Source organism: Vipera ursinii (assembly GCF_947247035.1).
Source record: "Vipera ursinii genome assembly, chromosome: W".
Taxonomy (NCBI): domain Eukaryota; kingdom Metazoa; phylum Chordata; class Lepidosauria; order Squamata; family Viperidae; genus Vipera; species Vipera ursinii.
Window position 1 is genome coordinate 4,418,890 of NC_139522.1, and position 144,179 is coordinate 4,563,068.

The following is a 144,179-nucleotide window of genomic DNA, read 5'->3' on the forward strand; positions in this document are numbered from 1 at the left end:
GGAAATGGGGCGAGCACCGGGACATGGTCCCTCCCACCCTCCCTTCCTTCCTTCGTTCCTTCCTTCCTTCCTCCCACCCTCTGTTCCTTCCTCCCTGTTCCTTCCTTCCTCTATTCCTTCCTTCCTCCCTCTGTTCCTTCCTCCGTTCCTTCCTTCCTTCCTCTCACCCTCCATTCCTTCCTTCCACCCTCCGTTCCTTCCTCCCTCCGTTCCTTCCTTCCTCCCACCCACCCCCCTCCGTTTCTTCGTTCCTCTGTTTCTTCCTTCCTCTCTCCCTTTTTTCCCTTTCTAGAGAGAGAATAAAAAGCCTTTTTGCCAACTTCCTATCTTGCTCTCCCTCCTTCTGGCTTGCCTCTCCAGAAAAGAGAAAATAAAGTCTTCCCCCAGTCAATCTCTTCCCCTTTAAAAATCCCTCCCCCAAAGTCCCACCCTGCCGCCGGCCACCGCAGAGGCCGCCGGAGCTCCCAACCTCTCTGCTGAATCCGCAGAGCTCCAGCAAAGCCTCCCAGCCACCGCCGATCCCAGCCAGCACTGATTCCCCCCCAACTCCCCTCTCCGCTACAAAAGGAATGAAGGAACGAATGTTCCACGGGGCAGCCCTGGAATCAGCAAGGAGCTGCCTTACCTCTGCCCCGTCCCCTGGGTGTATGCAGTGGAGATGGCCAGCGCCGGCATCCTGGGTGAATTCAGCCTGTGGGACAAGACAGCCAGCAGGGATGCCAGACTCCACTTGCACATGCACCCAGGGGGTGGGGTGGGGCTGCCCTGTGGATTTAAGACTGAGCGCGTTCTGGCTTTGATGGACGCAATCAGGTTGTAGATCAGTGCCTGGTGGGCCTGGGCCGGGCCAAGGTGCAGTGGGCCAGTCCTTTGCTGTTTCCAGAGCAGGTCCCCGGGCCAGATGGAACCACATATCAGTCTGGATCCAGCCCGGAGGCTTTGTGTTTGACATGTCTGATCTAGGGGGAGAAATTGGTTGCTCAGTTGTAATGGGGCTGTGTCAGGATGGGTTAGATTGGGCAGTAGGGGTTTGTTAGATGTATGCTGCTTCTTTTTTTGATTGTCATGTTTCCTTCTATGTGTGACGTGGGATGGCTGCTCAATGGTAAGGCACCTTTTTTCTCTTACCAACAATCTGCTGTTTTCACTGCCAGAGCTGGTTCTTTGGCAGTGCTGCTCCCTGGATTTGAATGGGAGCACTTAGGAATGACCCAAGGTGATTTTTGGACAACTGTAGACCCATCTGTGAAGAGAAGTCTTGAAGATTTCAGTTGCCTTTTGGAGTGGTTGGAAAGTCATTGGGCGTATACATCTTCCTGTCAGCATTTTCGTTTTCTTAAGTATGGTAAAGTGCTTTCATTCGACTCATATTAATACTGGATTCTCATCACAGGATTTCTGTATTTTTTGAATTTACAAAATATTTGGAGGGTTTTTTTGTTTGAAATATCCAGAAATGATTTTCTTGTTTCCTTCTGCTTCAGTGTCTTTTGTTCCCTGATCAAGTTACACAGAGCAACAATGGATCAGATTACAGACAACATGCAACTTTTTGTTGTAAGTTATATTAAAAGGTTTTTTAAAAGGTTTGACAAGATGATAATGCTCATGAAGAATATGCAGAGACATTTAGCAATAGCACTTAGCAATAACACTTAGACTTATATACCATTTTTTGTACTTTACAGCACTCTCTAAAAAGGTTACAGAGGGAATTCACCCTCACCTTAACCTGACTCGTTGTCAAAACACATACTGTAAAAACACACATTGCCTTGGCAATATGTAAATTAAATTGTAAATTATTAAGTGATATACAGGTGAAACTTGAAAAATTAGAATATCGTGCAAAAGTTCATTTATTTCAGTTGTTGTTGTTTAGTTGCAAAGTTGTATCCGACCCATCGCGACCCTATGGACAACGTTCCTCCAGGCCTTCCTGTCCTCTACCATCTTCTGGAGTCCATTTAAGCTCACGCCTACTGCTTCAGTGACTCCATCCAGCCACCTCATTCTCTGTCGTCCCTTTCTTCTATTGCCCTCAATCTTTCCCAGCATTAGGCTCTTCTCCAGTGAGTCCTTCCTTCTCATTAGGTGGCCAAAGTATTTGAGTTTCAGCTTCAGGACCTGGCCTTCTAAAGAGCAGTCAGAGTTGATCTCCTCTAGGACTGACCGATCTGATCACCTTGCAGTCCAAGGGACTCGCAGGAGTCTTCTCCAGCACCAGAGTTCAAAGGCCTCAATTCTTTGGCGCTCAGCCTTTTTTATGGTCCAACTTTCACTGCCATACATTGCAACTGAGAAGACCATAGCCTTGACTATACACACTTTTGTTGACAGGGTAATGTCTCTGCTTTTTAGTGTGTTGTCTAGATTTGCCATGGCTTTCCTCCCGAGGGGCAAGCGTCTTTTAATTTCTTAGCTACAGTCCCCATCTGCAGTGATCTTGGAGCCCAGGAAAATAAAATCTGTCACTACCTCCATTTCTTCCCCATCTATTTGCCAGGAATTGAGAGGGCCGGATGCCACGATCTTGGTTTTCTTAATGTTTAGTTTCAACCCAAGTTTTGCACTCTCCTTCTTCACTCGCAACAAGAGGCTCTTTAGTTCCTCTTCACTTTCTGCCATTAGAGTGGTATCATCTGTATATCTTAGGTTGTTGATATTTCTTCCAGCAATCTTAATTCCAACTTTTGATTCATCTAGCCCTGCCTTTCTCATGATGTGCTCTGCATATAAGTTAAATAGGCAAGGCAACAGTATACAGCCTTGCCGGACTCCTTTCCCAATTTTGAACCAATCAGTGGTTCCGTGTCCCGTTCTCACTGTTGCTTCTTGGCCCACATATAGGTTTCTCAAGAGACAAATAAGATGGTCTGGTACACCCATCTCTTTAAGGACTTGCCACATTTTGTTATGATCCACACAATCAAAGGCTTTAGCATAGTCAATGAAGCAGAAATAGATGTTTTTCTGGAACTCCCTAGCTTTCTCCATGATCCAGCGTATGTTGGCAATTTGATCTCTAGTTCCTCTGCCTCTTCGAAATCCTGCCTGTACTTCTGGTAGTTCTCGATCCACATACTGCTGGAGTCTAGCTTGTAGGATTTTAAGCATAACTTTACTAGCATGAGAAATGAGTGCAATGGTGCGATAGTTTGAACATTCTTTGGAATTGGAATGTAAACTGATCTTTTCCAATCCTGTGGCCACTGTTGAGTTTTCCAAATTTGCTGGCAAATTGAGTGTAGCACTTTTACTGCATCGTCTTTTAAGATTTTGAATAGTTCAGCTGGAATACTGTCACCTCCACTAGCTTTGTTGTTGCTCAGCTTTTCTAAGGCCCACTTCACTTCACATTCTAGGATGTCTGGCTCGAGGTCAGTGACCACCTCATTGTGGTTATCAGGGACATTAAGCTCATTCTTGTATAGTTTTTCTGTGTAATTTTGCCACCTCTTCTTAATCTCTTCTGCCTCTGTTAGGTCCCTGCCATTTTGGTCCTTTATCATGCCCATTTTTGCATTAAACGTTCCCTTCATCTCTCCAATTTTCTTGATCTCTGGAATTCTGCATTCAATTGGGCATATCTATGTTTTTCTCCCTTGCCTTTCGCTTTCCTCCTTTCCTCAGCTATTTGCAAAGCTTCCTCAGACAGCCATTTTGCTTTCTTTCATTTCTTTTTCTTTGGGATGGTTTTAGTTGCTACCTCTTGTACAATGTTGTGAACTTCTGTCCATAGTTCTTCAGGCACTCTGTCTACAAGATCTAATTCCTTAAATCTATTTGTCACTTCTACTGTATATTCAACAGGGATGTGATTTAATTCATACCTGAGTGGCCTAGTGCTTTTCCCTACTTTCTTCAGTTTAAGCCTAAACTTTGCAATGAGAAGCTCATGGTCTGAGCCATAGTCAGCTCCTGGTCTTGTTTTTACTGACTGTATAGAGCTTCTCCATCTTTGGCTGCAAAGCACATAGTCAATCTGATTTCTGTGTTGACCGTCTGGTGATGTCCATGTGTAGAGCCGTCTCTTGGGTTGTTGGAAAAGACTGTTTGCTATGACCATTGTATTCTCTTGACAAAATTCTATCAGCCTGTGCCCTGCTTCATTTTGTATTCCAAGGCCAAACTTGCCTGTTATTCTGGTTATCTTTTGGCTTCCTACTTTAGCATTCCAATCCCCCATGATGATAAGGACATCATTTTTTGGTGTTACTTCTATAAGGTGCTGTAGGGCTTCATAGAACCAGTCAATTTTATCCTCTTCAGCACTGGTGGTTGGGGCATAGACTTGGACTACTGTGATATTGAATGGTTTGCCTTGGATTCAAACTGAGATCATGGTCATCTGAATTAAATTCACCCACTCCTGTCCATTTTAGTTCGCTGATACCTAAGATGTCGATGTTCAGTCTTGTCATCTATTTTTTGACTACGTCCAGCTTTCCTTGATTCATGGATCTTACATTCCAGGTTCCTATGGAGAAAAAATCTTTACAGGATCGGACTTTCCTTTCACCACCAGACACATCCACAGCTGAGCGTCCTTTCGGCTTTGGCCCAGTTGCTTCATTCTTTCTGGCGCTACTAGTAGTAGCCCTCTGCTCTTCCCCAGTAGCATATTGGACGCCTTCCGACCTGAGGGGCTCATCTTCTAGCATCATATCGTTTTGCCTTTTGGTACTGTCCATAGGGTTTTCATGGCAAAGATACTGGAGTGGGTGGCCATTTCCTTCTCCAGTGGATCACGTTTTGTCAGAACGCTCTGCTATGACTTTTCCGTCTTGGGTGGCCCTGCATGGCATAGCTTATAGCTTCATTGAATTACGCAAGCCCCTTCGCCACGACAAGGCAGTAATCCATGAACGGGATTTTCTGTTCTACGTTGCTTTTTATCTTTAAAAGTTGACTAGCTGGTTGAATGCTGATTTATTTCAACCCCCTGCTGGACTCTAGCTGTTCTTTTTTTTCTCTTTTCCTCCTTGATTTATGTTATTGTTTTGAATAACTTTAGTTTTCCCTGTAAGGAAACATGGCATGTTTTTGGATGGTGAAGTGCTTTCATTTGATGTACATTCATATTGGACTCTCACCACAGGGTTTTTGCATTTTTTGCATTTGCAAAATATTTGGAATTTATTTTTTAATTTTTCTTTTAATCTTAGATTGAAATATCCAGAAAAAAACTTTCATGTTTCTTTCTGCTTCAGTGTTCTTTGTTGCCTGATTAAGTTACACAGCGCAACAATGCATCTGATTACAGATAAGCAAGGGTGGCTGAAACCTGAGAAAAGACCTTTTTGGAACATGCAACTTGTAGTTGAAAGTTTTTTTAAAAAAGGATTGAGATGAAAATGGCTGTGGAAAATATTCAGAGGCATGTAGCTTTGAATAAGTTAGACTTACAAAAGAAAAATGATTTGAAAGCTGCAGACCAAAGAGATATGGACTGTAGAGACGTAGAAACAACAGAGCTGATTGCATACTCCTCTCTGAAGTTGAAGTATGATGGAACCATGAATTAGAAATGCTTTATAATTCTGATCCAGATAGCATAAACTCTGCAGAATGCTTTTAAACAAAAATTTATTGATCAGGAATCCTAGGCAGACTTACGTTTGTTGTTAGGTCCATCTGTTCATGAGCATATCTGTCCATTCTAGCAGTGTAAAAAAAATAATGGTAGATTCACCCCATGTTTGTACGGAGCGAAGAAGCCTCGTTGCTTGGATTCATGTGGTTCATTAGACAAAAGCTTTTACAACCTGGCATGTAACAGGATGTCCTGCAATAAACTTTGAAACTCCTCCCACAATTCTAGATAAGCTATAGCAGGGGTGTCAAACTGCCGGCCCGCGGGCCGAAGCGTCACGGAGAAACAGCGCCCATCCCATTTTCGGCAATGGGAAAAAGTTCCAATACGTTGCACGACGTCATGTGACGTCGCTAGTTTCACATGCCTGAGCTATAGGATTTACTAAGAACTGGACTACTTTTTGCAGAAGCCATCTCTTAAGGAAATAGCATTTAAACCTTTAAATTCTAAATGTTCTCACATGCATTTCTCTTAATGATACATTAACCCTGTAAATGCTAAATACTCTAACACAGTTCTTAAGTATATGCTCTGGCCAGATGGTTACATACAGGTGAAACTCGAAAAATTAGAATATCGTGCAAAAGTTCATTTATTTCAGTAATGCAACTTAAAAGGGGAAACTAATATATGAGATAGACTCATTACATGCAAACCAAGATAGTTCAAGCCGTGATTTGTCATAATTGTGATGATTATGGCGTACAGCTCATGAAAACCCCAAATCCACAATCTCAGAAAATCAGATTATTACATGCAATCAATAAAACAAGGAGTGTACATAGAACAATATTGGACCTCTGAAAAGTATAAGCATGCATATGTACTCAGTACTTGGTTTGGGCCCCTTTTGCAGCAATTACTGCCTCAATGCGGCGTGGCATGGAAGCTATCAGCCTGTGGCACTGGTGAGGTGTTATGGAAGACCAGGATGCTTCAATAGCGGCCTTCAGCTCTTCTGCATTGTTCGGTCTCAGGTCTCTCATCTTTCTCTTGGCAATGCCCCATAGATTCTCTATGGGGTTCAGGTCAGGCGAGTTTGCTGGCCAATCAAGCACAGTAATCCCACGGTCATTGAACCAGGTTTTGGTGCTTTTGGCAGTGTGGGCAGGTGCCACGTGCTGCTGGAAAATGAAGTCAGCATCCCCATAAAGCTCGTCTGCGGAAGGAAGCATGAAATGCTCCAAAATCTCCTGGTAGAGGGCTGTGTTGACCCTGGACTTAATGAAGCACAGTGGACCAACACCAGCAGATGACATGGCTCCCCAAATCAACACAGACTGTGGAAACCTCACACTGGACTTCAAGCATCTTGCAGTGTGTGCCTCTCCATTCTTCCTCCAGACTCTGGGTCCTTGGTTTCCAAATGAGATGCAAAAGTTGCTCTCATCAGAAAAGAGGACTTTGGACCACTGAGCAACAGACCAGGTCTGTTTTTCTTTAGCCCAGGTAAGACGCTTCTGACGTTTGTTGTTCAGGAGCGGCTTGACAAGAGGAATACGACATTTGAAGCCCATGTCCAGGATCCGTCTGTGTGTGGTGGCTCTTGATGCACTGACTCCAGCCTCAGTCCACTCCTTGTGAAAGTCCCCAACACTTTTGAATGGCCTTTTCCTGACAATCCTCTCCAGGCTGCGGTCATCTCTGATGTAGTGTGCACCTTTTTCTTCCACACTTTTCCCTTCCACATAACTTTCTATTAATGTGCTTTGATACAGCACTTGGGGAACATCCAACTTCTTTTGCAATTACCTTTTGAGGCTTTCCCTCCTTATGGAGGGTGTCAATGATGGTTTTCTGCACAACTGTCAGGTCAACAGTCTTCCCCATGATTGTGATTCCTACTGAACCAGACTGAGAGACCATTTAAAGGCTCAGGAACCCTTTGCAGGTGTTATGGCTTAATTAGCTGATTAGAGTGGGACACTTTGAGCCTAGAATATTGCACCTTTTCCCAATATTCTAATTTTCTGAGATTGTGGATTTGGGGTTTTCATGAGCTGTACGCCATAATCATCACAATTATGACAAATCACGGCTTGAACGATCTTGCTTTGCATGTAATGAGTCTGTCTTATATTAGTTTCCCCTTTTAAGTTGCATTACTGAAATAAATGAACTTTTGCACAATATTCTAATTTTCCGAGTTTCACCTGTACCTCCTATGCTTATTATGATATTTGGTATCATCACCATACTGATGATGCCAAACCAGAGGATGACCTCTCCCAGTGTGCTGCCCTGCTCTCCCCCCCTCCCACACACATATGGCAAGAGTTCTACAGGTGTTTATTCAAACCCCCCAAACAGGTCCTCAGAAAGCACCCCTGTTGTGCAGGTCCAGATTCCAAGCTCAGTACAGCAGGAGTTACTGGGTAACCAAGTCCAATGAGCACACACAAAGTCCAGGAAAACAGTCCAAGAGTCAAACAGGCCAGAATACACAGAATGAGCACACAGCAAGGCACAGAACTAGACATGCTTCTCCCCCAACACTTAAGTCCTCAGGGCGGAGTTAAGTAGGCAATGCCAGTGCAGCCCTTCATGAGGTGAGGTTGCCTCCTCATGAGTAGTCTAGCAGCTGACCAGTATTGTCCCTGTCTCCTCTCTGCTCTACATGTCCTTAGATCAGGAGGTGGTGTGGACTCCACCTCCTCCTCATTGGTAACAGGCAGCAGCTGCTCCCTGTCCTCGCCTGCAACCTCCTGGCCAAGTTGCTGTAGCTCATCTCCCTCAGCCTGTTACTGGTCCAATGAGTCTATCTGATATATTACTTTCCCCTTTTAAGTTGCATTACTGAAATAAATGAACTTTTGCACGATATTCTAATTTTTCGAGTTTCACCTGTACCTAAGAGTCTCCAACCTTTCCTTTTGGGGGAAGGTTGTTGAGAAGGTGGTAGAGAGAACCTGATGCAAACACTGCAGGATACATATAAACTAGAGTCTAGACCCATTTCAGTCAGGTTTCAAGTCTGGGATTTAGTACTGAGAAAACTTTGGTTGTTTGCTGATGACCTGTGGCAGAGCCTGGAGGGCGGTGGTACATCTTTCTTTGTGTTCCCTGAACCCTCAGCAGCTTTCAGTACTGTTGACCACAATATCTTTCTGAGCTGGCTGTCTGATTTGGTGACACCATTTTGTTGAGGGTCACTTCCTTTCTCCGGGACTGGTTCCAGTTGGTGTTAGTTGCAGGGAGAGATCACTCCTGTGTGGGGTGCTGCATGGTTCTACTGTCTGTCCCCTCCTTTTCAATATCTACATGAAACTGTTGGGTGTCATGGATCCACCACCACCCTCTCCAGATATGAGTTCAGAAGAGGAGGGTGAGGTTAAGTCTGCAGAAGAAAGTGTGGAGCTGACTATTAGTTAGGATCGGGACTCAGAGTGCTAGCCTAATGGAGCAGCCTCAGCTGGGAGGATTGGACCAGCAACAGGCTGAGGGAGGTGAGCTACAGCAACTTGGCCAGGAGGTTGCAGGCGAGGACAGGGAGCAGCTGCTGCCTGTTACCAATGAGGAGGTGGAGTCCACACCACCTCCTGATCTAAGGACATGTAGAGCAGAGAGGAGACAGGGACAATACTGGTCAGCTGCTAGACTACTCATGAGGAGGCAACCTCACCTCATGAAGGGCTGCACTGGCATTGCCTACTTAACTCCGCCCTGAGGACTTAAGTGTTGGGGGAGAAGCATGTCTAGTTCTGTGCCTTGCTGTGTGCTCATTCTGTGTATTCTGGCCTGTTTGACTCTTGGACTGTTTTCCTGGACTTTGTGTGTGCTCATTGGACTTGGTTACCCAGTAACTCCTGCTGTACTGAGCTTGGAATCTGGACCTGCACAACAGGGGTGCTTTCTGAGGACCTGTTTGGGGGGTTTGAATAAACACCTGTAGAACTCTTGCCATATGTGTGTGGGAGGGGGGGGAGAGCAGGGCAGCACACTGGGAGAGGTCATCCTCTGGTTTGGCATCATCAGTATGGTGATGATACCAAATATCATAATAAGCATAGGAGGTACAGGTGAAACTCGGAAAATTAGAATATTGTGCAAAAGTTCATTTATTTCAGTAATGCAACTTAAAAGGGGAAACTAATATAAGACAGACTCATTACATGCAAAGCAAGATCGTTCAAGCCGTGATTTGTCATAATTGTGATGATTATGGCGTACAGCTCATGAAAACCCCAAATCCACAATCTCAGAAAATTAGAATACTGTGAAAAGCTGCAATATTCTAGGCTCAAAGTGTCCCACTCTAATCGGCTAATTAAGCCATAACACCTGCAAAGGGTTCCTGAGCCTTTAAATGGTCTCTCAGTCTGGTTCAGTAGGAATCACAATCATGGGGAAGACTGTTGACCTGACAGTTGTGCAGAAAACCATCATTGACACCCTCCATAAGGAGGGAAAGCCTCAAAAGGTAATTGCAAAAGAAGTTGGATGTTCCCCAAGTGCTGTATCAAAGCACATTAATAGAAAGTTATGTGGAAGGGAAAAGTGTGGAAGAAAAAGGTGCACACTACATCAGGGATGACCGCAGCCTGGAGAGGATTGTCAGGAAAAGGCCATTCAAAAGTGTTGGGGACTTTCACAAGGAGTGGACTGAGGCTGGAGTCAGTGCATCAAGAGCCACCACACACAGACGGACCCTGGACATGGGCTTCAAATGTCGTATTCCTCTTGTCAAGCCGCTCCTGAACAACAAACGTCAGAAGCGTCTTACCTGGGCTAAAGAAAAACAGACCTGGTCTGTTGCTCAGTGGTCCAAAGTCCCCTTTTCTGATGAGAGCAACTTTTGCATCTCATTTGGAAACCAAGGACCCAGAGTCTGGAGGAAGAATGGAGAGGCACACACTGCAAGATGTTTGAAGTCCAGTGTGAGGTTTCCACAGTCTGTGTTGATTTGGGGAGCCATGTCATCTGCTGGTGTTGGTCCACTGTGCTTCATTAAGTCCAGGGTCAACGCAGCCGTCTACCAGGAGATTTTGGAGCACTTCATGCTTCCTTCTGTAGACAAGCTTTATGGGGATGCTGACTTCATTTTCCAGCAGCACGTGGCACCTGCACACAGTGCCAAAAGCACCAAAACCTGGATCAATGACCGTGCAATTACTGTGCTTGATTGGCCAGCAAACTCGCCTGACCTGAACCCCATAGAGAATCTATGGGGCATTGCCAAGAGAAAGATGAGAGACATGAGACCGAACAATGCAGAAGAGCTGAAGGCCGCTATTGAAGCATCCTGGTCTTCCATAACACCTCACCAGTGCCACAGGCTGATAGCTTCCATGCCACGCCGCATTGAGGCAGTAATTGCTGCAAAAGGGGCCCAAACCAAGTATTGAGTACATATGCATGCTTATACTTTTCAGAGGTCCGATATTGTTCTATGTACACTCCTTGTTTTATTGATTGCCTGTAATATTCTAATTTTCTGAGATTGTGGATTTGAGGTTTTCATGAGCTGTACGCCATAATCATCACAATTATGACAAATCACGGCTTGCACTATCTTGCTTTGCATGTAATGAGTCTATCTCATATATTAGTTTCCCCTTTTAAGTTGCATTACTGAAATAAATGAACTTTTGCACGATATTCTAATTTTTCGAGTTTCACCTGTAGTTGTCAAAAATTGTTTGATTCAAGGATGGCCTCTTGAGGAGGGGGTGCCAGCACTGCCTCTTTCAAGGCTGGAAGTATCAGCCCCTCCCTCAAGAGAGACTGACACCACAGCATAGACCTAACCATGGGTCACCTCCTTGGCTACTTTTAAGATTCCAAGAGGCCCAGATCTAGTAAACAGGTGGTTGAGCTGACAGCTCAGAGAACCCTGTCCATTCCTAGCAATGGTCAGATTACTTTTTTGATGGATGACAGGAAAAGCATTGAATTTTAGAACTGTATCTAGTCTGTCAAATGAGACAATGTATGACAAAAGTATTAATATTTGTTTCATTTTATTATAAAAAATTATTTCAATTTTGTTTAAACATACAAGCAGAAATTTTCTTTTAATACCCCTAGTTAACACTGTTAAAAATGAACCAAAGCAAAACAATTTTAAAAACAAAAAAATATTAACAACCACAAATTTGGTATTTATAAATTTTTCCTTTATATAAGACAACTGATTTTACATATTTAAAATGGTATAAAAAGGATGCATTTGCAGACAACCACATTTGAAAAGGTGGAAAAACGAGGGGAAGGGAATTATACAGTTTTTAGAATGACCATAAACTTGGTTAAAGAAAATGTTTACTTAAAAAAAAATCAGTCTAATTTGCATTGCCTTTTTCCATTAACACAATTTTCAAATGTTGAACTCCCTACAGGTTGGGAAACTATTTTTTTGCAACCCATTCCCAGCTAACATCCACTGCAAACTCTTTCTAAAAATCCTACCTACTTCCATACACCTATTAATCTTTTTATGATGCACATGTTTTAACTGACTCTAAGTCTTTCTGAAAGAGTCAACATTGTGTTCAATGAGGGGAGGGAAGAGACAATATGCAATTTTATTCAGAACACAAATAGAATTATTTCTGATAAGTCTTATTTTGGGCCAAGCAGAAACAATGTCTTCTGAAAATGGAATCTAGATTCAAGACCTCATCTTGTGTCCCATTTCCAATTACTTTAGAAAAAGCAAGTTCAAGTTCCAAAATCAACATTGGCTTCAAGAAGTTTCTACGAAAAGTCTGCTTCTTTGAAACATCCACCCTTGCAGGGGACAAAAAACAACCACTTATGGATGCATGCTAGCATGCAAAAGTTCCAAATACAGTCTTATTTAAAGCAAAATTAGGCAAACATTTTGCATGACTTCAATAGACTACATGGCAGAAGACAGGTTCTGTTGTCATTTTAATTTCAAGTCATAGAATATAACTTTCAATAATGCTCATACTAAGTGTGCTACCTTTGGTGGGAAAATAGTATTTTAAATTCCCAGGGAAAATTACTCAGAAGTGGGACTGCAACTGTCCTGAAACATCTGGAAATTAAAATGGAAAAATGAGACTTTTTTTAGTGTCCTGCATAAGTGACGCAGGAAAATAACCCAAATTAGGGTTGTTGTTTTTTACAATCCAGGAAACTGAAAATTTTTCTCCATTTATCTAGAAATTTTAGTGATTGCAAAAAAAAAATCAGTATTCTAAGTAGGCAATACACAAACAAAGGCAGCTTCCAAAAAGTATGTACCTCAGGCAGAAGGACATGCAGGTTTACAAAGGAATTCCTTATTCTCAAGGAAGGATGGAAGTTTTGATTTCCACATACTGTAAAAGTTACATGATTATGATTGGCTTTAAAAAGTGTCAAACTTTAAGACAATCCCAAATTAAAGTTTGAGCTACTACTCAGTATTTCTATTGGGAAACCCAAACAGTTCAAATAAAACAAACCCCAATAACAATTGTTTCAGTTTTGACAGGATATCTGGCAAAACAAAACAGGAAAACATCTAGAGACAGACTAGCATTATATGGTTAATTCTGGATTTTGCCAAATTATCAGAACTGTGACAAAGTTGTGAAGGCATGTAGCCCTTCATTACCCAAACTACCTGCATTCAGTATTACAAATTCAAGACCTGATTAGTAATTGTATTTTGATCAAAAGGCATGAAAGGAACCCATAAAAAGGCCTTGAAAAGACAATGGAGAAGGGGAAAATACATGAATCAATATATGAATGGTCCACAGAACAGCAATTAGAAGCAATAGGTCAAATGAAATGTTTTGATGGATAATCCCCTCCCCAAAATTTTCAAGTCCCTTAATTAGCAAGCTAATTATTCCTAAGAAATATATATACACATACAGTATAGATGTGTGTATATATATGTGTGTGTGTGTGTATAAAAATCAGGTAGATTTTATGTTTCTGAGGAACTCACAAGTGGGTAATGTTTCATTATACAGGTGAAACTCGAAAAATTAGAATATCGTGCAAAAGTTCATTTATTTCAGTAATGCAACTTAAAAGGGGAAACTAATATATGAGATAGACTCATTAGATGCAAAGCAAGATAGTTCAAGCCATGATTTGTCATAATTGTGATGATTATGGCGTACAGCTCATGAAAACCCCAAATCCACAATCTCAGAAAATTAGAATATTGTGAAAAGGTGCAATATTTTAGGCTCAAAGTGTCCCACTCTAATCAGCTAATTAAGCCATAACACCTGCAAAGGGCTCCTGAGCCTTTAAATGGTCTCTCAGTCTGGTTCAGTAGGAATCACAATCATGGGGAAGACTGTTGACCTGACAGTTGTGCAGAAAACCATCATTGACACCCTCCATAAGGAGGGAAAGCCTCAAAAGGTAATTGCAAAAGACGTTGGATGTTCCCAAAGTGCTGTATCAAAGCACATTAATAGAAAGTTATGTGGAAGGGAAAAGTGTGGAAGAAAAAGGTGCACAAGCAGCAGGGATGACCGCAGCCTGGAGAGGATTGTCAGGAAAAGGCCATTCAAAAGTGTTGGGGACTTTCACAAGGAGTGGACTGAGGCTGGAGTCAGTGCATCAAGAGCCACCACACACAGACGAATCCTGGACATGGGCTTCAAATGTCGTATTCCTCTTGTCAAGCCGGTCCTGAACAACAAACAACGTCAGAAACGTCTTACCTGGGCTAAAGAAAAACAGACCTGGTCTGTTGCTCAGTGGTCCAAAGTCCTCTTTTCTGATGAGAGCAACTTTTGCATCTCATTTGGAAACCAAGGACCCAGAGTCTGGAGGAAGAATGGAGAGGCACACACTGCAAGATGCTTGAAGTCCAGTGTGAAGTTTCCACAGTCTGTGTTGATTTGGGGAGCCATGTCATCTGCTGGTGTTGGTCCACTGTGCTTCATTAAGTCCAGGGTCAACGCAACCATCTACCAGGAGATGTTGGAGCACTTCATGCTTCCTTCTGCAGACGAGCTTTATGGGGATGCTGACTTCATTTTCCAGCAGCACGTGGCACCTGCCCACAGTGCCAAAAGCACCAAAACCTGGTTCAATGACCGTGCGATTACTGTGCTTGATTGGCCAGCAAACTCGCCTGACCTGAACCCCATAGAGAATCTATGGGGCATTACCAAGAGAGAGACATGAGACCGAACAATGCAGAAGAACTGAAGGCTGCTATTGAAGCATCCTGGTCTTCCATAACACCTCAGCAGTGCCACAGGCTGATAGCTTCCATGCCACGCCGCATTGAGGCAGTAATTGCTGTAAAAGGGGCCCAAACCATGTACTGAGTACATATGCATGCTTATACTTTTCAGAGGTCCGATATTGTTCTATGTACACTCCTTGTTTTATTGATTGCATGTAATATTCTGATTTTCTGAGATTGTGGATTTGGGGTTTTCATGAGCTGTACGCCATAATCATCACAATTATGACAAATCACGGCTTGAACTATCTTGCTTTGCATGTAATGGGTCTATCTCATATATTAGTTTCCCCTTTTAAGTTGCATTACTGAAATAAATGAACTTTTGCACGATATTCTAATTTTTCGAGTTTCACCTGTATGCTTTTCCATCTTTCATAGCTTCTCAGTGGATTGTGCTGGTTTCAGCTACCCAATACAGTGCAACAGAGGCATACCATAAATTGCTAACCTTATTTTCTCAACACAAGCCTCCAATACATTCTACCAAGCAAAAGAAAAAAAATGAAAAGTGAAAAAAAATCCAGGGGAAAAAGAAAAAAAAGGATAAGCATAAAAATATTTATAGCTAAAAACAATGTACTTCATGGAGGATGGTAGAAGATAGTAACATAACGAAACATACACTTCTCTGCCATTTGTAGCAAATAACACATGCCAACCATCAAGACAGATTTCTCCTAGTTTGACATGCTTATTTCCTGCATGTTCGATGAGGTGTCTGTTTCTTCTGCATCTCTAGCCGGCAGCGACTTCGTTCATCCAGCCATGGCAGTTCGAAGTTCCTGCCAGACAGAAAGTGGTCCACAGAAAATGGTTAAGTGATGGTGAAGAGAAGAAAGGGGTTAGCAGTTATGTCTACATTTGCGTAACTCGGCTGCAAGCCAACATGCCTGGTGGCAAAAATCATACTAGAATTCAAACACAAACTCAAAAAAAATTTTTTTAGAACATTTGCATAACATTTGAATATAGATGATATTGAACTTTAGCTACTGAAAAAGTGTTTCACCTTAGCATTCTTCTGCAATATTGGATGCTGTTAAATCATTTTTGCTGAATAAACCACAATTAGCTGAGTTCACATCACCTGCTATCCCTTAAGCAACAGATTACAAGCTGTAACAAATGCATCCACACAACATGCAAAGATGAAACGTCAATAACCACATTATGGCTTAGTGCAATGTGTAAAGCCAGCCACTATTAATTGTTGAAAAAAACAGGAAAAAAATGAAAATGTGAATTTTAATTCATGGGAGCTAAAAGTAAAACCAAATTTCAAAGTATTTTATCAATACATTTTCACCTCCTTACCTTTGCAATGTGAAAGGAAGTAAACCACAACTTCAAGAATACAAGTAATATGAAGGCCACAGAAATGTGACTTCTGTGATACCATTACGATGGGAGAATCCACCAACAAAATTAGAAAGTGGAAGCATTTTAAAAAGGGAACAATTCAAGGTTTCCACTTGTAAAATGATAAACAGCATCTTTTATAAACAATAGTATATTTCTCTGAGATACGATTGATAGTGACAAGTATTTCTTTGCTTAATCCGTGAACAAGCAACTGCTGAAAGTCAGGAGTTACAAACGAGCTTCCCAGCCTTTTCCATATTTCCTAAAGGTAACAATATTGGTTAAATCAGGGGTCTTCAAACTTAGCCCTTTTATGACTTGTGGACTTCAACTTGGAAAGAGTTCAATCCAAATTTATTAGAGCAATTCTCCAGATGCCGCATTGTGTCTCAAATGCACTTCTGCACCTGGAGACAGGATTGATAAAAGTTGAAGCAAGAATCTGTATAACTTCTTTGAACCTTTGGCTAAAGCTTAATTTTGTTCCGCAAGGCCTTGCTCCTGTTGTGATTCAGGGTCAGCCTGTGGGTTCGGCAGTTGGGTCGGATGACTCAGAGGAGGAGGAGGAGGGGGGTGTTGAAGAGCTTGATGAGAGTCCTCAGCCAGGCCCCTCTCTTCTGGTCACGACGCAGACCCAGCTGTGTGAGCCTGACAGCGTGGATGAAGATGACCCACAGCTGGCCCTGTTCAAGGATGCCCGACGCAGGAGGCAGTCAATCAGGAGTAAACAGAGGAAGGCAATGGGGCTCCTCGGAAGGAGGCAGAGAGAAGCCACGCCCTGAACTGTATTTAAGGGGGAATGCGTGGGAGGGCTGGTTTGCTGAAGGCAACCGCTTGAAAAGCTCCTGTTTCTTGGTTCGTGTCTTGTTCTATTTGTTTTTGTAGCAATAAATTTGGCAGGCGTAATTCCAGCCTCTTGCCTTCTTGTAAAAGGGGTTGTCCCTGCCTTTTCTGCAGGGCCGGTAGCAGGCTGGTACAGAACAGTTTGCCTTCAGCCTCCCACCCCTTACTAATATTATGGAGCAGCTACATGCTGAGAATGCCCAGCTCACCCAGCAACTCACTTTGCTGGCAGCTCAGGTGGCTCAACTGCAAGCTCAGGTCCATGCTGCACCCCCACCATCACCCCCACCCAGGAGAAAATGCCAAGTTGCAATGCCGGATAAATTTACTGGCAATCCAGTACTGTTTCCTGCTTTCCTGGGACAATGCCAGCTCTTTATCAGCGTGAGAGCAGCTGATTTCCCCACTGACCAGGATAAGGTGGGGTTTGTGTTAAGCCTTCTTTCGGGTGATGCAGCTCGTTGGGGCACGCCTCTGCTGGCTCAACCTAGTCCATTGTTGGACAACTTTGTGGGGTTTTGTAATCATATGCGTCTGATGTATGAGGACCCCATAAAGACGCAGACTGCTACCCGATGCCTGAAAGCTCTGAGGCAAGGTCAATGCCCCCTACAGGGCTATATCAGCGATTTTCGGCTGCTTAGCCAGGATTCCACCTGGAATGAGGCTGCGCTCGTCGATGCCTTCCAGGATGGATTGTCGGAGAAGATGTTGGATGAGCTGGCCCGTGTGGATATTCCCTCAGACCTGAATGGGCTGATCCATCTCTGCCTGCGGATCGATGCTCGGTTGCAGCAGCGAAGGAGTCGCCGTGCCACCCCACAGACCCCTGCAGCCCCTGTTGTGCGTGAGCCCCCAGTTCAAAGGGAGGAGCCAATGGAGCTGGGTGCCGCCAGGTCTCATCTATCGGTGACTGAAATGAACAGACGACGATCGGAGGGGTTGTGTTTTTACTGCGGGGACCCTGGACATTTGGCTGCTTTTTGCCCAAAGAAGCGACAGCGGGCATCAGTGACCGAGTCTACCCCGAGAAAGTCCCCTACTTTTCTGACGGGAAACGCCCCGAGCCCGATCTAGACGGTGTGATAGATCGGGCGTCCCACAACAACACTGAGCGATGTCTTTCCGATGCTGCCTGTGGACCTCCACGGCATCTGATATTGGAGGCACGTCTGATCCTTCCTGGCAAGCCAGAGGGGATTCCAGTCCATGCCTTAATTGACTCTGGGGCCACCACAAATTTTATGGACTCAGCATTTGTGGCCAAATGGGCTGTTCCCCAGTGCCCGGTGGATCCGCCCATGTTAGTGGAGACTATCGATGGTCGAGTGCTCCTGTCTGGGCCAATTACGGCCGCCACGCAACCATTATGTATGGCCATCAGTTCCCATGTGGAGGCCATCCAGTTCTATATCACCTCAGATCTGCATTTCCCCGTGGTCTTGGGAGTGGCGTGGCTCCGGGCGCATGACCCACAGATCTATTGGTCACAGAACTTGGTCACCTTCCCAAGCTTGCAGTGCGTGGACCACTACCACTATATCTGTGCCGGCCAGGTGGAGGGTTCCCCAGGGGTTTCCTTGCCTCCCGAACTGTCCGACTTTGCTGATGTGTTCAGCGAGACAGAGGCGGATCAATTACCCCCGCACAGGTCCTATGACTGCCCCATTGATTTAGTCCCTGATGCGCCTCTCCCAGTGGGGCGTTTGTACTCCATGTCGGACCCCGAGTTGGCTGCATTGCGGGACTTTCTGGAGAAGAATTTGGCTCGCGGTTTCATCCGGCCCTCGTCCTCGCCAGTGTCTGCACCCGTGCTCTTCATCAGAAAGAAGTCGGGCGAATTGCGGCTTTGCTGCGACTATAGGAAACTCAACGCCATCACGGTGCGCAATCGTTACCCGCTGCCCCTCATCCCTGAACTCTTGGACCGACTCCGGGAGGCTAAGATCTTCACGAAACTGGACCTGTGTGGAGCTTACAACCTCGTCAGGGTTCGGCCGGGTGATGAGTGGAAGATGGTGTTTGGTACTCGCTATGGACATTTTGAGTACACGGTGATGCCGTTTGGCCTGACCAACGCCCCCGCTGTGTTTCAGCATTTCATGAATGACATTTTCTGGGATTTGTTGGATCAGTTTGTCGTGATCTACTTGGACGACATTCTGATCTACTCCCCGTCGCGTGAGGTGCACCATCAGCATCTCCATCAGGTCCTGCAGCGACTCCGAGAACATCGGCTGTTTGCCAAGTTGGAGAAGTGCCAGTTCTACCGGGTGACCATCGATTTCCTGGGTCACTGCATTTCTCCTGAGGGCATCGCCATGGAGCCGAGTAAGGTTGAGTCTTTGCAGAATTGGCAACCCCCGCGTCGCGTGAAGGATGTTCAGCGACTTCTTGGGTTCGCCAACTATTACCGAACTTTCATCCCTGGGTTTGCTGCCTTGACAGCCCCCCTCACCCGGCTCCTGCAGAAGAAGACTCGGTTCCAGTGGAACGCTTCAGAACAACGGGCTTTCCATACTTTGAAGGAAGCCTTCATGAAGGAGCCCATCTTGAAGCATCCTGACCCGCAACAGCCGTTTGTCGTGGAGGTGGACGCCTCCGACATTGCCATTGGGGCGGTGTTACTCCAGGCAACGACGCCCAGCAGTACCCTCTTCCCTTGCGCGTACGATTCACGAAAACTGAACCCTTCGGAGCGCAATTATACAATCTGGGAGAAGGAGCTGCTGGCCATCAAAGTGGCGTTCGAGGCCTGGAGGCATCATCTGGAGGGAGCGCGGCATCAAATCGAGGTCCGGACGGACCATAAGAATTTGGAAAGCCTGCAGACCGCTCGGAATTTGAACCAACGCCAGATCCGGTGGTCTCTTTTCTTTGCGAGGTTCGACTTCCGAGTTCGGTACATACCTAGTGGGCACAATCAAAGAGCGGAAGCTGTGTCCAGGAAGCCCGAATATTCCCGAGTGGAAGACAAGCTTCTGCCCAGGACAGTGATATACGGGCTCGGATCCGGGAGGCGCAGCAGCAGGAGGTGTGGGTGGCTCAGCGGAAGGAGGAGGTGGGGCCAGATTCTCCTTGGACGGTCACGGATGGACTCTTGTATTATCGTGACCGGCTCTACGTTCCGGGAGGGCCACTCAGGGGACTCATCCTCAGCCAGTGTCACGATAACCCGGCGGCGGGGCATTTTGGCCTGTTCAAGACCCTGAACCTGGTCTCCCGTACCTTCTGGTGGCCCCGGGTCCGACACGACGTCCACTCTTATGTCACCTCCTGCATCCCATGCAGGCAGGCCAAGTCAGCGACAGGGGCCCCGCCTGGATTACTGCAGCCCTTGCCAACACCCAAAAGACCCTGGGGGGCTGTGTCCATGGACTTTCTGACGGATTTACCCCCATCCTCTGGTTTTACGACAGTGTATGTGGTGGTGGACATGCTGACCAAGATGGCGCATTTCATCCCTTGTCGCGGCTTACCGTCAGCCCGCGCCACTAGTCGTATGTTCATTCAGCAGGTGTTTCGGCTGCACGGCCTCCCTGATAGAGTCGTCTCTGATAGGGGGGCCCAGTTTACAGCCCGCTTCTGGCAGGAGTTGATGCATGCGTTGGATATCAAGATTTGCCTCTCGTCCACGCATCATCCTCAAACTGACGGGGGAACCGAGAAGGTCATCGGAATCCTGGAACAATATCTGCGCTGCTACATTAAACTGCAGCAAAACAATTGGGTGGACTATCTAGCCATAGCTGAGTTTGCATTTAACAATTCGCAGCACACCTCCACACAGATGACACCGTTCTTGGCCAATGTGGGATATCACCCCCGGTTTTTCCCCCTTTCTCCCGTGGACTCACCGGAGCCGGCAGCGAACGACTTCATGGCAGAGTTACAGGCGATCCATCGATTGGTGCGACGTCAGTTAGAGAAGGCCAAGGCCGATTACAAAAGGTTTGCTGATCGGTCAAGACGGGATACGCCTCCACTATCGGTGGGAGATCGGGTCTGGTTGTCCACCAGGAACCTACCGTCAACACGGCCGGTGAGAAAGTTAGATCACCGATATTTAGGACCATTCCCAGTCGAGGCTGTCATCAATCCGGTCGCCTATCGCTTAACTCTGCCACGTTCCCTGCGCGTGCACCCAGTTTTTCATCGGTCTCTGTTGGTCCCCAAGCAACCGGTCTGTCCACTCCGCCGAGCGGAACCTCCCCCATCAGGACCTCGTGATGGAGGCAGCACCCCAGAGTACGAGGTCGCCAGCATCAGGGATTCCCGTTGGCTGAAAGGTCGTTTCTAGTACCTGATTGAATGGAAAGGTTACGGACCAGAGGACTTCACCTGGGAAGACGCGACCGCCATTCATGCCCCAGCGTTGGTGACCGCTTTTCATGAACAATTTCCATCCCGACCGCATCCGGATCGGCAGACCCGGGGGAAGGGCCCTGCGGTGCGGGATAGTGTTGTGATTCAGGGTCAGCCTGTGGGTTCGGCAGTTGAGTCGGATGACTCAGAGGAGGAGGAGGAGGGGGGTGTTGAAGAGCTTGATGAGAGTCCTCAGCCAGGCCCCTCTCATCTGGTCACGACGCAGACCCAGCTGTGTGAGCCTGACAGCGTGGATGAAGATGACCCACAGCTGGCCCTGTTCAAGGACGCCCGATGCAGGAGGCAGTCAATCAGGAGTAAACAGAGGAAGGCAATGGGGCTCCTCGGAAGGAGGCAGAGAGAAGCCACGCCCTGAACTGTATTTAAGGGGGAATGCGTGGGAGGGCTGGTTTGCTGAAGGCAACCGCTTGAAAAGCTCCTGTTTCTTGGTTCGTGTCTTGTTCTATTTGTTTTTGTAGCAATAAATTTGGCAGGCGTAATTCCAGCCTCTTGCCTTCTTGTAAAAGGGGTTGTCCCTGCCTTTTCTGCAGGGCCGGTAGCAGGCTGGTACAGAACAGCTCCATTAATCCTCCAAGACAAATTCCTCTCTTCATGGATCAAGGCCGTTGAATCCAGCTTTGCCAAACTAGGCTTTTCTCCAGCCTCAATACTCAAGTTGGACTACGACCAAGCAAAACAAACTTTGCGACAAAGGGTAGAGGACATTGAGAGGCAAGCAAACTTAGGGAAAGCTCCATTGTTTCTGGCTCCAGACTGTATTAGATATATTGTTACTCCTGCCAGTTATCTTAGCCAGTTGGAGATGGCAAATCACAGGAAAGCATTTTCACTTGCACAGTGCCATGCGCTTCCATTGGCCGTCCTGCACAACAAGTATAAAAAGATACCATTGACTAAAAGACTCTTTTCCTGTGGCTCAGGAGAGGTGGAGACTGTTGGACACACACGCCAATGTTCTTTTTATAGAGAAATTCGGAAAAAATATATCCTCCCAATATTTGATAGGTATCCTGGCCATTCCGACACTGCTCATCTCCAGTGGCTGCTTAAGGATGAACAGACTGTGATTACAGTGCTGGTGGCCAGATTCTGCACAGCAGCACTGAGGATTCATCGGAAACACGTGATTAATCCACCATAGCTACGAGAGCAATTTAGAAATAAACCTCCAGTTTTGTTATATTCTGAGTTGTAAATTCTTTAGTTGAAGTCTTGGTTACAGCTTGTAAATTGGAGTTGGCACCTAAATTTTCCAGCCTGGAGATAAACATCTCAGAAACTTTATGGATTGTTTCTAATATGAGCTTATAGTCAAGCGAGGATTGTGGCTGATCAGTTTTCATTTTGAAGTAATGGTAAATACCTGTAGTCCTTAGTGGAGGCTAATTTTTAAACAAAAGTCAGTAAATGTTCACCTCCACAAGCCTTGAGTTCACCTCCAGCTGTTTCAGGTTTTTATCTTTAGCTGATAATGTCAAGGGCAGTTCCAAAATAAACAGGTTTATTTGCCAAAAAGGCCACAAGATGTCCCCAGCATACTTGAAAACTTTTTCAGACAGAGTAAATTTATCAGTTTTGAGTACTTTTAAGTAACTTTTAAGTAATTCTTTTCTCTCTTTTCTCTCTTTTTTTAATCAAATAGACAGAATAGCCAGTTTCTGTAAGGATAGTTTTGGGTCGCCAAAAATAGAACGTAAGTAAGTGAGGAATTAAATAGTATTATTCTGTTCAAGGTTTTCTTTTTTCTCCTGATGTGATCAAAGGCCGCCCTTAAGGAGGGTGGGGAAAAAAAAGCTCCCTTCCCTCTCTCCTTGCTGGGGGAAGCAAATTCAAGGAGCTTTTGACAGGCAAAAGTAGGCAATTAGGAAAGGAAGAAGGCAATTCTCACCCAGTTTTCAAGTGCTTTCAAGTGCTTTGTTGTGCTTTTGGCTTCGGCTGGAAACGTCTAAATGATGGGCCATGGGAGTGGCCGATCCTTTCTTCGTCGGTTCGGAGAGTAGCTCCAAGCTGATGGGAGGGCCGCCGCCTTTCTACCACCGACTGGAGAGACCTCTCCCCTGCTCGTCACCCCTCCAGGGCAACCTTCGACCTCTTTACAGCCCCCCCCTGAAGAAATCCAGACGACGTGGGGAGCATTTCCTCACGCATCTGGTCGTGCCGAAAACCGGAACCCGGAAGAATTTACAACTCAGAATATAACAAAACTGGAACAAATTACTACTGAGACAGAGGAACACAAGGTACAACAAGAAATTGAAAAAGCTAATACAAAAAAATGTGACTCTATCCAAAGAACCGACAACTCTAAAAGTACAAGGAACTATCACTATGGCAAATAACCTTAAGGACCAACAAACAATGTGAAAACTTAATACTCAACTTTTGACTCCATCTAAAGAGCCTATAACTTTAGAAGTATACTATGTGCAAGATAGTGATGCTAACATAGAGGACGTGGAAAATCAACAAAGACAGTTTCCTGAAAGCCTGGATAGCCAAGCACTAATTACAAAACTGGATAAGACTCTCTACCTAAAGCAGATGAACCCAGATGGAAGAGGAATCCAGACCAAACTGAAGATAAAGTTTTTAGAGCAAACACAGAGACTAGAACTAACAGGGCAACAACATAATGATTACAAATGGTTTGGTTTTTGTGGATCACTGATGGCTAGATGGCCTCCTTCGATTCAAATAATATGTATTGGAGTGAAGGGAGACCTATCTGGCAATTTAAAGGCCTTGGTCTGGAAACCTGATTGGCAAAAAAAGAAAGCCCAAGTTAGATTTAAAAAGTGAGTTCTTAGAGAAACATTAAAGGTTATCCTTTTAGTAATCAGTGATCTATCAGGATCTAAAATAGAAAATGTTTATGAGATAGAACTAGAATGTGTTTATGTATCTATTAGGCTTATTTTAGATAGTATAATTTGTGCACTGACATAATGGAAATTTAGTTTATAGATCCCACGTTTCATGTTAAAAGACGTTTGATTATTCCATTTAAGAATTAAGAATTAGCTAAAATTTAAAACAGAATCTGGTTGTGTATAAATAGTTGTAGATTGATAAACATAGGTTGTGATCCTGTCAGTAACGTGTGATGTATTAGGATGTGAAACAGACAATGTTTATTAAGTAGAACATAGCCACTCAGCCACTGTGTACATGTTAGATGCTATAGTTTTTGCTGTAATGGAATAAGGGAAATTTGGGTTGTGAATATTATTTGGGATGTTAAAGGCTAAATTTGAATAATATAATTAAAATCAAAATTAGGTAAAATTTAATAACAGGACATAGATATATCTCAATGAAATTGAATTGACAAATTTTTTAACTGACCATGCTATTTCTAGAAATTTATTAGTTTAAACTGGTTGTATGAAATGTTAAGGGAAATTGAGAAGAACGTTTTGATAATGTAACCTGAATTATGTACTGAAAACTCTGTTACTGAATCTCTGATTACCCAGTTACCATGATGCTTTCTAAATATGTAGATTTTAATTGAAAAACCAATAAAACTTGTTTTTAAAAAAAAGAAATAAACCTCCGTTTGGTTATCAATGACAGACACTTGCAGATACAGAACTTTTATTATACACATTAGAAAACTACAACATTACATTACTTCTGTACATAACTGCCATTCAAATTGAGACACTTGTCATAATGTCTTACAAGGTTTGAAATTCCTTAGTAGTAGTTGCTCGGTGCCCAATCTGGGCTATGGGGGGTGATCAAAAACATCCCAACAGAACTGCTTCCAAAGTTCTTGGGTGCGTCTAGCGGTGTGCGGGCATTACCCTGAACCAACACTACACCAGAAGTGATGTCATAGAAAATCCTGCCAAATGTGAAGATGCCAAAGGAGTACTGCTAGTAAAGTTCATGGAGTGTGGTTCGACCATCAATTCAGAAGTCTACTGTGAAACGTTACAAAAACTCAAGACAAGCCAACCATAACAAGTGTCGGGGTATGCTGACTTCCAGTGTGGTGTTTGTTCATGATAATGCTCGCCCACACACCACTAGATGCACCCAAGAACTTTTGAAGCAGTTCCATTGGGATATTTTTGATCACCCCCCTCACCAATAGTCCAGATTTGGCACCGAGCAACTATTACTAAGGAATTTCAAACCATGTAAGACGTTATGACAAGTGCCTCAATTTGAATGGCAATTATGTTGAAAAGTAATGTAATGTTGTAGTTTTCTAATGTGTATAATAAAAGTTCTGTATCTGCGAGTGTCTGTCAGTGATAACCAGAGGTTTATTTCCGAATTGCCCTCATATTTTATACAAATAACTCACTAAACCCTTTCGCATTACTATTCTTTTGCACTTTAATATTTAATGACCATGGGCCTCACAGTTTAAGGATTAATATTATAGTATAGCTAGGCCATGCTGTGTTTTGCTCATGTGTAACTGACACATTGGATGCCAAATTGTGATTTTAATATAGATTTTATCTGTTATTTATTATTTTATTTTAGGGATATCCCTTTAGAGTTTTTAACTTGTTCTGGTCTCTGGTCTTTGACTGTAATAAACTTACTTGACTTGACTTAATGTAGCTATATAGTACATTGGTATACTTACTGTGGGGTTAATTTTGGTAATGGTCGACCAAACGCTACAACAGGCAAATATGGGGTGATCAGCAAACTTTCAACTAGAAGAGGAAATGGAAGAGAGAAGAACATTATATATTTAGCAACAATGTTCATTCACATATTATATTTATTTGAAAATATATGTTTTTACAATAGAATCATCCCAGATTCTCTGTGCATAAGATATGAGAATTTTAATAACCACTTACCATCATCTGACTCTGGGAAAAATGAGGCAACTTCAGGCTCAGATTCCTGAATTCCTTTTTTTTTATACATTCTAAGTTGCAGTCGTTGCAAGATTCTTTGTTCCCGGATACGCTGAATATCCCACCTGTGAGTGGAGGAGTCAAAGAAACAACAGAAAACTCTCAAAATTTCATTTGTGGGCAAATCTGAGTATTTTAGAACAAAAGTAACGCATCTCTTTGTATTAAACATGATGTTTCTGAATTTCTATAGATTCTCCCAAGTTCTTGTATTACAGCCAAATCATAAAATATGCTCTTGCTTAATCCCTTACTAGATGGAATTGCTACTCATGCTTTCTTCAACTAAATAAGAACAAAGTCCCAGTCCAAAGCCACTCAGCACACAGTATAAGGCAAATGCATACAGGTAGTCCTCAACTTACAACCGGTTGCTTAGCAACTGTTCGTAGTTACAACAGACCACCCCAAAAGGTACTGGTGACCCAGTTTCAAAGTTATGGCTGCTGCAGTGCCCCCACCATTTTTCATCCTTAAGACCAACTGCAGGAACACTAAAGCCCTTCCCACCTCTCCTACCCATCCCACCAGGCCTTGGCCTGCTCCCAGGTCACTAAGCCAGGCAAAGGAGCCTAAATCCAGTCAGCAGAAGCAACTGGCACAAAGAAGGTAGTTACAGCCTTAGGCTGAGGCCTACTTCCCATCCAGTCACCCAAGGGACTTACAGGACTCAGCCTGCTCCTTGCCCAGCCCCAGGCCCCAGCAGCAGCTCAACTTACCATTTTGTTTTTTGCACAGCTCAGCCAATATGGAGCTTCCTCAAAAAACAAAGCTCCCTACAGTCTCGTAAGAAGTACTACTTGCTAGGAGAATACCATGAGGTTGCCAGCCTCTGTAAGAAAGCTGAGCCTTGCACTGCATCAGCCGTCCATGTGCTGGTCGATTCTGCTGACTGGATTTAGGCTCCCTTGCTTGACTCAATAGGTGTCTTTGGAGCAGGACGAGTCCTGAGGAACTCTGGGGGACAGGTAGCAGAGCACAGGGTGCCTCAGAGGTGGGGGAGGCCTTGGGAGGCCCAGAGCAGGTGGGCCTGGTCCTGCACTAGGCCTCCAAGGACCTGCCCCACCCCGAGGCACCCTGTGTTCCACTGTTTGCAATCAGTACAACTTCTATGTACTGTTAATTGTTAAATGTTTAAATAAAAGTGGCTACTGAAGGTTGATATGTAAAACAGCTTTATTTCATCACTCACCTTTTCCTCCTTTTCTCATCCAACTCCAACTTTGCATGTCGTTTGCAGAAGACGTTGTCTTCTAAGTTCTGTGAAAAGTTTAATATGTATATGTATATGTATATGTATATGTATATGTATATATATATATATATATATATATATACACACACATATATATACACACACACATATATATATATACATATATATATACACACACACACACATATACACACACACACAGTGCATTCAGAAAGTATTCAGACGCCCTTTACTTTTGTTATGCTGCAGCCTGAATCTATAGTTGTTGAAATTCATTTTTTTTCTCATTAATCTACACTCAGTAGCCCATGATGACAAAGCAAAAACAGAACTTTAGAAATGTCTGTAAATTAAAAAGAAAAAACTGAAATATCACATTGGCATAAGTATTCAGACCCTTCACTCAGTACTTTGTTGAAGCACCTTTGGAAGCAATTACAGCCTCAAATCTTTTGGGGTATGATGTGACAAGCTTTGCACACCTGGATTGGGGGATTTTCTGCCATTCTTCCTTGCAAATCCTCTCAAGCTCAGTCAGGTTGAATGGCGACCATCGGTGGGCAGCCATTTTCAGGTCCCTCCAGAGATGTTCAATAGGGTAGAGGGCTGTAGTGATGGTTGTCCTTCTGGAACTCTGTCCCATCTCCACACAGGATCTCTGGAGCTCAGTCAGAGTGACCATTGGGTTCTTGGTCACGTCTCTTACAAAGGACCTTCTCCCCTGATTGCTTAGTTTGACCGGCCGACCAGCTATTGGAAGAGTCCTGGTTGTGACAAACCTCTTCCATTTGAGAATTATGGAGGCCACTGTGCTCTTAGGAACCTTCAGTGCAGCAGATATTTTATTGTAGCCTTCCCCAGATCAGTGCCTTGAAATAATCCTGTCTGAGCTCTGTAGGCAGTTCCAATCAAGGTGTAGAAACATGTCAGCAATGATCAGGGCTTCCGGTTCTGCGCACAGCGAAGCAGTTGAGGGATTCGGGACTCCAAGCCCTCCAGCTGAGTTTCTTCCTGTTAAGGGACCCTAAATGGGCCAGAAGCTGCCCCAGAGAGGTGGCAATGAAGGACGTACAGTTGCAAGAAAACGTATGTGAACCCTTTGGGATTACGTGGAGTTTTGCATGAATTGGCCATAAAATGCGCTCTAAACGTCATGTAAGTCACAACAATAGAAAAACACAGTCTGCTTAAAATAATACTACACAAACATTAGCTGTTGTCATGTTTTAATTGAACATAAGATGGAAACATTCACAGTGCAGGGTGGAAAAAGTATATGAACCCCTAGCCTAATGACTTCTCCAAGAGCTAATTGGAGCCAGGAGTGAGCCAAGCTTGACTCCAACCAGTGTGATGATATTGGATGTGTTGCTGACAGCTGTCCTGCCCTTTAAAAACACACACCTGTTTTGGGTTTACTGGTCTCAAGAAGCACTGTCTGATGTGAACCATGCCTCGCAGAAAAGAGCTCTCAGAAGACCTACGATCAAGAATTGTTGACTTGCATGAAGCTGGAAAGGGTTACAAAAGTATCTCCAAAAGCCTTGATGTTCATGTGTCCACAGTAAGACAGACTGTCTACAAATGGAGAAAGTTTAGCACTGTTGCTACTCTCCCTAGGCATGGTCGTCCTGTAAAAATGACTGCAAGAGCACAGCGCATAATGCTTAATGAGGTAAAGAAGAATCCTAGAGTGTCAGCTAAAGACCTACAGAAATCTCTGGCACATGCTAACATTTTTGTTGACACATCTACAATAAGGAAAACATTAAACAAGAATGGAGTACATGGGAGGACACCACGGAGGAAGCCATTGCTGTCCAAAAAAAATATTGCAGCACGTTTGAAGTTTGCAAAAGAGCACCTGGATGTTCCACAGCACTACTGGCAAAATATACTGTGGACAGATGAAACCAAAATTGAATTGTTTGGGAAAAACACAAAACACTATGTGTGGAGAAAAAAAAGGCACAGCACACCAACATCAAAACCGCATCCCCACTGTAAAACATGGCGGAGGGAGCATCATGGTTTGGGGCTGCTTTGCTGCCTCAGGGCCTGGACGGATTGTTGTCATTGATGGGAAAATGAATTCCAGAGTTTATCAGGACATTTTGCAGGAAAACGTACGACCATCTGTCCGCCAACTGAAGCTCTGCAGAGGATGGGTGATGCAACAGAACAATGACTCAAAGCATACAAGTAATTCAACAAAACAATGGCTTCAACAGAACAGAATACGCCTTCTGGAGTGGCCCAGTCAGAGTCCTGACCTCAACCCGATTGAAATGCTGTGGCATGACCTTAAGAGAGCGATTCACACCAGACATCCCAAGAATATTGCTACACTGAAACAGTTTTGTGAAGAGGAGTGGTCCAAAATTACTCCAGATCGTTGTGCAGGTCTGATCTGCAACTACAGGAAACGTTTGGTTGAGGTTATTGCTGCCAAAAGGAGGGTCAACCAGTTATTAAGTCCAAAGGTTCACATACTTTTTCCACCCTGCGCTGTGAATGTTTCCATCTTATGTTCAATTAAAACATGACAACAGCTAATGTTTGTGTAGTATTATTTTAAGCAGACTGTGTTTTTCTATTGTTGTGACTTACATGACATTTAGAGCGCATTTTATGGCCAATTCATGCAATACTCCATGTAATCCCAAAGGGTTCACATACTTTTTCTTGCAACTGTAAGTCCCAGGGACCTAGGAGAGATGGCGGTTGGCCCAATCGGTCCAGGAGAAACCTTCGAGAAACCAACAGGAGAAAGGCTAGCCTAAGTCCAGAGTCTAGCCCAAGCTGTAAGCAACTGAAGTCAAAAGCACTATTTTAAGCTGATCGTAAACAGCGTGCTTGAATCTGGGTAAGAACATTGATTTTCTCTATCCTACCTACTTTCCTGAAGGTAAGAAACTCCCAAGAAGCAAAAAAACCCCAAAAACTCCGAGAGTGAAGAAAGGGGGGGAGGGGGTTCCCCCACCCTTTTGCTACCGGAAGCGGCAAATTTAGCCTTTCATGGAGGAATAAAATCTGATAAATGAACTAGTGCTGACGCCTACTGGTGGATGAGGATTATGACAGTCATGGTAAAATCTGGGAAAAAAACTAATCTCTGCCTGTGACCTTCAAAGCTTTAACAAATAGAGAACAGCTGTGTAGATAAACTGAGACTTACAAACCTGAGGGAACAAAAACAAAACAAAAAAAGAAGATTTTTTAAAAATTCTCTGGACTATAAGTATTTATTCAACTCTGACTCCAAAGCTATTTCGAAAGGGAATCTGGACTTTTGGTCATCATGGAAAATCAGAGATTTGTAGGAAATACTTATCAAGAAAAAATGAATATTTATATATGATAAGCTGCAACTAATTCAAAGAACAATGATCTCAAATCACAAAAAATTCACAATAACTGAAAATATAAATCAACTCATCTCCAATTCAATTTTATACCAAAAAAACCCTCAGGAAAATACAGCAGAGAAGGAACAGACAAAACAGATGACTGAACATAAATTTGAGGATAGAGACTTAAAGATGGAATTCTACAAAATAAAGGAATATGATCTAATCCAAGTGGAAAAAATTTACAAGAAATACTACATTTGGAAAAGACAACTTATATTTCAACACTGCAAAATAAACTTGAGGACAAGAAAAAAGACTGGATAAAACGTTCTATAGAGATATCAGGAAAAACACTAGAACTGGAGAGACAAAAAGCGACAAGAGAAGCAGAGAGAAAAAGAAGGAAAAACATTCCCAATAAAAAGGAGTGGGCAAATGCCCCTAACAAAGATACTGATTTACTTTTTATATCTACAGCAACATTTATGAACATACGGAAAAACTTTTTGATTCAGCAAAATACATTGATTAAGAAAGATACTGGGCAAAGGAAAAAGATTGAGGTGGAAACCAAGAAAATAGATGATGGTGGGACTTATCAAAGAGAATACTTAAAAAAGAAACATTTGTTTAAAAATGGTTAAAGAGAAAATTTTTGGAATATACTATTCTAAGAGGGATGAATTCTCTAAACAACATAGTATGCTATTTTCTCTTTTGTTTTCTTTTTCTTGATATGAGTAATATAAAAAAGTTGAAATGACTTAAAGGAAACGTTTTAGATACTTAAATGTGACTGAATTTAAGAAAATTATAAAAAAATGTTTTGAATAAGAGTTAAAGGACTAGATGACTAGATGTATTGAATGGAATGTTGAAAGATTAAAGATTAAATAGATTCTTAATTATGGTTAAAAAGAACAAAAAATGAGGAAATAAATATATATTAGCCTAGGAGGGATATATATTTTAAGTAGTATGTTCTTTCTTATTGCTTCTTTACACATGCTTTCCTTTCTTTCTTTTTTTTCATTGTTTTATCTATTTCTTAAGAAATGTAAAAGTGTGAGATGGCTTATATGGAAAAATAGAGTTTAAATGGCAAATGTAAATGTAATTAATTTTTGAGAAAATCTTCACCAGTAAGAATATCTAGAATTTGGTGGGAGAAATAAACTAAAATAAGGATTGTAACAGGATCTATGATAAGGCAACCAGAATGACTGAATAGAAAATAAATATTATACTAATATGATTATTATTTTTAGGAATATTGGAACAAAATATATATTCAATTGTTAGTTATCAAAACAATAAGAATTGTATTACGGTAACTCAATGCTTGCAAAAGAGGATATTTTGGGGAAAGAGGAAATCAACTAAAATTAATATGTGGAATATGGATTATAGAAACTGTTAATGATTGTTTTACAAATGTAACCCAGACAACACAGTTCACAAATTATTGAGTGATTTATGTTTTTTAAAAAATCAATAAAAATATTTTTAAAAAAACATGTTAGCAATGATCAAGAGAAGTGGGAGGCACCAGAGCTAAATTTCAAGTGTTGTTGCAAAGGGTCTGAATACTTATGCCAATGTGATATTTCAGTTTCTTTTTAATAAATTTACAGACATTTCTAAAATTCTGTGTTCACTTTGTCATTATGGGGTAGTGATTATAGATTAATGAGGAAAAAATGAATTTCAACAACTGTAGAATCAGGCTGCAGCATAACAAAATTGACAAAAGTGAAGGGGGTCTGAATACTTTCTGAATGCACCGTATACAGGTAACGTGCTGTATCTGAGTTTCCTCTCTTTCCATTTTCTGATGGAAAACATTCAAGTCTGCCATGCTATGTGCAACATGTTCATAAAAAGAGGATTTAAACTTCATTTTATGATGTGTTATCCTAGGGTAAAAGGAAATACGAACTGAAGATGTTCAGGAGTGACTCCAACTTTGCTTTTGGGAGGCCTGATATGCTCTTTGTATCTTTGCAACACCAATGGAAAAAATCTATTTATTAAGATATTATTGGTTATTACTTTTCCCATCACTGTTTATAAACACAATACTGTCAAAAAATATGACTCATCTAAAGATGTTTGTTTAGAAGCAAAGTTTGAAAACAGAGTTAGGAAAAATAAGCAAAAGTTAGGTTAGTTGTGGTAAAACTGGATAAGTTAATTACTGTAAGCAGTTCCAAATATAGATGTTATACATGAATAACTCTGCAAATCAATCTTTCATTTGACAGTATTTTATTTAAATGATAGTGGTTAAGCTCCTCATAGCACAACCCTCAAGTGTGAATAAAAGACACATTCTCACAGATACTGCTTGCCAAAGAGTACTAGTTGAGGGGCAGAATTGGATTAGTTTTATCAAAATTGAAATGCTTATGATACTACAGGGATTTTGAAATTGGTCCTTCTTTGGTATTTAACTTTTCTCTTTGAAATGCTGTGATGGTATTAGTATATTCACTTTGGTTTTGAAAATTATTGTAGGCAGTCCTTATGGCAACAAAAGGTCCAAAGGCCCACATCCTGCCCCCACCTTTAATGTTGTAGAATCCCTCAAGGTCATTCCACCCAAATTTGACAGTTTTCCATCTTTTGCCTGCAGTCTTTTTAGAAGAAAATAAACAGAAAAAGCCTTAAGTAGAAATAACCTATCAATTTCATTTGTAAGTTCAAAAATTCATTTCAAAAGCTATGTTCACTTCTTTGGTGATCACAAAGACCCTAATACTTACACCAACTCAGTGCTCAGAAATCAAATCTCCCTCCTCCCCTCCCCTACAGTTACTGGCTAAAAAAAGGATGGTTGGGCCTGATATAGGATAAAAAACCACAATAAAAATAAGTGTCTTGCAGAATCACCATTCAATTGCTCACATGAATAGGCAAGGTTGAGATATTGGATTTTTTTTGCACCTGCTTGGCAGGACAAATAAAACCGAAGTAGGATTAAATATTGTAATAAAAATGTCATAAAACAAAAAATGTAGACTGTCAATTAGCATTAGCAACCAAGGCCCTGGAAACTAGATGCCAAAAATGCCCTTCACCTACAAGACTCCTCTGGAGAGTTTTCTTTATTTGACAATTAAAAATAAATAAAATAAAATAATAAAATAATTGTCTCATCCAAAACTATAGCATGACAATAAACCCTGTGAAATTTTCCTGAAATACCCCCCTTGGGAATCAAGTAGGCTGATGGACAGCATTGAAGATTCTGAGCCAAGACAAAATGGCTGCTCAACATTCTCATGAAAATAACTCTCAGTACAAGAAACCCCGCTTTGTTTAGATTAGTAAACTACCTGTTTTATACTGAAGGCTAAATGTAATTTGCAAACTCAAAAAACCACCATAACATGCTAAAATTGTAAACAGTTTTATTATGTAGAGTACAAGGCTTTGCTTTTTAACTATTCTTTGGACTGCAGAGAACATGTCAGTATGTCACTAGAGGATATGGATCCAGAATTTTCTGCACTTTTGGAGAAGTATATTTGGGAACTTATTTAGAGGTGAGGTGAATTTATCACAGGATCAATGAATTAATTTTGTATTCATGAATTTTCACTGTTCACTGCCAAATATAGAAACTATACATTTCTTCTTCCATAACAGCTTCCTAGGCTACCTATTCTACATCAGCAATTATACCTAGTACATGTTGCTTAGTTCTTGCTGTAAAGTTATTTGCTTACATACCTCTAAAAGTTCAGAAGGATTCAGATCTCTCAGGGGCTCTACTGTGTGGTCCCTCCATGATGGAACTAGAAAGGGGAAAACAGTGTTATGATACTAATTTTAAAGTATTTCAGTAAGGAAGCTAACAGTGTACCCATCCAAATGTTCTGAGTTAAATTCAGCTTAGATACAGTTGCAAGAAAAAGTATGTGAACCCTTTGGGATTACGTGGAGTTTTGCATGAATTGGCCATAAAATGCGCTCTAAACGTCATGTAAGTCACAACAATAGAAAAACACAGTCTGCTTAATTTAATTTAATTTAATTTAATTTATTGAGATTTTTATACCGCCCTTCTCCCAAGGGGACTCAGGGCGGTTCACAGGGCATAAATATAAATAACAATACAAACATTAAAAACAATTAAATCAATGCCCAAGTTAAAACCAATAATAAAACAAGCCTATATAAAACAACCCATGTACCCCCATCAGGCCAGACCCGCTAGTTCAAATAAATGGGTCTTCAACCCGCGACGGAAGGATCGGAGGTCTGATGCCATCCGGAGCTCTACCGGCAGTTGGTTCCATAACACCGGAGCACCCACAGAGAAGGCCCTCCCCCTGGGGGCCACCAGTCGACATTCCTTGACAGGAGGCACCCTGAGGAGGCCCTCTCTGTGGGCGCGCACAGGGCGGAGGGGAGTTGACGCCGGCAGCAGGTGGTCCTCGAGGTATCGCGGACCCATGCCATGTAGGGACTTAAAGATCATAACCAAAACCTTGAACCTTACCCGGAAGACAACTGGCAACCAATGCAGTATTAAAATAATACTACACAAACATTAGCTGTTGTCATGTTTTAATTGAACATAAGATGGAAACATTCACAGTGCAGGGTGGAAAAAGTATGTGAACCCCTAGCCTAATGACTTCTCCAAGAGCTAATTGGAGCCAGGAGTGAGCCAAGCTTGACTCCAACCAGTGTGAGGATATTGGATGTGTTGCTGACAGCTGTCCTGCCCTTTAAAAACACACACCTGTTTTGGGTTTACTGGTCTCAAGAAGCACTGTCTGATGTGAACCATGCCTCGCAGAAAAGAGCTCTCAGAAGACCTACGATCAAGAATTGTTGACTTGCATGAAGCTGGAAAGGGTTACAAAAGTATCTCCAAAAGCCTTGATGTTCATGTGTCCACGGTAAGACAGACTGTCTACAAATGGAGAAAGTTTAGCACTGTTGCTACTCTCCCTAGGCATGGTCGTCCTGTAAAAATGACTGCAAGAGCACAGCGCATAATGCTTAATGAGGTAAAGAAGAATCCTAGAGTGTCAGCTAAAGACCTACAGAAATCTCTGGCACATGCTAACATTTTTGTTGACACATCTACAATAAGGAAAACATTAAACAAGAATGGAGTACATGGGAGGACACCATGGAGGAAGCCATTGCTGTCCAAAAAAAATATTGCAGCACGTTTGAAGTTTGCAAAAGAGCACCTGGATGTTCCACAGCACTACTGGCAAAATATACTGTGGACAGATGAAACCAAAATTGAGTTGTTTGGGAAAAACACACAACACTATGTGTGGAGAAAAAAAGGCACAGCACACCAACATCAAAACCTCATCCCCACTGTAAAACATGGCGGAGGGAGCATCATGGTTTGGGGCTGCTTTGCTGCCTCAGGGCCTGGACGGATTGTTGTCATTGATGGGAAAATGAATTCCAGAGTTTATCAGGACATTTTGCAGGAAAACGTACGACCATCTGTCCGCCAACTGAAGCTCCGCGGAGGATGGGTGATGCAACAGGACAATGACCCAAAGCATACAAGTAATTCAACAAAACAAAGGCTTCAACAGAACAGAATACGCCTTCTGGAGTGGCCCAGTCAGAGTCCTGACCTCAACCCGATTGAAATGCTGTGGCATGACCTTGAGAGCGATTCACACCAGACATCCCAAGAATATTGCTACACTGAAACAGTTTTGTGAAGAGGAGTGGTCCAAAATTACTCCAGATCGTTGTGCAGGTCTGATCTGCAACTACAGGAAACGTTTGGTTGAGGTTATTGCTGCCAAAGGAGGGTCAACCAGTTATTAAGTCCAAAGGTTCACATACTTTTTCCACCCTGCACTGTGAATGTTTCCAACTTATGTTCAATTAAAACATGACAACAGCTAATGTTTGTGTAGTATTATTTTAAGCAGACTGTATTTTTCTATTGTTGTGACTTATATGACGTTTAGAGCGCATTTTATGGTCAATTCATGCAAAACTCCATGTAATCCCAAAGGGTTCACATACTTTTTCTTGCAACTGTATTTCACTAGTATTAATTACTTTACACTTTTCTATCTTTTATTTTCCTTTTCACCATTCTGCATGCATAAGTAAATTATGTCCTCTTTAGGGAACAATTTTTCAGTATTTTTCATCTGAAGGCCTGAGTTTAACTTGCTGTCAAACTTACTTTGTAAAACTTCCCCACACCCACACAAATGCCCAAGGTGGGTTACATAATGCCTTCTGATTTTATTCTCAAGCATTCTTTGACAAAGACAGGGTTTGCTTTTAGTTTCTCAGTCAGATTTGGAGTTCAGCAAGGTTTTAATTTCAGCAATGTTCAAATATTACAATTCAAGCTGAGTGCTATAGAATCATAATTAGTCAGTATTAAGAAACCACTTTTATATAATTTTATAGATGGTTTTTATTATTTAACAACACCATATAATCAACCATTTACTATCTTCCAGAGTGAACAATCCAGAGCTGAGCTGCAAGGATCTTCCCTTTTATCAAATTGTACGATTTGATACAAATTAAAATTCTCTTATAGAATACAGGATGGGTTCCCATATCATACTAAGCAGTAATATAGTTCATCTGATTTTGACTTAGCAAATTATATAATCTAGTCATTGTGGCAAATAAGTCATGGTTTATAACAATGTGTTTTGGGAACCAGATAAGCCAATATCCGATCAAACTACTGTATGACTATGTGTTACTACAACCAATGTTTATTACATATATCTTAGTTTAAAGTAGATATTTCAGTTAAAATTATCTAAGTATTAACTTTAGCCAAGCTTTACAATTGAAATCCATAAAAGTCCATTTACCTACACATACCTACCGGTATATCACAATGTAATTGATCAGTGTCCTAAAATTACAAGCTAAAATGACAGTCTCAATAAAGGGTAATATTTGTAGCTCAGGGTTGAAATGAGTGGTCCTTGATGCTCTCTGAACTTGGTTGTTTTCTTGCAGCTTCATTACCCAAACCAGTTAACATTGTCAGTGCTAGTAAGAAGTGGGGTTTGCTCTCAGTTTATATTCTAGTGGCTTGCCCTGTAAAATGAGTCTCTTTCAAACTATAAATTGCTGCTTATTTTTCATAAAGCAACTGCCTATTTTACCATCATGTGCTGGCTGTTAAAACAACACTGCATTTTCTACCACACTTGTAAAGTTACCTGGAACATTTTTTGAAAGTTGCCAAGCTAACGTTTTGAAGAGAGATTAACACTCGAAAGTTTATATCAGGCGATTATTTATCTAAAATATTGGCAGAGGCCTCACAAACTAGGTCTTTATAGCAAATCATTACCAAATCTTCTGAGTTTAAATCAGCTCTAGCTTTACCTGAAGAATTGGCTAAGTATCACAGGATCATGCAAGAGACATTGGGCTCAGTGTTTTTAAAAAAGAGAAATTAATTCATGAATGCTTATTATCCTTGAGAATTACAAATGAAAATTTTCAGAGTATTTGAAGGAGATGACCAGGTAGCTATTTTCATTGTTCCTGACATCTGAACTGCCTAAAGCAGGGGTGTCAAACTGCCGGCCCGCAGGCCGGACACGTCATCCGGAAGCTGCGCCCACCCCATTGCCGGCAATGGCAAAACCGTCCTGATACAGTGCGTGACGTCACGTGATGTCGCGAGTTTGATATGTCTGGCCTAAAGTAACGAACTGGCTGCAGATGGAAATAAGCTGCTGGACTTAATGAACCTTTAAACAAATATAGCAAGGCAATTATTAAGACACAAGCCCTTATTACATTAGCAAAAACAATCAAAGAAAAAGCTAACTTAGAAGAGGAAAAGGTGTCCATAATCTGGTGTGAGAGAAAAAAAATTATTTCCCAACCTTCAGAAGGAAATTATTTCACAGCTTCTCCAATAAATATATATTTTTGCCATTTTGTAAGACACTGTAAAAAGAATAGCAAAATAGCTCATTTTTTTTCAGGTTCAAACAGGTGAAATATGGGATGACATCAAACAAAAGTCCTAGTTACTTGTGGCTATCCTCTTATCTGACTGACACTGAGTAATGCCCCTCCTCTGAAATAAGGACATGTATATTAAGATGCTCATCTGTAAATACAGCTAGTTCTCAACTTACAACCATTCATTTAGTGACCGTTTCAACTTACAACAGCACTGAAGTGACTTACAAACATTTTTCACACGATTGTTGCAGCATCCCTGTGATCATAAGATCAAAATTCAGACACTTGGCAACTAGCGTGTACTTATGACGGTTGCAGTGTCCTGGGGTCATGTGATCACCTTTTGCAACCTTCTGACAAGTCAATGGGGAAGCCAGATTCACTTAACTGCACTGATTCATTTAACAAGTGTGGCAAGAAAGGTCATAAAATGGGGCAAAAGCAGTGGTGGGATTCAAATATGTGAACAACCGGTTCTCTGTGTGGATGCCGCTTCTGGAAGTCCGTTCTGGGCCTGGGCAACAAAAAATTAGCTACCGGTTCTGCCGAACTGGCTGAATCCCACCACTGGGCAAAACTCACTTAACAAGTGTGTTGCTTAGCAACATAAATTTTGGGTTCAATTGTGGTCATAAGTTGAGGACTACCTGTACTTCTTTCCATGTCCCAAATTTAGTTCTCATGTATAAAAAAGTTTGCTGAAAGTATGCTTGCAATGGTTTAAAGTCTCAGACATTATGCTAGAAGATCCTTTTAATTGCCTATAAAGATAAAACAACTTAACTATCATGGCTTCTATTTAGAAAACCTGAAAACTGTAGTTCAATAAAAAAACGAAGTGATTTCAAATGATTCAATATTTTGAGAAGACTGGAATCTACAAGATCAATGAACACCTTTTTTTTTATTCTTCATCTTTCCAAAATTTCAGCTCATGATCTTGTCAGTTACAATGCTTTCCTTGCTATGTAAAGCCAAGGCTCAATTCAATAAATTATGTAAATTTTACTTTTTATCATATATATTACAAAAGAAATTTGGAATATTAAATTTGGAATGTTATCTAGATGAAAACTTTTTAATAATGCAGAGTACAGAGTACAGTATTCCTAGCAGCTAGGAATGCTGATTCCTACAAAAGTCTAGGCCACAGTGCAGATAAATTCTAGATAGCTCAAAATCCATTATTCATAGTCTCTCATTGTCTAATTACTTACACAAACATACTATCATTCAAAGGTTATCAGACTGTCTTCTATTACCAGCACCATTTATACACACAGCTAAAGAAACATACCTTCATGTTTTATGGAACATTTTAGCAATTTTTCACCTATGTAATCAGAATTAAAAATAAGAACATGTACACATTAATTTACATAATTTAATTTGATCTTGTCTGCATAGCACAGTAGGTCTGAATGTCTGCAAATATTGGCTTACTGTGAATCAGACTGCATAACCACAAACACTGCTCAGTCTGCTCCCAGGAACAGCTATACAAGCTGTCAAATCTCTTTCCATGTCTAAATTATGATGACACCATACCTAGGATCTATAGTTTGTGTTCTTATTAATCTAGTACTATAAATCATGCTTTGTTCATGTTTCTGACCATTGACTTGTAAGAGGCAAGACAAGGATCCTGGTTTAAAGAACAATCTGATTAAAGACTTTCATTTATCCATTCTCGCTTATAGAAGGGGTCAATTGGCAGCAATAGAATAGTGTGTGGCAGCACATTAGCTCAGAATTCTAGAATACTTGGCTCATTGTGATGTGTGAACCCTTCCATACTATGTTCCAATGTAAGGTACAACTGGAACTTTGCCACAATGCTACACTATAGGTATCATTTTGACTTAAACTTTACACCATATCTTAGCATTTTGTTACACCGTAACTTTGGCAATTGTCTTTATCCTTTTTTAAAATAGTCTGATTGGACGATCTTAATCAGGGTTCTGTTTGCTAATCCATCTCTTCTAATCCACAGCAGGGCGAACTTTTATGAGGGCAATTTCGAAATAAACCTCTGTTTGGTTATCAATGACAGACACTCGCAGATACAGAACTTTTATTATACACATTAGAAAACTACAACATTACATTACTTTTGTACATAACTGCCATTCAAATTGAGGCACTTGTCATAACATCTTACAAAGTTTGAAATTCCTTAGTAGTAGTCACTTGGCGCCAAATCTGGGCTATGGGGGGTGATCAAAAACATCCCAATGGAATGGCTTCAAAAGTTCTTGGGTGCGTCTAGCAGTGTGCAGGCGAGCATTATCGTGAACCAACACCATACTGGAAGTGGTGCCATAGAAAATCCTGCTAAATGTGAAGATGTGAAAGGAGTACTGCTAGTGAAGTTCATGGAGCATGGTTTGACCATCAGTTCAGATATCTACTGTGAAACGTTACGAAAACTCAGACAAGCCATCCATAACAAGCATCGGGGCATGCTGAGTTCCGGTTGGTGTTGGTTCATGATAATGCTCGCCCGCACACCTCTAGATGCACCCAAGAACTTTTGAAGCAGTTCTGTTGGGATGTTTTTGATCATTACCCCCACCCATAGCCCAGATTTGGCGCCAAGTGACTACTAGTAAGGAATTTCAAACCTTGTAAGACGTTATGACAAGTGCCTCAATTTGAATGGCGATTATGTACAAAAGTAATGTAATGTTGTAGTTTTCTAATGTGTATAATAAAAGTTCTGTATCTGCGAGTGTCTGTCATTGATAACTAAACAGAGGTTTATTTCTGAATTGCCCTCATATACCCAATCTGTAACATGAAGCCCATTTTAATCACACTTGTTTTTTTGCCTCGTCCTTCATTTCTACTTTTTCTTCTGCTCCACTTTCCACCTTTTTCTTCATTTAAAAGTAGAATAGCTACTGATTGAATGTATACCTCAGTTCAGAATGCTACTCTAGTTTGGATATTTGATTCAGGTAGGTAGATATTGAAACTTAACTGTATCTTGTCCCACAGGGTGACAATGCTACAGCAGCACCCTCACAAACCTAGAACAAACAATTGCCATAAAAACTTTAGTCACTGAAAAATATGTCAGAGCAACTTTGTGATATTGTACAGCCAAAATAGCTTATAACCTAGGAGTTGCCTAGGCAGGGAATGAAGGAAGATAGAGACCTAACCTATTACCTTGGAAAGCTCCAGCAATACCAGACTTCTCAATCACACAATCAAGCCCACCTCTCTTGGGTAACTTTAGCTAATTTACAACTGACAATTAGCTGATATACTTCCTTTCATGTGTACAACCAACCCCTCCCCCCATCATGAAATATCATGAAAGGGAGCAGATGGAAACAGAAAGGGATGTTTATTGTATATACTGTGAGAACATCGAGACATAAATGTCACTGGTATTCATAAATATCGCCACAGGTCACTAAACGGGGTGGTTGATCTTCATATTCTGCTCGCATGCAGTCTACAGCAGGGAGGGTTTCAAAGGCTTCAATAATCCAGACCCAGCATCAGCATCACTCAGAAATGGAATGTTGCTCTCTAGCTGTCTTCAAGTGTTCAAAAGACTCTTAAGGAGACCCCCAATTAATAGGTTCCATGCCCCCTCCAACCCAACATCAGGCCAATCACCACAAAGACACAAGCAAGCCTCTTACTTGCTACATTCTCCTCCTTCTTGGGAGAAGGCTCTCGCAACAGGGAAGGGGGTGGCTGGTGCCAGCAACACAAGTACATTTCAGTGGTGGAAAGATACGGCAAATCTTCTATTTCACTGCAGCAGCCTTTGTCCTTTGAATGGCACACAGGTCCTTTCAATGCAGTTGAAGACTTCAATTGTGTGTCCACCAATAATCGAGTTTTCTCTGGAGTCTCCTGACTTCGCAGTTCACGTCTGCTTAGTGACTCAGTTAAAGAACTACTGGGTTCTTCCTTTAATGCAGACACCTTGGGCATTTTACAATTGACTTTTGGGAATTCAGCTACCAGCTTCTTCACTGGCGTTTTCCTCTCGGCACTTCCAAACACAGATTTTCTGCAAAAGGACAGGGAAAGGAGCTAATAGCAGCAAATAGAAAAAGGCTGTAAAGGACCTATCAGCTATTATGATCAACCTAATGAAAAATTAGAAATCAAAATCCAACAATTTCTCAGATCTCAAATTTAAAGGGAATTCACATATGGGTTTAAGAAGAGTTTTGAAGAAGTCACAAGATTTAGTTCAGCACAACTATAAGGACCTCAGAACTCGGAATCATGACAATTCAACAAAAGTACTATCTTATAGTTCCTGACCAGCTAGAGATACTTTATCACGTATCAATAAAAACCATACTTGAATGAAGCATTTATCTCAAAACCAGCATCAACACACTGAATCATCAGCAGCATAAGTCATGAGCTCTATCTGAAATCTCACCTCATTATCACACCATCTGTAAATGTGGGGGAGATGTAATAGCATTAATGTTCCTTTACAGTGAAGTTGTAGGGTTTACTGAAAGTGTGCATAAAGTACCGTATATACTTGAGTATAAGCCGAATTTTTCAGCCCACTTTTTGGGCTGAAAAATTCCACTTCGGCTTATACTCCAGTCAACAAAAAAAACTTACCGAGGACTTGTGCGCGGCCGAGGCTTTGGTGCTTCCGGGATCGCCCGCACCTCTCCCAAGCCACCGCCGTCCGAGACCTGCCGAAGTTTGGGGAGGTTTGGGGAGGTGCGCGCGCACCTCCCCAAACTCCGCGCCTTGCCTGCCTGCTTCTTTCCGCAGCGGAAAGAAGCAGGCAGGCAGGGCGCGGAGGAACGGAGACTTGCCGACGTTTGGGGAGGTTTGGGCGTCTCCCCAAACCTCGGCAGGTCTCCGTTCCTCCGCGCAGACCTGCCGACGTTTGGGGAGGTTTGGGCGCCTCCCCAAACCTCCCCAAACCTCGGCAGGTCTCCGTTCCTCCTGCCGACCTTTGGGGAGGTTTGGGCGCCTCCCCAAACCTCCCCAAACCTCGGCAGGTCTCCGTTCCTCCTGCCGACCTTTGGGGAGGTTTGGGCGCCTCCCCAAACCTCCCCAAACCTCGGCAGGTCTCCGTTCCTCCTGCCGACCTTTGGGGAGGTTTGGGCGCCTCCCCAAACCTCGGCAGGTCTCCGTTCCTCCGCGCAGACCTGCCGACGTTTGGGAAGGTTTGGGCGCCTCCCCAAACCTCCCCAGGTCTCCGTTCCTGTTTGGGGAGGTTTGGGCGCCTCCCCAAACCTCCCCAAACCTCGGCAGGTCTCCGTTCCTGTTTGGGGAGGTTTGGGCGCCTCCCCAAACCTCCCCAAACCTCGGCAGGTCTCCGTTCCTCCGCGCAGACCTGCCGACCTTTGGGGAGGTTTGGGCGCCTCCCCAAACGTCCCCAAACCTCGGCAGGTCTCCGTTCCTGTTTGGGGAGGTTTGGGCGCCTCCCCAAACCTCCCCAAACCTCGGCAGGTCTCCGTTCCTCCGCGCAGACCTGCCGACCTTTGGGGAGGTTTGGGCGCCTCCCCAAACGTCCCCAAACCTCGGCAGGTCTCCGTTCCTGTTTGGGGAGCTTTGGGCGCCTCCCCAAACCTCCCCAAACCTCGGCAGGTCTCCGTTCCTCCGCGCAGACCTGCCGACCTTTGGGGAGGTTTGGGCGCCTCCCCAAACCTCCCCAAACCTCGGCAGGTCTCCGTTCCTGTTTGGGGAGGTTTGGGCGCCTCCCCAAACCTCCCCAAACCTCGGCAGGTCTCCGTTCCTCCGCGCAGACCTGCCGACCTTTGGGGAGGTTTGGGCGCCTCCCCAAACGTCCCCAAACCTCGGCAGGTCTCCGTTCCTGTTTGGGGAGGTTTGGGCGCCTCCCCAAACGTCCCCAAACCTCGGCAGGTCTCCGTTCCTCCGCGCAGACCTGCCGACCTTTGGGGAGGTTTGGGCGCCTCCCCAAACCTCCCCAAACCTCGGCAGGTCTCCGTTCCTGTTTGGGGAGGTTTGGGCGCCTCCCCAAACCTCGGCAGGTCTCCGTTCCTCCGCGCAGACCTGCCGACCTTTGGGGAGGTTTGGGCGCCTCCCCAAACGTCCCCAAACCTCGGCAGGTCTCCGTTCCTGTTTGGGGAGGTTTGGGCGCCTCCCCAAACGTCCCCAAACCTCGGCAGGTCTCCGTTCCTCCGCGCAGACCTGCCGACCTTTGGGGAGGTTTGGGCGCCTCCCCAAACGTCCCCAAACCTCGGCAGGTCTCCGTTCCTGTTTGGGGAGGTTTGGGCGCCTCCCCAAACGTCCCCAAACCTCGGCAGGTCTCCGTTCCTCCGCGCAGACCTGCCGACCTTTGGGGAGGTTTGGGCGCCTCCCCAAACGTCCCCAAACCTCGGCAGGTCTCCGTTCCTGTTTGGGGAGGTTTGGGCGCCTCCCCAAACCTCCCCAAACCTCGGCAGGTCTCCGTTCCTCCGTGCAGACCTGCCGACCTTTGGGGAGGTTTGGGCGCCTCCCCAAACGTCCCCAAACCTCGGCAGGTCTCCGTTCCTGTTTGGGGAGGTTTGGGCGCCTCCCCAAACCTCCCCAAACCTCGGCAGGTCTCCGTTCCTCCGCGCAGACCTGCCGACGTTTGGGGAGGTTTGGGCGCCTCCCCAAACCTCCCCAAACCTCGGCAGGTCTCCGTTCCTGTTTGGGGAGGTTTGGGCGCCTCCCCAAACCTCCCCAAACCTCGGCAGGTCTCCGTTGTTCCTGCCGACCTTTGGGGAGGTTTGGGCGCCTCCCCAAACCTCCCCAAACCTCGGCAGGTCTGCGCGGAGGAACGGAGACCTGCCGAGGTTTGGGGAGGTTTGGGGAGGTTTGGGGAGGCGCCCAAACCTCCCCAAACAGGAACGGAGACCTGCCGAGGTTTGGGGACGTTTGGGGAGGCGCCCAAACCTCCCCAAAGGTCGGCAGGTCTGCGCGGAGGAACGGAGACCTGCCGAGGTTTGGGGACGTTTGGGGAGGCGCCCAAACCTCCCCAAACAGGAACGGAGACCTGCCGAGGTTTGGGGACGTTTGGGGAGGCGCCCAAACCTCCCCAAAGGTCGGCAGGTCTGCGCGGAGGAACGAAGACCTGCCGAGGTTTGGGGACGTTTGGGGAGGCGCCCAAACCTCCCCAAACAGGAACGGAGACCTGCCGAGGTTTGGGGACGTTTGGGGAGGCGCCCAAACCTCCCCAAAGGTCGGCAGGTCTGCGCGGAGGAACGGAGACCTGCCGAGGTTTGGGGAGGTTTGGGGAGGCGCCCAAACCTCCCCAAACAGGAACGGAGACCTGCCGAGGTTTGGGGAGGTTTGGGGAGGCGCCCAAACCTCCCCAAACAGGAACGGAGACCTGCCGAGGTTTGGGGACGTTTGGGGAGGCGCCCAAACCTCCCCAAAGGTCGGCAGGTCTGCGCGGAGGAACGGAGACCTGCCGAGGTTTGGGGACGTTTGGGGAGGCGCCCAAACCTCCCCAAACAGGAACGGAGACCTGCCGAGGTTTGGGGACGTTTGGGGAGGCGCCCAAACCTCCCCAAAGGTCGGCAGGTCTGCGCGGAGGAACGGAGACCTGCCGAGGTTTGGGGACGTTTGGGGAGGCGCCCAAACCTCCCCAAACAGGAACGGAGACCTGCCGAGGTTTGGGGACGTTTGGGGAGGCGCCCAAACCTCCCCAAAGGTCGGCAGGTCTGCGCGGAGGAACGGAGACCTGCCGAGGTTTGGGGACGTTTGGGGAGGCGCCCAAACCTCCCCAAACAGGAACGGAGACCTGCCGAGGTTTGGGGACGTTTGGGGAGGCGCCCAAACCTCCCCAAAGGTCGGCAGGTCTGCGCGGAGGAACGGAGACCTGCCGAGGCTTGGGGAGGTTTGGGGAGGCGCCCAAACCTCCCCAAACAGGAACGGAGACCTGCCGAGGTTTGGGGAGGTTTGGGGAGGCGCCCAAACCTCCCCAAACAGGAACGGAGACCTGCCGAGGTTTGGGGACGTTTGGGGAGGCGCCCAAACCTCCCCAAAGGTCGGCAGGTCTGCGCGGAGGAACGGAGACCTGCCGAGGTTTGGGGAGGTTTGGGGAGGCGCCCAAACCTCCCCAAACAGGAACGGAGACCTGCCGAGGTTTGGGGACGTTTGGGGAGGCGCCCAAACCTCCCCAAAGGTCGGCAGGTCTGCGCGGAGGAACGGAGACCTGCCGAGGTTTGGGGACGTTTGGGGAGGCGCCCAAACCTCCCCAAACAGGAACGGAGACCTGCCGAGGTTTGGGGACGTTTGGGGAGGCGCCCAAACCTCCCCAAAGGTCGGCAGGTCTGCGCGGAGGAACGGAGACCTGCCGAGGTTTGGGGACGTTTGGGGAGGCGCCCAAACCTCCCCAAACAGGAACGGAGACCTGCCGAGGTTTGGGGACGTTTGGGGAGGCGCCCAAACCTCCCCAAAGGTCGGCAGGTCTGCGCGGAGGAACGGAGACCTGCCGAGGCTTGGGGAGGTTTGGGGAGGCGCCCAAACCTCCCCAAACAGGAACGGAGACCTGCCGAGGTTTGGGGAGGTTTGGGGAGGCGCCCAAACCTCCCCAAAGGTCGGCAGGTCTGCGCGGAGGAACGGAGACCTGCCGAGGTTTGGGGACGTTTGGGGAGGCGCCCAAACCTCCCCAAAGGTCGGCAGGTCTGCGCGGAGGAACGGAGACCTGCCGAGGTTTGGGGAGGTTTGGGGAGGCTCCCAAACCTCCCCAAAGGTCGGCAGGAGGAACGGAGACCTGCCGAGGTTTGGGGAGGTTTGGGGAGGCGCCCAAACCTCCCCAAAGGTCGGCAGGAGGAACGGAGACCTGCCGACGAGCCGCGGCTACACAGGGTATTCCTGTGTATTCAGGCTTGCAAAATGGCGGATCGAGCCTCTGCTGGCGGCAGAGGCTTGCAGAACGGCGGATCGGCTTATACTCGAGTCAATAACTTTTTCCAGTTTTTGGGGGTGAAATTGGGGGTCTCGGCTTATACTCGAGTCGGCTTATACTCAAGTATATACGGTATTTTCAATGCTAAAAAGAGTAGAAATCAACATTTTTAATCATCAATCTTATCTCCAAAATTCTTCTGTGGAAGATTTTTTACCATCAAAGCATGTTAAATACTAAAAAAACAAAAGGCAACTGATTATAGATGCAATGGTAATAAGGATGGACTGTAAGTCTAGAAAGGTATATAGAAATATAGTAAATGGTATTGATATAAACTTATTATAGCTGTTTCCTTTTCTTTTTCCTATCTCTTGTCTTTAATTTCTTTGGGCTACTACTTCATATTTCCTTTTTGCACTGTGCATAAAGTTGCTAACCCTAAAAGAAAATAGTAAGATGACTATATAAGACACACTGTGCCCTTTTTTTCCCCTTGGCAAAAGGGAGGGAAAAAGGCGTATCAAACATTAACATATAAACCACAATGCTCACGGAGATGTTCACTGAAAGTACAGTTTCCTTCAAGTAATTCTACTTAGAAGATAAATATAATTGAGAGTGCCCCATTTGACTCATGATTTGGCTCTGAAGTGAGATTCATGTCCTCCGTTGACTAGCAGAGGAAAGCAGAAATGGCTGCAACTCTTTAAAAAATATTAACAGTATACAATTAAAGTTATAGGCAAAGTAAAACTATTCCAGCATACAGGTGAAACTCGAAAAATTAGAATATCGTGAAAAAGTTCATTTATTTCAGTAATGCAACTTAAAAGGGGAAACTAATATACGAGATAGACTCATTACATGCAAAGCAAGGTAGTTCAAGCCGTGATTTGTCATAATTGTGATGATTATGGCGTACAGCTCATGAAAACCCCAAATCCACAATCTCAGAAAATTAGAATATTGTGAAAAGGTGCAATATTCTAGGCTCAAAGTGTCCCACTCTAATCAGCTAATTAAGCCATAACACCTGCAAAGGGTTCCTGAGCCTTTAAATGGTCTCTCAGTCTGGTTCAGTAGGAATCACAATCATGGGGAAGACTGCTGACCTGACAGTTGTGCAGAAAACCATCACTGACACCCTCCATAAGGAGGGAAAGCCTCAAAAGGTAATTGCAAAAGAAGTTGGATGTTCCCCAAGTGCTGTATCAAAGCACATTAATAGAAAGTAATCTGGAAGGGAAAAGTGTGGAAGAAAAAGGTGCACAAGCAGCAGGGATGACCGCAGCCTGGAGAGGATTGTCAGGAAAAGGCCATTCAAAAGTGTTGGGGACTTTCACAAGGAGTGGACTGAGGCTGGAGTCAGTGCATCAAGAGCCACCACACACAGACGGATCCTGGACATGGGCTTCAAATGTCGTATTCCTCTTGTCAAGCCGCTCCTGAACAACAAACAACATCAGAAGCGTCTTACCTGGGCTAAAGAAAAAGAGACCTGGTCTGTTGCTCAGTGGTCCAAAGTCCTCTTTTCTGATGAGAGCAACTTTTGCATCTCATTTGGAAACCAAGGACCCAGAGTCTGGAGGAAGAATGGAGAGGCACACACTGCAAGATGCTTGAAGTCCAGTGTGAAGTTTCCACAGTCTGTGTTGATTTGGGGAGCCATGTCATCTGCTGGTGTTGGTCCACTGTGCTTCATTAAGTCCAGGGTCAACGCAGCCGTCTACCAGGAGATTTTGGAGCACTTCATGCTTCCTTCCGCAGACGAGCTTTATGGGGATGCTGACTTCATTTTCCAGCAGGACTTGGCACCTGCCCACACTGCCAAAAGCACCAAAACCTGGTTCAATGACTGTGGGATTACTGTGCTTGATTGGCCAGCAAACTCGCCTGACCTGAACCCCATAGAGCAGACATGTCAAACACAAGGCCCGGGGGCCGGATCCGGCCCACAAAGTGGTTTCATGTGGCCCGCAAAGCCATTCTGGAAACAGTGAGGGAATGGCCCCCGCTGCCTTGGCCCTGGCCCAGGCCGGGCAGGAGCCAATGTACAATTTCGTGGTGGCCATCTATGCTGTAACACATTCAGTCTTAGCTCCACAAGGCCATCTGGAAACAGCGAGGGACCAGCCCCTGCTGCATCGGCCCTGCTCCCTGGGCGCGTGCTGGGGAGGTATCACTCTTTGTGAGGAATGAAGAAATGCACCATCACCTGGAAGTGGCCAGCACATGGCCCTGCCTACTTTGGGCAGGCTAGGAGCTGGGCAGCATTGCACTTTTCTTCACATTCATGCCACCCGGCTCAGCCTCTCGGCACTGTGAGGAGAACGCCCCGCTGCCTGCCCAAACCAGGCGGGCTGGGGGCTGGGCAGCATTGCACAGGTAACATTGACTCTCATGCTGCTCATGGCATCCGCTCCCCCAGAGCCTACCAAGCCGGATATGTGAAGTAGGCAAGGGCCATGTGCTGGCCACTTCCAGGCGATGGTACATTTCTTCATTCCTCACAAAGGATGACACTTCCCCAGCTGCATTTCTTGCCTGTTTTTCTCCCTCCCTCATCTCAAATATTTTCCCACCACTCTTAGGAAGGAAGGAAGGAAGGAAGGAAGGAAGGAAGGAAGGAAGGAAGGAAGGAAGGAAGGAAGGAAGGAAGGAAGGAAGGAGAGGGAGGGTCTGAGGGAAGTCCTGCCTTAGACCTTCCCTGCTGCCCTTTCACCATTCCCCTTGCCCCCTCCTCCTGGCCTATCCTGGGGGGTTTCCCCTCCTATTTCTAAGGAACCTTTGGATACAAAGCCAGGTCTCCTCACATGGAGAGGGAGTGGGTCTCCCTCTTGACTTTGCCCTCATACCCATCATGAGCAACCTGGTTAAGGAGAGCAAGCACAGCAGCAGCAGCCTTGAGGAGGACATAAGTGCAGCTGGGCACCCCCTTGGGGAAGTGGGGCTGGGCTTAGTGCCATGAGTGCTTGAGGGCTGGGCCGGGTATTTGAACTCTGCACCACCATCCAGCCCCGCCCCCCCGCATGGTCTGAGAGGAACAGTGAGGCTCCTCCAGTGGACCATGCCTTGGCATTTGCTCCGGTCCCATCTCCTTCTGCCAGAGTTCCTCAGATCTGTCCCACTCCTGCCCAGGCCCCTATAGGCACCCTTGACGCAAACAATGTAGAGCTGGCCATGCCCACCCAGTAGGCCACATGGACTCCAGCTATGCCCATCCAGTAGACCATGCCCACTCTGGCCACACCCACCCGGCCCCCTGAGGGTAACCGCAATGCTGATGTGGCCCTCAATGAAATTGAGTTTGACACCCCTGCCATAGAGAATCTATGGGGCATTTCCAAGAGAAAGATGAGAGACATGAGACCGAACAATGCAGAAGAGCTGAAGGCCGCTATTGAAGCATCCTGGTCTTCCATAACACCTCACCAGTGCCACAGGCTGATAGCTTCCATGCCATGCTCATTGAGGCAGTAATTGCTGCAAAAGGGGCCCAAACCAAGTACTGAGTACATATGCATGCTTATACTTTTCAGAGGTCCGATATTGTTCTATGTACACTCCTTCTTTTATTGACTGCATGTAATATTCTAATTTTCTGAGATTGTGGATTTGGGGTTTTCATGAGCTGTATGCCATAATCATCACAATTATGACAAATCACGGCTTGAACTATCTTTCTTTGCATGTAATGAGTCTATCTCATATATTATTTTCCCCTTTTAAGTTGCATTACTGAAATAAATGAACTTTTGCACGATATTCTAATTTTTCGAGTTTCACCTGTACAAAGGGAAGGTTTCCCCACTTAAATTTGAGGTGTTGTTGAACAACTCAATAAAAATGCAGATATTACAGAGATTCATTTTGGCACAACTTGTATAATTTCAAAAAAGTACATAAGCTTTGAAGCTAGGTTTCTTTAAATTCTGATCAAATTCAATTCAGTTTGAGATACTTTGTGGGGTTCCTGTTTCACCTCAGTGAGAATAGGAATTAGAACTCATTAACTGAATTTTATTCAGCCACAGTAATGCATATCCCTAGTGAATATTTTTGAAACTAGGTTTAACCACTGACGTTTTCTCCAAAAAATTAGAAATTAGATTTTGCAGGACATTAGGATTTCTTTGTAAGCAATGGGTAGCTATTTCATTGAAGAAAAATTTTTGGGGTTCATTGATAGAAACCTTAGCAGAATAGGTTTAAAAACATAACTGCAGCTTTCTAGCTTTACCGTTTCTGCCCCTTTCCATTCCTTCCATATGGGAAATGTTTCAAAGGCCGCAGCTGAGAGGTCTCCAGGAGTTCTTGTGGTGGGCATGCTATAGGCAGCTTCGCTGGTACTTCAGGGTCAACCTTCTCTCTTTCATACCCTTGAAATATTTTGCATTTCTCATGCTCGTCCTTCTTCACCAGTTGCATCCTCCTTTCCATACGTTCAATTCGAGCAAGGAGCTAAGAACACAACATTGCAATTTGGCATTAAAGGAGTATTCCATTAACTAAATACGAGGTTCCTAGTAATTAAAACTCACTCTACTTTGACATTAGATGGAAATAAAGTGTACGTTCTATACAAGCTGGGCTATTTTCATATTGCTAAGCCTGCAGTGCTTACCAGTATACTGTATAATAATTTGTTTAAATTCTTGACAATAGTGACACCATTTAGATTTACTGTGAGGAAAAAGATTCTACATTATCACCCTTTTTCAGCTAAATGACCAGCAACAGTAATCCTTTCTACAATGAATATACACACTATGTTTGAAATGTTGTATGTCAGTGTTATTACACTAGCCAATGATGCATCACTTCGCCAGGATACAGTTTTTGTATATAAAAAAAGAACTCTACTTCCTTTTTATGAGGAAACACCATGGAGGTTTCTTCTAGTTACATGTAAACCACCACAGAGAATATTTTTAGAGCTGTCAGTGCTATGGATTCAGACCATAGTCCAGTTTGGATGGAGTTGGATAAGGGTAATGGTGACAGAAGATCATGGAGATTAAATGAAAATTTATTTAGATATGTAGAAAATGTGGAAGAATGTAAAAAGCAGATGAAAGAATTTTTTATTATGAATATGCACAAAGGTACATCTATTGAAATGGTATGGGATGCAAGTAAAGCTTATATGAGAGGAGTTTTAATATATCTGAATAATAAATATAGATGTAGAATGGAATTTAAGCGTAAAGAACTAGAGGAGGAAATAAAGAGGAAAGAGAAAGCTTTTACTATGGATCCATCTGACAAGAGGCTAAAAGATTCAATTAACTTGTTAAGAAGTCAGTTTGATATGCTGATGGCGGACCAGGTGGCAACTAATTTAAGATATGCTAAACATATTTTTAATAACGCAAATAAACCTGGTAGGTGGTTAGCTTATTTATTAAGGAAAAAACAAAGATCTCGTCATATAGATAAGATAGTTTATAAGGGTAAAGAAGTTTTTCAGCAAAATCTCATTAAAAAGGCTTTTGTCGAATTTTACTCTAAGCTGTATGCAAGGGATAAAAGTCAAGGTTTAGACATAGATAGTTATTTGCAAGGAGTGAACATCCCGGTGCTCACACAAGAGCAACGGGAAGAGATGAATCAATTGATAACCACTGAAGAAATTATTCTAGCAATTAAACAATTAAAAGTAGGTAAGGCACCTGGGACAGATGGATTGATTGCTACTTATTATAAAAATTTACAACTAGAGATGGTGGAACCTTTAAAAGAATTGTTTAGAACAATCCAATCCAGAGGGGAGGTTCCTCCATCATGGAAAACAGCATTTATAACGTTGATTCCAAAGGAAGATCAAGATCCTATACAAACTAAAAATTATAGACCTATATCATTGTTGAATACTGATTACAAGATATTTGCAAAAATTTTAGCAAATAGATTGATGAAGGTTATGCAACAAATGATTCATATTGATCAAACAGGATTTATAAGTGGTAGGCAAATGAAAAATAACGTGAGACATATTGTAAATGTATTAGAATATTTAGAAAGAAATAACCAAGTCCCTGCAGCGCTGATTTTTCTGGACGCTGGAAAAGCTTTTGAACAATTGGATTGGCAATTCTTATTTAAAGTGTTAGAGAAGATGCAGTTTGGGGATAAGTTTTTACAACCTATTAGGGCTATATATCAAAAACAGCACAAATAATAATTAATGGTAGCTTATCAGAAGCTTGTAAAATTGAAAAGGGTACAAGACAGGGATGTCCACTGTCGCCACTTTTGTTTGTTTTAACATTGGAAATATTATTGATTAAAATACGTGATTCAAAGAAAATAAAGGGAATTAAAATAAAAGATCAAGACTATAGATTGAGAGCGTTTGCAGATGACTTGGTTATTACGTTAAGTCAACCAATTCAATCAGTTACAGACTTAATGGAAATAATTTTACAATATGGACAAGTTTCAGGATTCAAGGTAAACAGACAAAAAACTAAGATATTGTCTAAAAATATGACTATAGAACAAAAGGTAGCCTTAGAAAAATTAACGGGATTTGAAATAGTTAAAAAGGTTAAATATTTGGGGGTACATCTCTCAGTTTCAAATACTAAATTATATAAGAATAATTATGAATTTTTATGGTCAAAAATACAAAAAGAGCTAGATAGTTGGAGAAAATTACAACTGTCTTTATTGGGAAGAATTGCAGCTGTGAAAATGAATGTTTTACCTAAATTTTTATTTTTATTTCAAATGATACCTATACTTAAAAAAGATTCAAATCTGGAGGAATGGCAGAGAGGTATTAATAAATGTATTTGGGCAGGGAAGAGACCGAGAGTTAAATTTAAGATAATGCAAGATGTACGTGAAAAAGGCGGTCTCAAAGTGCCCAATTTTAAATTATATTATGAGGCGGCAGCATTATCGTCAATTAGTGATTGGTTTAATTTAATACAAAGGAGATTATTGAATATTGAAGGGTGGGATTTGTTATATGGTTGGCATGCTTATTTATTGTATGACAAAAAAGTGGACAAAGTTTTTAAAACACATATATTACGGTCTGCCATGTTGAGACTTTGGAAAAAATATCGATATAAGTTGAATTATAAAATTCCTCTTTGGGCAATACCTAAACATGCAATAGAAAATATAAATGTGGGATTTAAGGTGCTGGTGATGACCTATAAAGCCCTAAATGGCTTGGGTCCGGGTTATCTGAGGGAACACCTGCTGCCGGCATCAAGCTCCCTTCGTCCAGTGCGCTCCCACAGGGAGGGTCTTCTCAGGGTACCGCCAGTAAGAGACTGCCGGCAGACAACACCCAGGGATAGGGCCTTCTCAGTGGGTGCGCCTGCCCTTTGGAACCAGCTGCCAGTGGAGCTTAGGACTGCCCCCGACCTCCATTCCGCCGGGACCTGAAGACCTGGCTCTTCGAGCTCTCTGGCCCAGGCTGAGAATTTTAATTTTAATTTTAATTTTAACTGGGGTTTTATTTGTTCAGGGACGGATATAATTTTTTTTAATCTGTTTTTAACTTTTGTATTTTTTGTTTTAACCACCCTGTAAACCGCCCTGAGTCCTTCGGGAAAGGGCAGTATATAAATATAATAAAATAATAAATAAATAAATAAATAAATAAATAAATAAATAAATGAATGACGGTCACGGTGTCCCAGGGTCATGTGAAGTCACCAAAACCTGCTGCAGCCACCCAGCAGATGGGGGCAATAAAAACCAAACACCCACCTCACCCCACCCCCGCTGCCAATCCTCCATAGAAATGCTCACAACAATGAAAACCTTGGATAGGAGGAAGAGCGCCGCCGGGCAGGCAGGCAGGTGTTTTGCTCGGCTGTGGTTTGGGGGGCACTTTTTTCAGTGCCATTGTAACTTTAAACAGTCACTAAGCGAACTGTTGTAAGTTGAGGACTACCTGTACTTCATCACCACTCCCAACCCCCTGAGACGCCGCAGTAGGATACCATGGTCGATGGTATCAAAAGCTGCTGAGAGATCTAATAGGACCAGGACAGAGGAAAAACCCCTGTCCCGAGCCCGCCAGAGATCATTCACCAGCGCGACCAATGCCGTCTCCGTGCTGTATCCAGGCCTGAAACCCGATTGGTACGGGTCCAGATAATCAGTCATAAATATGAATCAGTTGCCAAGCATCTGAATGTAAATCACAAGACCCTGGAGATGCTGCAACATTCCAGCTGATCGGCGCTTCTTCTGGGCTCAGCAGAAGCACCAGGATCAGTGCCGAGCTCCAGATGTAGCCTGGCGCTGATCCTGGCACTTCTGCTCAGCCCTGACAGCCCTGCAGCTCCAGCCATCTCTCGCTAAGGCTTGTGCAGTGCTGCCACCAGTTGAGCTCATTCCCCTCCCCGCTACCACTTTTCTAGGATGGTCGCATACCACCTGCCAGGTGCCAATGTACCACAGGTGGTACCCGTAGCACTGGTTGAAAAGCCTTGTCCTAGTCACTGTTCCTCAGCCCAACCCATCTCACAGAGTTGTGAGGAAAACAGGAAGATGCAGTATGATATATGCCATCTTCAACTCCTGTTATAAAAGGCAGGATATAAATCTAATATAAATGCAAAGTATTTGGAATGTTGGAATGTTTAAAATAGAATTTTAAAAAATTATCAGGTGAACACCAATAAATAAACAGGAATACAAGTGAAATTATGCTATATCTAGAGCCCCTCAACTGTATGACAAACCAAGAACAGTAATGTTTTAAGTACTTTGCACCATACTGACTTGCTTTTAATTAAAATAATGAAAAAATAAATTCAGATGGACCAAGGAGCCTGCCAGATTCCAAGGAAGATACTGCTAGGTATACAAGGGCCCACAGGTGTCACTTAAAGAATGTATATTTTGTTCCAACTTCTTTACCCCTTCCCCATTTCAGTCACTGCTATAGCACATAAGATTGATTTAAAGCACTGGAATCAAACTCGCCACGTGACGTGTCACAACGTATCGCAACTCTTTTTGCATTGCCGGCAATGGGGTGGCCGTGGCTTTGATATGAAACCGGCCCGTGGGCCGGCAGTTTGACACCCAATTTAAAGCATTGCAAAAAGTTCCTAATGGCATGAAATCATTCCACTTCCTTAGCTTTCAGGTGGAATAATGGCTTGACAGCCACGCAGCTTCACACAGCTACAAAAACTCATTTTCCCCCCCAAATGACCAGACAAATGCAAACAATATATACAAAAAAATATTGCTGGGGGTGTGAGTAGTTCTTTTCTGTGGGGGTTGGAGGTCAAAAAACAATGATGTGGGGGGAGGGGGGTCAAAAAAATCCAGACTGTGGTCATGGCAGTGCAATCAAGGCCTTATTTATTGAATTACCCTGATGGTAATTCTTAGAACTATACAATTTAAAACCAATTTCCACAAAGCTGCTTTTAAGCAGTACTACTGTAGACAACATGTAAGAGAGGCTAGTGATATGAAAGAAGATATTTCAGTATTTGTACAATTGAAAAGAGGCACCTCCCCACAGGAAGAAGGGGTGGAACACAGAACCAGAAAGAGAATCAGTACAGATACCTTATAAATCTGCAATTAACTAATGCAGCATCAACTAAGCAAGCAGTTCTAGTATCCACCTAACTCATAAACTTTCATTTATCTGTTCTGTATATATTATAGCTCCTCCTGGCATGGATGTTTATGGTCTGCTTTTTTAAAACCTGTGCAAGAGAATGCAAACTACTCAGTCTGCTATCATAACACCCTTGACTGCAAAATGGCAGCCAACACCTTCATATTGCTTAACTTTGCACAGGCCTGATAGATTTTGTTTGAACACTTTTTTGCTACAAGCAGTAAAATATTAAATACATATGTTGCTACTCCTGAAACCAGATGCTAATGCTACTTTCCTTTGAACACAGACCCTGAAGATTATGACTAAAGAAGTATTTCCTTAGTAATAATGGGTGCAGCAGCTGCAGGAACTGGGAAGAGGGGGCTATTTTTAGGCTGCAGATTAAAATCCTTTCTGGCAATTTAGGGACAATAGTTGGGGGGGGGAGTTAAAATGATAATCAAACAGTTGTTTCCAAGACTACAGTTAAGAAATGTACATTATGTACATTATGCACTGTTTGCTTCAGATAATACTCCCTAGATGCCCAGAGTTGTTTCAATACAAGATGGGCTGCAAATAAAAACAGGAAAATAAACCAATCTTCATTTGCAGCTGATCCACATTATCTCTTCCCAATCTTCAGCCCATACCCCATTTACCTCTTATGGAAACAAGGTAAAAAAAAGTAATGGACCACTTTCTTATCCATCCCCATGCTTGCAGTAGTCATTGCTTTTGAATGGAAAGGCAGAATTCTTTATTAACAGCAGCTTTCATGCTGCAACTTCATAGGTTCTGAACAGCTGAATTTTACATCATTTATTAAGGTGAGGGGAAGGCAAGATAGGGTATGTTGAGTCCAGGGAAAGGTAGATGAATACTTAATCAGAGTGTTACATACTGTTTTTTCTGCAGTATTCATAATTAAAAAGTAGACTGGTACTTCTGGAAAATGAGAGGAAGGAAATCAGAGAAGAAAGGAGATGGAAGATAGCACTAAACCTACATTTGTAATCCTCCTTTAAAACATAAGTTAAAAGGCCCTCTCCCCTCTTGGTGTCCACATGGCATAAGCTACAGATGATTGTTTTTGCTGCCCCAAACAGTCCACTTTAAATTAACTCATCTTGTGCCACATGCTTCCCCAAAGAACACACCTGTTGCTTTAAATTAATCCCATTTGTTGCCAATGCCTTCCTGCCCTTGGGCCACACACCCTCCTCCTAGATAGCTGCAATCCTTCCAAAATCCATGCCCAAATATTACTATCTGGGCTGTATTAGTGTCCTTAACCACACCTATTAGGTATAGCCAAATCATTCAGCAGGCTTCTTGATTTAAATCCTAGGCTATTAACCCTATGGGTTGCTTAACCTGACACATACCAATATTACTGGTCCAATTAAGTACCAAGCTGTAACACTTCAGGTACACCTTGTATTGCTGGGCTTGTCGTACTGTAGTTTATGGTTATACAGAAAGTAGAACTCCATTTTTAAATTTTAAGCTCTAATTTCCTTGCCACAGTTAATTTCTCACATACTGTTTCTATATTTGATTCTGTTTCAGGAGCCAGTCCCCAATTACGCTAATCTCTTTACCAACTCTTCTACTCATGCATACTATTCTGATTGGTGGGGGATATTTCTGTTCAATTCTTAATCCTTCTTAACTCTCCCTGTATCTACAGGAACTCATTCCCACAAATAGGTGCCGAAATCATATACTATACTCTCATCCCTTTACCCTGTTGGAAGAAAAGTCTTCATTATGGTTCATCCAAGCTGGGTGTCAATGCTGCAAACATTGATATGTTTTTGCACTGACAATATAAAAGACAGCCTGTTACTTTAATTGCTTCGCTTTGGGGGGAAAAGTTAACCGGATGTTCTGAGAAGAAAGCTCACGTACAGAATGGGAAGTGAAACTTCATATGTAAAACTAATTGGATAATGTGATTTATGACATGTAGATAAGGGCGGGGATTTTGTGTGTTACGATGGGTTTGGGGGGAGGAGATTTCAGATTCTGGCATTCCTCCATGAGTGCCAATGTTTCGTTTCATTATTAAGGCTTTTTAGATAAACAATGCTTGAAATTTGTTTGAACTGTCTCATTTATCAGACCCATGACATCATGCCAGAATCTACATTCTTTCAAACAACTTGCTGTTGTATATGGCCTTGAGAGAAGCTGGCAAAGATTCAGAGGAGAATATCATGGAAACAGAGAATTGGCTGGGAGATGGAGACTTGGCAGCTGCTGACAATTCAGAGCAGGAATTAACAGATAGCATGCTGTGGGAAGATGAATTTTTGCAGAACTCCCATCTGGGGGAAGAATCCGAGCAGTTAGCAGAGGTCAGCTGGTCGTCAGACTGGAACCATTCCAGTGAAGACTACACATGCCTGGAGACTGTACTGCCGGAGCCCCGAAAAGCAGAATGGTGGAGAGCTGCCAGACCATCTACCACTGAGAATCTGGGTCAGTGGAAAATCCTGGCTGTAGACCAGACTGCCTGCCAGCCCCACGAGTCCCCTACCAAGCCCTCCAGACCCACAGAGGACCCCAGCCTGGGGCCTCTGCAGCAATGGGAGGCTGGGAAACCCCCACAAGTGAAAGGCCAACAACCTCTGAGCTTGCCCCAGCTAATAGAAGCAACACCTGCGGCTGGCGTCAACTTCCCTCCGTCCAGTGCGCTCCCACAGAGAGGGCCTCCTCAGGGTGCCGCCGATCAAAGAATGCCGATTGGTGACCCCCACCTTTCTTGCTACATACCAAACTCATAATCCCTAAGTCGGGTACGCAGGTACATTTAAAGGTGCTAATTGATTCTGGATGCTCCCAATGCATCATTAGCTTGCCATTTGCCATGAAACTAGGCATACAGGTGAAACTCGAAAAATTAGAATATCATGCAAAAGTTCATTTATTTCAGTAATGCAACTTAAAAGGGGAAACTAATATATGAGATAGACTCATTACATGTAAAGCAAGATAGTTCGAGCTGTGATTTGTCATAATTGTGATGATTATGGCTTACAGCTCATGAAAACCCCAAATCCACAATCTCAGAAAATTAGAATATTGTGAAAAGGTACAATATTCTAGGCTCAAAGTGTCCCACTCTAATCAGCTAATTAGGCCATAACAGCTGCAAAGGGTTCCTGAGCCTTTAAATGGTCTCTCAGTCTGGTTCAGTAGGAATCACAATCATGGGGAAGACTGCTGACCTGACAGTTTTAATTTAATTTAATTTATTAATATTTCTATACCGCCCTTCTCCCTGAGGACTCAGGGCGGTGTACAGGGCAAGAATAAAACACAGAAATGTACAAAAATTAAAAGATAATTAAATACATGCCCGATTAAAATACAATTAATACATAATAAAAACCCGATAAAAATGATAAAAAACCCCACCAATCCCCCTCATGCCAGGCCGGCTTGCTCAAACAAGTATGTTTTCAGATCGCGGCGAAAGGAGCGCAGATTGTGCAGAAAACCATCATTGACACCCTCCATAAGGAGGGAAAGCCTCAAAAGGTAATTGCAAAAGAAGTTGGATGTTCCCAAAGTGCTGTATCAAAGCACATTAATAGAAAGTTATGTGGAAGGGAAAAGTGTGGAAGAAAAAGGTGCACAAGCAGCAGGGATGACCGCAGCCTGGAGAGGCTTGTCAAGAAAAGGCCATTCAAAAGTGTTGGGGACTTTCACAAGGAGTGGACTGAGGCTGGAGTCAGTGCATCAAGAGTCACCACACACAGACGGATCCTGGACATGGGCTTCAAATGTCGTATTCCTCTTGTCAAGCTGCTCCTGAACAACAAACAACATCAGAAGCGTCTTACCTGGGCTAAAGAAAAACAGACGTGGTCTGTTGCTCAGTGGTCCAAAGTCCTCTTTTCTGATGAGAGCAACTTTTGCATCTCATTTGGAAACCAAGGACCCAGAGTCTGGAGGAAGAATGGAGAGGCACACACTGCAAGATGCTTGAAGTCCAGTGTGAAGTTTCCACAGTCTGTGTTGATTTGGGGAGCCATGTCATATGCTGGTGTTGGTCCACTGTGCTTCATTAAGTCCAGGGTCAACGCAGCTGTCTACCAGGAGATTTTGGAGCACTTCATGTTTCCTTCTGCAGACGAGCTTTATGGGGATACTGACTTCATTTTCCAGCAGGACTTGGCACCTGCCCATACTGCCAAAAGCACCAAAACCTGGTTCAATGACTGTGGGATTACTGTGCTTGATTGGCCAGCAAACTCGCCTGACCTGAACCCCATAGAGAATCTATGGGGCATTGCCAAGAGAAAGATGAGAGACATGAGACCGAACAATGCAGAAGAGCTGAAGGCTGCTAGTGAATCATCCTGGTCTTCCATAACATCTCAGCAGTGCCACAGGCTGATAGCTTCCATGCCACGCCGCATTGAGGCAGTAATTGCTACAAAAGGGACCCAAACCAAGTACTGAGTACATATGCATGCTTATACTTTTCAGAGGTCCAATATTGTTCTATGTACACTCCTTGTTTTATTGATTGCATGTAATATTCTAATTTTCTGAGATTGTGGATTTGGGGTTTTCATGAGCTATACACCATAATCATCACAATTATGACAAATCATGGCTTGAACTATCTTTCTTTGCATGTAATGAGTCTATCTCATATATTAGTTTCCCCTTTTAAGTTGCATTACTGAAATAAATGAACTATTGCATGATATTCTAATTATTTGAGTTTCACCTGTACAAGCAAAACTGCTCCCCAAACCTGTGAGGTTCAAGCAAGCTGATGGCTTCCCTGATGGGACTTTAGTCACGCAATTAACGGAGCCCCTATGCCTAGAAATAGGTGAGCACTGGGAATTTATTTGCTTCCTGGTGGCTCCAAAAATGACTGAGGCTGTGATTCTAGGATTAGCTTGATTGGACAAATGGAAACCGTTTATCTGGTGGGAGAAAGGATTGAGAACTGTGAGACTACCCATAGGGCCCGATCCCCCCATTGATTCAAAAGATGTTACAGGGGATTTTAGCCCACCCAATGAGCGAGCACACATGGCTACCTCACGGCCACCAGGCAAGCCACTCATCCCCAGTGAGTACCAGGACCTAGCGGAGGCATTTAGTGAGAAAGAATGTGATACATTGCCTCCTCACTGGCCCAATGATTGCTCCATTGAACTGTTCCACGACCAAGAATGTACACTATGTCCCCCCTTGAAATGGAGGAGATGCAGCGATATGTGGATACAAACCTAGCGAGGGGATTCATTGAATGGGCCAAGTCTACTGTGGGAGCCCCTGTGTTCAAAGAAAAAAAAAGATGGGTCTCTTCATCTCTGCGTACAATATAAGGGCCTAAATGCTGTGAGTGTGGAAAATAAATACCCTTTCCCCCTCCTGAAAGACTTACCAGCCAACCTGGCGAAGGGAAGTATCTTCACCAAGTTAGACCTGAGAGAAGCATATTACCGGTTGAGAATAAAAGAGGGGGATGAGTGGAAAACGGACTTCAACTGCCTCTTGGCAAGCTACCAGTTCAAAGTCATGCCTTTTGGACTGCAGGGGCCCCCAGCCATATTTATGCAGTTGTTTAATGAGGACCTACATGAACATTTATACAAAGGGGTTCTGGTGTATCTTGATGACATTCTGATATACAGTACGAATATGACTGATCACATAAAACTGGTCAGAGAAGTGTTAAAGAAACTATCGAATACCAAACTTTATGTCAAATTGTCGAAATGTGAATTTCACCAAACCCGATTAGATTATCTCGGCTATAGAATTTCCAACGAGGGCATCGAAATGGACCCAGCTAAAGTGAAAACAATAATTGAATGACAGCCCCCAAAGACTCACAAACAGCTCCAAAGCTTCCTAGGGTTTGCCAATTTATACTGTCAATTCATTCCCTCTTTTGCCGAGATTGCTCTACCACTTACAGAACTAAGGGAGGGGGAAAACCGCGACCTGGACAACCACTAGCATGGACTATGAGTTGTCAGAAAGCTTTTGAAAATTTAAAAAGAGTATTTGCTGCTGAACCGGTCCTAAAGCACCCCTGCCCCAGGGAGCCCTTTGTAATTCAAGCAGATGCCAGCGACTTAGCAGTTGGAGCTGTGTTACTACAAAAGAATAAGAGTGGAGTACTACAACCTTGTGCCTACACCTCTAAGAAATTCACAGAAGGCGAGAGGAGATGGGCAGTCTGGGAGAAGGAGGCCTTTGCAATTAGGTGGGGGCTATTAAACTGGCAACACTATTTAGAAGGGAGCAAGGTGCCTTTTGAAGTATGGACAGATCACAAAAATTTAGAGGCACTAAAAATTCCCTGCAAATTGTCCCCAAAGCAAGTGCAATGGGCACAGTACTTTAACCATTTTAACTTTACTTTAAAGTACATACGAGGAAGAAAAATCTTCCTAGCTGATGCCCTATCCCAGGGGTGTCAAACTCAATTTCATTGAGGATCGCATCAGCATTGTGGTTGCCCTCAGGGGGCCGGGAGGGTACAGCAAGGGTGGGCGTGGCCTACTGGGTGGGCATGGCTAGAGTGCGTATGGCCTACTGGGTGGGCATGGCCAGCTCTACATCGTTCGCATCAAGGGTGCCTATGGGGGCCTGGGCAGGAGTGGGACAGATCTGAGGGTCTCTGGCAGAAGGAGGGTCTCTGGGCCAGGGCCAAGGCAGAGGGGGCCGTTCCCTCACTGTTTCCAGGATGGCTTCGCGGGCCACATGAAACCACTTCGCGGGCCGGATCCAGCCCCCGGGCCTTGTGTTTGACCTGTCTGCCCTATCCCGACTGCCACAGTGCAAAAGTGAACACGAAGACGTCTACGAGGCAATTATCCCCAGTTCACAACCTGCAGCACAACTCACGCCTCACAAAACCCCTAATCCTGATGAGCTGGGAGTGAAGAAGATAAAACGAGAGCTCCTTAGCGATCAATGGTTCAAAGATAATCAAACCCCCCTAACATGCAGGGATGGTTTGGCATACATGGGGAGGAAATTGTATCTACCTGAAACCCTCCGTCTCAATGCTCTCAGACACAGCCATGATGTAAAACAGGCTGGACACTTCGGATATTTAAAAACTCTACACCTCATCCGCCAGTAATTTTGGTGGCCAGGGCTAAAACAAGATGTGGAAAACTATGTCAAGAGTTGTACCGTATGTGCCACCATGAAAAGAATTCCAGGGAAAACCCCTGGGCTACTGCAATCGGTAGCCGACCCTTCTCAACCATGGGAAGAAATAGCTATGGACTTTATTGTAGACCTACCCAACAGTTGAGGAAATACTGTCATCTGGACTGTGATAGATCTGTTTTCAAAGCAGGCTCACTTTATCACCTGTAAAAGACTCCCATCTGCACAACGACTGACTAAATTGTTCCTGAAACATATCTACCGACTGTTCTGTACCAGCCTGCTACCGGCCCTGCAGAAAAGGCAGGGACAACCCCTTTTACAAGAAGGCAAGAGGCTGGAATTATGCCTGCCAAATTTATTGCTACAAAAACAAATAGAACAAGACACAAACCAAGAAACAGGAGCTTTTCAAGCGGTTGCCTTCAGCAAACCAGCCCTCCCACGCATTCCCCTTTTATACAGTTCAGGGCGTGGCTTCTCTCTGCCTCCTTCCGAGGAGCCCCATTGCCTTCCTCTGTTTACTCCTGATTGACTGCCTCCTGCGTCGGGCGTCCTTGAACAGGGCCAGCTGTGGGTCATCTTCATTCACGCTGTCAGGCTCACACAGCTGGGTCTGCGTCGTGACCAGATGAGAGGGGCCTGGCTGAGGGCTCTCATCAAGCTGTCCAATCCCCTCAGCAAGCTCTTCAACACCCCCCTCCTCCTCCTCCTCCTCCGAGTCGTCCGACCCAACTGCCGAACCCACAGGCTGACCCTGAATCACAACACCGACTGCATGGTGCCCCTAAGCGAATAATTTCATAGAGGAGTGCAGTTCACAGCGAAATTTTGGAGGAATTTCCTTAAATTAATTGGATCATCCCAAGGCTTATCATCTGCTTTTCATCCAGCTACCAATGGGGCTGCAGAATCCGCTAACAAAATGGTGGAGCAATACCTCAGATGCTATGTTTCCTACCAACAGACAAACTGGACTGACCTCCTCCCTTTTGCCGAGGTGGCCTACAATAATTCTGTTCACAGCAGCACTGGCTACACGCCTTCCAGAGTAGCCACAGGAAAAGAGTTCAGCCCGATGTCTGACTATCCTCACTCTGGAGGCTTACCTGGACTCATGCTGGCAGCTGCCTCCACCATCCAGCCCAGATCCGCCCAGCAGCTCTTGCAGCTGCTCCCTGACCTCAGTGCAGACAGAAAGAGAGCGAGAGCACAGGTGAATGTGGAGAGGCAGAGGGGAGCACCCTGGCCCCGCCTCCCTGTGTGGCGATGGCACACGTACCCAAAGGGACGGCTCAGCGTGCAGCCTGTTGCACGCGTGCCATAGGTTCACCACCACAGCACTAGTGAATGAGAGAATTGGATTTGGGCAACCAGCTGGTAAGGCCCTTTAAGCAAAGCCTAGCTCAGGAAAGTGCCTGGAAACTGCCTGTAATCCCTGTAAGGCAGCAGGAAGGAGTCCCTGTATTTCCCGTGTAGGCAGTCGGGAGGAGAGGACTAATGAAGAGTCCAGAAAAGTTCCCAAAACAAGGGAAGTGAGGGGTACTCTGTCTGGGAACCAGTGTCTTCCTGGACACCTTTTTTCCCCCAAAAACCCAGAGTTCCCAAAACAGAGGTGAGAGTACTCCGTCTGAGAACCGGAGTCCTCCTGGATGCTTTATTTTTTTCCAAAAAACTTGGGAAGCTTTTTCTTTCCTTTTTGTACTTGAGCCAAAATGAGCCCCACATCTGAGAGAGAACATGGGAAGCGGCAGTTCAAAGGTGACAATTAGGACTCCCCTAGGAGGTTTGCTTGAGGCATGGGACGAACAGCAGCTGCCCGTCCTAGCTGGAATAAAAAAAAAAAGGCAAAAGACATATGTAGAAAATGGGCTTTGCTTAGGGCTTTACTGGGAAACCAAAGGTACTTAAAGGAAAAATAAGAAATAGTGATTCTCTCTCTCTCTCTCTATGCAACCACGTGGTATGTTTAAAATTTGTGCCTTCCCTAATTTGATTTAACTGAGATTTACAGGTGAAACTCAAAAAATTAGAATATTGTGCAAAAGTTTATTTATTTCAGTAATGCAACTTAAAAGGGGAAACTAATATATGTTCATTACATGCAAAGCAAGATAGTTCAAGCCATGATTTGTCATAATTGTGATGATTATGGCTTATAGCTCATGAAAACCCCAAATCCACAATCTCAGAAAATTAGAATATTGTGAAAAGGTGCAATATTCTAGGTTCAAAGTGTCCCACTCTAATCAGCTAATTAAGCCATAACACCTGCAAAGGGTTCCTGAGCCTTTAAATGGTCTCTCAGTCTGGTTCAGTAGGAATCACAATCATGGGGAAGACTGCTGACCTGACAGTTGTGCAGAAAACCATCATTGACACCCTCCATAAAGAGGGAAAGCCTCAAAAGGTAATTGCAAAAGAAGTTGGATGTTCCCCAAGTGCTGTATCAAAGCACATTAATAGAAAGTTATGTGGAAGGGAAAAGTGTGGAAGAAAAAGGTGCACAAGCAGCAGGGATGACCGCAGCCTGGAGAGGATTGTCAGGAAAAGGCCATTCAAAAGTGTTGGGGACTTTCACAAGGAGTGGACTGAGGCTGGAGTCAGTGCATCAAGAGCCACCACACACAGACGAATCCTGGACATGGGCTTCAAATGTCGTATTCCTCTTGTCAAGCCGCTCCTGAACAACAAACAACGTCAGAAGCGTCTTACCTGGGCTAAAGAAAAACAGACGTGGTCTGTTGCTCAGTGGTCCAAAGTCCTCTTTTCTGATGAGAGCAACTTTTGCATCTCATTTGGAAACCAAGGACCCAGAGTCTGGAGGAAGAATGGAGAGGCACACACTGCAAGATGCTTGAAGTCCAGTGTGAAGTTTCCACAGTCTGTGTTGATTTGGGGAGCCATGTCATCTGCTGGTGTTGGTCCACTGTGCTTAAGTCCAGGGTCAACGCAGCCGTCTACCAGGAGATTTTGGATCACTTCATGCTTCCTTCCGCAGACGAGCTTTATGGGGATGCTGACTTCATTTTCCAGCAGGACTTGGCACCTGCCCACTGCCGAAAGCACCAAAAACTGGTTCAATGACCGTGGGATTACTGTGCTTGATTGGCCAGCAAACTCACCTGACCTGAACCCCATAGAGAATCTATGGGGCATTGCCAAGAGAAAGATGACGAGACATGAGACCAAACAATGCAGAAGAGCTGAAGGCCGCTATTGAAGCATCCTGGTCTTCCATAACATCTCAGCCGTGCCACAGGCTGATAGCTTCCATGCCACGCCGCATTGAGGCAGTAATTGCTGCAAAAGGGGCCCAAACCAAGTACTGAGTACATATGCATGCTTATACTTTTCAGAGGTCCGATATTATTCTATGTACACTCCTTATTTTATTGATTGCATGTAATATTCTAATTTTCTGAGATTGTGGATTTGGGGTTTTCATGAGCTGTACGCCATAATCATCACAATTATGACAAATCACGGCTTGAACTATCTTTCTTTGCATGTAATGAGTCTATCTCATATATTAGTTTCCCCTTTTAAGTTGCATTACTGAAATAAATGAACTTTTGCACGATATTCTAATTTTTCAAGTTTCACCTGTATGGTGGGAATGACTAGGATGTGTGAAACTAAGACTTCTGTTTCCCTTTTCTGTTCTCTTTTCCTTGTCTTTGTGTGTATATGTGTGTCAAAGTCTTTGTGTGTGAGGTAAATGTGACTGTTAATTGTTTCTAATCCAAACAGAAAAGAATTTTAAAATTCTGCTGGAAATTCTGCTTAAAATAAGCCACCAAAAGGAAATACTCTCACTCTGTTTGTCTGGCCAACAAACAGAGTGAAGGAAAATGTGTTTGTTTGTTTTTCTTCTCCCTTTCTCTGTCTGTACTCTTAAGAACAGCCCAAAGTTAGCAGGAGGGAATGTTTTAAGTTCATCTGCTGGAAAAGTTTCACACTTGCATATAAAAATAATAAAGTTGGAAGGGACCTTGGAAGTCATCTAGTCCAACCGCCTGATCAGGCAGGAAACCCTATACCAACTTTATCAAATGCCTTACTGAAGTCCAAGTAAATTATATCCACAGCATTCCTTTGGCCCACTAATTTTGTCACTTGGTCAAAGAATGCAATAAGATTTGTCTAGCATGATCTGTTTTTGACAAACCCATGTTGGCTTTTAGTAATGACTTTGCCTCCAGGTGTTTGCTGATTTGTTGTCTGATTATCTTTTCCAGAATCTTCCCAGGTATTGAGGTCAGGGTGATAGGTCTCTAGTTTCCTGGATCTATTTTTTCTTTTCTTCCTTTTTTTTAAGATGGGAGCTACACCAGCTCCTTTCCAGTCCTCTGGTAGTTCCCTAGTGCAGGGCTTTTCAACCTTTTCACCCATTGTACCACTTTTAGGATATGGCAACATCCGAGTACCACCAGTCACCTAGTAAGGTGTCAAAAACTTGATGACCAAAAAAAAAAAAACCCCAAGGAAAAAAGTGATGAAGTACAGGTAGTCCTCAACTTACAACAGTTCGCTTAGTGACTATTCAAAGTTACAATGGCATTGAAAAAAGTGCCCAAGCCACAGCCGAGCAAGACACCTGCCTGCCCGCCCGGCAGCGCTCTTCCTCCTGTCCAAGCTTTTCACTGTTGTAATCATTTCTGTTGAGGATTGGCAGCGGGGGTGGGGTGGGGTGTGTTTGGTTTCCCCCCCCCCTCTGCTGGGTGGTTGCAGCAGATTTTGGTCACTTTACATGACTCTGGGACACTGTGACCGTCATAAATATGAATCAGTTGCCAAGCATCTGAATGTAAATCACAAGACCCTGGAGATGCTGCAACATTCCAGCTGATCGGCGCTTCTTCTGGGCTCAGCACCGAGCTCCAGCTGGAGCCTGGCACTCATCCTGGTGCTTCCGCTGAGCCCTGACAGCCCCAAAGAAGCGCTAATCCTGGCACTTCCACTGAGCCCTGACAGCCCTGCAGCTCCAGCCGTCTCTCACTCAGGCTTGTGCAGTGCTGCCACCGGTTCAGCTCATTCCCCTCCCCCACTACCACTTTTCTTGGTTGGTCGTGTACCACCTGCCAGGTGCCAATGTACCACAGGTGGTACCTGTACCACTGGTTGAAAAGCCCTGCCCTAGTGCTCCAGGATCTTTGAAAAATAGTTCAGTGGTTCTGAGATCATATCTGCCAGTTTCTTGAGAACCTTGGGGTGTAATCCATCTGGTCCTGGTGATTTGAACCCGTCTAGGCTGGACAGGTGCTCACTTACCATTTTCTTGCCTATCTTAACTTGTGTTTCTAATCTATTTTTTTATGGTACTGTTTTTGATAGGTTGGACTTTTTACTTTCCCTCTGTGTAAAGACAGATGCAAGAGGAAAAAAATGAGTTAAATAGTTCTGCTTTCTCCCTGTTTCTTGTCACCTTCTTGCCACAATCATTTCTTTCACTTTTTTCTTGTTGCTTACATGTTGAAAGAAGTTTTTTTGTTATTTTTGACTTTGGTCACAAACCTTAGTTCATTTTGAGCCTTAGCTTTCCTCACTTCATCTTTGCAGGCTTGGACTATTTGCTGATATTCTGCTTTAGTTATGTGCCCCTTTCCACTTTTTATACTTGTCCTTTTTATCTTTCAATTTATCAGAGAATTCTTTGTGCAGCCATCCTGATATCTTTTGAGAGCTGTTATTTTTCTTTGTTGGTATTGTGCTAGACTTTTTTTTTCAAAATTTCCCAAGCTTTTTATTTTCCCCATGAGGATTCTCATCCATGGAATCCCTCCCAAGCCCTCTCTACGTTTATTGAAATTAGCTCTTTTAAAGTCCAAGACTGTAGTTTGAATGTGTTCTATTGCAGGGCTTTTCAACAGGTGGTATGTGTACCACTAGAGGTACGCGGCGTCGCCTTCCTCCCCCCCCCCCGCCGCCTCCTCCCCACCCCCAACCCCACCCCCACACTCCGCTCCTTCCCAGCTCACTTGCTGCTGGAAAGCATGCTGCTTGGCAGTGGCCTGCAGGAACCCTACAGAGGGCGCACACAGGTGCAGAGTGAGGCCCCACCCTCCCCAGGGACTTCTTGTGCAGCAACCAGATTGACTTCTGATCGGCGCTTCTTCGGGGCACGCATGGCTGGAAAGGCGCGTAGGAGTCCCAGGTACCTGTAAGGCAATCGGCCTGCTCCTCCCCCATCGCCCGCCAGCCCCAGGCTCCTGCCCAGCTCATTTGCTTGCGGAAAAGAGGCTGCTTGCTAAGTGAGCCCGGGATCAGCTGAATCGCACTTAGAAATCCCGCTCAGAAACACTGATCCCGGGCTGCTGCCCAGCTCACTTAGCAAGCAGCTTATTTTCCGCAAGTGAGCCAGGCAGGAGCCCCGATCAGCGTTTCTGAGCGTGATTTCTGAGCGCGACTCAGCTGATCCCGGGCTCATTTAAGAAGCAGCGTCTTTTCTGCAAGCAAGTGAGCCAGGCAGGAGCCCGGGATCAGCTGAGTTGCACTTAGAAATCCCGCTCAGAAATGCTGATCCCGGGCTGCTGCCCAGCTCATTTAGCAAGCAGCCTCTTTTCCGCAAGCGAGCCGGGCAGGAGCCCAGGCGACACCGGCGCTTGCGGCTTTTCCGCAGCACAGACCCGAGGGCTGCTTCATTCCCACTCATCCTCTCACAGGACCCGGGCTGCCTGCACTGGTGGGAAACGCAGCACTTCTTTTTCTGCAGCGGTGGAGTGCAGGCGTTGCTTGGGAAAGACTCTGTGAGACGTGCCTTTGCAGCAGGTTTCCCCTTCTGTTATATATCGGAGGTTTGAAAGGCAAGCTGCTCCCAGGGTGTAAAAGTAGAATCCAAATGGTGAGAGTGACGCAGCTCTCTGACTCTCTGTTTCAGGCTAAAACAGTCTCAAAGTTGGGCCCAGAGATTACTTGGCCTGAAGGAAGTGTGACTTGGTGGCGATGCGGGTTTCCTTTGGAGGAGGGAGAAAAGTGTCACTCTTCCTTTGGGCAGGTGCAAATGTAGCTTAAGAACAGTAGCAATACGGCCAGAAATGGGTATCTCTTGACAGTGCTGGGGAGAGCTATGGGAAGAACGATGTACACAGAGAGGATTGGGGAACCTGGCTCAAATGCTGGGCTCCAGTAGGGGAAAAATGACTGGGAGAAGTAGCCAATTCGTAATGTACGTGCCTGAAAACAGGAGATAAACCGGTGACATCCCCACCCTGCCTGTGCCCGTGCGCAGAGGCTGAGGCGCATGCGCTCTCCTCTGCCTTTGTGCGTGCACAGGCAGGGCCGTGATGTCAGTGGTTTTGCTTTGCCCAGCCGCTCTGTGTGGATGAGAAAGCGCCGCTACCTGCCAAAACCAGGCTGGGATCTGGGCGGCGTAGCACAGGAAAATGGGAGGGAGGGAGGGAGGGACAAAGAGAGAGAGAAGGAAAGGAAAGGAAAGGAAGGAAGGGACAATGGGAGAGAGGGAAGGCACCCATCCCAGTCCCACTCCCCTCCACCAGAGACCCACGGATCCCCCCCACAGGCACCCCACAATCTGAGTGATGACCTGGCCATTGATCACATGACCCTGGGACACTGAATGTTATAAGTATGAATCAGTTGCCAAGCATCTGAATGTACTGTAAACCACATGATCCTGGGGATGCTGCAACAGTCATAAGTGTGAAAAATTGTCATAATTCACTTTTCAGTGACATTGTAACTTCGAACAGTCATTAAGCGAATTGTTGTAAGTCAAGGATTACTTGTACTTTATCATTTTTTTTCCTTTTTTTTGGTCAAGTTTTTGACACCTTGCTGGGTGACTGGTGGTACTCGGATACTGCCTTATCCTAAAAGTGGTACAATGGGTGAAAAGGTTGAAAAGCCCTGTTCTATTGCTTGTGCTTCCATAATGTTGAATTCCAATATTGTATGATCACCCCCCCCCAAGGTTCCTGTGGCTTCAACACCTTCTATCATCTCATCTCTCTTAGTGAGAATTAGATCCAATATGGCTAATTCCCTAGTTCCCTTCTCTACTTTCTGTTTGATTTTCCACTTGGTGTAGTTTGTCTCCCAGTTGATGCCAGGGTAATTAAAGTCCCCCATTACTATTGTGATGTGCTTCCTACATACCTTAGTTAGCTGACTAGCAAAAAGTTCATCTATTGCCTCTGTTTGGTTGGGTGGCCTATAGTATACACCTATGGCAATGTCATTTTTCCCCCTCTTTATATTTACCCAAATGCATTCAAGACAGTTTTCATCAGTTGTGCTCTATTTCTGTAGAGATGTAGTTATTTCTTATAGAGAAACTCCACCTCTTTTATTTGGTCTGTTTCCTTTAAATAATTTAAATCCCTCTAGCTGACTGTTCCATTTCTGGGTTTATCCCACCATGTTTCCATAATGGCAACAATATCATATCTGTCCTCATTTACCTGAATTTCTAGTTCACCCTGTTTACTGTTCATACTCTGGGCATTGATGTATAGACATTTGAGTCCTTTATGACTGACCCTGTGTTTACTTTCTATATAACCTGTGTGTGGTGCCTCAGTTCCCCTATTTTCTTACCACCTGTTTGGTTAGTGCACTTTGTGTGGCATTCACTATTAAAAGCTTGATTTTGCTTGATAGCAAGGTTGATATTCTTGTCCACACACACATCTATGTTACATGCACTGCTAACCCTGTAGTTTTTGATTGCCTGGGACAGGGATGTTCTGTATCAATTAACTCACTGTCCCCATTGTTTAGCTTAAATATTCCTCCAGAAAATCTGTGAGTTTATTGCCAAGTAACTTTGATGGATGCAAACCGTCTCTTCTTTACATTGTTTCATTGGACCAGCTACAGACACTGTGACTAATATAACCTTAAGTCCTAATATGTTACAAATGTTCACTTCAGAAATGAGATCTTTATGTTCTCTTACCAGGATCCATTCTTTTGTTTGTCCTCATTTGGGATGTCCTCATTTTGTCTATTTCTTTAACAACTGCAGTATTAATGTCTTTTAGAAGACATACTGGCTTCTAACTAAGATGGCGGATGTGTCGAGTTGAGCTCCGTGAGTTTGGTGTGGTTTGGTGGTCTTGGGGGCGCCCTTGGAGTGCATAATGCCTCCATGTTAGGGCTGGATGATCGGACTGCCTTGTCATCCCTGTTTTTTGGGGCGTCGGTGCCCTCCATATCGGCGAGAGGCAGCTGGAGGTCTGGCCGGGAGATCGTGGCTGTTTTGAAACGCCGCGGCTTGAAACGCCCGATCAGCTGATTTTCGGGCGGAAAGAGCCGCGGCTTGAACCTGCTTGCATCTGTCTGAATTAGATCGAAACGGCCTGATTTTGACCAGAACTGTCTTGTAATGGCTGGAGGAACTGCGGAGGAGGTCTTGCTGGGAGATTGTGGCTGTTTTGAAACGCCGTGGCTCGAAACGCCCGATCAGCTGATTTTCGGGGCGGAAAAAGCTGCGGCTTGAGTTTGCTTGTATTTGTTTGAACTTAACCAGAAACGGCTTGTAATGGCTGGAGGAACTGCGGAGGGAGTGAATGCTCCAGCCTGGAATATTTGGAATGGCTGGAGGAACCGGATAAACTGTAGCTTAAGTGAATGTTGCCAGAGGAGTCACGGCTTGAAATGCCCCAGTTTTGGGGCAGATAGAGCCACGGCTCCGAATGGCTGGATTAACCGGAGAAACCGCAGCATGGGTGAATGCTGCTGGAGGAGCTGGGATATTTCTATCGACTCCTCGCTTGCTCCTATCTGCTACCTGCTGCTATCTACCCCCCGCTGGTTTAAAGCAGCCACTGGAGATCATCGAGGAGAAGATCAGGATGGTTTTGGTCTCCTATGTTGATTAAGATCTGCTGCCTTAAGAGATCTGAGGCAGCTTTCAATCACGGCCTGGAGTTACGGCTTCCAAGTTGGGCTGGGCTTGCCTATCACCCATATGGAGTTGGACTCTTGCATGCTGTTTCTCCTGTCCCCCATAGACTCAGGAGGACCCGGGGTGAAGAGTCGCTGTGAGAGGGCAGCTCAGTTTCTTTTCATCTACAACCTCTCCAGATGTGAGAGATCCGTGAGGGTATGTTCTTTCTCCCTGGATGGGGTCTCCATCTGCCTCCCAGATCAGCCTCGAGGTCGGGGTGAGAGATCGACTGCTGACTGTTTCTGGGGTACCCAGCACAAGTGAGAGTTGGGCTGGACTGGCGGTTTTAGACTCATATACTCCTCCTGATATGACATCATCTTTCAACATCTGACTGCCACTTCCCGAACTCACATGGCCAGTCATGGCACGCTTACGTTACTCTGGCACGGACTTATACGCCCTCAGAGGTACTGCCCCCCTCCTGGGTGCGTCCCGCCTTCTTTTTCACCTTTCCTCTTGATGACGGGCCCAATTGTTGGGACCCTGAGAGATGGTCAGGTATAGATTGGGATCTCCGGTTTATTGTTAGGAAGAGACCCTTGATCTGTTTTTTAGCAAAAATTTTTAAGGGGTTAAGGGGGAGGACCAGGTCCGGGATTGATCGCGTAGGGGGGGAGCAGGGATCGGTTGCCTCCGGAGCTCTGGAGCGGGTCGTGGGATTACCTATTCCCACGACGTTAGGGAATGGCAGCATGTGTACGAACAGAGGGCCGTATCGACATCCGGGAGGGCCCCTCCGCTGCTTACAAGCGGTGAGGCGCTCCGACCCTCTGCTTCTGCCCTGAGGTCCCGGGAGCGACGATGTGCAGCCACCTGAGCTCCGGTTGGTGTACTTGAACGCCAGGTCCGTTGTTAATAAGGCTCCTCTTGTCCGGGATCTGGTCGAGGGTGAGCATGCGGACCTGGCTTGCATCACGGAGACTTGGTTGGGCCCAGAGGGTGGCATTCCTCTGGTTGATATTTGCCCTCCAGGTTTCTGGGTGCTACACCGGCCTCAGGCTCAGGGTAGGGGCGGGGGAGTGGCGGTAGTCATGAGGGAGACCTTGTGTCCGCGGGAGGCCACCGTTCCCCAAATAGTCGGGTGTGAGTCTCTCTTCCTGAGATGTGGTCCTGGGGCGCAGTTGGGCTTGCTGCTGGTGTACCTTTCGCCTAGTCATGTAGCAGCAGCCCTGCCTGAACGTCTCAACATCCTCTCGGGGCTGGTGATTGAGTTCCCCAAACTTATAGTTTTGGGTGACTTCAATCTACCATCCCTGGGAGGATCATCTGAGTTAGCTCGGGAGTTCATGGCTTCCATGACGGCCATGGACCTGACGCAAGTAATTTATGGACCGACTCATGTGGGAGGCCACACCCTTGACTTGGTTTTCTTATCTGGACGGTGGTTAGATGATCTTGGTGGGGGCTCCCCAATTGTTACGCCCCTGTCATGGACCGATCATCATCTCCTGCGGCTGGTCTTCCGTTTTGCCACTCCCCGCCGGGGGTGTGTCGAGCCAATTAGATGGTACCGCCCCAGGCGCTTAATGGACCCTGATAGGTTCCAGGCAGCGCTGGGGTCCCCACCTGCCTCCGTTGCTCACAACTCGGCGGATGCCTTAGTGGAAGCCTGGGAAAGGGCAGCCACGGAGGCACTTGACTGAGTTGTACCCTTGCGGCCCCTGACCTGGTGCAGATCCCAGCAAGCTCTATGGTTTTCCGTGGAGCTTCGGGAGATGACGCGTTGGAGACGGGGCCTAGAGAGCTGTTGGAGTTCCAGCCGATCCGAATCCGACCGATTGCAACTAAGAACCTATATTAGGTCTTATCTTGCAGCGATAAGGCCGGCGAGGTCCAATCACTTCGCTACCCTTATCGCGTCCGCAGATAACCGCCCGGCCGCCCTGTTTAGGGTGACCCGCTCCCTCCTTAATCAGGAGGTGAGGGAGGAACCCTTGCAGGGTCGTGCTGAGGAGTTTAGTCAACATCTGTCGGACAAAATCGCTCGGATTCGGACCGGTCTGGACTCTGACTGGGCAGAGTCCGACAATCAGGACGTGGGCGGTCTTGTCGATATTTTCTGGGAGGAGTTTGATTCTGTGACTCTGGAGGAAGTGGACAGGTTTATGGGGAGATTGAGCTCCACCACATGTTTATTGGACCCGTGCCCCTCCTGGCTGGTTTATGCGGCTCGGGAGGGGACACGAGGCTGGTTCCAGGTGGTTATATCTGCCTCTTTGAGTGAGGGTAGTTTCCCCGCCATCTTGAAAGAGGCGGTGGTGAGACCTCTCCTCAAGAAGCCTGCCTTGGACCCAGCTGTGTTAAATAACTTTCGTCCGGTCTCCAACCTTCACTTTCTTGCGAAGGATGTTGAGAGTGTGGTGGCGCATCAGCTCCCACTGGTCCTGGATGAAGCGGATTATCTAGACCCCTATCAATCCGGTTTCAGGCCTGGGTACAGCACGGAGACGGCATTGGTCGCTCTGGTGAATGATCTCTGGAGGGCCAGGGACAGGGGACATTCCTCTGTCCTAGTCCTATTAGACCTCTCAGCGGCGTTCGATACCATCGACCATGGTATCCTGCTGCGGCGTCTCAGGGGATTGGGAGGCACAGTTTTTCAGTGGTTCTCCTCCTATCTCCTGGGACATTCGCAGTCGGTGTTGGCAGGGGGGCAGAGTTCGACCTCGAGGTCTCTCGCTTGTGGAGTTCCTCAGGGGTCGGTCCTCTCGCCTCTCCTGTTCAACATCTACATGAAACCGCTGGGTGAGATCATTCGTGGTTTTGGAGTTGGGTATCATCAGTACGCTGATGATACCCAACTTTTTATTTCGACCCCAAACCACCCCAGTGATGCCCTCGACGTGATGTCCCGTTGCCTGGAAGCGGTTCGGGTCTGGATGGGGAGGAACAGACTTCAACTCAACCCCGACAAGACTGAGTGGCTGTGCATACCGGCATCCCGGGATATTCAGAATATCCCATCTCTTTCTATGGGGGGTGAGCTATTACCCCCCCGTAGATAGGGCTCGCAACTTGGGAGTCCTCCTAGGCTTACTTTGGAAGATCACATAGTGGCCGTGACTAGGGGGGCCTTCGCCCAGGTTCGCCTGGTGCGCCAGTTGCGGCCCTATCTAGACCGGGATGCCCTGTGTACGGTCACTCATGCGCTTGTGACCTCTCGTTTGGACTACTGCAACGCTCTCTACATGGGACTCCCCTTGAGGACCACTCAGAGGCTCCAACTGGTACAGAATGCAGTTGTGTTGGGAGTCTCCCAATACTCCCATATTACACCTCTGCTCTGTGAGCTGCATTGGCTCCCAGTTATCTTCCGGGTGAGATTCAAGGTACTGGTAATGGTGTTCAAGGCCCTACATGGCATGGGTCCGAAGTACCTTAGGGATCACCTGCTGCCGGCATCAACTTCCCTTCGCCCTGTACGTTCCCACAGAGAGGGCCTCCTCAGGGTGCCACCGATCAGAGAATGTCGATTGGTGGCCCCCAGGGGGAGGTCCTTCTCTGTGGGCGCCCCGGATTTATGGAATCGGTTGCCGATCGAGCTCCGGATGGCGCCCGACCTTCGCTCCTTCCGACGCGATCTGAAGACGCACTTATTCGAACAAGCCAGCCTGGCCTGATGGGGGATGGGTTTGGGATTTTATTGTTGTTTTTTAATATATGTATTTACTGTTTTAGTTTGGGCATTGTATTTAATTCTTTTTTAACTTTTGTATTTTTGTATTTTTATATATTTGCCCTGTTCACCGCCCTGAGTCCTTCGGGAGAAGGGCGGTATATAAATAAAATTATTATTATTCAAAACTCTGCCTGCAAGCTACCCGCCTCCCAATTCTACTTCTCCTTTTCTTATCCTTTGTTCTCCATGCCTTTGTCTGCCTTTCCTGGGAGAGTCCACCCAGAAAGGGGGGAGTTCTTGTTCTCATGTCTTTCAGCCCTGCACAGATGACCCCCCCAACCTTTGGAAGCAGAAGCACACTGACCCAGATGCTGCCTCCATCCATTTGAGCCATGGAATTGAGTTTTGAATCCAGCCATTCACAAAAAAGCCACCATGTAATCTGAGGATTTCTCAAGTCCTACCAGTCCCCCAGATGCCTGTGAAAAACTGAAGAAAGAAGGAGTCCTAGAGCCATGGGTCCCCATGTGAATCCTTAGAAGAAAATTAACACTATGGGGGAGGGTGGAAACTCATTGTAGAGTTTTCTTTCTTGCCCCATTTGTATTGTAATTAAGCAGTTGAATGTATTTATGGAGTGATGGGATTTGGGAATAGTTGGCACAACAAGTACTGAACACCTTGGACTTCTATCTGGTGGGAGGGAAAATTTATCCAGAATGTATTGCCCGTTTTGTATTAGTAGCTGCGCATACACATGCACACGCACCATTAGAATCACATTGAGTCTATCCCTCCACCTACCTTCAGTAAAGTCCCCAGACTGATTTTTGCTCTATTGCACTAAAACTTTGTAGGAACAACCTCCAGCAAAATTCCAAGGGGGAGGGAACCAGCCCCCGTCTGGTGATTTGCAATTCATATGCCCTAACTGAGAAGGTAGCAGGAAAGAGATCTCCTCAGCCCTGAATATCTTGCACTGGTAGATTCACTATGCGCAATTTAAGGGAAAAAAATTAATAGCCTGACTTACATACTGGCTATCCTCAATTGGACATTGCAAACCTGGGTGCACTGAACTAAGAGCTAGGGCAGGAGGCAACCCTTGAAGATGGGCAGCCAGTGGTTATGTACCATGGCTGTGAAGAACTTTAGGAGGAATATGCAAACCTGACTGGAAGCTAAAGGTGACATCCAACATTTGAAAATGATTCCACCTAACAAAATTTTTGCCCTGACTTTTAGTACTTTATGGGTTGGAAGCTCTCCTTTTGGGAGCCGCTGCAGGGATCCTTTTTCCCCTGCTGCCTCCATTAGTGTTTTTCTCCTTCTTGCATTAACAGTTTAAAGCTTGTTTACCAAATATCCCTGATCAGACCAATTTTAATCTTGTGCCAATAAGTGTGTCACCCACACTATTCTGGCACAAAGAGGGGATTGTGGGAAGTCAGCTCCCCAGAGAAGGAAATATTAAAAGGGCAGAAAAATATATTTCCTAAAAAGATATTGAAGAACCAGGAAAACATGCCCAGATTTCTTAATAGTCCCAGGTCTCCTTCCCCCTAGCAGAAAAACCAGTTCTATAGATATGCAAATGTAAACCATCAGGAAGGTTGGAGCTAGAACATTAAGAAGACAAATACACCTAAAATCTACATACCCCAGCTCCAGGGAAGCAGGACATGACCTTTGGACATAATAGGATTAACCCATCACCATCAGAATGCCAGAAGGGCACACTCAGACTCAGGTCAAAAGTTCATGACACAGGAAATAGCCTCAAACAGGAACAGGAAGCAACTCCAAACAAAAGGATCCATAGAGTATAAAAAACTATTCCCTACATGTGGTCAGTCCTTCTTTTCTGCCAGCCATCTTCCTGTCTGGTTCTCCTCTTCAATAAACTACAACCTTCTTCCCAAAGCAGTTGCCATGTTTATTCCCAGCTTGGATGAACCATAATGAAGACTTTTGTTCCAACAACCCTTTATGTATTATCAGTGCCAATTCACCCTATCGCATCTTTTTACACATCCACTCTAAGCATGTGCATGCCTTCATTAGACGCCATGCTTTACATCAACTCCTCCCACTGTTAACACCAGGATCCCGAAGTTAACCCTTCGAAAATCAGCGCACATCCCCAATATTTAATTAACCAACTTGAACGTTAACCCCTTCTAACCCATATTTCCCAACACCCAACTCACTGTGTCCCTCTCGGCTTTGAGTTCTTCGATCTCCTTTTCCTTGCCCTGCAACTGTTGCTGCTGCTGCTCGATAAGGTCCAACTGGAGCAGCAGGATCTGCTTGAGGCAGGCCGCCTGGCTGGAGTTGCCCCCACCGGCCCCCATGGGGCTCTTCCGAAGGCTGCTCCCGCCGCCACTCCCGGTGTTGTTGCTACTACTAGCACTTTTCCACTTGCCGCTGGCTTCCGATGAAACCGGAGAACCCACCGCTGCCACTGCTGGGGGTGGAGGAGGCTGCCCGGGTTCCACCGTACCGGAAATCGGCGACGGTAGCGGCGGCAGCGAGACAGACGCTGAAGCGCCTCCAGGCCCGGTGTGGGAGTCCGCGGTATGTCCGGGTAGCACTGCCTGGTAATTAGAGGGGCGGGAGCTACCGGCGGCATCGCCCACCCCCGCTTGCCGAGTACTGCCTTTCGGGGACGGCGAGGGCACTAGGCCACCCCAACAGCAGCTACTGCCGCCACCTTCCTGTATTCCGGGAGCCGCGGCTACCGGAACGATAGACCGGGCCTTGGGGCCTGTTGCCGCTGCAGCCACGGGAATCTGGTTGTGCCGGAGAGGCGGAGGCTGGTGAAGATGCGGTGGCAGCTCCTCCTCTTCCTTCGGGCTAGGCTCCAGTAAGCCCGTCCCCGTCGTTGTCGCAGTTGCTTTATAGACGGTCGATCTCATGGCGATGCAGCACCTTCAGGCTCCTCCGCCTCCCCCTCTCCGCTGCCGGTCCAAATTTCCCACCTGGACGCTTTGGGGGACGCCGCCACCCGCCCCACCAAGACCCATTGCCTCCCTTTCTTCCTACGCCACCTTCTCCCGGCCGGTCCTCCCGACTCCCCAACCTTCACTGTTCCCTGTCGCTAGTACAAGAACCATCTCTTTTTTTCCAGATTACAGGAGTGCCAGCCCTGCTCGTGTAGGAAAAGCGAAGCGGAGGCCCTGCTGGCTCCAGAATGAAGGAGCCGGTTAGATCAGTCTTAAGATTCTTCTGCAAGGAATCGGGGAGGGGCGCGTTTGCTTCACCCTTTCACACACACCCGGTTCTCTTGGAAGGAGGCACGTGAACGGTGGCTTTTGGTTTCTTTCCTTCTAACGGACACAGCGGTGCCCAGTGGGTATGTGGGGGACGGGGACAAATCGGGGAAGGGCATTACGTCTTTCCTCGCCCTTCCAGCAAGACTTAAGAGAGGAAGTGTGTGGGGTGACCAGCCCAGCTTCCAATCGATCTGTCCAAATGAACAGCAAGCAAACACTCCTACCTAGCGGATCCCCCTCACTGGGAAGCAACCTTCCCCAAGAACGTGGAAAAGGTTACCGATGTCCCCCTTTGCCAGTCTACAGGAGGAGCCGTCTACAACACATGATGTCTTTTACGCTGGAAATGGGAAGCTAATGGGTTCTCTTCAGAATATCTCGTTTGCCTACCAGCCTTTCCCAGACACTTTCTGGAAATAAGGTAGCCCCATATCCAGAGAGCACAAATGAAATTAAGGGGTTATTTTTACCCACTCTTTATTAATAAAATGATTTTAAGGTGGAAAAAATATTACGGTAAAGAAGGGCTACTTTTACAAGCATGATTGAAACTTCCCTCAGTATTAGCGGAGGTGAGGTGAGGTGAGGTGAGGTATAAATATAGGTTCTGCAAGGCGCAGGGGCATAAGAAAAATTCCCCTCGAACACTTGATTTTGAGGGGCCGGCTAGGAGATGTGTGACCTGAACCGTCTACGGGAGGCGCGGGAAATTCCAGGCGTTTCCTAATGTGGAATTCTGTTACATTCTGACAACATGGCGGAGCAGAAAAGGGGGGATTCGGTGCAAAAACCGAGTTCTGCTTAATCGGTTACCTTTAAACGACCGCCATAGCCCGGGCCGCCTCCCGGCAATGCGCATGCGCCAACCGCCATTGAGGGATGGAAAAGAAGCGCCCTGGAAGGGAAGGGGCAACACTGACTAGCCGGAAGGAGGAGAATTTCCAAGGCGGGGAGGAGTAACGCAAGATCGGCAGGAGCTAGATCAGGGGTAGGCAACCTTGGCTCTTTTATGACTCGTGGACTTCAACTCCCAGAATTCCTGAGCCAGATAAAAACCAAAGGCTGAAGAGCTTCCCGCCTTACCTAACCTGTTCTAATATATTAGCGATGCCTAGCACAGATACAGCGCCTCCTACAACGTATGAGGTATTCTTAAAACATAAATGATTCCGAGAGCACCTCCAAAATCAGATCACCTTGGGAATGCAGAAAAAAGTATATTTGTACACTTTGAATTTCAACACACATACCTCAACAGCTGTGGCTCCATTAGTCAATGTTCCCAGTGAACCTTTAAAATCCTTGAGGTTCTGTTCTGAGCCAGGTCCATAATTCGGTTGTTCAAAGTGCCCCAACTGATATCTTGGAAGATCCTGGATTGGGAAAGGTGTATGAATACAACTGCAACTTCACAAATGAATGACTTTCTTTCACAGGGCTCTCCGTCAAGAATTGCTTTGAAAGGCTTCTAATTGTGATAACCTGTCATTTCTAATATAAACAGCTTTTATCAACCTTGATTGCCCAAAGCTAGTGTACAGTTTTATTTTAAACCCCATCCAAATCAGGATACCCCACAGGAAAATTTTCCTAAAGGAGTGTAGGAAGACACACACACACCCCGAGAAAATATTTTGGAGAATATTAAAAAAGCCAAATATTATATTTTCCCCAAAGGAATAATGGAGAAGTTTTTAAAAGGCAGAAACTTCTCCCTCTCCCCCAGCCAGAAACTCAGCAGGCCAGGTCTGTAGAAATGCAGATTTGATAATCCTTTCAGAAAGACTGGAGCCTGGAAGCTTGGAGCTGATGGGATTAGAAAGACAAAGACCCCTAAAAATCTACATCCCCCACCCAATATCTAAAGAGATGACCTTTAGGACATAATAGGATTAACCCAGCACCACTAGACTACCAAAAGGGCACACTGAACCTCAGGTCAAAGTTCATGCCACAGGAACAGGAACAACTCCAAACACAAAAGCCCAAGAAGGTATAAAAACCCACCACTCCCTGCAATATGTGGTGAGCTGCTCCAGATCCACATGCTGTTGTGGTTCTGTTTTTCAATAAACTAGAACCTTCTTTCTAAAGCAGTCTCCATTTTGTTTATTCCCGACTTGGACTGGACCCTGACAAAGATTTTTCTTTCCACAGGAGTGAGAAGAAATACCCATAAGAAAACACCCCACTCTCTTTTTTTCCTTTAAACCGATTATGCCGTCTGCCGGCATTGCTTATTACTGGAGAAAGGTGGTTTCCATTCATAAAAGACAATGTTTCCTTAACCAATTAAGATGGAGATGCAATGTATTCGATAGCCTCCGAAAGCCGGAAAAGTAATAAACTCAAATGTTGCTATCACTGGCAGATGGAGATAGATTACAGAAAGCAAACCTTTATTTGCTAAATTTGCAATAGCGGAGATACATTTTCCCAACCTTAGATAACCGGAGAAAGTAATAACTTGGAGCGCTAAAGAGGCAGCAGTACAAAGAGCTCAGACAGGCAGGAATTCTTCGCTGAAACCAATCCAAATTTAAATGGCATGGGAATTTAACACCTATGCTCATGTTCTCCTGAAGGACAAACAACAAAACCCACATGCCCAACCAGAGAGATCTTTCTGATAAAAAAAACCAAGTAAAATATTTTCTCTTAAGTTTCTCCAGTCCTAAAATCATACACCACACTCACATTTTCTTCACAAACATAACACAAAAGGAGGAAATGGTAACCAGCACTAATTAACAAATGTAATGACAGAAAGGAAAAATAGATATACTGTATGTCTAATAAAGTAAGAGAAAAGAGGGAAGATATACTACTAATCAGAATGTCATGGTTCCGATAGATGAAACCACAACAATGACAGCAACGCATGGCTGTTCCCCCTTAAAAGCTACATTTGATGGGGACCATGAGAAGTTAACTTTCTTTTTGAATCAAGTGCATTCTTATGTGAACCACAATGGCAACACCTATCCAGCCCAGGCGGCAAGGGTTGATGTCGTTGCAGCTAACCTGGAGGCTTCTGAGTGGCTCAATAGACTGTACAACAAGCAAGCACCTGAACTATGAAATTTCAACCTATTCATCAGGCGGTTGAGAACCCGATTTGAAGACAACTTCATAGCCTTGAGTGCAGAGAAAGACATTCATGAAGTGAAGCAAGGTTTCGGTCTGCTGTGGGTCCAAAAAGGACCGAAAGTCACCCCATAGAGGTGACAGATTGCAGGAAGGCAGTAGCCGACCCACTTGATCCAAGGAGCCCTCCGTAACGGCAGGAGAAAGACTGGTTCTTTTTTTTTAATTGAAAAGTTTTAAGATACATTTTTAAAAACATAAACTCCCTCCCTCCCCCTCCCTTCCACCTTACCCTCCCTTGCCCTCCCCGCCTGCCAACTTCCCAGAGCTGAATACAGGGTATTAACTTTACAAACTTAAGCTAAAATATGCTAACTAAAAAAAACCACATTAAATTCTATCACACTTTAACTCCCCTTAAACATAACTAAATTACTAACAAATAATAACTAATAATACATCATATAAAACTAATACTTATTCAAATGCTAAATGAAACTTTTTAGTCCCATATTTATTCTGAATATATTCGATCCATCTTCTCCATTCCACAATGTATCTCTGTTGCGACTGTTCTTTCAAATATGCTGAAATCTTTGCCATTTCCGCCAGGTTTGACACTTTCAAAGTCCACTCTTCTATAGTAGGCAGTTCCTCCTTCTTCCAATATTGCGCTATTAAAAGTCTTGCTGCTGTAATTAAATTCAACATCAATTTAGTATCTATGACAGTACAATCTGTAATAATACCCAACAGAAATAACTGTGGAGAAAACCTTATCTTTTTCTTAAATATCTTCTGCATGTTCCACCAAATTTTAATCCAAAAAGCTTTGACTTTTTTACAAGTCCACCATATATGATAATACGTTGCATCCTCACAACCACACCTCCAACATTTAGGCTGGCAGTTCGGATACATACTTGCTAATTTTTTAGGATCTAAATGCCATCTATAAAACATTTTATAAAAATTCTCTTAAATTTTGAGCCTGTGTAAATTTTACATTTCTCACCCATATCTTTTCCCAAGTGTGCATTGTAATAACCACCTGAAAATTCTGGGCCCACTTTATCATACAATCTTTAACAAGTCCCGTTTCTGAGTCTATTTCTATCAGTGCATTATATATCCTTCTTATATGTGCTTGACCTTGATCTCTAATTTGTTTTAACAAATTTCCATTAGTTATTGAAATACCAACTTTCTGATCTTCTTTCCATCTAGCTTGTAGCTGCCCATACTGGAACCAAGTTTGTACTATTTTCCTTTCTTTTAAAATATTACAGTATATGGCTTTAATTGCCATACATTCCTTTCCATCCCAAGAATTTCTTTATATGTAGTCAGATCATGTTTAAATCCCACATTTATATTTTCTATTGCATGTTTAGGTATTGCCCAAATTGGTATTTTATAATTTAACTTATGTCGATATTTTTTCCAAACTCGCAACAGAGCATACCTTAATGTATGTATCTTAAAAACATTATCCACCTTCTTGTCATACAATAAATATGCATGCCAACCAAATAACAAATCATAACCCTCAATATTCAATAATCTCCCTTGTGTTAAATTAAACCAATCACTAATTGATGATAAAGCAGCAGCCTCATAATATAATTTAAAATTGGGCATTTTAAGACCACCTCTTTCACGTACATCTTGCATTATTTTAAATTTAACTCTTGGTCTTTTCCCTGCCCAAACAAATTTATTAATACCTTTCTGCCATTCCTCCAAGTTTGAATCTTTTTTAAGTATAGGTATCATTTGAAACAAAAATAAAAATTTTGGCAAAACATTCATTTTTACTGCTGCAATTCTTCCCAATAAAGATAATTGTAATTTTTTTAACTATCTAACTCTTTGTATTTTTGACCATAACAATTCATAATTATTTTTATATAATTTTATATTTGAAGCTGAAAGATATACCCCCAAATATTTAATCTTTTTAACTATTTCAAATCCAGTTAGCTCTTCTAAAACAACCTTTTGTTCTGTAGTCATATTTTTAGACAAAATTTTGGTTTTTTGCGTATTTATCTTTTTTTTATTGAAAAGTTTTACAATACATTTTTGAATACAAACCCCCCCTCCCCCTCCCCTCTCCCCAACCCCCCCAACCCTCCCCTCCCCTCCCCCCTCCCCGACTTCCTAGAGCAAAATACAGGGTATAAAAATACAAACAAACATAATCTAAAATATGCAAACAACTATAAAATATTAAATTCTATCGCACTTTAACTCTTAGTAAAATGACTACAAGCTAGTTATTCATTATATCCGCTACTTATTCAAATGCTAAATGAAACTTTTTAGTCCCATATTTATTCTGGATATAATCAATCCATCTTCTCCACTCCACAATGTATCTCTGTTGCGATTGGTCTTTCAAATACGCTGAGATCTTTGCCATTTCCACCAAGTTGGAAACTTTTAAAGTCCATGCTTCTATAGTCGGCAGTTCTTCCTTCTTCCAATATTGCGCTACTAAAAGTCTCGCTGCCGTAATTAAATTCAACATCAACTTAGTGTCCACAACGGTAGTATCTGTGATAATACCCAATAAAAACAGTTGCGGACAAAACTTTATCCTTTTCTTGAATATTTTTTGCAAATTCCACCAAATTTTAATCCAAAAAGCTTTAACCCTTTTACAAGTCCACCATATATGAAAATACGTTGCATCCTCACAACCACACCTCCAACATTTGGGCTGGCAGTTCGGATACATACTTGCTTCCGTCTCTGAATCAATTTCTATCAATGCAAGATATATCCTTTTTATATGTGCTTGACCTTGATCTCTAATTTGCTTTACCAAATTTTCATCAATCATTGAAAAACCAGTTTTCTGGTCCTCTTTCCACCTAGCCTGTAATTGCCCATACTGAAACCAGGTTTGTACAATCTTTTCTTCTTTTAAAATGTTGTATGACTTTAATTGCCATACATTCCTCTCAAAACTTAAAATTTCCTTATATGTAGTCACATCATGTTTAAATCCAACATTTATATTTTCTATTGCATGTTTAGGTATTGCCCAAATAGGTATCTTATAATTTAACTTATGTCTATACTTTTTCCAAACTCGCAACAGAGCATACCTTAAAATATGTATCTAAAACACATTATCCACCTTCTTATCATACAATAAATATGCATGCCATCCAAATAACAAGTCATGATCCTCAAGATTTAATAATCTCCCTTGTGTTAAATTAAACCAGTCACTTATCGATGACAAAGCAGCAGACTCATAATATAATTTGAGATTAGGCATTTTAAGACCACCTCTTTCACGCGTATCTTGCATTATCTTAAATTTAACTCGTGGCTTTTTCCCTGCCCAAACAAATTTATTAACTCCTTTTTGCCATTCCTCCAAATTTAAATCCTTTTTAAGTATAGGTATCATTTGAAATAAAAATAAAAATTTTGGCAAAACATTCATTTTCACTGCTGCGATTCTTCCCAGTAAAGATAATTGTAATTTTTTCCAACTATCTAATTCTTTTTGTACTTTTCCCCATAACTTTTCATAATTATTTTTATATAACTTCACATTTGAGGCTGACAAATATATCCCCAAGTATTTAACCCTTTTAACTATTTCAAATCCCGTTAGCTCTTCTAAAACAGCCTTTTGTGATACTGTCATATTTTTAGACAAAATTTTAGTTTTTTGTATATTGATCTTAAATCCAGAAACTTTCCCATATTGCGTTATTATCTCCATCAATTCTACAACTGAATAATCGGGCTGAGTTACCGTAACAACCAGATCATCTGCAAACGCCCTCAATCTATAATCCTGATCTCTTATTTGGATTCCCTTAATTTTATCCGAATCACGTATTTTAATCAGTAATATTTCCAATGTTAAAACAAATAATAGAGGTGACAACGGGCACCCCTGCCTTGTACCTTTTTCAATATTACATAATTCAGTCAGACTATTATTAACTGTTTGCTTTTGATATATTGCCCTAATTGGTTGTAAAAATTTATCCCCAAATTCCATTTTCTCTAATACTTTCATCAAAAATTGCCAATCCAATTGATCAAAGGCTTTTTCAGCATCCAAAAAGATCAGCGCTGCAGGGATCTGATTGTTTCTTTCCAAAAATTCCAATAAATCTACAATATGTCTCACATTGTTCTTCATTTGTCTACCACTTATAAATCCAGTTTGATCACCATGAATTACTTGTTGTATTACCCTCATTAATCTGTTAGCTAAAATTTTTGCAAATATCTTGTAGTCTGTATTCAAAAGTGATATTGGCCTATAATTTTTGGCTTGGGTGACAACCTGGTCTTCCTTCAGGATCAAAGAAATAAAAGCAGTCTTCCAAGATGGAGGTACCCCTCCTCCCATTTGAATTGTCTGAAACAATTCCCTTAAAGCCTTCACCATTTCTAACTGTAAATTTTTATAATACACAGCAGTCAATCCGTCAGTGCCTGGCGCTTTACCCACTTTCAGTTGTTTGATTGCTAAAAAAATTTCTTCATCAGTTATCAATTGATTCATCCCTTCCTTTTGTTTTTGTGTAAGAACAGGAATATTAGCTCTTGTCAAATAATTATCTATATCTACATCTCTAATCTTATCTCTAGCATACAACTTAGAATAAAAATCAACAAAAGTCTTTTTAATAAGACTCTGCTGGTACACTACTTTACCCTTATGTTCTATTCTATCTATATTAGCAGCCCTTTGCTTCTTCCTTAACAAGTAAGCTAACCATCTACCTGGTTTATTAGCATTACAAAAAGTATTATGTCTAACATACCGTAAGTTAGTTGCCACTTGATCTGCCATTAACTTATCAAACTGACCCCTTAATAAAGTAATTACCTCTTTAATCTTCCCATCAGATGGATTCAAAATTAAAGCCTTTTCTTTTTCCTTAATTTCATCCTCTAATTCTTTCCTCCTAAATTCCAATTTACGTCTATATTTATTGTTCAAATATATTAATACACCTCTCATATAAGCTTTACTTGCATCCCAAACCATCTCAATAGAAGTACCTTTATGCATATTAATTTTAAAAAATTCCTTCATCTGTTTTTTACACTCTTCCACATTTTCCTGGTATCTAAACAAATTTTCATTTAAGCGCCAGGACCGTCTGTCCCTATTATCTTTTTCTATCTCTAACCATACTGGACTATGATCAGATATAGTTCTTGGGCAAATCTTGATCTTCTTAATCCTAGAAAAAAATCATTAGTAATTAATACAAAATCAATCCTAGAAAAAGATTGATGCCTGTCGGAGAAAAAAGTAAAGTCTTTTTCTTGCAAATTCCTTTCTCTCCAAACGTCTCTCAATTCCAAGTCATCCTTCATTTCAAAAAAAGATTTAGGCAGTTTAGCATGACTTGGGGTGCTTTTTAAAAAAAAACACCTTGTCCATTTGTACATCCAGAACGCCATTCCAGTCTCCCATCAAGATCCACGATTTATAATCCCACTGAATAATCTTGCTGTGTAATAAACTGTAAAAATCTCCTTGTTGTTGATTAGGAGCATATAGTCCAACCAAAAGCGTTTTCTTGCCTTCTATTAACAGTTCAATTATAACATATCTTCCTTGTTTATCTGCTTCAATTAAAGTCGCTGTCAAAGTGTTCTTAACGTAAATGACCAGTCCATTTTTCTTATCAGTTGCAGAAGCAATAAACTGTGTACCCAACCTCGAGTTTAACAAATACTTTTGATCCGTGGCTCTAATATGTGTTTCTTGTAGACAAATAACATCATTCTTAAATTGCTTTAAATATTGAAATACTTTCTTTCTCTTCTGTGGTGAATTTAAACCATTAACATTCCAGGTTAGAAGCTTTGTCGCCATCTTTCGCAACCTGAAGCTTTTGGAGCGCTTCTTCCAAAATCACCTGCACTCTCTTTGGTCGCGCTCCTCCCACTGCTTCACTGTAAGTAAGTTTTTGAGGTGCTGTCATAACTCTGCTGTTCTTGCTCTTGCTCTTGTCTCATTCGTCTAGCAGCAGCACGTGTCATTCTTTGGTCTCTAACCTCCTCCGATGATACTGAAATTTGATCCACTCCTGTAACTTTCTGAAATTCTCCATCTTTCATCTGCGTAGCTCCTTCAGCACCTTGTGCATTCTTACTTTGTGATTGATGCTCTCCCTCACCATTCTTCTTTTTGGATTCCAAAAGTGGTATAGGGACTGCCTTTAAAACATTGGTATAAAAATCACGTGCCTCTAACACTGTAAGAAGACAATGTCTCGTGCCTGCATACATCACCACCATACCCACTGGAATCTCCCATCTGAACTGAATATCCCGTCTTCTTAATTCTTCTGCCAAAAAAGCAAACTCCTTTCTTCTTCTTAAAATCTTTGGAGGGATCTCTTTTAAAATCAAAACTTCTTGCTCTGCAATTGCAAATTTACTATTATAAAAAGCTTGAATGACCTCATTTCTAATTGCTCTCTTTGTAAAATAAACCACCACATCTCTAGGTAATTTCCTTTGTCTTGCAATCCATGAATTAACACAAAATATTTTGTCTATATCCACCATAATATCTTCTGCTGAACGCCCCAAAATGCCTTCCAGGGCTTCTGAAAGTACTTTTTTCAAATTTTCCTTAGAATCCTCCTTTAAGCCCCTAATTCTCACAGCAAACTCCATCTCATGGTATTGAACCATGGTTAAATCATCGTCAATCTTATCCATCACAGTTTCAGCATCCGTCATTTTAGCATCTAATCTGATGTTATTTTGACTAAGTTCTTCTACTCTCTCGTCCAAGCGCTCAATGCAAATGGCCATGCCTTGAAATGCAAGTAAGATGTCTGCCCTCATTTCTGTTAGCTTCTCATCCATAAGTTCTGTAAGCTTCTCATCCATAAGTTCAACTAATTGTTGAGATTGCTTTTTCATAGCCTCTTGCAGAACATCCTGCAAATCTTTTACTGTCAAAGCTGGAGCAGGTGCAGGGGAAGGGGGCATTAAAGCCTGTAACGAAGATTGCTGCACTGGGGAAGCCCCCGCACTTCTAGGAACTTTAGATGATTTGGCAGCCATTTTCACCCACTCAATTCTGTTACACACTTTCACTTTTTAAAAATCTCCACAAAGTCCACTGAGTTAAAGATCATATACTTGCTCTGACATGATTCTCCTGTACAGCTCTGCCTGCATCCAAGTAATCCAAAGTTCACTCTCGCTGGCAGGGATGGTTGCTGCGCCCTGCTCTGCTCCAAAGCCCTGGAGCAGAGGCGTCCCGAAGTCTGGAGCAAACTCAGGCTGCGGGGGGGCTCAATCCTTCAACCACCAGAGTTTAAACTCTGGCGGTCTGGAAGAGCTCTACCCCTGCCTGGGCGCTCACCCCCTCCTCTTCTCTTGAGGAGCGGGCTTCCGAACCGCCAAAACAGCTGATCGACGCTGTTTTCGGCGGTTCCACGGAAACAACGGGGCTGACAGCCTGAATGGCTGCCGGCGGCGGAGCCTTGCCACCCGGAAGTCGTTTTGCGTATTTATCTTTTTTTAAAAACATTTTTACAATACATATCCCCAAAAACCACCCACCCCAAACCACCCCCCTTCCCCCCCACTTCCCAGAGCTGAATACAAGGTTATAGATATAATAATCATATTCTAACTAAAATTATCCATTATAAAATTAACCAAATTCATAATGTGCTTTAACTCTCCTTTAACATAGATACATTCAAATTATTAAAAACATAATAATAACTTAAACAAAAATATAATCAATACTAATACTAAAATTAATAACAATATCCCTCTAAAATCTACTCATAAGCTAAGTGGAACTTTTTAGTCCCATATTTGTTCTGAATATAATCTATCCATCTTCTCCAAACTGAAATATATCTTTCTTGTGAATGATCCTTCAAATAAGCAGAAATCTTAGACATTTCTGCAAGATTCAATACTTTAAGTACCCATTCTTCTATAGTAGGCAAACTATCCTTCTTCCAGTATTGTCCCACCAGTAACCGTGCTGCTGTTATCAAATTCAACATCAGATTGGTTTCTTTAGTATCACAATCTACAACAATGCCCAATAAAAACAATTGTGGAGAAAACTTTATCTTTCTCTTAAAAATCTTTTGAATGTTCCACCAAATTTTAATCCAAAAAGCTTTTATATTTCTACAAGTCCACCACATATGAAAATAGGTGGCATCTAAACTACCACATCTCCAGCATTTAGACTGTAGGTTAGGATACATGTTAGACAACTTTTTGGGATCCAAATGCCATCTATAAAACATTTTATAAAAATTTTCTCTTAAATTTTGAGCCTGAGTAAATTTAACATTTCTAACCCAAATTACCTCCCAAGTATCCAACAGAATTGGTTCCTGGATATTTTGTGCCCACTTTATCATACAATCTTTAACTAATTCCGTTTCCGAGTCCAATTCAATTAAAACATTATATATCCTCTTTATATGCACATGATTTAAATCTCTAATTTGTTTTACTAAGTTTTCATCTGTAGTTGTGATGCCAACCTTCTGATCCAGCTTCCACCTAGCTTTCAGTTGGGTATATTGAAACCAAGAGTGACTTATGTTTTCTTGTTTTAACTCATCTAATGATTTAAGTTGCCAATTATTCCCTTCCATTCTAAGTAATTCCTTATAGGAAAACATATCCAAACTCACTCCCATAGATACGCCTTCTATCGCGTGTCCGGGAATTCCCCAAATTGGTATTTTATAATTTAAATTATAGTAATACTTTTTCCAGACACGCAGCAAGGCACTTCTAAGAATATGAGATTTAAAAGCCCTGTCCACCTTTTTATCATAAAGCAAATATGCATGCCATCCATATACCAAGTCCCAACCCTCAAGGTGAAGTATTCTTTTATTAGTTAAATTAAGCCAATCGCTAACCCATGTCAAGACCACCGCATCATAATACAATTTCAAATTAGGTGCCTTGAGTCCCCCTCTTTCCCTAGCATCTTGCAGAATCTTAAATTTGACTCTTGGTTTTTTCCCCGCCCAGATAAATTTATTAATACCCTCCTGCCATTCATCAAGGTTGGCATCCTTTTTCAATATAGGTATCATTTGAAACAAAAAGAGAAACTTCAGCAGAACATTCATTTTAACAGCTGCAATTCTTCCCAATAGAGATAATTGTAATTTTTTCCAATTATTTAAATCCTTTTGTATCTTCAACCATAGTGTTTCATAGTTATTCTTATATAATTTTGCATTTGAAGCTGCAATATACACTCCCAAATACTTAACCTTTTTTACTATTTCAAAACCTGTTGTTACGGTAACTCAGCCTGAAGATTCAGTTGTAGAACTGATGGAGATAATAATGCAATATGGGAAAGTTTCTGGATTCAAGGTTAACATACAAAAAACTAAAATGTTGTCTAAGAATATGACAGTATCACAAAAGGCTGTTTTAGAAGAGTTAATGGGATTTGAAATTGTTAAAAGGGTTAAATATTTGGGGATATATTTGTCACCCTCAAATGTAAAGTTATATAAAAATAATTATGAAAAGTTATGGGGAAAAGTTCAAAAAGAATTGGATAGTTGGAAAAAACTACAATTATCCTTATTGGGAAGAATTGCAGCAGTGAAAATGAATGTTTTGCCAAAATTTTTATTTTTATTTCAAATGATACCTATTCTTAAAAAGGATTCAAATTTGGAGGAATGGCAAAAGAGTATTAATAAATTTGTCTGGGCAGGGAAAAGGCCACGAGTTAAATTTAAGATTATGCAGGATACGCGTGAGAGAGATGGTCTTAAAATGCCTAATCTTAAACTATACTATGAAGCTGCTGCTTTGTCAGCGATAAGTGATTGGATTAATTTAACACAAGTGAGATTATTAAATCTTGAAGGCCATGATTTGTTATTTGGTTGGCATGCATATTTATTGTATGATAAGAAGGTGGATAATATGTTCAAGGTACATATTTTAAGACATGCTCTGTTGCGAGGTTGGAAAAAGTATAGACATAAGTTAAATTATAAGATACCTATATGGGCAATACCGAAATACGCAATAGAAAATATAAGTGTTGGGTTTAAACATGATGTGACTACATATAAGGAAATTTTAAGTTTGGAAAGGAATGTATGGCATTTAAAGCCGTATAATATTTTAAGAGAAGAAAAGATTGTACAAACTTGGTTTCAGTATGGGCAATTACAGGCCAGATGGAAAGAAGACCAGAAAATTGGTTTTTCAATGACTGATGAAAATCTGGTAAAGCAAATTAGAGATCAAGGCCAAGCACATATTAAAAGGATATATCTTGCATTGATAGAAATTGACTCAGAGACAGAACTTGTTAAAGACTGTATGATAAAGTGGGCTCAGAATTTTCAAGAAGTCATTACAATGGATACCTGGGAAAAGATTTGGGTGAGAAATGTAAAATTTACGCAAGCTCAAAACTTAAGAGAGAATTTTTATAAGATGTTTTATAGGTGGCATTTAGATCCTAAAAAATTAGCAAGTATGTATCCGAACTGCCAGCCCAAATGTTGGAGGTGTGGTGGTGAAGATGCAACGTATTATCATATATGGTGGACTTGTAAAAAAGTCAAAGCTTTTTGGATTAAAATTTGGTGGAACATGCAGAAGATATTTAAGAAAAAGATAAGGTTTTCTCCACAGTTATTTCTGTTGGGTATTATTACAGATTGTACTGTCATAGATACTAAATTGATGTTGAATTTAATTACAGCAGCAAGACTTTTAGTATGGCAATATTGGAAGAAGGTGTATGGTGGACCTGTAAAAAGGTTAAAGCTTTTTGGATTAAAATTTGGTGGAATATGCAAAAGATATTTAAGAAAAGGATAAAGTTTTGTCCGCAACTGTTTTTACTGGGTATTATTACGGATACTACTGTTGTGGACACTAAGTTGATCTTGAATTTAATTACAGCAGCGAGACTTTTAGTAGGGCAATATTGGAAGAAGGAAGAACTGCCGACTATAGAAGAATGGACTTTAAAAGTTTCCAACCTGGCGGAAATGGCAAAGATTTCAGCGTATTTGAAAGACCAGTCGCAACAGAGATATATTGTGGAGTGGAGAAGATGGATTGATTATATCCAGAATAAATATGGGACTAAAAAGTTTCACCTAGCATTTGAATAAGTATTGATGTGATATTTATATTGCTTGTAGTTAGTTTATAAGAGTTAAAGTGCGATAGATTTAATAGTTTATTGTTGTTTGCATAAGGTAGACTATGATTGTTTGTATTTTTATACCCTGTATTGAGCTCTGGGAAGTCGGGGAGGGGGGAGGGGGAAGGGAGGGAGGTGTTGGGGAGGGTTGGGGAGAGGGGAGGGGGTGGGGAGGGGTTTTGCTTTGTTAAAAAATGTATTGTAAAACTTTTCAATAAAAAAAAATAAAAAAAAATTGACTCTTGGTTTTTTCCCCGCCCAGATAAAATTATTAATATCCTTCTGCCATTCATCAAGGTTGGCATCCTTTTTCAATATAGGTATCATTTGAAACAAAAAGAGAAACTTCAGCAGAACATTCATTTTAACAGCTGCGATTCTTCCCAATAGAGATAATTGTAATTTTTTCCAATTATTTAAATCCTTTTGTATGTTCAACCATAGTGTTTCATAGTTATTCTTATATAATTTTGCATTTGAAGCTGCAATATACACTCCCAAATACTTAACCTTTTTTACTATTTCAAAACCTGTTAATTTGATTAACATTTCCCTTTCACTCATAGACATATTCTTAGACAATATCTTGGTCTTATTACTATTTACCTTAAACCCAGAAACCTTACCATACTGAGTTATAATTTCCATCAAATCTATAACCGATTGTATCGGTTGAGATAATGTCACAACCAAGTCATCAGCAAAAGCTCTCAATCTATAATCATTCTGTTTTATTTTAATTCCCTTTATCATAGAGGACTCTCAAATTTTAATTAATAAAATCTCTAACGTTAAAACAAACAACAATGATGATAGGGGGCATCCCTGTCTTGTAACTTTTTCAATTTTAAACGTCTCTGTTAACCCCCCATCTCAATCTATAATCTTGATCTCTTATTTTAATTCCCTTATTTTTATTTGAGTCTCGTATCTTAATCAATAATATTTCCAATGTTAAAACAAACAACAAAGGTGACAACGGACACCCCTGTCTTGTACCCTTTTCAATATTACATGCTTCTGTCAAACTACCATTGATTATTATTTGAGCTGTTTGCTTCTGATATATTGCCCTAATAGGTTGTAAAAAATTATCCCCAAACTCCATTTTCTCCAGTACCTTAAATAAAAATTGCCAGTCCAATTGATCAAAGGCTTTTTCAGCATCCAAAAAAATCAGCGCTGCAGAGACCTGGTTATTTCTTTCCAAAAATTCCAATAAATCTACAATATGTCTCACATTATTCTTCATTTGTCTACCACTTATAAATCATGTTTGATCACTATGAATCATTTGCTGCATTACCTTCATTAATCTATTTGCTAAAAGTTTTGCAAATATCTTATAATCAGTATTTAAGAGCGATATTGGCCTATAATTTTTGGTTTGGGTAAGATCTTGATCTTCCTTCGGAATCAGCGATATAAAAGCTGTTTTCCACGATGGAGGCACTTCTCCTCTGGATTGGATTGTTCTAAATAATTCCTTTAAAGGTTCCACCATTTCTAACTGTAAATCTTTATAGTAGATGGCAGTCAAACCATCTGTTCCTGGTGCTTTCCCCACCTTTAATTGTTTAATTGCTAAAATAATATCTTCAGCATTTATCAGTTGATTCATCTCTTCCCTTTGCTCTTGTGTAAGAACAGGGATATTCACTTCTTGTAAATATCTATCTATATCTACACCTTGAATCTTATTCCGAACATATAACTTAAAATAAAATTCAACAAAGGCCTTTTTAATAAGATTTTGCTAAAACATCTCTTTACCCTTCTATTCTATTCTATCTATATTACGTGACCTTTGTTTCTTCCTTAACAAATAAGCTAACCACCTACCCAGCTTATTAGCATTACAAAAAGTATTATGTTTAACATACCGTAAGTTCGTTGCCACTTGATCTGCCATCAACATATTAAACTGACCTCTTAACAAAGTAATTGCCTCTTTAATCCTCTTATCAGATGGATTCAAAATTAGAGCCTTCTCTTTCCTCTTAATTTCCTCTAACTCTTTTCACTTATATTCCAATTTACGCCTATGTTTATTATTCAAATATATTAACACTCCTCTCATATAAGCTTTACTTGCATCCCAAACCATTTCAATAGAGGTACCCTTATACATGTTTATATTAAAAAATTCTTTCATCTGTTTTTTACATTCATCCACGTTTTCTTGATATCTAAACAGATTTTCATTCAATCTCCAAGACCTCCTATCTCCACTCTCTTTTTCCAGTTCCAACCATACTGGACTATGATCTGATTGAGTTCTTGGACATATCTTAATCTTCTTAATCCTAGAAAAAAATCATTAGTAGTTAATACAAAATCAATCCTGGAAAAGGATTGATGTCTATCAGAAAAAAAGGTAAAATCTTTTTCTTCCAAATTTCTTTCTCTCCAAACATCTCTCAATTCCAAGTCATCTTTCATTTCAAAAAAAGATTTAGGCAACCAGTCTTCCGGTGGCGATGCGACGCTGAAGACAGCCATCTCCGGGCTGTCCGCTCCGCGGCTTCATAGAAGTGCTGAAAACAGCGCTGATCAGCTGTTTCAGCGGTTCGGAAGCCCCCTCCTTGGGAGAAGAGGAGGGGGTGAGGCCCCAGGTAGGGGTTGAGCTCTCCGGGGCTGCCTGAGCTTCTAGTTCGGGCGGCTGAAGGATCGAGCCCCCCGAAGCCTGGGTTTGCTCCGGGCTGCGCAGCATTTCTGCTCCGTGCTTTTGGGAGCAGAACTAAGCGTTAGCAACCACCCCTGCCAGAAGGAAGGACTTTGGAGTGTGAAGAGGCAGGCAGAGCGATACAGGAGGTCAAGATGAAGTGGATTTTTGTTCTCTAGTTCAATGGATTTTATGGACTTTAAAAGTGAAAGTGCGTAGCAAGTGAAAGTGGGGGAAGATGGCGGCTAAAACTTCTAAAGTTCTCCGGAGTGCGGGGGCTTCGCCGGTGCAACAGTCCTCGCTGCAAGCCTTATTGCCTCCTGCACCTGCTCCGGCACTAACGGTTAAAGATTTACAGGATGCTTTGGAAAAGCACTCACAACAAATAGCAGATATTATAGATGAAAAGATGGAAAAGCTGGAGGAGAAGATGGAAAAGCTGGAAGAGAAGTTGGGTGGGGGGAGGGGGGAGGGATTGTTAAAGATAAAATGTATTGTAAAACTTTTCAATAAAAAAAAAGATTTAGGCAACCTAGCATGATTTGGTATACTTTTGAAAAGACCTTTTTTGTCTTTCTGTGTGTCCAGGACACCATTCCAGTCTCCCATCAAAATACACGATTTATAATCCCATTGAATTATCTTACTATGTAAAAGTTTATAAAATTCTACTTGCTGTTGATTAGGAGCATATAAGATTATAGATTGAGAGCGTTTGCGGATGACTTGGTTATTACATTAAGTCAACCGACTTACTCAATTGTAGATTTGATGGAGATAATATTGTTATATGGAAAAGTTTCTGGATTTAAGATAAATATAATCCAACCAAAAGTATTTTCTTGCCTTTTATTAACAGTTCAAGTATAATATATCTTCCTTGTTTATCTGTTTCAATTAAATTAGCTGTTAAATTCTTCTTCACGTAAATGACTACTCCGTTTTTCTTATCTAGAGCAGACGCACTAAACTGTGTACCCAATCTAGAATTTATCAGATATTTTTGATCAGCTGCATGAATGTGTGTTTCCTGTAAACAAATAACATCATTTTTAAATTGTTTCAAATACTGAAATACTTTCTTTCTCTTGTACGGGGAATTTAAGCCATTAACATTCCAGGTTAGAAACTTTGTCGCCATCTTTTGCGACCTGAAGCTTTCGGAGCGCCTCTTGCAGAACCACCTGCACCTGCCTCTTCGGTTTCGCTCCTCCCACTGCTTCACTATAAGTAGGTTCTTGAGATATGATTGTAGCTTTCTGTTGTTCTTGTTCTTGTCTCATTTGTCTAATTGCAGCCCGTGTCATTCTTTGTTCTTTAACCTCTTCTGACAATGTCTGGGACTGCTCAGCTTCTGAAATTTGCTGAGATACTTTATGCAAAATAACTCCTTCAGCTCCTTGTATACTCTCCACTTGAGTCTGGCGCTCTCCTTCGTCCTTCCTTCCTTTGAAATCTGAAGATGGCGGAGGACCTGCCTTCAATATGTTAGAATAAAAATCTCGTGCCTTCAAAACTGTATTAAGACGATATCTCGTGCCAGCATAATTCACCACCAAGCCTACTGGTATCTCCCATCTAAACTGAAGCTGCCGTTTCTTTAATTCATCTTGCAAAAAAGCAAATTCTCTTCTCCTTAAAATTCTTGGAGGAATCTCTTTGAGAAGTAAAACTTCTTGCTCAGCAACTTTAAATCTATTGTTATAAAAGGCTTGGATAATCACGTTTCTAATGATCTCTTTGTAAAATAAACCACCACATCTCTAGGTAATTTTCTTTGTCTGGCAATCCAAGAATTGACACGAAATATTTTGTCTATATCCCCCATAATATCTTCTGCTTGACGCTCCGAAATCGGTTTGAGGGCTTGTGCCAATAACTCTTTCAAGTTTTCCTTTGGATCCTCTTTCAATCCTCTAATCATCAAAGCAAACTCCATATCTCTATATTGTATCATAACTACACCATCATCAATCTTTTCCATCATATTTTCAGCTTCCAACATTTTAGCATCCAATATCAAATTATTTTGATTCAGCTCTTCCACATGATCATCCAGGCACTCAATACAGACTGCAAGCCCTTGAAATGCAGCTAAGATGTCTGCTCTTATTTCAGTATTCTTCTCCTCAATAAGTTCAGCTATTTGCTGGGATTGTATTTTTAAAGCATATTGTAAATCTTTTAATGTTAATGCGGGTGTGGGTGCCACAGGAGGAGGCATCAAAGCCTGTAATGAAGTAGGCTGAACTGGTGAAGCACCAGCACTTCTAGGAACAGAAGCTTTGGTTGATTTAGAAGCCATCTTAACACCCAGTTAATTTCCGTTGCGCACTTTCACTTTCCACACCACTTGCAACTTTTTCTTTTAAAGTAAACCAGAGTTAAAGTTCAAATACTTGCTGTTTCAATATTCTCCTGCACAGCTCTGCCTGCATCCAAGTAATCCAAAGTTACTTGTTGATTGCAGGGATGGTTGCAGCATCCTGCTCTGCTCCAATGCCTTGGAGCAGAGGAGTCCCCGAGTCCAGAGCAAATTCAGGCTTCGGGGGAGCTCTCACCCTTCAACCCCCAGAATTTAAACTCTGGGGGTCTAGGGGAGCTCTACCCCTAGCTGAACACTCACCCTCCCCTCTTCTCCCGAGGAGAGGGTTTCCGAGCTGCAAAACAGCTGATTGTCGCTTTTTTAGCGGTTCCAACTGAAAACAACGGGGCTGACGGCAGGAACGGCCGCCATCGACGGAGCCTTGCCACCCAGAAGTCTGAGAAAGACTGGTTCTATCTACACAGCCAGTCAGAAGCTGCTGACAGCTGGGAGGAAAAGCTATTTAAAACAAGTGTGATCAATAATTTGGACTTGGGTGAGACTATTTTCCTTTTTTCTTTTTTCTGTACAAAGTGAAAACCTGTTCTGGGTTTTTTTCTTTTTATGCTATTCTATATTATTTTTGGAGAATATTGGATTAAACTTGGTCTAAACCAGTGATGGTGAAACCTTTAGAGACCAAGTGCCCAAACTGCAACCCAAACCCCACTATATTTATTGTCGGATGCCGGGTGGGCGTGGCCCACTGGGTGGGCATGGCTGCAGTGGCCATGGCAGGGTGGGTGCGCGCGTGGCCACCTTGATGTTGCTCGTGGGGCGGGATGCCTGTGGGGGTCCGGCAGGGTTGGGGGAGATCCAGGGGTCTCTGGTGGGTAGGATGGTGGGCAGGAGGCTCGTCCTGCGGGGTGAGAGGCAAGGCAGGGGGAAGGGCAGGGGTGACATTGCCACAGGGCAAGGCAAGGTGAGGCAGGGGCCAGGGTGGCACCTGCCTGACACCATCGGCCCCCGCACACAGCGAGCCAACTACTCCCAAATGCCATCCCTCTATGAATCCCTTCAACTGTTTAATTACAACACAAATGGGGCAAGAAAGAAAACCTTACGATGAGTTTCTGCCCTCCCCCATAGTCTTTCCAGTTGTCTTCTGAGGCTTCACATGGGGGCCACTGGTTCCAGGACTCCTTCCTTCCTCTGTAGATTTCACAAGCATCTGGGGGTGGGGGTGGTAGGACCTGGGAAGATCTGTTCCAATCTGGTTGCATGGTGGCTTTTAGTGGATGGCTGGATCAAACCCAATTCCATGGCTCGAATGGAGGCAGCATCTGGGTCAGTGTGCTCTGCTTCCAAAGGTTGTGGGGTTCATCTATGCATGGCTGAAAGATATGAGAACAAGATCTCACCCCTTTCTGGGTGATTCTCCCAGGAGAGGCAGACAAAGGCATGGAGAACAGAGGATAAGAAAAAGAGAAGTAGAATGGGGGGCGGGTGGTAGCTTGCAGACAGAGTTTGAAAAGGCATTAATACTGCAATTGTTAAAGAAACAGATAAGACCAGTCACAACAAAAATGAGGACACCACAGATGAGGACAAAAGAGAGGCTGGATTCTGGTAAGAGAACAAAAATGAAAGGTCTCACTTCTGAAATTGAACATTTGCAACATTTTAAAAGAAGACTTAAGGACTTGCAACTTGAAAATGCTAGGCAGCTTGAGAATGCTGAGAGCTCCAAATAATTTTAAAAGCCTAATATTTTAAGGTGTGCAATTTGCCAGGGGCAGGAGAGTCTACCTTTTATATTTATTCTAAAATAGACCACATTATTTTAGAGATTAAAAATGCTTATATGTTCCAGGATTAGTTTCAGAGTAGTTTCACTGATTAGTGATAGGATAAGAAAAATAACTTAAGAAGGTTATTTCTTAAATTTGAGCTTCAGGAGGCTCTTGTAGCTAGACACACCTCATGTTTCAGGAAAAGGATAGACAGATAAAACCCATTTACAACACATACAGAAAATGCACGAATAAAACAAATGAACAAAATTTCCATTCTAAATGAGCTTAAAACATTCCCTCCTAACAAAGGAAGGCAAAAGGGAACTCAATTATCTTCAGCCTGTTTTCTGGCCATGCAAACAGACTGAAGATATTTTCTTTTGGTGGCTTATTTTAAGCAGAATTTCTAGCAGAATTTTAAAATTCTTTTCTCTTTGGATTAGAGACAATTAACAGTTACATTTACCTCACACACAAAGACTTTGACACACATATACACACAAAGACAAGGAAAAGAGAACAGAAAAGGGAAACAGAAGTCTTAGTTTTACACATCCTGGTCATTCCCACCATAAATCTCAGTTAACTCAAATTAGGGAAGGCACAAAACTTAAACATATCATGTGGTTGCATAGAAAAAAAAGAGAGAGAGACACAGAGAGAGAGAGAATCACTACTTCTGGACTTCCGGTTTGCCGCGTCGCCACTATGGACATTTGGAAGACGATTCTCGTCTTCCCTGTCCAATTTTGCATCGCTGGGGGACCCTGAAAAGGGTCGAAAGTCACCCCGTAAAGGCAACCAGCGAGGAGGGGCCCTCGCTGGATCGCAGGAGAGCGGCAACTCTCCCATTAGAGCCAGCGAATCTTTCCAAACCGCCAGACAAAAGGACCAGCCATAGAAATATGGCTCGTCCCTAGGCTGCTAACAGCCGAAGTTGCATTTACCATCTGGCAACTCTAAAGCAGTGTGGAAGAGACTGGGTGAGATTTACCTCTCTTACATCCTAATAACTTACCTGCATAAGCTGCTGAAGTACTTTCCCCCCTGTGGTGATGGAAGAGAGATTTTAGCCCTGTTAGATGTTTTTGTGCCAGCCATGGCAGTTCCCCCAAAAGGTCATCAGATAGGAGCAAAGAGGCATCTTTGCTCCCACTGGTGGGTCAGGGGTCCCCAGCCCCTGCAGCCTCATTGGAGAGAGTTAATTGGTAAGGGAGGGGCTGAGGACCCCCATAAAAACCTCTGCTCAGGGGCTGCTCCCTCTCTCGCTCTGCTTGCTTGCTCTCTCTTGTTGCTCTCTTGTGGGAGTGATCCATGAGCTCAATCCAGGCATGGATGCCTCCATGCCAGGGAACTCTTTCTCTCTACTCTATCTTTAAATAAAGTTTTGTCTGATTGCATCCCTGCGTGCTGCCTTTTTACTTGGAAGCACCTTAACGAACCATCGGTCTCGTGAGGCCATCTCACAAATTGGTAGCAGAGAGGATGGTTTGAGGCAACGCTTCCAAGCCAGCAGCTAGAAGCAAGATGCCTGGAGGTTCCAGCAAGAACCCATTTGAGACGGATGGCAGGAGATCCCCGATTGTGACCAGGAGTCTTCAATCAAGGACAGCAGCCCTGCATCCAGCCCCTGACACAAGCTTCGCTACAGGGACCCCTTCACATGCCTCCCTACAGCTGCAAGCCACAGAGGGAAGCATGGAAGGCTTACAGTCCACCCAAGACTGCCCAGACGCAGTGGAAGCAGCCCGGGCCCAGGCCAAGCACAGCGTGGACCAGATGACTGAACGGGAATGCAGGGAACTGCTCCAAACGTTCCTTGCAACACAAAGGACAACACAAGCCTCTCCACGAGGAATACCAGCGCAGGGGGCCTCTGGACACCGGGTACGTCCTTCCCCAGCGCCCACGAGGCCCCCTAACATGGCACCGGCCACCCTGGGGGACCCCGGGGCCCCGGAGCTTTTGGTGGGAAATTTCCTGCCAAACTGTGATCTGCAGCTTCTGGGACCAACCGGAAGCAAGATGGCAGCCCCCAGGACACCAACGTGGTCTGATAGGCCTCAGCCAAGCCTCGAGGCCCAGCAATCGGTGGCAGCCAGCCGAAGCGGCACAGAAACTGCCCGGTCTTCCCCACCGGAAAGCCTCAAGGCCTATGATGGCAGCGAAGCCTGCCCAGCCAAGACTGCTACAGCAGGGTTTAAAGCAGCCATCCAGGTCCTGGTTGCGGCCCTGGAGGCCAAAACGACTGCGGCCTCGACATTGGGGGTAGCCAGCCTCCCTCGCTACCCCCAGAAGCCTCCCAGAGGAGCTCCGAGGCCTCCAACCCTCTCCCCGGGGCCTAACTACCAGGAGGCGTCCGGCCTGGAGCCTCCCAGCTACGTCTTGCAACGCCAGAAGGCCCCCAGTGAACCCCCGGGCCCTCCGGCCTACCTTTCCCCGCCGCCCAGACGTCCTGCTTGCCAGATGGTCTTTGGGGGGCCTCCGGACGAGGCCCCCTTTTCCAGAGCCGTGTTCAGCCGCCTCCAGGGTCTTCAGGACCAGCAATGGGCTCCTCCGGGCGATCCTGGGCGTCTCTGTGCCATCCCAGCCCCATTCTGCAGTCTTCGCCCCCCGGTGAGTGTTCCAGTGCCGGGGGGGGGGCTTCAGGAGGAATCTTTGGGGCTTCTGCGGCCTTCAGCCCCTCTTCAGGCCCAAATCCCGGCCTGCAGGCCTAGGCCTGGGCCTGGCCCAGAGGCAGAGAGAGAGACATACGCTCCCTCCGCCTCCTGGGCTCAAATGAATTCTGAGCATGCCCAGTCAGGGCCATCCAAAAATCAGAGAAAAATACCACCACCTGCCAGCAGAGGGATCCCTTTTCCATTCACCTCAGTGGAGAACTCACAGATGTATAGAAATGGACAAAAGGCTAAGGAAAATTCCCTTTCATCTGCTTCTGCCCTCCCAAATAATTTTGAAAAACTGCATCTTGGGGTGCAGAATTTCGACAGTTGGAGTAAAGAAGTGCAGATATGTCTATTAAAGGACGGGACTCTAGAGATGGTTCTGGATCCCCCACCTCTTCCCTGGGGACCCCAAGAAGTGTGGTATCATAGACAAGCATATACCACTCTACTGAGCTCACTGGATGCTAACTTGTACCCCAGCATTCCAGATGGGCTCACAGCTGGTGAAGTTTGGGGGTTATTATACAATTTATTCAACAGCGACAGCATCGGTTCGATCACCAGACTCACAACTGAGTTTTACACAACCAGGCTGAGGTTTGGGGAAAATCAAAGGCGCTCAGTGCAGAACTGATATTCAGAGACTACCTTGTACCTGAGGCGAACATGGTCGCTGTCATTCTGGCTTCCCTGGACAAAAATTGGAGCAGTTTCATTGTTTCACTGGAGGGGACAAGGAAGGAAGCCATGACTCTGTCCTACGTCACAGGGAGGCTCATTGAGGAGGACAGGAGGCGAAGAGATGCAGGAGAATACGCCAGAGCCACCACCCAGCGAGCCAGGAGTAGGCACCACAACTCAGAGCAGGTTAATGCTCTACTTAAGTGTTTCTTTTTTTTATTAAAGAGTTTTACAAAAACAAAATTTTACAATATATCCCCAAATCCCTCCCACCCCAAACCCACCCACTTCCCCCCCCCACTTCCCAGAGCTAAATACAGGATTATAGTTGCAATAATCATATTCTAAATAAAAATTATGCATAATATACAATTAACCAAATTCATAATGCGCTTTAACTCTCTTTTAACATAACTACAAACAACGTACCAATAACAATATCCCACTAAAATCTACTCATAAGCTAAATGGTACTTTTTGGTCCCATATTTGTTTTGAATATAATTTATCCATCTCCTCCAAACTGAAATATATCTTTCCTGTGAATGATCCTTCAGATAAGCAGAAATCTTAGACATTTCTGCAAGATTCGAAACTTTAAACACCCATTCTTCTACAGTGGGCAAACTATCCTTCTTCCAATATTGTCCCACCAGTAACCGTGCTGCCGTTATCATGTTCAACATCAAGTTAGTTTCTTTAACATCACAATCTACAACAATGCCCAATAAAAACAATTGCGGGGAGAACTTTATCTTTGTCCTAAAAATCTTTTGAATGTTCCACCAAATTTTAATCCAAAAAGCTTTTATATTTCTACAAGTCCACCACATGTGAAAATAGGTAGCTTCTAAACTACCACACCTCCAGCATTTAGACTGTACATTAGGATACATATTGGACAGCTTCTTGGGATCCAGATGCCATCTATAAAACATTTTATAAAAATTTTCTCTTAAATTTTGAGACTGGGTAAATTTAACATTTCTGACCCAAATTATCTCCCAGGTGTCCAGCGAAATTGGTTCCTGAATATTTTGTGCCCACTTTATCATGCAGTCTTTAACCAGTTCCGTTTCCGAATCCAATTCAATTAAAGCATTATATATCCTCTTTATATGTGCACAATTTGAATCTCTAATTTGCTTTACTAAATTTTGATCTGTAGTTGTGATGCCAACCTTTTGATCTGATTTCCACCTAGCTTTCAATTGGGTATATTGAAACCAAGAGTAACTTATGTTTTCTTGTCTTAACTCCTCTACTGGTTTAAGTTGCCAATCATTCCCTTGCAATCTAAGTAGTTCCTTATAAGAAACCATATCCATACTCACTCCCATAGATACGCCCTCTATCGTGTGTCCAGGAATTCCCCAAATCGGTATTTTATAATTTAACTTATAATAATACTTTTTCCAGACACGTAATAAAGCACTTCTAAGAATATGGGATTTAAAAGCCCTGTCTACCTTCTTATCATAAAGCAAGTATGCATGCCATCCATCCATATACCAAATCCCATCCCTCAAGATGAAGTATTCTCTTGTTAGTTAGATTAAGCCAATCACTAACCCAGGTCAAGGCAACCGCATCATAATACAATTTCAAATTCGGCGCCTTGAGTTCCCCTCTTTCCCTGGCATCTTGTAAAATCTTGAATTTAACTCTTGGTTTTTTCCCCGCCCAGATAAATTTGTTAATACCTTTCTGCCATTGATCAAGGTTGGCATCCTTTTTCAATATAGGTATCATCTGAAACAGAAAAAGAAACTTTGGTAGAACATTCATTTTAACAACTGCAATTCTTCCCAGTAATGATAATTGTAATTTTTTCCAATTATTTAAGTCCCTTTGTACCTTCAACCATAGTGTTTCATAATTATTCTTATACAATTTTACATTTGAGGCTGCAATATATACTCCTAGATATTTAACCTTCTTCACTATTTCAAAACCTGTTAATTTAGATAACATATCCCTTTCACTCATAGATAAATTCTTGGATAGTATCTTAATCTTATTACTATTCACCTTAAACCCAGAAACCTTACCATACTGAGTTATAATTTCCATCAAGTCTATAACCGACTGTAACGGTTGGGATACTGTCACAACCAAGTCATCAGCAAAAGCTCTCAATCTATAATCATTCTGTTTTATTTTAATTCCCTTTATCAAAGAGGACTCTCGAATTTTAATTAGTAAAATCTCTAATGTTAAAACAAACAATAATGGTGATAGGGGGCAACCCTGTCTTGTACCTTTTTCAATTTTAAAAGTCTCTGTTAATCCCCCATTAACTATAATTTGTGCAGTTTGTTGTTGATATATAACTTTAATAGCATGTAGAAAACCTTCTCCAAAATTCATCTCCTCAACAACTCTTAATAAAAATTGCCAATTCAATTGGTCAAAGGCTTTCTCTGCATCCAAAAATATCAATGCTGCAGAGACTTGGTTGTTCTTATCCAAATATTCAAGCAAGTTAACAATTTGTCTTACATTATATTTCATATACCTCCCAGATATAAATCCCGATTGATCACTATGAATCATTTGTTTCAAAACTTGCATTAATCTATTAGCCAATACTTTAGCAAAAATCTTATAATCTGTATTTAAAAGTGATATAGGTCTATAATTTTTAGGTTGAGTAAGATCTTGATCCTCCTTTGGGATCAATGATACAAAAGCTGTCCTCCATGATGGAGGAACTGCGCCTCCAGTCTGAATTTCATTAAACAAAATCTTTAAGGGTTCAATCATTTCAGGCAACAACTTTTTATAATAGATTGCTGTTAATCCATCTGTTCCCGGAGCTTTGCCCAATTTCAACTGTTTAATAGCTAAAGAAATTTCTTCTGATGTAATTGGGCAATTCATCTCAAGTTGTTGTTCTTGTGAAAGTCTTGGAAAATGAGCTCCCTGTAAATACTTGTCTACATCTAAAGCTTGTTTATCCGATTCAATCAATCTTGCTGAAAAGCCTTTTCTTAAGTAAATAACCACTCCAGCCTTCTTGTCCTTGTCCGGAGCAAAAGATGCAAAATGTGTTCCCAATCGGGAATTAATCAAATATTTTTGATCTTTTAATGCAATATGTGTCTCTTGTAAGCAAACAATGTTATTTTTATGTTGTTTCAGATAAAAAAATACTTTCTTTTCTGTGGTGAATTTAACCCATTAACATTCCATGTCAGGAACTTCACCATCTCTGGTGACCATGAGCCTTTGGAACAAGGCCTGAAGATCAGCTGTTGCTCTCTTAGGACGTGCTCCTCCCACAGGCTCTGAAACAACCGCATCTTGTGTAGCTGGACCAGTTACAGGCTTTTGTTTTTGCTCTTTTTCCATACGCTTATGTGCAGCTCTTGTCATCCTCTGTTCTTTTAGATCTTCCTTTAATGCCAAACTCTGCTCCATGGCCTCCGGCTTCTGCATCTCCTCAAGGGGCAATAACATTGCCCCTTCACTCAATTGTTTATCATCTTGTCTAGCTTCTGTTCTTTTAATTCGGGGAGATGGTGGTAAACCTGCTTTCAGGACCTTAGTGTAGAAATCTTTTGCTTTTAAGATTGTATCCAGTCTGTATCTGGTCCCTGCATGATTTACCACAATTCCAATAGGTATTTCCCATCTGAACTGGATTTGTCGCTTCTTAAGCTCATCAGACAAAAAGGCAAAATCTTTAATCTTTCTAAGAATTTTTGAAGGTATCTCCTTTAAAATCATAATATCTTGGCCTGCAATCTGAAATTTTTCCCGATAAAAGGCCTGGATAATAGAATTTCTGGTTGATCTCCTGGAAAAATAAATCACTACATCTCTAGGTAGACTTTTTTGCCTAGCAATCCAGGAGTTAACCCTAAATATCTTATCCATTTCCTTGAGTAGTTCTTCAGGTTTCCATTTCAAAACAGGAGCCACTGCTTGTGCTATTTCCCATTCCAGATTTTCTTTAGGATTCTCTTTGAGGCCTCTGATACGCAAAGCAAACTCCATATTCTTATATTCTGATATAATAACCTCGTTTTCTGTTCTGTCAATCTTGGCCTCTGCTCTATCAATCTTCTGTTCAGCATCAATAATTTTATTTTCCAAGTTCTCCACATACTCCATAACTGAATCCACACGAACATCCAGGCGTTCTATATGTGCAGCTAAGCCCTGGAGTGCAAACACTATATCTTCCCTCATCTGGTTGTTTTGATTATTTATTTCTTGTTGCAAAACTTGTGTTGACTGCATCACAACTTGCTGGATGTCTGTCAGTGTAAATGCAGGAGGTGGGGGAGAGGGTGGTTGTACTGTAGGTTTCATCGAAGTCTGCCCTGCAGCTTGTGGTATAGGTGAGGAGATAACATTCTTAGAGAGCGGGGGCCCTCCCCCACGTCTCGCAGCCATCTCTTAAATTTCAATTTCCTCTTTCACCCAGCAGAATCAGAATTCAAAAGAAAAAAAAGGGGGGGGAGAAGAAATAACAATTCTCTCAAAGTTCTTAATCCTCAATAAGAAGAATAGGGAACAGGCTTTCAAATACACAAAATCCGATACTGGATAAAGTCAGTTGCAAATTGTATCTCTTGCTTTGTAGCAAAATATAACAATTTTCAAACACAGTCACTTCACACAGGAGAGAAACATTCCAGCGCCATTTTTACTCCATTTCAAACTTGAAACTTGAAGAAGATAATGAAACTGAGTTAAAGTTGAAATCCAATTTGTAAATTCAGATCTTCCTGCTTTGCTCTGCCTGCTTTCCAAAGGAACAAAATACTCACAGTCCCCTCTAAGCAGCACGTGTAGTTGTCGCGTCTTGTTCCACTCCTTTTGGAGTGAAAACGTCCTGTGAGCGGAGAAAGCCTGGGCTCCGAGGGGGCTCACCCTGTTATCCCCCAAACTGCTTGGGAGAATCACAGGGGAGCTCTACCTCTATCCAGGCAGGCTCGCCTCTCCCTCTTCTCCCGAGGAAGAAGCTCCAGCGCCACGGAACAGCTGATTTTCGCTGCCTCCAGGCGTTTTGACGCTTCCCAGGATCGGGCGGCTTCAGAACGCCGCCATTCAGCACGGCAGCGCTACCGGAAGCCCTACTTAAGTGTTTCATCTGTGGCTCTGAGGGGCATCTGAAGAAGGACTGCCCCCATCACCAACAAGGCCCCAAGCGTGGTCCCAATCAAGGAAGGGGCAAGGAAGGGGGCGTGGCGGGGGCAAAGGTAGTGCCAAGGGCAATTTTGTGCATACTTGTGCTCTCACCCCTACCACAAAGGCTGATAGCCCCACTGGCTTATGGTTACTGGACTCTGGAGCTTCATCTCACATTACCAATATGAAACAAGGGCTTCAAAGGTTAAAGAAAATTAACTCATCTGTCAAGGTGGCCAATGGTGATAAGGCTTTGGTTGTTGGGGAGGGCACTGTCTCTGTACCTGGACTAGGAAATGTTGAAGGGGTATTACATGCTCCCTCTATTGCCAACAATCTGTTAAGCATTATCAAATTATGTGACGATGACAGGGTGGAAGTTTTATTTCGCAAAGGGGGAAGTCATGTCACCCGGAACCAGAGGGTCATTGGAAGTATTGCCATCATAAATGGTTTGCCATACTTCTCCCCTGAGAACCCAGCCACAGAGGACAGTCCACCGGGTGCCACCTCAGAAGGAGCCTGCGCACGGAAAGAGAGAAAACAGCCAGCCCCAAGGCTGTCTAAGGAGCGCAAGGCCGAAGCGGTTGCACCCAAGCCACCTCAGCCACCCCCACGGCTTTCTAAGGGCAGTGTGGACAAGAAACCCGAATCTCAGCAGGCACCTAAAGCACTGCTCAAGGCAACCAGAGCCAAGAGGGTGTCAGTGGGGAAGCCGCTCCACGATAAGTGTGCCCATCTCTTACACCGAAGATTAGGTCATGCGAGCTTCCCTGTGGTTAAAAAGATGGGAGAGTTTGCTGAGGGAGTCCAGCTCAAGGATTGTGAGGTGTTCCTGGACTGTGCCATCTGTAAGAGGACAAAGAGGAAGGCTGCCCCCATCCCTAAGGTGTCACTGCGTAAGACCCAATACCCGTACCAACTAGTACATGTTGATTTGGTTGGGCCATTCACACCATCCCTAGGGAAAAGACAGTATTTTCTCACTGCCGTTGACAATTTTTCACGGTACGGCTACGTGTATACCCTCACAGAAAAATCCGAAGCCTTTGACGCCATAAAATCACTGTACAACTTTGTAGAGACCCAGTATAAGACCAAGATCGCACAACTGCAGAGCGACCGCGGGGCTGAGTTCATGTCCAGAAAATTCCAGGACTGGGTAAGGCGTAAGGGCATTCGACATTTTCTTACAGCGCCCTTCACTCCTGCCCAGAACGGCGTGGCAGAGAAAAGAAATGGAATCCTACAAACTATGATGCGTAGTCTGATTGCGGACACTGGGGTCGCAGAATCATACTGGGCAGAGGCGGTGCACTACGCCAATTACACCTTAAACCGCACCTGGAGCAGCGTTGTGGACCAGACCCCATATTTCCTGGTCCACGGTAGGAAGCCAAGTCTGGGACACTTGCGTGTGTTTGACTCCTACGCTTGGGTGCACATCCCCAAGCAGCTGCGGAAGAAGGGGAGATCTGTGTCCCAAAGACTAAGGTTCTTGGGCTATGCTCCTGGCTCCAAGGCCTACCGTTTCCTGGGAGAAGGGGGCAGGACTGTGACTTCCCAATCTGCCTCCTTCGAAGAGGACTCCAATTGGACCCAGATCCATTCAAATGATCTGAGCCCATACGTCAACCGACCCAGCAAGGACACACCGACCACGACATCACCTGAGACCACCACAGACCCTGCCGCCGACGAGAGCGAGGAACAAGACGAAGATGTCATCCTACCTGGTTCAGATGGGGAGGGTGAGCCATCCAGTCCCAAGGGGGAAGACACGCCGTCTTCACCCCCAGCGACGTCTCAGAGACCTGTGATGCCCAGCACCTGGGACCGAGGGTCTACACGTCCCAATTATGAAATGCCGGTGGACGTGGAACCCACAGAAGAAAAGGGCGGTGAGTGGCAGAAGGTCAGGAGATCAAAGTGGTCCAACAAAGGGATCCCGCCAAAGAGAATCGACATTGGGCACATCGCGTCCGTCAACAGTGTTGTGGTCACCCCAAAATCCTTCTCTGACATCCAGGAGCTGCCCATCGAAGAACAGGAGAAATGGCAGCTCGCGATGGAGCAGGAGATGGCGAGCCTGAAAAAGCTCAAGGTCTTCACCCCCCAGCAACCACCAAAGGAGAGGAAAGTCATTGGCACAAGGTGGGCTTTCAAGGCCAAACCACTTGCCAATGGCCTCTACCTGTATAAGGCCCATTTTGTAGCTCAGGGATTCGCCCAGCGCTACATGGAGGACTACGTAGAGACCTACTCTCCAACCGTCCGGGCAGAGAGCGTCAAGGCCGCCCTCGTAACTGCAGCCGCTCTAGGGGAGGAAGTCTTCGAATTCGACATCCAGACGGCTTACCTCCACGCCAACCTGGACCGGCAGATCTACGTGAGGGCCCCTCCTGGCTACCAACAGGAAGGGGGAAACACATGGCTGCTCCGAAAAGGGTTATATGGCCTCAAGCAGTCGGGGAAACTATGGTACGACTGCCTTAGAAAAAGTTTAGAACGAGTTGGTTTCAGTGCATTCCATGCAGATGAATGTGTTTTCACATGCAACTCCAAGGGTACCACAGAATGGGTGTTAGTTTATGTGGACAACCTCCTATATGTAGGGCCTGACAAGGAAGGGTGTGATGAATTTGCCAAGGCCCTGGGGGAAAAGTTTACCCTGAAGTCTTTGGGGCGGGTTGACAGGTACTTGGGTGTGCACATGTTGGCCACTAAGGAGGGGTTCTCCCTATCTCAGAAAGAAAAGATTGAGGAGTTATTGGCCAAATGCAAAATGGCAGAATCTAACCCAACGCATAGCCCGATACAAAGTGACTATTACAGTCACGCTCACAAGGACGGTCCTGAATTCACAGATAATAAGCTTTATAGATCTGTGATTGGCTCCTTGCTATATATCAGCAATTGGAGCAGGCCTGACATAGCTTTAGCTGTGAATCTACTGTCCAGGCATGTGGAACACCCAAAGGAATTCCACTGGACTGCTGTTAAGAGGGTACTTAGGTACCTCAGGGGCACGACCGATGCTCTCCTTGTGCTGGAGCCAAAAAAGGGGAAGACGGCCCAGCTCTCCGCTTACTCGGACGCAGACTGGGCTGGTGACACCAAGAGTAGACGGAGCACCTCTGGTTTCCTCATATTGCTAAATGGCTGTCCTATCCATTGGCATGTTAGGCAGCAAAAATTTGTTTCTTGCTTCACGGCTGAGGCAGAATATGCCAGCCTGTCGGACACGGCCAATGATTTGATTTGGTTCGATGCTCTGATAACGAGCATCTGGGCACCTCCTCCTCTGCCCATCCAAATTCAAGAGGATAATACAGCTGCAATTGCAATCTCGTGGGCATATGCAGTGTGCTCTAGGTCCCGCCACATAGACATACGCTATAAAAATGTCAGGCAGCTTGCCAAAATGGGGTTTATACATGTTGAGCATTGTAATACAACTGACCAGATAGCTGACCTGTTCACCAAACCTGTACCCATTGACCGGCACAACCTTCTGTGTAAGCGTTTGTGTTTGGTCTTCTGAATGTGTATATGCATGTCTATGACACCTGCTCGCTCCCTCACATACATTCACTGGTCTCTGTCATTGGCTGGCAAGAAGGGGAATTGTTAGATGTTTTTGTGCCAGCCATGGCAGTTCCCCAAAAAGGTCATCAGATGGGAGCAAAGAGGCATCTTTGCTCCCACTGGTGGGTCAGGGGTCCCCGGCCCCTGCAGCCCCATTGGAGAGAGTTAATTGGTAAGGGAGGGGCTGAGGACCCCCATAAAAACCTCTGCTCAGGGGCTGCTCCCTCTCTCACTCTGCTTGCTTGCTCTCTCTTGTTGCTCTCTTGTGGGAGTGATCCATGAGCTCAATCCAGGCATGGATGCCTCCATGCCAGGGAACTCTTTCTCTCTACTCTATCTTTAAATAAAGCTTCGTCTGATTGCATCCCTGCGTGCTGCCTTTTTACTTGGAAGCACCTTAACGAACCATCGGTCTTGTGAGGCCATCTCACAAGCCCTCCCTCCAGAAACAGCAGAGATTGACTACCCAGGGGAGTTTAAAACTTTGGAAAAATACTGGGATCCTAACTGGAACTCTACTTCCTAAAATTGGTGGATTATAAGAAGGAAAAGAGAACAGAAAAGGGAAACAGAAGTCTTAGTTTTACACATCCTGGTCATTCCCACTATAAATCTCAGTTAACTCAAATTAAGGAAGGCACAAATCTTAAACATATCATGTGGTTGCATAGAAAGAGAGGGAGAGAGACAGAAAAAAATCACTATTCCTATATTTTAATTTCCTTTTAAGTACCTTTATTTAGCCAAATTGGTTTCCCAGCAAAGCCCTGAGCAAAGCACACCCCCCTTTTTTGCACAATTTCTCTTTTTTGCACAATTTCTCTTTTTTGCACAATTTCTCTTTTTTGCACAATTTCTCTTTTTCATACCTGCCTGAACGGGTAGCTGATTCCCATCCCAGGCCTCAAGTAAGCCTTTTATGGGGGAGCCTATCTCTACCCTTGAACTAGAACATCCCATGATTCCCTTATTTCTGATGGAGGGGTTCACTTCAGTTCTGTTGGGTCCAGTGCACTGAAGCCTCCTAGTGAGACTTCCGCCTATCACCACGGTTTTCAGGTCAAAAAGGGACCCAGGAGGACTCTGGATCTCTCACAGAATACGGGACACTCCTTTAGGGATCTACCACCAGGGTTTCAAACCAAAAAGGGGCCTGCAAGGACTCCTTTGCTCCCCACAGAGAGTACGGGACACTCTTTTACCGGCTTTACCTTCACCTTTCACCACCACTGTTTGAGGACTTCAAATGTCTGGGAGGACCTCTGCTTGCTTTCCAGAGGTAAGGGATGCTCCTAGCCCAGGGCTTAATTTCCTAACTTGGGGCTTTGCTTACAGGGCTTTACCAGCTGGTTGCCCAAATCCAATTCTCTCATTCACTCATTCCATTCCATTTTCACACAGCCTCTCCCTTTTTCCTAACAAAAGGTCCTGCACTCTGGCCAAACCCCCATGCTTTCCAGGGTCTACCACTTGAACAGATCTTTTCTGCGGTTAGGAAAGACCAGAGGGAGCAAAATCCAACTGTGATTGGGAAAAGGGTCTTCTCACTCTCACACACAGACATACACACATTTCCTTTGCTCCCCTGGGCTTTAAAGTTAAAATTTAGAGGTACTGTACTCACCTTCTTTCCAAAGCAGCCCTTATGCTCAAACTCAAAACTCCCTTTACTACCCTCGCTCCACATGGACGGCCTGGGAAACCCATCCACAGACACACGAGGTCTGCTGCCAGCAATATGGGGCTTACCAGACTCAGTCCATTAGAGTGGTTAGCTTGGAGTCCCATCCTGGGTGCCAAATTGTTGAAGGAAAAGTCTTCATCAGGGTGCAGTCCAAGCCGAGAATAAACAACATGGCAACTGCTCTAGAAAGAAGGTTGCAGTTTATTGAAGAGGAGAGCCAGACAGAAAGATGACTCTGGAAGAGAGAGAGCACATGTAGGGAGTGGGTTTTTATATCCTCTTGAGCTTTTGTTTGGAGTTGTTCCTGTGGCATGAACTTTGACCTGAGTCTGAGTGTGCCTTTCTGGTATTCTGACGGTGGTGGGTTAATCTTATTATGTCCCAAAGATCATATCCTGCTTCCCTTGGGCTGTGGCTGATGACTGTTGGATTTTTGGTGTGAGGGATTGTTGATTCTAGGGATCTTTCTTCCTAATCCCAGTTTCCTGACTCCAATCTTTCTGACAAGATTATCACATCTACATTTCTGCAGACCTGGTTTCTGTCAGGGGCAGAGAGACTTGGGGGTGGTGGTGGCTTGTTTTCTGCCTTTAAAATCCGTTGGGGAAATATATTCTGCCTTTTTAATATTTCCCAAAATATTTCTATAGGAACTGAGAATATTGCATTCTAAGATGCAATTCCAGTTATGTGACCTAGAATGGAGCTATTAAAGGATTGGAAAAGCATCCAGAATCCATGCTTTGCACTTTTGCTTTTTGCTGGGGTGAGGGTGGGGGGTGCAAGATGAAGTGATATCCCTGTTCTTTCATTTTCAAAATGAAGTCTCCTCCTCCAACACACACACACATAGACTTATAGATGAGAAGCAAACAAGGAACACTGGAAACGCTAATTCTGGAGGAACTCCATTTTGTGACTGTTTCTACACTCTGCTTATTTTCCTGAGGATTAATTTCAGATTAGTGCTAAGATCTTCTTTAACTACAGTCTAATTAATACATGATTTGGAAGATACAATGAACCAAACATCAAATGCTTTTAACCTACTGTAACATGCAAACATGTGACGTTTGTGTACAGGTAGTCCTTAAGTTATGACTGTAATGGAGCCTACCCATTACAGTTGAAAGTTGGGATGGTTGTTAAATGATTCACTTCACTTAATGACCCTCCATCCCTGCTCTTCCCAATGCAACCATTAAATGAATATGGGGGTCATTAAGTGGAGTATGGGGTGCTTCAGGGGTGAGGCAGATCCTAGGAGGCCTAGTGCAGCCACAAGCCTACCTGCCTCGGGCCTCCCAAGACCTCCCACACCCCCTGAGGGTACTCTGCTTCCTGCCCCTTGGGGTCCCCACAGCTGCTTGTGGGATCCAAGCAACGAAGAGCTTTGCTTTGCAAAGAAAAGCTAAGCTCTCTGTAAGTGGAGAGGTCTGAGTTGCTCTGCTGGTGTTAGCTGAGCAGAGTCCTTCCCTACCCTGACCTCCTGAGCTCTGCAGATCTTCAAAAGGTAAGTGAGCTATTGGTGATCGAGGTGGGAAGGAGCAAATCCCTGCAGGGACCCAGCAGGGCACTGGAGGTGCGGGGGGGGGGGCGGATAGGCAGGGGAATACTGCAATGTCTCTGGTCATTCATAAGGGCAAATGACCATGGCACTGTAGTGGTCTTAACTTTGAAACCAGGTCATAAGTAGCTTTTGGGATGTCTTTTGTAACTTTGAACAGTCACTAAGTGACAATAAGTCAAGGACTACCTGCAACTGTAACAATAATGGTGAGGATGGTATGGGTAACAGCAGCACAGAGGCATCACAACAGTGTCCAATGTACATCTAAATCACTTTGAGATAATAGAGTTGCACTGCCAAGGAAAAATAAGATCACAGCAAAGAGACCCAAGTGCAAGTATGCAGAGAGGCTGTGCAAGGACTGCACCAATCGGATATCCAGAGCCACCTAGTGGCCAGAGGTTTGCAATAGCTGGCCAGCAAATCAATAAGTAATTATAGTAAATAAAAGAGTTTCTTTTGGTGAATCCCATGGCAACAAATTCCAAAGGATATTGTTTTATTCACAGCAAATACATCAGAGACTTTAAATATGTTAGTGATTGCCCCACTACACTGTGATGTAATTAGAACATGAAGATCTGCAGGTCTTTAAAATGATCCAGGGCCTCTTTTGTTACCACTGGGACAAAATGTATATAGCATGCTACAAACTCAGCATAAGAGTGAACCTGTTCACACAACTCAGTGAAGTACAAACTTACTACAATTTATTCTTTTTATTTATTAAATATATATGCTGCCCTTCCTGCTATCCAACATTTACGCTCACATTGAGCAAGTCCAGTGTCAACCGTCCCGTTGGCATGTACAGCAAAAGAAACTCCTGGGACATTTTTAGTTACCAAGAGTAAAACTTTACTGACAGATCCATATAGGCACAGAAGGAGCAAAGCCACCTCTAAAGATCTGGCACAAAACACAGCATTGTAAAAACCCCTTTTCTATCTCCGGGCTGCCCATTGTCCACTGTCCACCAATCCAGGTTAAACATTTTGTTTTGGGAAAAGAGTCTGCACCTTTCAAAAGTCCTTCATGTATGATCTTGAAGTTACAAGATTTTCTCAGGCTGCCAATGGCTCACGTAAATTCCTTTTCTCCTTCCCAGCTCCCCTCACATTCCAATCATCATTGGAAACAATATATTCAGAAAACGACTGGCTCATCTTATCAAAAGGGCTTTAAACTAAAATTGAGGGGTGTGGGGGTCAATCTTCACGACCTATAGAAACTAATTCCAAGCAAAAACCACTAGATAACCAATCACATAAGAAGGAAGGGAGTAAAGAGAAAAAAACATAATTGAGGCAGGCCATAAAGAAAGATACAAATAATACATATGAATGCTGTATGTCATAAATGTGAGGTAGGACACAAAAGTGAGGCATAGAGAATAATGCGTGTATTAGTTAGAAGAAGAACAAGGAAATGGAAAATGTCAAACCACACATTCACCCCTGGGGCACCTTTAGTATAGCTGTCACAGAATTCAGTTACAGCTAACCACATATGTCTCGCTTGTAGCCAACCACAGACATAGCACAGGAAACTTAGATGCTAGCAAGGCGCCTGTGACCATTGTTAGAAACAAGGTTGCACGATATTTAGCTAGAATTTCGCACTGCAAAGGGGGGCTAGGGATGAGCTAGAAGGGGGCTTAGAATCCATGTAACCAATCAGAATTAATAAGTTACATTTCCGTATTCTGTGACTTTTGAAGACTATAAATGTACTTGCTTGTTTCCTGGAAAGACGTTCAGACATTGCCTTTGCTTTCTAATCTGAACCTTTTGCGCGCAAAATAAAACAAACTTCTTTTGATTCTGAGGTCTGAGTCTCTTAATTCTGCAACATTTTCTGGCACCCAGAGATGGGACTTGGAGCGATATTTCGCTGAGGACGGCATGGACCACCTGGGGCCCGGCCAGGCTCGTCCCGTCATCCTATAGCCGGCACGGACGATTTCTCCGAAAGGAGGCGGAGGGCTCCGTGGGGGCACCTGGTGGACACCCGACCGATCCAAGAACCCACACAGAATCAAAATAAGTCATCCACGACCAGAACTTGAAGTCTGAGAGAGAAGACGCCTGCAGGCAAGTATATTGAAAAAGGGTAGCCCCACTCGTTATAAAAAAAGTGGATGGAATAGCCCCACTCGTTGTAAAATGTAGAGGCTATAGACCCACTAAGAGTGGAAGAGGGGGCCTGATCACCCCCCTGGGTCCAGGATCAGTGCATCCTAACGTGACCCCAGAGTTGTGTTTGTGTGGGTGGTTAAGCCATTGCAGTTCCTGTTGGTGACCGTTGGAATGTCCGGCACCACAGGTCAGTGGCAGTGTCTTAGAACATGGGTGGTGGAGGAAGTGTCCCTCGGACACCTCTTCAATGCATGTTACAGAATTTTAAGAAAGGTTTTAGTGGGGACTATGGTGACCCTAGAGCTAATCCAGGGGACTTAAAAAAATTCTGTGAAAATGAGTGGCCAACTTTCAATGTAGGATGGAAGCCTGAGGGCAGTTTGAATCTAGACATCATCTCAAAGGTACACCAAATTGTTACTGACCCAGATTGTGGTCACCCAGATCAATATCAGTATAGTGACCAATGGCAAGCAGTAGTCAAGGAGAATCCCGAATGGCTCCGAAAGTGCAGAGTCGAATTCCTGCGGGTCTGTGTGGCACAAATGAATAGAAATCCTAAGTGTCAAGTTAAAAAGAGGCAGAATGAAACCAAACCCATCTTAAAAACTGATCCTTATGAAGAAGATATTCCACCCCCCTATGTCCTGTAATATCGTCCTGTGGCCCCAGCAGTACCACCTGTTGTTCCAGTCCAACCACCAGTGGTTCCCGCCCAGCAGTCAGTGGCGTCTTTGATTCAACCCCAAGATGTCGATAAAGCCACTAGTCAACTTCAAAGTATAGAACCTCAAAGAAGTCACCAAGAGATCCCAAAATCAGACCGTGCAAGTAGACCTGACAACAAATCCCACTCTCCTCTCACACCTCGGTTTCCCTCTCTGATTGCTGGCCGCACTAGAGCCCAACTCTTAGCCCCACTTCGCCAAATGGACCAGAGGGTCATAAATGATCAGGGTCAGGCAGATATCCAGCCTCTGTTTCAATATGTCCCATTTACTACGACTGACCTCCTAAACTGGAAACAACATTATGGACCCCTGTCAGTCAAACCCCGAGAGGTTGTTGACCTCTTTGGAACTATAATCAAGACACATAATCCTACGTGGCAGGATATGGAACAACTGATGAATACTCTCCTTAATGGGGAAGAGAGAGAGAGGCTGAGTAATGCTATCATTAAAATTCTAAAACCCTTGGCAGATGGAGGAGACCTTCAACCTGTATTGAATCAGCGATTCCCCAGGCAGGACCCGAATTGGGATCCTTATCATGACATGCCAAACCTTCAAAATTATCAAGGACTGATTCTCCAGGGCTTAGAGCAGGCTGCAAAACCCCCAGTAAACATGTGAAAGCCCTCTTTGATAATACAAGAGTCAGAAGAGAGTCCTGAAGCCTTTCTCCAACGCTTGGTTGAAGCTTATAAGACCTACACACCTATTGACCCTTTGAGCCCTGAAAACGCCCATATGTTAGTCATGTCTTTCATATCGCAAAGTGCCCCCGATATTAAAAAGAAATTGCAGAGACAAGAAAGGGCATTGGGCATGAGTATGAGTCATCTGATGGAGATTGCTCGAAAGGTCTATGTGAATAGAGAAAAACTGGAAGAAAGGAAGAGAGAGGGGAGAATGCAACGAAAAGCTGAATTATTGGCCATAGCTCTGTCAAAGAACTCCGCAGTCCTGGGGAGAAATCAGTGTGCCTTGTGTAAAGAAGAAGGACACTGGAAGTATGACTGTCCTCAAAAGTTTGTCAATGTAAGGGGTCGACAGGGACAAGGACGAGGAAGAGGAAGAGGCCGTGGACAGTTGACTCGAGAGGTCAAGATATATGATTTCCAGGGAGAAACAAAAGGCAGAGTGGCACAGCCATATGGACTCCGAGGAAGAGGGAGAGGGCGGTCTCAGGAACAAGCAGAGGCCATAGGACTGGCAGCAGCTGAACAATGGGCTGAAAACTGAAGGGGACTGGGGTTAAGTCAAGCCCCCCCCTGAACCCTTGGTCCGAATGAAGATAGGGGGCAATGATGTGACCTTTTTAGTTGATACAGGGGCATCTAGATCTGTAGTTACTAAGTTATTGGCTTCTTTTTCTACCACCACTATCAATGTACAAGGAGTTGATGGTTCCGTTAATTGCCACCCCTTTTTGAAGCCCCTGAGATGTTCCCTAAATGGGAGACAACTGGAACATCAATTCCTATACATGCCTGAATGTCCCATTCCCTTGTTGGGTCGAGACATGTTATGTAAGATGGGAGCAACTCTATCCTTTGAAGAAAATCAAATGTCACTCAGAATGAAACACCCTCCTGATGAAATGTGGCGAATAATGGTGGCCCACGAGACTCCAATAGTTGATAACTGGCAGGACTTTGGGGTGCCTCAGTTATGGGCAGAAGATAACATGCCAGGCTTTGCAGCCCACCATGTACCATTAGTCATCCAAGTGAAGCCTCTAGCAGTGCCTGTTCACCTTCGACAGAGAAGTTACCCCCGCCCCATTGCACAAGCAATTCAAGATCATATTGTTAAGTACCTGAAAGCAGGCATTCTAACAACCATCCTATCTCCATGGAATACCCCTATCTTGCCCATTCCAAAGCCAGATGGAAATTTCAGGCTGGCGCAGGATCTCCATATTGTGAATGAGGCCACAATCACGGTCCATGCTGTTGTGCCAAATCCCTATACTTTGCTAAGTTTAGTTCCCCCATCAGCTGCTTGGTTCTCGGTGGTAGATCTGAAAGATGCCTTCTTCACTATTCCCATACATAAAGACAGTCAGAAGTTTTTTGCTTTTGAATGGGAAGATCCAACAACAGGTCGCAAGAGACAATACGCTTGGACCAGGCTTCCCCAGGGATTTAAAAATTCACCTACTCTATTTGGCAATGCCCTGGCCTCTGACTTAGAAGACTTTCAGCCATGTGAGGAAGGGGATGTATTACTTCAGTATGTTGATGATGTCTTAGTAACGGGGAAGACCAAGGAAACTTGTTGGGAGAACACAAACCAACTACTTCATCTTCTAATGGACAAAGGGTACCGTGCCTCTAGGAAGAAAGCCCAATTAGTAAGAACCCAGGTAAAATACTTAGGTTACATCATCAGTCAAGGTCAGAGATCTATAGGACATGAAAGAAAGGAAGCTGTGTGCCGAATCGCAGAGCCCACAAATAGAAGAGAATTACGGGGTTTTTTAGGGGCAGCAGGGTATTGTAGAATATGGATACTGAATTTTGCCCCGTTAGCCAAACCACTCTATGAGTCCACAAAGGGGGGAGAAAAGGAGCCTTTTGTCTGGATGCAAGAGCAAAGACAGGCTTTTGAGACTTTAAAAACGGCCTTATCGCAAGCTCCGGTGATGGGACTTCCTAATCTTGACAAGCCTTTTAATTTGTATGTGGACTCAAAGAGTAATGTGGCTATTGGAGTCCTGACTCAGGAAAAGGGAAGCTGGCAACAACCCGTAGCTTATCTGTCAAAACAACTTGATGGAGTTTCAAAAGGATGGCCACACTGTCTAAAAATTCTGGCAGCCACAGCTCTCCTAATAGAGGAAGCTAATAAATTGACATTTGGACAACCAACCACAATCTATACGAGCCATGCAATCTGAGGAATATTAGAGACAAAGGGACACTTATGGATGACTAATTCCAGAATTTATAAGTATCAGGCCCTCCTCATCCACAATCCTCAAGTGACACTGAAGCAAAGAAATGGTCTGAATCCGGCCACTTTGCTGCCAGTACCAGGTCCTGAGGTTGAACATAACTGTATGCAAGTGATAGAAAGTGAATTCTCATGCAGACCTGATTTAACTGATGTGCCAATGAAAAATGTGGACTATAACTGGTTCACTGACGGATCCAGCTTCGTCTCAACAGGCAAACGCTATGCCGGTTATGCAATAGTCTCCCTTGATGAAGTTATAGAAAGTGGACCACTCCCAAAAGGCACAAGTGCTCAGGCAGCAGAACTGTGGGCTTTAATACGGGCACTGGAGAGAGCACAGGATGAAAGTATAAATATTTGGACAGATTCTAAGTATGCATTCCTCACATTGCATGTACATGCTGCAGTTTATAGAGAAAGAGGACTTTTAACAGCAGCAGGAAAAGAAATTAAACATCCCCTTTTGATTGAAAGACTTATCAAAGCGGTGTGAGGACCTAAAAGAGTCGCTGTCATGCACTGTAGAGGACATCAAAAGGGACAAGATGATGTAGCCGGAGGAAATAAAGCAGCTGACAAGGAAGCAAGGTTATCTGCAACCCGAGATAGCCAACCCTACCCTGACATGACAGCTTGTGTAGCATTAGAAATGCCAAGAGGACTGAGCCCTAAATATTCCAAAGCTGAGGAATTACAGGCAAGTGTGGATTTGCAAGCACGTAAACAGGACGAGTGGTACATACTCCCAGATGGAAGAATTTTTGTCCCTGAAAGTTTAGCCTGGCAAGTAGTAAAGGAAACTCACCTAACTACTCACATGGGAAAGAGTGCCTTAGCCGAAGCACTTCATCGTATTGTATATATTAATCGCCTTCACTCATTGTGTGGCCATGCTAGTGAAAGATGCAATACATGTGCTCAAATTAATCCAAGACAAGGACCTACCCTTCCTCTGGGAAGCCAGCCTAAGGGTTATTACCCCATGGATTCTTTGGTTGTTGATTTTACAGACATGCCAAGATGTGGACTATACAAAGCCATGTTAGTTATGGTGTGCAATTATACTGGGTGGCCTGAATGTTTCCCTACCAAGACAAAACAGGCACGAGAGGTAGCCAGAATCTTACTCAAAGAGATTATCCCCCGGTATGGAATACCCTCATTCATTTCATCAGATAATGGTCCAGAGTTTGTTCATCAAGTAGATCAAATGTTGGCAAAATCATTGGGGACCCACTGGAGGTTTCATTGCAGTTTCCGGCCGGAGTCTAGAGGTCAGGCAGAACGAATGAACAGGACTATAAAGGAGAAATTGACTAAAGTGTGCCTTGAAACTCACCTTAAATGGGTAGATGCATTGCCTCTAGCACTCTGGTCTGTAAGATGTACCCCTCAAAAGGGAATTAGGCTATCTGCATTTGAGATGATGTTTGGTAGACCCCCCATCATAAGTACTAATTTGAAAAATCATGTAGGGGACCTAAGTCAAATAGGGACTGCATGGGTGAGTCAAATGGTGGGAGAGTTAAATAAGCAAATACAAGCAATTCAACAATATTGTGTTTCCCTAAGTCCACCATTTCTGACTACTCCCAGTCATAATATCCAAGTGGGAGACAAAGTATGGGTAAAACACTGGAAAGGGGAAAACCTGAAACCTAGATGGAAGGGCCCGTATACTGTGGTCATGTGTTCTCCCCTTGCAGTAAAGGTATTAGAATCCAAGTCTTGGATTCATTGGACTCGAGTTAAACCTGCAGTTGGTGAATATTGGGAGGCAGAGAAGGACGAGGACCGCCCCCTAGTGTTACGCTTGAAAAAACTGCCCTACCGGCAATGGGCAGGCAACATATGGAGCAGAAGCAAGGCCCTACTGGTGTCACTCCGGATGCTGACCCTCTACGTACGGCTGAAGAAAGGGATTAGGAAAATGAATATGTGTGTCTAGGGAGGACTGATTCCAGGAAATGATAGTCAGAGAATACATAGCCATAGGGGCAGTAAGTCTGGCATTAGTAATTTTAATTCTGTTATTTGGGACCTGCTGTTTGGGAAGACTTTTCTTCTGGAATCAGCCTCCACCCAAAGAAAGGAGTAAAGTACCCAAAATTCCTGATTATAACTCAGGAAAATGTGAATTTCCTATGACAACTTATGTTTGAAACCTCCTGGGAGTGGATTCTCTGGTGTGTATTAGGACTCTTGGGATTGTGGATACTGTATTTAACAAATAAGAATAGGCTTTGTGGTACACCCAAAACTGATACTGTCCTTTCCCAAATTCAACCTAATTCCCCCAGTCCTCCTGAATTGTTTCCCCTTGTTGTGACTGTGAGTGTGGAATAGGAATCATAGGTAGTCAACCATGAACCTCCTATGGTTATGGTTACTATTTGCCAGTGGTCTGTTGGGTAAAAAGGCCCTGGAGGGTGGTCCCAAATGTTGTCAAGATGGTCAAATAACTTCTCTGAGCCCAGAAGAAGGCTCAGGGGTTCCTGCAAACACCCAAGAGACAGGCGGAGTCCAGGGTTTGGGATCCTTCGGGACATTAAACAAGGAAGGATTGGAGTAAACCCTTTCACGCTGCCACAGGCTTGTTTCCAGGTGGGGACGCCGTCACAGGCCCACACCAGGTCCTAAACCCAAGCGGGCTACTGCCCAGGTAAAACGAGGGCTGGACCAGAGGAAGGACATCATAAAAACAAAAGGAGGACCCCTGAGACAATTGCATGATGGGAGTTATATACTGAAAATATTAGATTTAGCTCAGAGTATGATCAACCAATCAGACCCCATCTTAGGCCAAAGATGTTGGTTGTGTTTGTCTGCCTCCCCCTCAGCTTATCATGCAATCCCTGTGACACCGGACCTCTGGGAGAAGACCAATGCCACCCTAGGGTTTAAGAGGTGCCAGGTGGGGAGGTGTCACAGTAGAGGCCAAATTACACGATGATCTCTATAGTGCTATAGAAAAATTGAGAGTCAGTCATCGCCCCATTGTTGGTCCTGTAGCTGTTGGAGTGGACCTCCTAGGGACACCCCCCTTATGTGTCACGAGGGTTCAGGAACCTCGAATGGGCATGCCTGTGGGAGCAGACACAGGGAATCACTGGCAAGAGTGTCAAATTGAATTGGTTATAAGCCCTCGAAGGGGGCATATGAACCTCAAGGTAACTCGCAACATCTCTCCCTCTACACACCATCTTTTTAAAAAGAAGGTTACTTTCTCACCTCCACCTCAATTAACTCTCAGGAACTGGGGAGGAAATGCTACTTGGGTGAAGTACCCAAACCAATTTGAACCCCCCCGATTCACACTGTGGCTGTACCGCAAGTCACTGCAGGGATTTTGTATCCCATTCCCCCGTGGAAATAGAAGCTCCCAGTATTTATTTGAACCTCCCTACTTCAGGGACACACTAAGAGATCATCGTCAAAAATCTCTCCTGCAGCCATTGACTGGCATGTTCATGGCAGGGACTTTGGGAGTGTGGAGCAATGAGTATGATCGTAGATTCTATGCCTTTTCTATGAATATGGCAGTGTGTTTGGAAGAGAATGGAGTCTTTTTCTTGTGTGGAAAAAATGCATATGTGTGTTTGCCTACAAACTGACACTGGAACTTGTACTCTAGTACACCTGTTTCCCAAGATGGGTGTTGTTAAGGGTGAACAAGCCCTCCCTGTTCCTCTCATAGGACATGTGCAAAAAAGAGTACCTCTAGTGATACCCTTGTTAGCTGTCCTAGGAATAGGTACTGCAGTTGGAACAGGTGTGGGAGGCTTGGCCCATTCTACAACCCAGTTTCAGCAGCTTTCTGAGGAATTTCAACAAAGTCTAACTCAGATTTCTGGGACCTTGGTCGAAGTACAAGACCAAATAGATTCCTTGGCAGCAGTAGTCTTGCAGAACAGGTGGGCCCTAGACCTCCTGACAGCTGAAAAAGGTGGCTTGTGTCTCTTCTTAGGAGAAGAATGCTGCTTTTACATGAATAAATCAGGAGTGGTCAGAGTGGTGGCAAAGGATCTGCAAGACAGAGCATCCAGAATTGGCCAGAGAATCCAAGGAACTGACCAATGGTTCTCATGGTTACCAGGAACCGCATGGGTCAAGCAAGTGCTGTTCCTATTGCTCTGTGGAGTAGCAGGATTAGCCTTCATCCCGTGTGTAATTCCCTTAATGAGGCAATTGGCTGTGAGGTCAATGAAAGAGATAAAGATTGAAAAGGAATTGATTATGCTTGAGGGATCTTTGGAAAATGGATACAAACCTGGGATTCCAAGGGAAAGAAGGGATCCGGATGGTGGAATATATGTCCGGTTTGGACCTTGGGGCTTAGAGAGAGTGCCTGAGGAGGATGAAGTCTAACTCATGGATTACTTCTTTCTCTCTTTGCTTGTCGCTATCTATCTCTGTCTTGAACTGTCAGCAGGAAGCATAAGTGTCAGTTCAAAGTGTTGCTCTGCTATACTGTTCACCTATCCTAATATACAATGGTTTTGATCTTTCCTCGCTGGGGAAAATGGAATTGCTTGCTGAAATAAAGGAATATCATGGAAGGTGAGACTCCTTATCCAAATGGAAATTGAGTCTCAACAGTGGGGAATGAGGCAGGCCATAAAGAAAGATACAAATAATACATATGAATGTTGTATGTCATAAATGTGAGGTAGGACACAAAAGTGAGGCATAGAGAATAATGCGTGTATTAGTTAGAAGAAGAACAAGGAAATGGAAAATGTCAAACCACACATTCACCCCTGGGGCACCTTTAGTATAGCTGTCACAGAATTCAGTTACAGCTAACCACATATGTCTCGCTTGTAGCCAACCACAGACATAGCACAGGAAACTTAGATGCTAGCAAGGCGCCTGTGACCATTGTTAGAAACAAGGTTGCACGATATTTAGCTAGAATTTCACACTGCAAAAAGGGGGGCTAGGGATGAGCTAGAAGGGGGCTTAGAATCCATGTAACCAATCAGGATTAATAAGTTACATTTCCGTGTTCTATGTCTTTTGAAGACTATAAATGTACTTGCTTGTTTCCTGGAAAGATGTTCAGACATTGCCTTTGCTTTCTAATCTGAGCCTTTTGCGCACAAAATAAAACAAACTTCTTTTGATTCCGAGGTCTGAGTCTCTTAATTCTGCAACATAATGAAATAGAGAGTGATGGAAAGGATGTGAATCCCAGTTACAAAGTAGGAGATATCAGAAACATACCCAAGACCAATTAAAGACTCAAGTGCCTATACACTAATGCTCAATGTATTAGCCACCGTGAGAGGGTGGCTTGAACTTACATCTGCTGCCCCTTACATCTGCTGCCCCTAGAGGTGAGAGCTCTATGGGGCATGCTATACCCAGAGTGTGTGTTTCAGACCACCCCCCCGGGAACAGGCTCTGCGACCGTCGTGAGAGGACGGTGGTCGGCCTGTCCTGGGGGTTTACCCAGCTGAGTGGCAGTAGCTGTGTGGAGGGCCTGGACACCCATTTAACCTCTGTTTGGACCCTCCTTATTAACTATGGACTGCCTTTCACCTGGATTTGCTCCTTATGCCTTGTTTCAGGTATTCTTTCACAGACTTGTTCGCCCTCAGGGGTGCTCCCCCTTCCTGGGTGCGACCCGCCTTTCTAGCCACTTATAATCTCGATGAAGGGCCCGCTTATTGGGACCCTGAGAGATGGCTGGGCACGGGTAGGGGCCTCCGACATAAATCTAACAAAAGGCCCCTGGTTAGTTTCTTATCTAATTTTTTTTGGGGGGGGTTACTTCTTTTGGTTGTTTGGACAAGGGGGGCAGTCCAACAACCTCTGTTCAGGCCAGTGCCGGGATGGATCGCGGGGGGGAGGAGCGGGGGTCGGTTGCCTCCGGGGCTCCAGGGCTGGTCGTGGGACTACCCATTCCCACGACGTTAGGGAATGGCAGCAGGTGTAGGAACAGAGGGCCGTATCGATCTCAGGGAAGGCCTCTCCGCTGCTTGCAAGCGGTGAGGCACTCCGACCCTCTGGCTCCGCCCCGAGGTCCCAGGAGCGAGGATGTGCAGCCCCCTGAGCTCCGGCTGGTGTACTTGAATGCCAGGTCTGTTGCTAATAAAGCTCCTCTCGTCCACGACTTGGTCGAGGGTGAGCAGGCGGACCTGGCTTGCATCACGGAGACTTGGTTGGGCCCAGAGGGCAGTATTCCTCTGGTTGATCTTTGCCCACCAGGTTTCTGGGTGCTACACCGGCCTCGGGCTCAGGGTAGGGGCGGGGGAGTGGCTGTTGTTATGAGGGAGACCTTGTGTCCGCGGGAGGCCACCGTTCCCCAGATAGTCGAGTGTGAGTCTCTCTTCCTGAGATGCGGCCCTGGTGCGCAGTTGGGCTTGCTGCTGGTGTACCTTTCACCTAGTCACGCAGCAGCAGCCCTGCCTGAGCTTCTCGATGTCCTCTCTGGGTTGGTGATTGAGTTCCCGAAACTTATAGTTTTGGGGGACTTCAATCTACCATCCCTGGGAGGATCATCTGAGTTAGCTCGGGAGTTCATGGCTTCCATGACGGCCATGGACCTGACGCAAGTAATTTCGGGACCGACTCATGTGGGAGGCCACACCCTTGACCTGATTTTTTTATCTGGACGGTGGTTAGATGATCTTGGTGGGGGCTCCCCAATTGTTATGCCCCTGTCATGGACCGATCATCATCTCCTGCGGCTGGTCTTCCGTTTTGCCACTCCCCACCGTGGGTGTGTGGAACCAACTAGATGGTACCGCCCCAGACGCTTAATGGATCCTGAGAGGTTCCAGGCAGCGCTGGGGTCCCCACCTGCCTCCTTCGCTCACAACTCGGCGGATGCCTTAGTGGAAGCCTGGGAAAGGGCAGCCACGGAGGCTCTTGACTGAGTTGTACCCCTGCGGCCCCTGACCCGGTGCAGATCCCGTCGAGCTCCATGGTTTTCCGCGGAACTCCGGGAGATGAAGCATCGGAGACGGGGCCTAGAGAGTGGTTGGAGATCCAGCCGATCCGAATCCGACCGATTGCGACTAAGAGCCTATATAAGGTCTTATCTCGCTGCGATAAGGGTGGGGAGGTCTAATCACTTTGCTACCCTTATCGCGTCCGCAGATAATCGCCCGGCCGCCCTGTTTAGGGTGACTCGCTCCCTCCTTAATCAAGAGGTGAGGGAGGAACCCTTGCAGGGTCGTGCCGAGGAGTTTAACCAACATCTGTAGGACAAAATCGCTCGGATTCGGACGGGTCTGGACTCTGACTGGGCAGAGTCTGACGATCAGGACACGGGCGGTCTTGTCGATATTACCTGGGAGGAGTTTGATTCTGTGACTCCGGAGGAAGTGGACAGGATTATGGGGAGGCTGAGCTCCACCACATGTTTATTGGACCCGTGCCCTTCCTGGCTGGTTTATGCAGCCCGGGAGAGGACACGAAGCTGGTTCCAGGCAGTTATATCGGCTTCTCTGAGTGAGGGTAGCTTCCCCGCCGTCTTGAAAGAGGCGGTGGTGAGGCCTCTCCTCAAGAAGCCTGCCTTGGACCCAACTGTGTTAAATCACTTTCGTCCGGTCTCCAACCTTCGCTTCCTTGCGAAGGTTGTTGAGAGTGTGGTGGCGCATCAGCTCCCTCTGGTCCTGGATGAAGCGGATTATCTAGACCCGTACCAATCGGGTTTCAGGCCCGGGTACAGCACGGAGACGGCATTGGTCGCTCTGGTGAATGATCTCTGGAGGGCTCGGGACAGGGGACATTCCTCTGTCTTAGTCCTATTAGACCTCTCAGCGGCTTTCGATACCATCGACCATGGTATCTTGCTGCGGCGTCTCAGGGGATTGGGAGTGGGAGGCACGGTTTTGCAGTGGTTCTCCTCCTATCTCCTGGGACGTTCACAGTCGGTGTTGACAGGGTTGCAGAGATCGACCTCGAGGTCTCTCGTTTGTGGAGTTCCTCAGGGGTCGGTCCTCTCGCCTCTCCTGTTCAACATCTATATGAAACCGCTGGGTGAGATCATTCGTGGCTTTGGAGTTGGGTATCATCAGTACACTGATGATACCCAGCTTTTTATTTCGACCCCAAACCACCCCAGTGATGCCCTCACCGTGATGTCCCGTTGCCTGGAGGCGGTTCGGGTCTGGATGGGGAGGAACAGACTTCAACTCAACCCTGACAAGACTGAGTGGTTTTGCATACCTGCAGCCCGGGTTAATTTGGATATTCCATCTCTCTCTATGGGGGGTGAATTATTACCCCCCGTAGATAGGGCTCGCAACTTGGGAGTCCTCCTAGATTCACGGCTCACTCTGGAAGATCACATAGTGGCTGTGACTAGGGGGGCTTTCGCCCAGGTTCGCCTGGTGCGCCAGTTGCGGCCCTATTTAAGCCAGGATGACTTATGCACGGTCACTCACACGCTCGTGACCTCTCGTCTGGACTACTGCAACGCTCTCTACATGGGGCTGCCCTTGAGGACCACCCGGAGGCTCCAACTGGTACAGAATGCAGCCGCGAGAGTTGTGTTGGGAGTCTCCCGATACTTCCATGTTACACCTCTGCTCCGTGAGCTGCATTGGTTGCCAGTTGTCTTCCGGGTGAGATTCAAGGTACTAGTAATGGTGTTTAAGGCCCTACATGGCAGGGGTCCGGAGTACCTTAGGGAACACCTGCTGCCGGCATCAACTTCCCTTCGCCCTGTACGTTCCCACAGAGAGGGCCTCCTCAGGGTGCCACCGATCAGAGAATGTCGATTGGTGGCCCCCAGGGGGAGATCCTTCTCTGTGGGCGCCCCGGAGCTATGGAATCAGTTACCGGTTGAGCTCCGGATGGCGCCCGATCTTCGCTCCTTTCGTCGCGATCTAAAAACATTCTTATTCGAACAAGTCGGCCTGGCCTGATGGGGGATTGGTGGGGTTTTTTTATTGTTGTTTTTTATTGTTGTTTTAATATTGTATTTACTGTTTTTAGTGGGCATATATTTAATCCTTTTTTAACTTTTGTAACTTTGTATTTTTATTCTTGCCCTGTTTACCGCCCTGAGTCCTTCGGGAGAAGGGCGGTATATAAATATTATTAAATAAATAAATAAATAAATGTTTAGGGAACAAACAGGGTGAACTTGAAGTATTAATACATGAAGTCAGATATGATATTGGGATGAAACTCATGACTGGAATGTACTGATGGAAGGATACAAACTATTCAAAAGAAACAGACCTAACAAAAGAGGAAGTGGAGTTGCATTATATATAAAAGATCACTACAGCTCTACAGAAATACACAAAACCAAGGATGAAAACCACCTAGAATCCATATGAGTCAATATAAAAGGAAAAAATGACATTGCTATAGGAGTATACTACAAGCCACCCAAACAAGCAGAAGAAAATAGATGAACTCTTTGCTAATCAATTAACAAATGTATGTAGGAAACATACCATAGTAGTAAGGGGAGACTTTAACTACCCTGATATCAACTGGGAGACAAACTTTGCAGCAAGTGGGAGATCAAACAGATTGCTGATTGGTCTGTAGTTTCCTGGATCAGAGTCGTGTCCCCCCTTTTTTTTAAGATGGGAACCACATCAGCTCTTTTCCAGTCCTCTGGTAGTTCCTGGATGCTCCAGGATCTTTGAAAGATATGGTTCAATGGTTCGGAGATCACATCTGCCAGCTCCTTTAGAACTCTGGGATGTAATCTGTCAGGTCCTGGTGATTTGAACTCCTCTAGAGAGGACAGGTGTTCTCTTACCATTTTCTTGCTTATTTTGATTTGTATTCCTAGTCTGCCTTTAATGGTTCTGTTTTTGGTAGGTTGGGCTATTTTTCCATTTTGTGTGAAGGCAGATGCAAATAAAGAATTAAGCAGCTCTGGTTTCTCCCTGCTGCCCGTCACTTCCTTGCCATCTTCTCCCATTAGTAGACCGATTGTTTGACTTTTTCTTTTTTAAATGTTGAAACTTTTGTAAAATTATTTTTTACATTTGTTGCACATCTTAGTTCATTCTGAGCCTTAGCTTTTCTGACTTCATCTTTGCAGATTCAGGCTATATACTATTATACTATATAGTCATTCCATCTCAGATAGAATAGAATAGAATAGAATAGAATAGAATAGAATAGAATAGAATAGAATAGAATAGAATAGAATAGAATAGAATAGAATAGAATAGAAGAATAGAATAGAATAGAATAGAATAGAATAGAATAGAATAGAATAGAATAGAATAGAATAGAATAGAATAGAATAGAATAGGAGCTGGAAGGGACCTTGGAGGTCTTCTAGTCCAGCCCCCTGCTCAAGCAGGAGAACCTACACCGTCTCAGACAGGTAAATGTCCAGTCTCCTCTTAAAAATCTCCAGTGATGGAGTGCCCACGATTTCTGGGGGTAAGCTGTTCCACTGGTTGATTGTCCTCACTGTCAGGAAGTTTCTATTTGTTCCAGATTGCTTCTCTCTTTGATCAGATTCCAACCATTGTTTCTCGTCCTTCCCTCTGGTGCTTTGGTGAACAACCTGGCCCCCTCTGCCTTGTGGCAGCCCCTCAGATACTGGAACACTGCTATCATGTCTCCCCTATTTCTTCTTTTCTTTAGACTAGCCAAACCCAAGTCCCATAGCCGTTTTTCAGCAGCCTTTAGGGCTGCTTCTGTTGTGAGTTAATAAACATGCTTGCTGTTTCAACACTCTGCCTCGTCAGTGCCTAACCAAACTAAGAACATAACAGTGGCGACAAAGGTGGGATGTGCTGCTTAAACGTGAGAGCCTGAAGTCACTAGGGGGTGAGGCCAGCACAGAGCCTGGCAGGAACTACATCCCCCCCCTCGGTCGGCCACCAAGCCACGCTAGAGACCACCTCGCTTTAAGGATCTGTCCTAGGGCCTGCATAGAAGCCAGCAGCACAAGGCATTGCGAGCAAGAAGCAACTCACCATGGCGAAAGTTGGAAAACTGGAAGAATTTGACGTGGTGCACCTGGAGAGATGGAGTTCCTACATCTCTCGCGTCAAAAATTACCTCTGCGCTAACCAGGTCGGCGAAGATGGATTGAAGGCCGCAACACTCCTTTGCATGTGTGGTCCAGCCACCTTCGACATAGCTGAGAACCTGGTCACCCCTGCGCCGCTCGAGTCAGTCACCTACACAGATCTGAAGAAAAAGCTCCAGGACCACTCCAAGCCCAAGTTATCCGTCATAGCGTGGAGGCATGCATTTGAGTAGTGGGAGCAACAGCCTGGAGAGTCTGCAACTGAATTCAGAGCCGCTCTTTGGCAAGCGTCTCAGCTTTGCAATTTCGCGGACTTGGAGGAAAGACTGGGGGAATGTTTAGTCTGCGGACTACGAAATTGAGAGCTCCAGCAAAAAATGTTCGCAAAGGAGACCCTCTCACTACTAGAGGCCTTGAAGAAGGTCATGGCTGACAAAGCCGCCAGAGGGCCCATTAAAGCATTATGGCCCTCCAAAAGCACACCCAGTGCCAAAACCGTCCACCACGAGGATGCTGAGCATACGGAAGACCCTGATTTGGACTTCGAAGTCGACCGGCTACAGAAGCAACCGGAGAAGGGACCGTGGCCAGCTGAGAAGGCAGTTCCTTTCCTTAGATGCATGGGCTGCGGAGGCTGCCATCGCTGCTCAGAATGCCGGTTCTGAACAGCAACGTGCCGGGCATGTGGCAAACCAGGCCACATTGCCGCCATCTGTCGAGCTCGCCAGAGGGACGGTTCACCAGAAGACACATTCAGGAGAGGTACCGTGGCCCCGGGGCAACACTGAGTAGGGTTCTGCTCCAGCCAGAGGAGCATGTTCCACACTGGTGCCCATCGCCCCCTTAAGCAGAAGCTTAGACTCAAGGTCAAGCTTCAGGGAGTTCCATGCAACATGGAACTGGACACAGGCTCAGCCCTGTCTATCATTTCCCAAGGGACATTCAGGCACATTTGCAATCACAGCAACAGATGGGCCAAACTCCAGCCATCTAATCTACTGCTCACAGACTTCCAAAACTCCTGTGTGACAGTCAAAGGTGAAGCCACACTTCTGGTGCAATTCAAGGGTTTTGAGGGTCCACTAGATGTCGTAGTGGTGGAAGGCCAACACACGAGCCTCATCAGCCTCGATTGGTTTGATGCATTGGGTAGTCAAGTAACTGGCATTCACAGGACACAAGCGGCAGACCTGTCTTCAGTCTGCCAAGAGTTCACTGATGTTTTCAGCTCAAGTCTAGGGGAGTACAAGAGTCCTCCCATCGCCCTCAAGCTTGATCCTATGGTGACCCCAACACGGATTGTTATATACTGGGTTCTGTGCTTGATTGAAGAGACGAGGCGAGTGAGTTCAGCAAGAATCATTCTTTATTTGCTTACAGGAACTGGATTTTTTTTTTCAAAATGTCTGGGATACGGCGAAAGCGTACATGAGAGGACTTGCTATATCTTATATAGGGAAAAAGAATAAACAGAAAAGACAAATTAGGGGAAAATTTGAGGAAGAATATAAGACTCTTGAGAAAGAATTACAGAAAGATACACAAAACAAAAAGATTAAAAATTTAATGGAGTTGAACAAGCATAAAATGAACTTAATAGAAAATGAAGAGGTGGCAAGGAAAATAAAGGCAGCTAAACAAACCTTTTTCAAACATGCAAACAAACCAGGGAGATGGTTGACATATAAAATTAAAAAGGAGAAAGAGAAGAGATGGATTAAACAACTGGAAGATGCCGAGGGGACTTTACAACATCGGAATGAAGAAAAGAAAAAAATAGCTTGGGAATATTATGACAATTTATATAAGCAACAAGTAGTTTCAGATGATAGGATAAAACAATTCTTGGAAAAAACAGAGATACCTAAAGTACCAGAGAAATTTAAAAAGCTATTAGAAGAGAAAATAACAATGATGGAATTAACAGAAGCAATTAAAAAACAAAAAAATGGCAAAACACCAGGACCAGATGGGCTACCAGCGGAACTATATAGAACATTGCAGGAACTGTTAGGCAATGTAATGCTGAAACTCTATAATGAACTCCTCTCTGAAGCTAAGATACCAGATTCGTGGTCGGAAGCACTTATTACCCTGATACCAAAAGAAGAAACAGAAATACAGAAAATAAAGAACTATAGACCGATTTCCTTGCTGAATGTGGACTATAAAATATTTGCATCAATCATGGCTGAAAGGCTTAAAAAATTCCTAAATGAATTTATACATATGGATCAAAATGGGTTCCTGCCCAAAAGACAGATTAGAGACAATATGTGAATTATATTAAACACATTAGAATATTATGAAACACATCCCAAAAAACAGATGGCATTGATGTTTTTGGATGCACAGAAAGCATTCAACAATGTGAATTGGCAATTCATGATACGACAATTACAGATTATGGATTTTGGGGAGAAATTTATAAATGTAATTAAAGCAATTTACAATAAGCAAATAGCCAAAATAATGATTAATGGAGATATGACTGAAAAGATTAACATTATGAACGGAACAAGGCAGGGATGCCCTTTATCCCCATTATTGTTTGTATTGACACTAGAGATGCTAACTAGAACTATAAGACAGAATAAGGATATAAAAGGTATGAAAGTTAAGAGAGATGAATATAAGCTACAAGCTTTCGCAGATTATTTAGTATTTATCTTGGAGGAGCCACTAGAGACAGGACCTGTATTAATAGAACAAATAGAAAAATATGCGTAAAAATGCAAGTAAAAAAATAGGGACCACTACAGTGGGAAGGTAACAGCATTCTGTGCGCCTTTGGTGTCTAGTCATGCCGGCCACATGACCACCGAGACATCCTCGGACAAGCGCTGGCTCTTCGGCTTTGAAACAGAGATGAGCACCGGCCCCTAGAGTTGGAAACGACTAGCACGCATGTGCGGGGGAACCTTTACCTTTACCTTTTTAGCAGGTTTGAAGATTAATAAAGATAAAACAAAAATGTTAGTGAAAAATATTACTGAAAAACAAAAAAAGAATTGATGGGAAAATTAGAGATACAGATTGTAAAGAAGGTAAAATATCTGGGGATTCACCTGACAGCAAGATGTACAACAATTAAAGAAGATGACTATTACAAATTGAAAAGACAAATTGAAGTAGATTTGGATAAATGGAAAAAGGTACAACTATCATTAATGGGCAGGATCGCAATAATAAAAATGAATATATTACCACGATTGTTGTTTTTGTTTTCAACAATACCAATAAGATTGGAAAATAAATATTTTGAGGGGCTAAATAAAATAATTTTGAAATATATTTGGCAGGGGAAAAAGGCAAGGATTAATTTAAAAATGTTACAGGATGCAAGACTCAGAGGTGGGTTTAGCTTACCTAATTGGGAATTATATTACCAGGCTGCAGTAATGTCATGGATGAGAGAATGGATTTTACTGAGGAATACTAGATTATTGACATTAGAGGGACATGATTTACAGTTGGGATGGCATTCGTTCATATGGTATGGGAAAAATAGAATACACAGTTATTGTTGTGATTCAGGGTCAGCCTGTGGGTTCGGTAGTTGGGTCGGATGACTCAGAGGAGGAGGAGGGGGGTGTTAAAGAGCTTGCGGAGAATAATATTGAGGCTCCACAAAGCCCTCAGCCAGGCCCCTCCCACCTGGTCACGACACAGACCCAGCTGTGTGAGCCTGAGAGCGTGGATGAAGATAACCCACAGCTGGCCCTGTTCAAGGACGCCCGACGCAGGAGGCAGTCAATCAGGAGTAAAAAGAGGAAGACAATGGGGCACCTCGGAAGGAGGCAGAGAGAAGCCACGCCCTGAACTGTATAAAAGGGGAATGCGTGGGAGGGCTGGTTTGCTGAAGGCAACCGTTTGAATAGTTCCTGTTTCATGTTTCGTGTTTGCTCTCTTTGCTCTGTTTATGTTTTTATGTTTTTATGTTAATAAATTTGGCAGGCTTAGTTCCAGCCTCTTGCCTTCTTGTAAAAGGGCTTGTCCCTGCCTTTTCTGCAGGGCCGGTAGCAGGCTGGTACAGAACAGTTTGCCTTTAGCCTCCCACCCCTTACTATTATTATGGAGCAGCTACGTGCTGAGAATTCCCAGCTCACCCAGCAACTCACTTTGCTGGCAGCTCAGGTGGCTCAACTGCAAGCTCAGGTCCATGCTGCACCCCCACCATCACCCCCACCCAGGAGAAAATGCCAAGTTGCGATGCCGGATAAATTTACTGGCAATCCAGAACTGTTTCCTGCTTTCCTGGGACAATGCCAGCTCTTTATCAGCATGAGAGCAGCTGATTTCCCCACTGACCGGGATAAGGTGGGGTTTGTGTTAAGCCTTCTTTCGGGTGATGCAGCTCGTTGGGGCACGCCTCTGCTGGCTAAACCTAGTCCATTGTTGGACACCTTTGTGGGGTTTTGTGATCATATGCGTCTGATGTATGAGGACCCTATAAAGACGCAGACTGCTACTCGACGCCTGAAAGCTCTGAGGCAGGGCTATATCAGCGATTTTCGGCTGATTAGCCAGGATTCCGCCTCGAATGAGGCTGCGCTTGTGGATGCCTTCCAGGATGGATTGTCGGAGGAGATGTTGGATGAGCTGGCCCGTGTGGATATTCCCTCAGACCTGAATGGGCTGATCCATCTCTGCCTGTGGATCGATGCTCAGTTGCAAAAGCGAAGGAGTCGCCGTGCCACCCCACAGACCCCTGTAGCCCCTGTTGTGCGTGAGACCCCAGTTCAAAGGGAGGAGCCAATGGAGCTGGGTGCCACCAGGTCTCGTCTATCGGTGACTGAAATGAACAGATGACGATCGGGGGGGTTGTGTTTTTACTGCGGGGACCCTGGGCATTTGGTTGCTTTTTGCCCAAAGAAGCGACAGCGGGCATCAGTGACCGAGTCTGCCCCAAGAAAGTCCCCTACTTTTTTGTCGGGAAACGCCCCGAGCCTGATCTAGACGGTGTGATAGATCGGGCATCCCACAACAACACTGAGCGACGTCTTTCCGATGCTGCCTGTGGACCTCCATGGCATCTGATATTGGAGGCATGGCTCTGGGCGCATGACCCACAGATCTATTGGTCACAGAACTTTGTCACCTTCCCAAGCTTGCAGTGTGTGGACCACTCCCGCCATATCTGTGACGGCCAGGTGGAGGGTTCCCCAGGGGTTTCCTTGCCTCCCGAACTGTTCGCCTTTGCTGATGTGTTCAGCAAGACAGAAGCGGATCATAGGGCACAGGCCCTATGACTGCCCCATTGATTTAGTCCCTGATGCGCCACTCCCAGTGGGGCGTTTGTACTCCATGTCGGACCCCGAATTGGCTGCATTGCGGGACTTTCTGGAGAAGAATTTGGCTCGCAGTTTCATCCGGCCCTCGTCCTCGCCAGTGTCTGCACCCGTGCTCTTCGTCAAAAAGAAGTCGGGCGAATTGCGGCTTTGCTGCAATTATAGGAAACTCAACGCCATCACGGTGCGCAATCTTTACCCACTGCCCCTCATCTCCGAACTCTTGGACTGACTCCGGGAGGCAAAGATCTTCACAAAACTGGACTTGCATGGAGCTTACAACCTTGTCAGAGTTTGGTCGGGTGATGAGTGGAAGACAGCGTTTGGTACTCGTTATGGACATTTTGAGTACACGGTGATGCCGTTTGGCCTGACCAACGCCCCCGCCATGTTTCAGCATTTCATGAATGACATTTTCCGGGATTTGTTGGATCAGTTTGTCGTGATCTACTTGGACAACATCCTGATCTACTCCCCGTCGCGCGAGGTGCACCATCAGCATCTCCATCAGGTCCTGCAGCGACTCCGAGAATATCGGCTGTTTGCCAAGTTGGAGAAGTGCCAGTTCTACCGGGGGACCATCGATTTCCTGGTCACCGCATTTCTCCTGAGGGCATCGCCATGGAGCCGAGTAAGGTTGAGTCTTTGCAGAGTTGGCAACCCCCGCGTCGCGTGAAGGATGTTCAGCGACTTCTTGGGTTCGCCAACTACTACTGAACTTTGATCCCTGTCTTTGCTGCCTTGACAGCCCCCCTCACCCGGCTCCTGCAGAAGAAGACTCGGTTCCAGTGGAACGCTCCAGAACAACGGGCTTTCCAGACTTTGAAGGAAGCCTTCATGAAGGAGCCCATCTTGAAGCCTCCTGACCCGCAACGGCCGTTTGTCTTGGAGGCGGATGCCTCCGACATTGCCATTGGGGCGGTGTTACTCCAGGCAACGACGCCCAGCGGTACCCTCTTCCCTTGCGCGTACCATTCACGAAAACAGAACCCTTCAGAGCGCAATTATACAATCTGGGAGAAGGAGCTGCTGGCCATCAAAGTGGCGTTCGAGGCCTGGAGGCATCATCTGGAGGGAGCGCGGCATCAAATTGAGGTCCGGACGGACCATTAGAATTTGGAAAGCCTGCAGACCGCTCGGAATTTGAACCAACGCCAGATCCGGTGGTCTCTTTTCTTTGCGAGGTTCGACTTCCGAGTTCGGTACATACCTAGTGGGCACAATCAAAGAGCGGATGCTCTGTCCAGGAAGCCCGAATATTCCCGAGTGGAAGACAAGCTTCTGCCCAGGACAGTGATCCCCATCGAGTCTTTTGCTGCGGTGCGGGAGCGGGTTGATATACGGGCTCGGATCCGGGAGGCACAGCAGCAGGAGGTGTGGGTGGCTCAGCAGAAGGAGGAGGTGGGGCCAGATTCTCCTTGGACGGTCACGGATGGACTCTTGTATTATCGTGACCAGCTCTACGTTCCGGGAGGGCCACTCAGGGGACTCATCCTCAGCCAGTGTCATGATAACCCGGCGGCGGGGCATTTTGGGCTGTTCAAGACCATGAACCTGGTCTCCCGTACCTTCTGGTGGCCCCGGGTCTGACACGACATCCAGTCCTATGTCACTTCCTGCATCCCATGCAGGCAGGCCAAGTCAGCGACAGGGGCCCCGCCTGGATTACTGCAGCCCTTGCCGACACCCAAAAGACCCTGGGGGGCTGTGTCCATGGACTTTCTGATGGATTTACCCCCATCCTCTGGTTTTACGACAGTGTATGTGGTGGTGGACATGCTGACCAAGATGGCGCACTTCATCCCCTGTCGCGGCTTACCGTCAGCCCGCGCCACTAGTCGTATGTTCATTCAGCAGGTGTTTCGGCTGCACGGCCTCCCTGATAGAGTCGTCTCTGATAGGGGGGCCCAGTTTACAGCCCGCTTCTGGCAGGAGTTGATGCATGTGTTGGATATCAAGATTTGCCTCTCGTCTGCGCATCATCCTCAAACTGACGGGGGAACCGAGAAGGTCATCGGTATCCTGGAACAATATCTGCGCTGCTACGTCAATCTGCAGCAAAACAATTGGGTGGACTATCTGGCCATAGCTGAGTTTGCATTTAACAATTCGCAGCACACCTCCACACAGATGACACCGTTCTTGGCCAATGTGTGATATCACCCCCGGTTTTTCCCCCTTTCTCCCGTGGACTCACCGGAGCCGGCAGCGAACGACTTCATGGCAGAGTTACAGGTGATCCATTGATTGGTGCGATGTCAGTTAGAGAAGGCCAAGGCCGATTACAAAAGGTTTGCTGATCGGTCAAGACGGGATACACCTCCACTATCGGTGGGAGATCGGGTCTGGTTGTCCACCAGGAACCTACCGTCAACACGGCCGGTGAGAAAGTTAGATCACTGATATTTAGGACCGTTCCCAGTCGAGGCTGTCATCAATCCGGTCGCCTATCGCTTAACTCTGCCACGTTCCCCGCACGTGCATCCAGTCTTTCATCGGTCTCTGTTGGTCCCCGAGCAACCGGCCTGTCCACTCCGCTGAGCGGAACCTCCCCCATCAGGACCTCGTGATGGAGACAGCACACCAGAGTACGAGGTCGCCAGCATCAGGGACTCCCGTTGGCTGAAAGGTCGTTTCCAGTACCTGATTGAATGGAAAGGTTACAGACCAGAGGACTTCACCTGGGAAGACGTGACCGCCGTTCATGCCCATGCGTTGGTGACCGCTTTTCATGAACAATTTCCATCCCGACCGCATCCGGATCGGCAGACCCGGGGGAAGGGCCTGTGTGGGATAGTGTTGTGATTCAGGGTCAGCCTGTGGGTTCAGCAGTTGGGTTGGACAACTCAGAGGAGGAGGAGGTGGGTGTTGAAGAGCTTGCTGAGAATAATATTGAGGCTCCACAGAGCCCTCAGCCAGGCCCCTCCCACCTGGTCACGACACAGACCCAGCTGTGTGAGCCTGACAGCAAGGATGAAGATGACCCACAGCTGGCCCTGTTCAAGGACGCCCGACGCAGGAGGCAGTCAATCAGTAGTAAACAGAGGAAGGCAATGGGGCACCTTGGAAGGAGGCAGAGAGTAGCCACGCCCTGAACTGTATAAAAGGGGAATGTGTGGGAGGGCTGGTTTGCTGAAGGCAACCGTTTGAATAGTTCCTGTTTCATGTTTCGTGTTTGCTCTCTTTGCTCTCTTTGCTCTGTTTATGTTTTTATGTTTTTATGTTAATAAATTTGGCAGGCTTAGTTCCAGCCTCTTGCCTTCTTGTAAAAGGGGTTGTCCCTGCCTTTTCTGCAGGGCCGGTAGCAGGCTGGTACAGAACAGTTATTTCCAGAGACATTATATCAGGAATTCTTTATTGATGGTTTGGGAGAAAATAAAGAGGAAGCATTACTTGAGGATTCCAGATTGGCTCTCAATGATGGAAGCGTTAATACACCCCAATATGTTTAACATGGGAAACATTATAAGATATAAAGACCTACTAAGAGATACAGGGAAGCTGAAAACCAAACAACAGTTAGAGGAACAAGGAATAAAGATGGATTGGTACATGAGAACAGAAATACAATCTAGATATGAAAAAGATGCTAAAATAGATGGTTTTAATTTGGGGAGAACAGTGTTAGATGAAATACTTATGGGAACTGAAGAAAAATGGATTAAAAATGTATAGCTACTTATTATATAGGGAATTAGAGGAGGAGCAAGTTAAGGAGTCAATGATAAAATGGTCAAGAAATTTTGGATATACGATTGAATTAGATAGATGGCAGCAATTGTGAGAAAGAAACTATAAACTGACAATGGCGACAGTGTATAAAGAAAATATGTACAAGATGTTCTACAGATGACATATGTCTCCAGAAAAACTAGCTAAAATGTTTACGGACAGATCTATGAAATGTTGGAAATGCCATCAAATACCAGGCTCTTTGTATCATATCTGGTGGACGTGTACAGAAGCTAAAACCTATTGGAACATAATTAAATCATGGATAGAAAAGATGATACAACGTATAGAATTAAGACCAGAAATATTCCTGTTGGGTATTTTACCAGAGAAATATAGTAAAGAGAACACATATTTGATTATTCATATAACCACTGCAGCTAGGATTGTGTTTGCACAAAACTGGAAGGCACTGAAAGCTCCTCCAGAAGAAGAGGTGATCAGGAAAATAATGGAATGCGGGAAGTAGGAAAGAAAGGAGAAACGGAGAAAGAAAGTAGAGAAGAGGCAAGAGAGAGAAGGAGGGTGGATACAGTGAAAGGGGAAATGGATGAGCAGCACCCAAACTTACGTGTATGTATTTATGTATGGCGATATATAATACCTACAGCATTACTGATATAAAAAATGTTAAATACTTGAAAAAATGTTTATATTTCATTGGTTAGTTTGTGGTATATTAAAGGAACTGTGAAAAATAAAATAAAATAAATAAATAAATAAATAAATAAATAAATAAATAAA

The 144,179-nt window shown here is 44.3% G+C and overlaps 1 protein-coding gene across 1 annotated transcript; it reads right to left on the bottom strand.

The window, feature by feature from the left end:
- Window positions 1–14,937: 14,937 nt before the first annotated feature.
- Window positions 14,938–80,869, bottom strand: MSL1 (MSL complex subunit 1; the record flags this gene model as incomplete). Its single annotated transcript, XM_083375948.1, has 8 exons — window positions 14,938–15,559; window positions 25,978–26,050; window positions 26,201–26,325; window positions 27,453–27,520; window positions 34,565–34,629; window positions 42,457–42,833; window positions 51,892–52,112; window positions 80,162–80,869. The coding sequence occupies 8 exons, from the start codon at window positions 80,867–80,869 to the stop codon at window positions 15,469–15,471; spliced, it is 1,728 nt and encodes a 575-aa protein (XP_083232074.1). The 3' UTR covers window positions 14,938–15,468.
- Between the last annotated feature and the right edge of the window lie 63,310 nt (window positions 80,870–144,179).